At 35.4% G+C, this 117,165-nt stretch overlaps 6 protein-coding genes across 13 annotated transcripts; 4 read left to right on the top strand and 2 right to left on the bottom strand.

The window, feature by feature from the left end:
- Positions 1–9,962: 9,962 nt before the first annotated feature.
- Positions 9,963–13,060, top strand: LOC100255123 (cation/H(+) antiporter 28). The gene is made up of 3 exons (XM_059742013.1): positions 9,963–11,122; positions 11,566–12,159; positions 12,370–13,060. The coding sequence occupies exons 1-3, from the start codon at positions 10,142–10,144 to the stop codon at positions 12,982–12,984; spliced, it is 2,190 nt and encodes a 729-aa protein (XP_059597996.1). The 5' UTR covers positions 9,963–10,141; the 3' UTR covers positions 12,985–13,060.
- A 6,045-nt stretch (positions 13,061–19,105) lies between these two features.
- LOC100249974 (uncharacterized) lies at positions 19,106–32,336 on the top strand. 5 transcript variants are annotated; one of them, XM_010661097.3, is made up of 13 exons: positions 19,106–19,359; positions 19,448–19,787; positions 22,248–22,425; positions 22,497–22,546; positions 23,509–23,601; positions 23,683–23,771; positions 27,457–27,535; positions 27,935–28,017; positions 28,408–28,486; positions 28,579–29,317; positions 30,602–30,694; positions 30,882–31,521; positions 31,738–32,336. In XM_010661097.3, exons 1-13 carry the CDS (start codon positions 19,328–19,330, stop codon positions 31,877–31,879), a joined length of 2,637 nt encoding a protein of 878 aa, XP_010659399.1. In that variant the 5' UTR covers positions 19,106–19,327; the 3' UTR covers positions 31,880–32,336. The 5 variants fall into 5 exon arrangements, with proteins under 5 accessions (XP_010659399.1, XP_010659400.1, XP_010659401.1 ...); XM_010661098.3 differs by having other exon boundaries at positions 30,620–30,694; XM_010661099.3 differs by having other exon boundaries at positions 30,623–30,694.
- Positions 32,337–32,478: 142 nt separating this feature from the next.
- LOC100243060 (protein TAB2 homolog, chloroplastic) lies at positions 32,479–36,541 on the bottom strand. The gene is made up of 5 exons (XM_002278022.4): positions 36,000–36,541; positions 35,847–35,916; positions 35,075–35,246; positions 34,686–34,829; positions 32,479–32,794 (listed from the first exon to the last, which is right to left on the bottom strand). Exons 1-5 carry the CDS (start codon positions 36,488–36,490, stop codon positions 32,535–32,537), a joined length of 1,137 nt encoding a protein of 378 aa, XP_002278058.1. The 5' UTR covers positions 36,491–36,541; the 3' UTR covers positions 32,479–32,534.
- A 1,463-nt stretch (positions 36,542–38,004) lies between these two features.
- Positions 38,005–69,223, top strand: LOC100248175 (uncharacterized). Of its 4 annotated transcripts, none has more exons than XM_003633515.4 (13): positions 38,005–38,091; positions 40,896–41,021; positions 41,110–41,236; positions 44,129–44,256; positions 44,341–44,410; positions 44,513–44,615; positions 47,001–47,118; positions 47,353–47,434; positions 48,460–48,521; positions 59,669–59,741; positions 59,834–59,917; positions 61,062–61,142; positions 68,767–69,223. In XM_003633515.4, the coding sequence occupies exons 2-13, from the start codon at positions 40,987–40,989 to the stop codon at positions 68,935–68,937; spliced, it is 1,134 nt and encodes a 377-aa protein (XP_003633563.1). In that variant the 5' UTR covers positions 38,005–38,091; positions 40,896–40,986; the 3' UTR covers positions 68,938–69,223. The 4 variants fall into 4 exon arrangements, with proteins under 4 accessions (XP_003633563.1, XP_002277955.1, XP_010659398.1 ...); XM_002277919.5 differs by having other exon boundaries at positions 38,024–38,091; positions 40,783–41,021; XM_010661096.3 differs by having other exon boundaries at positions 38,029–38,091; positions 40,766–41,021.
- A 1,927-nt stretch (positions 69,224–71,150) lies between these two features.
- On the top strand, positions 71,151–71,917 carry LOC100265352 (photosystem II 5 kDa protein, chloroplastic-like). Its single transcript, XM_002277873.5, has one exon. It carries the CDS (start codon positions 71,486–71,488, stop codon positions 71,813–71,815), a length of 330 nt encoding a protein of 109 aa, XP_002277909.1. The 5' UTR covers positions 71,151–71,485; the 3' UTR covers positions 71,816–71,917.
- Positions 71,918–77,261: 5,344 nt separating this feature from the next.
- Positions 77,262–79,669, bottom strand: LOC100260149 (uncharacterized). The gene is made up of 4 exons (XM_002278061.4): positions 79,389–79,669; positions 78,478–78,678; positions 78,204–78,407; positions 77,262–78,046 (listed from the first exon to the last, which is right to left on the bottom strand). The coding sequence occupies exons 1-4, from the start codon at positions 79,503–79,505 to the stop codon at positions 77,489–77,491; spliced, it is 1,080 nt and encodes a 359-aa protein (XP_002278097.1). The 5' UTR covers positions 79,506–79,669; the 3' UTR covers positions 77,262–77,488.
- Between the last annotated feature and the right edge of the window lie 37,496 nt (positions 79,670–117,165).

A 117,165-nucleotide genomic window follows, 5' to 3' on the forward strand; every position in this document is an offset into this window, starting at 1 on the left:
TAAATGATATTTATGTCATTCAAAAAATTGTTGTGCGAAAGTTTAAAAAAAAAAAAAAAAAAACTGGTGCTAAAGGCATTGGCCATTAATTGTATTCACAAATTAAGAGATCATTTGACAATAATTTTAAAAAACGCTTTTAATATTTCTAATATTTGAAAATTTTTATCATTCAAGAATTAGAAATATTAGAAATACCTTATAACATCATCCACAAACATACTCTAATGGTGGGGTGATAGGTGACTTCCATATTGTAAATTAGTTTGATAAAATTTTTGTAAATATTAAGAGGTGTACGATAAAATTTAATACTTATTATTTAATGATTTAAGTTAATTTTAAGTTAAATTCTACTTAAGTTATAAACTTAAAACTTATTACTTAATTCTTACTTTAAGTATTTAAATTGTTTAATAAAATTAACTTAAAACTTATTTTAAATCATTAAATTAATATATTTATCTTTGTAAATTATAATTAAGACAAATGAGATCAAATAACAAAGGTCATGAAGTAGTACAGGATATTATGGAGATAATGAAGACAAATAGGGATAAAAATGTAAAAAGGTAAAATAAAGATATGGATTTAAAAATGAGTTAATTATTTGTACTTATTATTTACCTTTGTTTTTTACTTTTAATTATATTATTAAGTTATTTTATCGAACATATTTAATTAATTTAATGACTTAAATTAAGTTATTAAATCACTTTAAATTATTAAATTGGTTTATCAAACAATTCCAAAAGTGTACAAAGATTTTAGGAGGAAAAAATGGTGGGGTTATGGTTTAATAATTTTAAGTAATTGTAGTATAAAGTTAAAAGAAAAGATAAAAATAAAAGTTGTCTTGTTATATTTTTTTTATTGAATATTTTATTTTCAACCTATATTTATTCCTTGAAAAAATTAAAGGAAAATTTGAAGCAAAGAAAATAAGAAGGAAAAATAAAAGAAAAAAATGGAATAAAAAAATAGATTTAAAATTTCTATGATAAACCAAACACAAGAAAATCATTCTTTTTTTTTTTTTTTTTCCAAGAACCTTATATATTGTATATTATGATATTTAATGTGACAATATTTCAATCCATAATAGGGTTGATACAATATCAAAATAAATTAAAATGATAGAAAAATAGGTGACAATTTAACATTTTCCACACAAACTTCTACATGGCTGATCCACCAGCATTCAGTCCTTCACCTTCTCCTTCAAACAAGGGACCAATTGCAACCACTTGTTCAACCCTGGCCGAAAAAAAAAAAAAAAATCAAAACAAAACAACCCAAAATTAATGAATTTTCAAAGAAGAACAAAAATGGAGATGTCCATGATCACCAAAAATTTCATCTTGGGCTGAGAAAGAGAAAGAAAAGGAGAGAAAAAGAGAGAAAATGAAGAAGAAGAATGGACAATGCAAATGTTAGTCTCAAAGACTTGATTGCCCACAAAGCTAGAGCCATGTAGACATTTAGTGATGGGCTCATGCCCTTCTAAGGGCTTTTCAACAGCCAAGGATTGTTGCAGAAACCCTTGTAAGTTACTCTGTTTCCCAACAAGCAAATTTTCCCATTTTCCCATTTTCCATACCAGAATAGGACAATGTATCTCTCAATGTATCCCATTTTCAATCAATGTAGACCCATGTTCTTAAACATTTTGGTCTCTACTAATGATATCTTAGAAATTCAATTTCAAGTTGTGGGTATGCAAAAGAACTTCATCAATAAATCTAAGGACAACCCCCTTTCTGCAATTGTTGAGACCCTTTGAAGTAGTTGCAAACTTCTGCAATTGTATACTCCAAAAGCTGCATTATGTAGGTCCATTATGGCTCTGCAGAGCTGATGCATTTGAAGCATGCCAGTCAGGAGACAACAAGCAACCATATAACAGAATTTAGCGGTATTGCACTTTGTCACTTCATCATGACTATAATAGAGCATGATATACATCATAGAAAGCTTCATCGTAATTCTAATAGAGCATGATATAGATCGTGGGTTAAAATTTTAGTAACTTAAACTTTTACACTATGTTAGGTTTCGGGAAAGTACTAAAGAAAGGAAAAAAAAATATCAAGGAAGATTATTTTATCATGTTTGGTATTGATATGCAAAACATGAAAGAAAATAAAATATAATTAAAATGAATTAGAAACTTATACATTTTCAAATTATTTAATCTTTATATGAAAGAAGTAAAATAAGTGAAATAAGTTTGAAGTAACATATAAAAATAATTTATTAGCTTTAAATCTATTTTTCATTTTCCTTTACTTTTCCTCACTATTTTCTTTTCGTCACATTTTCCCTCAAATTTTCTAAAAACCAAATGTACCCTTAGGGATGTAAGTAACTTAAAACCCGTTTGATAGTGATTCTAGAAAGCGTTTTTAATATTTATAATACTTGAAAAAATTTATCATTAAGTGTTAAAAATGTTAGAAACGCTTTCTAAAATCACTCACAAACGCACTCTTAATATGGTAGCAGAGTTTTGATTATCATATGGAGCCCCATACATGTGGGGATTGATATACTTTAGGGTAGGTGTCATATCAGGATGTGTTGGAGCATAATATATATTATGGACTCAAATCCTAACAACTCAAACTCTAGGAAAAGTTTTTACTCAACAAACTCCATAACAAAGAAGAATCACACTTCATAATCAACAATATAACTTCAAAAAAGTGCTATAGCGTCTTGATTGACATAACACTTGGGGTACCCCCTGGCTCTTTGATTGACATCTTTTATATATTCTTGTTTGCCTATCGAAAAAGGTATAACACTTCATTGTAACTCCAAAACAAAGAAAGAAGCATATTTCATGACAATCCCTGGGTAAACAATATTACGGTAATGGAATTAAATTAGCATTAGGGACCCCAGAAGAGGAAGGCCATCACTATTGCCCGATTATCCCCCATACTTCATCCCACTCCCCCAAACTTATTGCCTCTACAGGTACTAGTATGTGAAGAGCTTCAAGAAAAGACTCAAGGATATTGTCGTTTGTGATTTGTTTTGTGGGAGTTGTTTCATGATCCACAGTTTCTTAAGCATATATATAAAGCAGCTGCTTTCATCCTCTTTTCTTAACTACAGTTTCTTGACTTACCAGTTCTCTTCCTCTGCTATGTGTTTGAGCTCTATGGTGAAGATACACAGGTCTAAAGGTGGACAATAGGCTTATTAGTTATTCCAAGTAACACATGGATATTCTATTGCACTGGCATTATCTGTAGATATGCAAAACTACCTGTATTTCGATACTTAATCCTCTTTCCCAACTGCGTTAACAATTGACTAGCAAACAACACCATTGATACATCTCCTCGATGCATTCTATATACTGTTCTGCTGGCCTCTTCACATAAAACTCCATTAAAGAGTTCTTCTATATGAACGCATTGCACACATTGTTATCCTATTGTGGGAAAGTTCTCATTGTGATCCAGTTTTTTGCAGGTAGGGATAATTACTGGCAACATAATGTTTCCCCATACAGGTACCCGTGCAAACATACTTCAAAGATTGGATTATATCATTGAATTCAGTATGATTTGCCATATGTTTGCATTAGATCTAGAAACAGATACCTGTGTGCTATTCCAGTGGCCAACTAGGGAAGCTATAGTTACCTAATCTGGGATGCTCTCAACGTTCTTGCTAGCTTGTCTTCTGACTCCATTTTTCCATTACTTGGAGGTTTGCAGCCATGGATTCACCTTCTCCCTCACAGGCACTGCCTCTCCTCTGCTAGTGCACCAAATCACTGACCTCAAGATAAGCAAATCACACATTGGATGACTAGTAGTTGCAGCTAGAATACACTTTGATTTGGTATTGTCTCTTCTCATCTCCATTGGTTTTGTTATATTTTAGCCTAACTAAAATCTCAGCATCCAGGATTCTAAGGGAATCTAACTCTTGACTGCTTCCTTGATAATGCAAACAACCGCCGAGAGCTGGGTCAACCATGAAAACCGAGAAGGAAAACCTATGAAAGGCTCCCACATGGTGGTCTTGGTTGCTTTTTTGGTCATAAGCTGCAGCTGCTAGCCTATTGCAGGGAACAGCCCCATGATGAGTGCGTTCATGGCAGGAATTGCCTTGCCTAGAGAGGGCAAGCTGTCAAAGATGATGATCAGAAAGGTTAACTAATTCTTCAACAGCATCTTTTATCCATTTTTTTCCTATTTGGGTGGGCTTGGGGTCAATTTTTAGAAGTTCCATCCTGGCAGCCATGGGACATGAGCAAGATTGTTCTTCATTTTTGAGATTGCAACATTGGGAAAAGACATTGGAACCCATCAGGCTCATGCGAAGATTCAATCACCCAGATTAGTTGCTCTCGGTTTACTTCTCACTGTCAAGCATCTTGGCACTTTCTGCCCTGGAGGTCAGCCTATCTATTCCCTTCCCTCAACTATAATGGCAAATACTCCTACCAAATCATGAAACTTGAAGGCAACTAGACTGGCTTTTACTAAGAACTTTCATAACAGGATTGATAGTTGTCCTAAAATTTTCTACCATGAATTTGAAGGCTCAATGCTTTTGAACTTGCAATGCATTCTAATTTTCCAGAAACTAAAACCCACAAACATGACTAGTAAGCACATGTATTGAGTATGTATATATATATATAAGGATAGGAGAGGAGCAAGACCTGACATTTGTAGAGCTTGTACTTTTAATCTTTGAGCAGCACCGGCAAGCATAAAACCCATTTCACCATTCAAACCACTATAATCTTACCGCGTTGTGTTCTTAAACCAAATGCAGAATGAAATCACATTGACTTCAACCAGTACTAGATTGACAATCTTCTTCACTGTGGTCTACACCCCATCAGTAATAGGGTACATCATTGGAAGTGCAAGGAAACACTCACCAAATCAACAGATGGCACTGCAATGGCTTAAGCCTGCAAATGAGCCTTGAATGTTGCCAAGTGTTCAAGGCCCTCAACACCTGCCTTCAATCATTAACTTCATTGTGATATCCCAGGGGAGACATGATCCTGCAATCATAGTTTATGTGACTGACATGATCAAGCTCACAGAAAAAATAGAGTCCACCCTGATACACAATGAAGGAGGGATATGGTGATTGTGACCAACAAGGCAGTGGTAGAGATGGGAGATCAAATCACTACAGCAATCAAAACTTATGAAAAGGAGAACAGTAAAAGTTGTACTACCATTCAGTGAATGCTTGCACTCTCAGCATTCAGTCCTATGCACTAGGATATTTGCAGGTTTGCAGAGACTTGCTTGTTTCCCTTGTTGTACTGCCATTCCATTAGTACCAGGTTGCAGATGGAAAATGATTGAAGCCCACTCCATAATCTGATATGTGAACAGAAAGGTATGGACACACATGTATGTATCACAGAAGTTTGGGAAAGACTCCAAAATTCTACTCAATGCTTCCACTGAGGCACTGTCTGATACATCCAAAGCAGTATTGAATTCCTAGTTTGCCATGATGATCATTTTGTCTTCTAAAAGGTGCTTCAGTGTGCCCCATGCTTCATTAGGATACTGGTTGATTGGGGTCTTGGATTGACCACCAAAATAGTGAGATCATCCATATTCTAAATGTGGCAGTTATTTTTCATCAGTGGCAAAGATGATAGGGAAGCACTAGCCTATGCCAGCCACGTGGCCCAACATCCTGGAGTGAAACTCGCAGTTATTAGATTCCTATAGGATACTAATGCCAAAACCAAATTGACAAGACTTGGCACCAGTACCGGTAAGGTTAGCCTGCCTGAGCAAGAAGAGATGAAGCTTGATGATGAGTTCTTTGCAAGTTCTATGAGAGACTAGTAGGAGGACACATAGCTCATATGGAAGAGTATCTTGCAAATCCAGCTGAGACCATGTCAGCTCTGAAGTCATTAAAAGAACAATATAGACTCATCGTTGTTGATCAAGGGGTGAGTGTGAATTCCATATTGACAGCTGGGATGAATGTTTGGATGCGGTGTCCAGAACTAGGTCCCACTGGTGACTTTCTATTGGGATCTGATTCAGTAGTTTCAGCCTCCATTATGATCACCCAACAACACAGTCCTAAAGGAGAATTGGCTGATCTCACTGATGACTTTTCAGTCATGTAAATGTAAATCCCTGTTAGTAAGGTAGCTAAAAACTTCAGGATCCAATTATAGCAAGGTAATTTGGAAATTGCCAAAACAATAGCTGTAGAATGGGAAAACACACAAGAAACTAGTGAACATTGATAAAAGAAAATTATTGAAAATGAGTGAAAAGCAATTTATAATATATTGTTATATGCATTTCCCATAATCATTCTGCCTTCGCTTTCCCCCTAGTTGCAGAAATATTTAGTTTATTGTTTTCCACTCATTTACAGATCTAGCTACTAGTTGTCAACTTGTTTCTCAAACATCTTCAGCATATCTGTTACGTGGCTTGCAAGGAACATGAGATTTGTGTTCTTTCCATGTTAATGTGAAAACAATCATTGGCAATGTAAGGTTCAGTTTCACATGGTATCTTACTGAGATGTGGGACTAACTAGTTTAGTTTGTCATCTTGATATACATATATTTTGCCAATTAGTTTTATTTTGAAGTTACATATCCATAATCCCTTTCATTCCTGTTGTTTTTTTTTTTAACACACTGCAGTGGTAGTTGGGGTGGGACAGAAACTGTAGTTTTTAACTAACTACTAAGAACTTCATAAAAGGAAAAAGATATTTGTTATGGGCTCTCAGATATCTTGTCAAATTCTTTATATCAGTTTCATGCAGATGGTCAATTACCTAATTTTCATTAATATTTATCTCTCTGCTCTGCTGCTGATATATTAATGGAAGCTACATATCTTATTATCACATCACAGCTTATCTTGAGCAAAGATGTTGTAAGGAATTGAACACTGAATGCTCTCACCATGTAAAAGTCATCATGTGTATCTACAGGAAGTTGCTGAGTTATATTAAAGAGCCAATGCAAGTTCTTTTTTTCCCATATCAAATTTGACTTCACATTAATGCCATTATTTAGGATGTTCCCTTTTTCTGATTTCCTGAAAGATATGTAACAGACAAAAGAAAATGGGGTGTTGAGTTTTAAGGGCATCCTCTGTTACCTTGTCTTGTTTTGTATTAGAATGATATTCTAAAATCAAATTTTAGGAGATGATTAGATCCAAAGAACAATATTCATTGACGTCCTAGGGGATTCATGATGACTATCTAGGTTTTGAAAGGCAGACAAAGGTGAAGTCAGAGAGAGAGAGAAATGGTGTTTCAATCAATGTGCATGTGACACTAGGCGTCTACAACAGAGGAGATCCAGAGTTCTCTTTGTTTCCGCTTGAATCATTTGACATAAGTAACTTGCAAAAATTAACTTCAGGACAGATCATGTAAAGTTGATCACTACCCCAGGTTTTAAAGAATTCATAAATGTTATAGCATGCATGCCAGTGTTCAAAGGAGCTAAAATGTGTCATCAGAGAACATGCAGAGGAAGCCGATTCATGAATGGGTCTCCTTCAACTTTCATTACACAAAAAACAGCAACAGACCACAAAGGATCTTTTAAAATTTAATACTTAGGCATGGGAAGTTGAAGAATATCAACCATCAATGGCAATAACTGTCATGCAACAATTTCAACCAAGTGCTAACGAGTAAGGAGGTATATCTACAGAAACCAAATAAATTCTAGTAGGTACTTATACAAATAAATGTGTGGACAAAGAATAAGAATAAGACAAAAATATGAGGATGCATATAAAGATTTAATCACTAGAATACCTGCAAAATAAATGGACCCATTGTTTTGAAGCTTCAAACAATGTGTATAGTTTACCTATTTTTCCATCATTCAGTTCTCCAACCAGCCAAAATAGAAAAAGTGCCAGGAACAAAACAGCTAAAGAGTATTCTATAAGAGGAAAGCTTTGTTCCTTAGAACCAAAAAAACAGTAATTTTGGAGATCTATCAAATGAAAATGAATGTTGATTTAAAATATGTTAAGAGTGCATAATATACATTGTAGGCCCAAATCCCACAAGTTTAAGCTTTTAGGAAAATTGGTTGTCTAACATGACATTAAACCACATTTGGTGGGACCGTGGGAGGTCATATGTTCGAACCTCACCGCAAATTTATTTTCCCACTTTATTAAGCCCAAAGGAGGCTGTTTGTGGTTTGTTTATCTGCAAGTCTATGTATGCCTATGGTCTCTCTAGGTGCGGGTATGGGGTCACTCATGGGGAAGGGTGTTGAAGTGCATGATATACATTGTGTGCTCAAATCCTACAAGCTTAAGTTTTTAGAAAAATTGGTTATCTAACAAAATATATGAACTATAACACATGATTCCATCTATAAAATATAATCACAAATTACAAGATAGAACTTTCAATTTGTTGAATGCCCAACTTCTGGGCCAAGATGACAAAATTCCAATTCCAAGGAATAAAGATAGAACAAAATTATTGCAAAGAATCAAGTGACATTCTAAATTTAGAAACAAACACATGTGATTAATATTAATTAAATATGCACCTCCCTAAATAGAAGTATATTAAGAAATTAAAGGGTAAAAATTAACACCAAAATAGAATAAATATATCCTAGACTATAAAAATATAGGCATCTTTCATCCTTCCGGGAAACCAAAATAAAAATGAGACATAGAAGGCTCCATTTGGATCATGGAAATTTGAGGAAAAGGATGACGAGAAGAAAATAAGGAGGAAAAAAATGAAGAAAAAACGAGTGAAGGAAAATAAAATATAATTTTAACATCAAAAAAATATTTCTAACATCCTTCTTCAATTTTATTCCTTTCTATATAAAGAATAAAAAAATTGAAAAAAGTGTACAAGTTTTTACATATCTTCTATTTTCCTCTATATTTTCCAGTAAACCAAATAAAAGAATTTCAGATTCCTTCTAATATGATTTTCCTTTGCAAACAACAGAGAGGAAATAGTTTTATGGGTTGACTTGTATCCAACCTAACCTTTCCTTTCCTTTTATATTTTCCTTGCTACTTTCCTTTCCTTTCAAAGTGACCCTGTTTGTTTCATGGGAAACTGATAATGAAAATCTTTTATCCTTGTACTGGTCATGCCAATCCAGATTTCATCAATCGAGGGAATCAAATATCATTTTTAATTATGTGTCTTGATTCTAATAATAGACCATGACATTAGTTTTCTAGTACTGAGTCTTTTCTGTTTCTACTTTTTTTCTTTGCTTTCTCCCATCCATTGGAGATTTCATGACTCGTTCTAAACTTCCATTCTGTCCTCAAAATAAGGAAGCAATAGCCACCACTCATTCACCTCCAATGGTCAAAACCAAGAAAGAAAGCCCCAAATCATGTAGCAGAAAGCAGAAAACAAAAACAAGAAAAACAATTAGTGAATAAACAGTGACAATAATCAATCTCCAAAGCGAGAGGGAGAGATACAAGGAGAAATTCCATCTCAATTATGCATCTCTGTGTTGAATGAGAGAGACAGAGAGAGAATGGAGGCTCTAACTGACAAGATCAATGCCCAAAACAAAAGTTGTGCAATCCAGATGTCCCTAAAGGCTGCTAAATTTTCAGCCATAATCCTAGCTTTCTTTGGCATCGTGTTTGCATGCAATTTCCTATACACCCTCTTAAAGCTTGTGCACCTGCCCCGCATCATCTCAGAATTAGCAGTAATTCTCTCTCTCATGGTCTTCATGCATGCAAATTTTCTGACATGTAGAAATGTTTACCTTGACAATATGAATAATATAGGCTTGGTTTAGTCTGAAACACCACTATTTTGGATCGGTTTCAAAATTATAGCATGGACAGATATACATGCATGCATCTGTTAAGAGTTCTGTTGGATTATTCAATCTGTTTTTGTTTTTTTTAAACAGATTTTTCAATAAACTACAGTATATAGATATTATTAATTTTATTTAAAAACAAAAAATCACATCACATCTCACTCATAGAACTACCAGAAAGGAAGTGTACTCTGTTGAATGGACATACTCCTTACACCTCTAGGATGCAAGTCCTTTTGATAGTTAGTCTTCTTCACATGTTTGATCTCTTTCAGTTGTTTGCAGGTAGGAATGATTATTGCCAACATTTCTCAATCATCATTGAACTTTGAAATGCCTTCTGCAGTGGACTCACTTGTTGGTTTTGGAATGATGCTGTACATGTTTGTGTTAGGCCTAGAATTAGATCCTAATGTACTTATTAAAAAACCAGAGCGTGAGGCTAAAGTGGCGTATGGGGGAATGATCTCCACATTCATCCTAGCCTACATCGTGACTCCATATCTGCATTATTCTCAGGTTCCAAGCACGGGGTTCAACCTCGCTCTCTCCATCACCGTCTCAGGCACTGCCTCTCCCTTACTCTCCCGGATAGTCACTGATCTCAAGATTGGCAAGTCAGACATTGGGCATCTTGTATCTGCAGCTGGAATTCACACTGACATGGTATCCACTCTTATCATTTCAGTGGGATTTATGATTCTTGACGCTGATAAAAGTCTCAGTATCCGTGATTCACACCGCATCCTTTTTACTTGTTGTACCCTGGTGATCCAAACAGTGTTTGCAGCCACTGTTTCTCCAGTTTTCTTTGCCTGGGTGAACCATGAGAACCCAGAAGGAAAACCAGTAAAAGGCTCACACTTAGTCGTAACCATTGGCTTCGTGGTAGTCATTTGCGTCTCATCAGCAGCCATATCAGGGTACAGTCCGATGATGAGTGCATATGTGACAGGTCTTGTTCTACCTAGGGAGGGAAGATTATCAAAGCTAATGATTAACAAGATTAACCACTTCTTAACCAAAATAATTTTTCCAATTTATGGCCTTTGGGTGTTCTGGGTAGCCGGTTTCCATGAGTTCCAACTCGGAAAATTAGGGACATGGGGAAGGTTGTTTTTGCTTATGGTGATAGCAATGCTCGGAAAAGTCATTGGAACAATTGCCTCTGGGGTGATGTTAGGGTTTCAATTGCCAGAATCTGTCGCAATTGGGTTGCTTCTCACTGTCAAGGGCCATTTTCATATGTTGTTAGCCACTACTGCCATTCAAGTAAGTCATGTATTCTTGATTCTTGCCTGTTCTATTGCTCTAAATGAAAATTTCAGTAACAAGGGTGACATGCCAACAAGCATCAAACTGAGTCTTAGACCAGTCATTACATGAAATTAAGACAAAAGGAGCATCGCTAAAAAACCATTTGCTAAGTTTCCAAATATGAAATAGGTCATTGTAATCGAGTAACTCAATGGTTTTCCTTTTCCTTTTAATAGGGTAGTAGATGACATTGAGATTGAAAAAGAATTTTAGATAATTAATTAGTTTTACCTATAGTCTTTTATGTAATTATCAAAATCCCATCGGGCTTGTTCAGCAAAATTTCTTGACAATACAATCCATGTAACCTTGACAATTTATGTCTAGGAAAAGCAGTGTTACATCACTATCATTGCTCTTGTCCAATCTGATCACGGCGCTGTCAAAACAAATTGCAGAAGGAAATCATAACAGCTTCAACGGGCCTGGTGATGATCCTCACCTCCATGCTCACCATCATCCACACTCCAAAGGTCATTGAGCACATCATCAAGCGGGCCAGAAAACACACACCAAGACATCGAAAGACACTGCAGTGGCTTGAACCATCAACCGAGCTCCGAATCATGATCTGCATCCGCGGCCCCCAGAATGTGTCTTCCACGATCAGACTCATTGAGATGTCCCAAGGCACACCGAATCTTGGTCTTGCAATATACGTAACTGACATGATCGAACTCACTGAGAAGGTAGCAGCCACGGCCGTGAATGGAGAAGGAATGAACACCTTGACAGTAATGAACAAGTCAGTAAGGCAGATGAGGGAGCAGATCACAGGTGAGATTGAGGCTTATATGGCGGAGAATGGAGAGGGTGTGACAATAAGGAGGATGATGGCCTTGTCCATGCTGACCAGAATGCATCAGGATATTTGTGTTTTGGCTAAGGATTTGATGGTTTCACTGATCATTTTGCCCTTTCATAAGAATCGGCGGGAGGATGGAAAGTTCGATGGAAGTGGCCTTTCTGGATTCCGAAATGTGAATCGTAAGGTAATTATCAACACGACCACTTCAGAACTTATATTACTCTTAGGTAAATATTAGTTGACTTGAGATGCATTATTAGCCTATTAACTAATAGCTTAACCTTTTAAGTTGATTGGCAGTTCAACACTAGTAACAATAAAGAAGAAAAACAAAACGATGAAATTTGACAGATTTCTTCAGTTTGTAGAATTATGATCTGTCGGGTGTAAACAGGTTCTTCGGCATGCCCCATGCTCTGTGGGAATATTGGTGGACAGGGGGCTTGGGTCAACAAAACGGATGTCAAGATCATTTGAATCGCTAAATATTGCGGTCATTTTCATGGGTGGGAAAGATGATCGGGAAGCATTATCCTACTCCAGTTGTGTGGCACGGCACCCAGGAGTAAGGCTCACTGTCATCAGACTCTTGTTGGACACCAATGCAAACAACTCCAGTACAAGTGCTGGGAAAAAATGGTTCAAGCATACTGAGCAGGAAGAGGAGATGAAGTTGGACGATGAGTACTTCACTGAATTTTATGATAAACATGTTGCAGGAGGGAAAGTTGCTTACACTGAAAGACATCTGATAAATTCAGCAGCGGCATTATCCACACTCCAGTCATTAGACAAGCAGTATGCGCTGATCATTGTGGGGCGAGGTGGGGGAGTGAACTCAACATTAACAGTAGGTATGAGTGATTGGAGGGAGTCTCCTGAACTGGGTCCTATTGGGGATATTCTTTCTGCATCTGATTCACCTGTCACTGCATCTATTTTGATCATCCAACAGCACAGTATTAAAGGAGAAATAGATGGCCTAGATGACGATTTTTCAATAATGTAAATTTCAACACTAGTAAGATAGCTGATACTTCAGAATGTAAAAAGCAGAAAAACACATGACGATTGTGTAAACTTGAAGTTGGTATATAGGTTCCGAGGAAAAGGATTTAGAAGCAAAGTAGCAGACTCTGATACTGGCAATGGATGAAAGATGAATTACATGCAATCCATAAAATACGCAAATAGGCATTCAGTTTTTGTTTCCTCCTCTTCCCTGGATGTTTTCCTTGCATTTCCAGTGCTGTCCCCCAATCATTTCCCAACCTATAAATCACGGGTGAGTGGTTGAAAATGGAAGATTCATCATATCATCAAACAGTCAGAATAAGGGAATTATAATTAATGCAATGGTGACAACTAGAAAAGAGAAGCATTTGTGGGCAAGAATCATAAAGGAAATAAGAATTCATTCAATACCAGGCTGCATACATAGACAAAAAATTATATACTCGAAACAAGAGGTGCACGATCACAGATTTTCAGAGGAGGATATTGATTTATCAAGACAAACCAAACAGGAGGCATTAACCATATAATTTAATTTTCAGAGAAAAATATAAACAACGAGTGCTACCATAAACCACCTTACACGGTTTCCATATTCGTAGTCTGGGAAAGTAGTTGGCAAACCAACCTCTGCTTCCTTCATGTTCTACTGAACACCAACCACAATTTGAACAGAGTGTCAAGACGAGCACAGCTTTCTCAAAGGCTTCACCATGCCATCCAACCAAAACAACTGAAAAAATAAGGGAAAAAAGCACAATTTTAGGGCTTATGTTCTCAACCACAGAGACAAGAAGCTAGAGTGTACGGTTTCTTCTCAGCACATTTGCAAATTTTATTTATTTGAAATATGCATTGGCTCATGTTTTAGTACTCCAGGCTTCAAATCACCACCTGTGAAACTGAAAACTTCCACCCTTGACATAGCAATTCTACTTCTAGCATTTTAGTCACCCTAGTTTTAGGGGGAATTTGTAGCAGTTGACAAAGACGTATAACAAAAAAAAAACACATCTCAGGAAGAACCACATTGTCTTTACAAATTCTAAAAGGAACCAAAATTTGCCTAAAACTAAAACCCAAAAAAAAGACATGCAAACCCAACTAATGTTGGATGTTTCCTCTCCACTGAACAACTGGGTTTTTCTTCCCAGGATTTCCTATAAGAAACCAAAGAAAAAATTGCAAACCCAGCTAATGTTGGAAGTTTTCTCTCCAATGAACATTTGGGTTTTTTCTTCCCAGGATTTCCAATAAGAAACCAAAGAACAGTACATACATGTACACAATCTCCTCAACTGAAGCAAAAACATAAAAAACCCTAAAAATAAACAAGGAAAGAAGACAAATAGAGGGAAATGTGATCTCTACTGAACAACTGCTGAATTTGCTTAAGACAGCAGTTCAAATTCTTGATAAATAAAATTCCACTAAACACAACTGCTAAACAACAACCCAACTGCAATTACAATGCTTGCGATTTAAATTACAAGTAGAACAAAATCAAGAGCAGACTTCACGTTCAAAAAGGTTTTGGCAAATAGTAGAAGTAGCCTTATTTTGAAAGTTAAATTCTCTTACGTTTTAAAGTGAAAAACTCTCCTTTCCATGTTCTTTCCATGGCCTTGACTATGAATATAAATATGGAGAGTTTTAGAAAGAGCAAGTTGTAGAGATAGAGAGATTACTTCGTTGTGACTTCGGGACGACTGAATAGCTCTAGGCGATGAAGGGTGTTCATGGCGGCTTTTTCTTGGGTTATTTGGACAGGTGGAGAAGCCTAATTATAAAAATGACTCTCTTACTAATTGGTTAAGATTTGGCTACTTTGGACTTATGGGCCAAAACAACCCTCTCATGGGAAAAAGAAAAATTAAATTTAACCAATTTGTCAACCTTATATTACCTAGTGAGCAGTCATATCATTGAAATATATATATATATATATATATATATATATATATTAATTTAAGTTGAATACTTAATTATCAGCTCAGACTTTAATTAAAAAATTAAGTTTTAATTACCAATTACTATTTCATTTTTTACCTCAAACCTCGATTAGTTGAAGTTTCAATTACCAACTAAAACTTTAATTAAAAAATAAAATCTTAATTACCAATTGGGAAAATGATGTGATAGTGGCTTGACGGGAAAGAAGTTACATTGAATATAAGTTTTAAAAGAAGCCTACAAGGTAGGTATGTTTTGTAGTCAAATGGGCTATTTTGACCCAAAATTTGTTATTTTGAGTCAAAATTTGCTATTTTGAGTTTGGATAAGTTTCATCATATGTTTTATTTCACCTTTAAATTAATTTTAGAGGGATTATAATTATTTTCACACGTATTTTTTTGAGAGCCCAACATGGTCGCTCATGCAATGGTTTGAATTAAATATTTCACTTTCATTTATTTCTCCAACTCATTCATTTTGAATATAATATTGAGAAGTTCGATAACATATAACTCTTTTTTATCTACATTCTTTTAAATTAATTTCCTCCATATTTTTCAAGTAATTCATTCAATGGTACATTTTGTTTAGTTTGGTTGAGTATAGACTTACAAATGTCATTTTGTATTTGGTTAATAATACGAGAGAATAAGAATTCGTTTGACAGTAATTTTATGAAGTGTTTTTAGTTTGAAAAGTGTTTTTTTAAATAAAAATAAATAAAAAGTGTTTGACAAAATTTAAGGCACATTTTTAAAAATCTAAAAAAAAATTATTCTCTTCAAAATACTCTAAAATAAAACACTTTCACTAAAAATACTTTAAGTAGAATGTTGTTAAAAGTACTTTAAATTATCTTATCGTTTAGGTTGGTTTCTGAAAATTTTGAAAGAAAATACAAGATAAATAAAATAAATAGGAAAAGTAGAGAAAAAAAAAAGAAAGTAAAGAAGATAAATAATAGATTTAAAAGGCAATAAAATATAATTTTTTAATTAATTTAAATTATATTTTAATTTATTTCATATTTTTTATAACATTTTTTTTCTTTGCTTAATATTTAAAAAAAAAACCAAATATAGAATAAACAAACCAAATGTAACCTTAATATATTTCATGCCTAGTGATAAAATATATTTATTAACTTTTTTATATTATATTTACTTGATAATCTTTTGCATATATATTTTATCATGAATTTATTATTCGTATTAATTTTCTTCATTTTTTTATAAATTTTATATTACTCGTTTTCAAAACGAATTATGGATTAAAAATTTAAAATTATAGTTTAAAAATGAAAAGAATTTAAAATATTTATAAAATACAAAGTAAAATAATACTAATATATGTACCATCTAATGTAATATTTAATATACATAAAATATTTTTATATATTTAAAATTAGAATATAATAATTTTTATTTACAAATTTTATATTTTTTTAATCATAAATATTATTAACAAAAAGAAGATACTTACTAAAAAATAAATCGTGAAATTTTTTTCAAATGATATTAAATCTAAGAGAAAACTTTAAATTTGTTAATCATGAATGTAATTAACAAAAAAATAAAAAATATTTATCAAATAATAAATTGTAAATCAAATAAAAATAAAATATGGGCATTATTCTATAGTTTTTTTAATTAAAAAATATTGGGATAAAATATTATATTCATTTAAAATAAATACCAAACATGGAAGTATAACCAGTTTTCTATTTCTTTTTTTCTTTTTTTTAACTTTTTATACGAACCAAATACGAGTATATGTATAAAACATATCCAAATATCAGTTTTTTTTAATAAAAATATAATTTATTTTGAAAATTTAAATGTGAAAAATGCCTTAAAATATTTTAAATTTATTCTACATAATCAACATGTTTTTGGGAGCAAATTTACTCTAAAAAATCAAGTTGTTTTCAAAACAAATTATCGAAAGAATAGTTTCGGTTTAAAATTTGTCAATTTTATTATTATTTTAAATATAAACTTGTTTCTAATAATAGTTCAAATACGTACTAATCTTTTTATAATACATCGATGATAAATCATAAATAAAGCTTTTAGAATAATCATACTATTAAAGTTTGTTTGATAATGTGATTTAAAAACAAATTTATATTTTTAAAAACATAAAAATGCTTTTAAAAGTTGATAACACTATTTGATTGTTGTTAAATAAGTGAAAATTGTTTTAGTTCATTTTTAAAAATAAAAAGGAAAGTATAAAGAAATTTTAAAAATCATAAAAAGTAAAAAAAAATTAAGCTCACGATTTTTTTATTATTTTTTCTCTATGACCTAATACCGATATCCAAAATCTTCAAAAATTGCGTTATTTTGAATTACAATGCGATTTTTATTTCATTTCTTTAAACTTTTAATTAAACAAATAAGTTCAAAATCAAGTTATACTCTATATATAAAAATTATTAATTTTTTAAAATAATTTGCAACTAAAAAACCAATTTATTATTACTAAAAAGTCATAAAATTCATAATATTATAAAGTTATTGGCCAAATTCATTTTTAATGATTTGACTATATAATCTTCTTTTTTTTCTACAAATTTTGTTTATTAGACAAATAAACTTTAAATTTAGTAAGACTTAATGTGTTGAATTCATTAATAAGTTTAATAATTCTTAAAAATAATTTGAAAGTCTAATAATTATCCAATTAATACCATAAATTTATCAATAAAATTTGGTATGTAATGACTTTAATGGTTTTCTTTCACACAAAACCATGTTTTTTTTTTCACTACGTAGATAAATTCCAAATTAGGCAAGTCTTGATATGTGGATTCAATGAGTTTAATAATTTTTAAAAATAACTTAAAAATCAAATAGTGATCCAATTAATATAAAAATTAATGGATAAAATTTAATCCATAATGATTATATTTTTATTTTCTACACATGATTATATTTTTTATGATTTTTTTTAGTAATACGAACTTCAAATTATATAAAGATTTATATTGAATTTATGAATGAGTTTAATAATTTTTAAAAATAATTTGAAACTCAATAAATACTAAACAATGTTTTTGTTTTTTAATTTTAAAATAATTTTTAAAAACAAATATAAGAAAACATGATAAAAGGACCCCTAATATCAAGTTGGCTTAATACTTTAGTTAATAATCATGGTAAATATTTTCTTATCAAAATCATCTACACAAGTGGCATACAAGCACACATGACCATTTATAATTCAAATACTTAACACATAATTATTTGTACTACAATTTAATTTTAAATCAATTTTTTTTAAAGATATATCCCATTTGAGATAAGAAAAAAAAAAAAAAACAAAAAGAGTTGTTGATAATTATATGACATAATTTAAATTCCCTTAAATTTCTGTACAATTATATTCACATGACTAATTAATTAGCTTACTCTTCTTTTCTTTTTCTTTTTTTTTTAAAAAAAAAAAACTAAAAAAAGAAATATCAATAAAAATATAGGCCTATTTGGCAATTGCTTTTTAGAACAATTTTTTATTATCAAAAAAAAAGAAAAAAAGAAACACATTTTGCAATATGAAACTATTTCCTATTTTATGTTATTAAGAACATAAAATAAAATATTTTTCGGATAACATCTTTTAGTTATTTTATATTGTTTTCACTTGTTTTTTATGACTATTTTATAAAATAACTATACAAACATGTAGAAGGATTAAAAATAAAAATTATTTAAAACAGGTTAAAAACATTTTTGCTTCCCAAATAAACTTTTGTTTTTATAATATAATTTTTTAAAACTATTTTTTAGAACTGTTTTAGAAAATAATTACCAAATAAGACATAATTTTTTCATATTTGGTTTATCATATAAAATAAGAAAGAAATCAAATATAATTAAAATTAGTTAACAATATAAATATAATTTAAATTATTTAATATTTATATATATATAAAAGCTAAATTAGTTTGAAAAAATATATATAAATAATTTATCAGTTTTATTTTTAAAGATTTTATTTCACCTTTTTTTTTCTAATTTTATAAGAACGTAAGTTATCGATAATACCCTTCAATTGATGACGTGGCAAATCCCAATTGGCCGTTCACACCAATCTCCCTCACCTGCATCCAAACACCCTCCTCAAATCCCCAACCCACCTCTCTATTCTTACCATCTTAGGGTACCGAAAGAAAGAGAAACCCAAAAGAGAAGAGAGAGAGATGGCTGAAAACATTTTTTATGTTTTATTAAAACATAAAACCCAATTTTCCCTCCCCTAATAGTTTCAATTCAAAAACAAAAAACAAAAAAACAAAAGCAAAAAAAACACTTTCATTAAAAAAAAAAAAAAAACACTTTCAACTGTGAAGTCTCGTTGTTTAGTTTCCAATCTTCATGGCCTTTCACGTCGCCTGCCCAATTACATGGTACTAATTACTAAAAACGCTTTTGCTTTCGTTTCCGTGTTTCTGTTTTTTCGAATTTCAGGGATTGTGTTTTGGGTTTTCTCTGCAGCAAGCGCATCTGCTATTGTACCCTAGGGTATCCCCACCAGCTGCAGAGCCTGAGGGCTAGGGCTCAGTTCGAGGAGGAGGTGGCTAGGGTTGAGGCGCTGCTGAAGGATCCGTGGCTGATTAGGGTTCCGGAGCGGTCGACGGTGCAGGTCGCCGTTCCCAAGGTTGTGGCACCGCCAGCGCCGGCGGTGGTGGCGGTGGTAGGCGATGGAGTCGGAGGGGAGGGTGAGGAGATGCTGCTGTCGGCGCAGACAAAGCGCGCCGCAATGCAGCGGAAGGCGGCGGCCGTGTCGATGGTGGCGGAGGATTATGCTAGGCGGTTCGAGTCTGGTGATCTGGTGGTGCGGTTCATGCATTTGTTTAGTTTAATTTTTTGTTTATTTACTGAATTTTATTTATTTTTAAGTTAATTCTGTATTTGTCGTGTTGAATTTTGTTGTTTTTTATTTTTTTATTTTTTGAAAATTCTTTGTATTGATTATTTGGAGGATTTTGATTTTAATTTAAAAGTGATATATGTTTATTTACTGAATTTTGTTTTTTTTTGTTTTTTTTTGGTTTTTGAAAATTGTTAGTATTGATTATTTGGAGGATTTTAGTTTAAAATTGAGGGACTTTTTCGCTTAAATTCAGTGATTTTGGAAGTGGGCTTATTGCATTTTTGTTGAATTATTATTTTTATTTTCTTCAAATTTGCAGAGTTGAATCTCATTTCAAAATTTTGTGTCTAATGTTTGAATTTCCATGGCCATTCATTCTGGCATTATCGAGATGGTGTTTGACTTGTCTACTCCCTGCCTTTGAGTTGATATCTTGTTTTTCCCAGATTGACTTTTTTTTTTATTTTTTATTTTTATATATATGTATATTTTTATTTTTATGAGTGCTTAGAAGAATTCTTGAATTTTTTTTTTAGAAAGCTTTTTTTTTTTTTTTTATATATTTATTGAAATTTGAAAGTGTTGATAAAGAAGATTTTGGGGCTATTTCCATCCTGTTAGATTTTTCTTTTAATGCTGTTTTGCTTGATAGTTGGAAATGAGGCACTTGTCATTCATTTTTCACTTTCTTTACTAATTGATTTCCAATTATAATTTTTTTGAGGCACTTTCAGTTCATTTTTCACTTTCTTCAGTGATGGATTTTCAGCTGTAATACACATACAGACACACATAGATCCCACCTTTGTTTATTTATTTATTTTAATCTTTGTGCTTATCCATCTCCCGTAAGTCCTTTGATGGCTTCATTTTTTTTTATTTGCTTTACTTATTTATTATTTAGGTGATTTTTTGGTATGTATTGTATGGTTCGCGTAAAATCGCTTGTTCTCCATAATAAAGGGAGTGGAATTATCCAATATCTTTTTGGAGGTTTCTAGTGCTTCATTTGATCACAAATTGGTTTACCGTCAGGATTATCTGTTTTTGGAGTCCAAAAGGAAGAACAATCAATGGCTCCTGAATGCCTGTCTCATTTGTCAAGTTCAGCTCCCTGGGCTAGATGTATTGCACCAAACAGCTGTTATTACAGTCTCTCCTTCTGATGAATCCCAAATAGGCCTCTCTTTAGACTCGTTGAATCTCAGGAAAAAGCCTGGAATTTCCTCTTTACTTACACCTGTAAGGCTTGGGGGGGTGAAAACTGTATATATCCATTATGGTCTTTATCATGACAATAGATCTATAGACGTTTCTACATCGGCAGTCAATGCTCATTTTCTCTGTTTATTTTTTCCTGGGGCATTGATTAGCCTTGTTTGGACTTTTTATTTGCACTGGAATTTTTTTAGATTATACATTCTTCCTTTTCTTTCTCCCTCTCAGAGTGCTTCCAGAGCTATTTGGGTTTTGAACTGGTGGGAATGAGGGAACATTCTGCAAGATATCCACTTTCTTTTGTTAGTCATCAAAAAATTATTTTTGTTGAGAAATATATTATTTATTTTTATTATGTTCTTATATATGGGAACTAGTTACCAAACATGCAATGTTTATTGTATATTTATTGCTGAACTTTTAAAAGCCAGTGGTACTAGAAACAAAATAAGAGGTTTTACATATTAGGTAATTTGTCATTAATTTACTTTCTCAATACATTAGTTGCACTCGTAATTTGCCACCATATGGTCTTGATAGAAATTTTTAGTTTTCTTTGTAATGTTTTGTTGTGGATTAGGAGGTGCATAGATGGGGGTTTCTTAACATGTTAAATCTTATAGATTGGTTGGGGCCTTTGTGAATGGGCTTTTATTTTTTATGCCCCTTCCCTTTTTTTAATGCTTTTCTTCTTGTTGTCCTTTGTACACACCTTATGTACTTTTTTAAGTTTTTGTTAGGTGCTATTAATGTATTTTGTTGTTTGCCTATAAAAAAATGGTGATTTTGAAATCTCTTCTTTCCCTCTAAATTTTTATAATTTGAAAACAAGTGAATTCCTGATTTAACTTTTTTTTTCTGTATTGTGTACTTTTCCTTTGGGGTAAAATAGAACTCATTTTCTAACATATTGGCTGCCCTCCATAGCTTCCCCCAGATTGGGACCCCGTACCTCCACCTAGTGGTGAGGGAGGAGATACCCCTAGATGTGAGTATGCAGTAGTCATAATTTGTACTTAATATAAATACACATGTGCAACCTTGTGAGATATCCGTAGGGTTGAATCTAGATTGATACTGGAACTTAAACCTTGAATTGTCCCTTTTTGTATAACCTTGAATTGTCCCTTTTTATGTTTATTTAGAGGCGATGTGTTCATTTGTTGCTTGGATGGTAAACATAAACTTAATTTCCACACACAGGACACCTCGAAAGATATTGTTGGTGAAGAGCAGAGTCAGTCCAACGTGAATGTAATGTGTCGAATATGCTTTTTTGGTGAAATGGAAGGAAGCGAGAGGGCAAGGAAGATGCTTCCATGCAACAGTTGTGGCAAGAAGTATCACCGGCTCTGCTTGAAATCTTGGTCTCAGAATAGAGGTATGAACCACAGTCCTAAAGTTTTGACAGGCTGTGAATTTTTCTTGTTCTGATGTGGGGCATGATTGCAGATCTGTTTCATTGGAGTTCATGGACTTGCCCCTCTTGTCGAATTTGTGAGGTAATTATTCTGTTGTTCTCAGCTACTATCCACATGCTGCTGTTTCTTCCAGTTCTGTTATGAGCAGAACCAAAGTTTTCATTTTTATGGTTGACAGTTAGAAACTATATTCTCCATTGTATTAGAATCTCAGTTTCATGACTTATTGGATCATATTAATTCCCTGTAATCACTTTATAAATACCTCTTATGTTTCTATATTTATATGAATCTGCAAGTATGTTTTTAGATATTGCTGCTTTTTGCAATTTGAGATAAAGCACACTGCTGAACTGGAAAAAGCCGGCCCAATGCTGCAAGGATATAGCATCTACATGAGTAACACAATGGATGACATGGATGTATGTTTGCAGCATAACTATGCAATGAAAGAAAGCACATTTTGTAACACAACATAAAACTACCTTGCTCTTTGGTGCAAAATGGTTAGAAACAACATCCTCATTGAATAAATGTGAATGCTGGTAATAATAATGATCGGAATTTGGAGTGGATGAGAGAATATGTGATCAAATACAAATTAGGGATGTATGCATTCAGGATTTGGAGGCTGACAAGTTGGTGGTTATATTTATATCAGAAACAACTGAGCCATTGAAATGAATTCAAAGGGATGAGATTTGGAAATCTTGGTTAAAATGATTTAATTATTTAATGATTATGGTTTTAGTGGACCTAGCGGAGGTGATATAAGGAAAATGTTTTTGGAAGCATGTTAGTTTGGAAAAATATGTAGATAAGGGGGTTGGGGGTGTAGTGTTAGCCCCTTGACACAATACATGTTGCACCTTGGCTCCTTTTCTGTTTGATATGTTCTGTTTACATGCCTTATTAGTCCATTTTGTATTTGTACTAAAGATCCAAAATGTTGTCATTTTTTTTCCTCTGAGTTTGTTGGAGACTCAGAGTGTGGTTACGATTCATTACTCTTATAATTTTTGCAACTTTGTTTATTTCCTCAGGTATGCCGAAGATCTGGAGATCCAAATAAGTTTATGTTCTGCAGGAGATGTGATGATGCTTACCATTGTTACTGCCAGCAACCTCCACACAAGGTGGGGTTTTTATTCCTTATCTCTGGGTTTGCATAACATGCTTAAAATTGTTCATTATATGTTTATTTCTGGATACTGCAGAATGTCAGTAGTGGACCCTATTTGTGCCCCAAACATACAAGGTGTCATAGCTGTGGATCCAATGTTCCAGGGAACGGCCTAAGTGTGAGGTATTGATGGCTGTTGCTGATATAATTTCTTTGCATATAAAAGCTAATCTTCAGTCTTCAACACGGTACATTGATGATTAGATGATTTTTATTTGGTTTTGACATTTTGTTATTTGTGAATCTCTTACATTTTAGTTGTTGGTGTTGGGGACATGAGAAACTTAAGAGCATGTTTGGGCTCTGTTTAGGAAGTGTTTTCAAAAACAGTTTTGAAAAATAGTTTTTGAAAATTGTTCTTTAGGCCCTATTTGGGAATTGTTTTTAAGAATAGTTTTCTATTTTCCAGAACAAAAAAACTGGAAAACACATTTGACAATCATAAACTGTTTTATGTTTTTTGTTCTTAAAAAAAAAGAAAACAGGATGTTTACAGAGAACGTTTTTTAGTTGTTTTTTGAGAGCTATTTTACAAAATAATTATACAAACATATATAATGATTAAAAATAAAGGTGTGGACATAAAAATTATTTTTAAAGCATATTTAAAAATATTAAAAATAGGTTAAAAACATTTTAGGTTCCCAAATAGACTTTTGTTTTACAAAACATCAGAGAATAGTTTTCAAAAACTGTTCTTAAAAACTATTTTTCAGAATTATTTTAAAAAACAGTTGCCAATCAAGACCTTAATATTTTGTAGAACAAAAGTTTGTTTGAGAACCTAAAATGTTTTTAACATATTTTCTATACTTTTAAATATATTTTAAAAATTACTTTTCTATGTAGTGCATTATTTTTAATCATTCTCCATTTTTGTATAATTAACTTCTAAAACAATCATAAAAAAAAGTGAAAATAATTGAAAACAATTAGAAAATGTTTTCTGCAAACACTCTATTTTATGTTTTTAAGAATTAAAACTGTTTTTTGTTTTTTGGTTATCAAATGTGTTTTCCTATTTTTTTGTTCTAGAGAACATAAAATTGTTTTAAAAACTAGTTACCAAACATGACCTTGATAACTGTTTTCTTTAAAACTGGCCTTTGCCCTTTAATATATTTGTGATATTTATCAAAAAAAATTAACTGTTTTCTTTAAAACAAAAGCAAAGTTTTGAAAGACGTTTTCTAGGCGTGCATTGAAGCGCGCTCTGAGGCAAGGCATTGGAAAAAAGCATAACACACAAAAGGCGCACACATTTTGGCCTAAGGTGTGCGCTGTGTACACCTTTGACGCCTCCCTCAATGAAGCGAAAGCTTTTTTGCTTGAAGAAAAAACCCTGTTAAACCCCAAGAACCCATTAAAGTGCAAATAAAAAACGATTTTGAGAGAGAAACCTAACCCTAGCTCTTCCTACCTTCGACGAACTGAATATCAGAGAAGAGACGACGAAAATTGCTGCTCCTTTCTCATTCTGAGTGTCTGGTGAAATCTTCTTATTGCCTTGTACATTTGGCGACGATGCGGTGTGAAGACAACTGCTGCTTCATCTCTAGATTCTCCATAGGTTAGTTTTCTCCCTCAATCCCTCATTATCTTCTCAACCTCACTTTTCCTCATCTTCCATTCTCTCTCTTCTCTCAGTTTTGATTTCATGACCCAGTTTTTGATTTTTTTTATGCTCTTCTCTCACTTTTATTCTCACTTGGAAAGTTAAAAGTTTTGCACTTTGATTTAACGATCCACTCACTATTTTGACAACTCCATTCCCAAGTTAAAGTATAGAGCTAGTATGGTTTATTTATGATTCTAATTGTTTCATGTTTTCCATTTATGCTATTTTATTTTTATATATTTTAAAATACTTATTAATTATAAAATGAGGGTCTCAAAATGCTTACGCCTCAACACTTTGAGGCTTATGCCTTGCCTCACGAACACAAGAACGCCTCGCCTTACGCTTTCGCCTTTTAAAACTTTGGTTCTGACAATTTGTTTAGGAAGCACAATTACTTTATGAAGTTCAAGAGGTCACATAAAGCATCCAAACTATAATTTAAAAATCTCAGACAGTAAATTGAGATTTGGAAACCAAATAAGCAACAAGTGGCAAAGCAAGGATCCCATGGATCTATGTGGTGCCAAAAGCATAATAGATGAGAGTATTCTGGCAACATTTTCAAAAACAGTTTTCAATTGTTTTCGAAAACAAAATCTTGTTTAGGAACTCAAATATGAAAATAGTTTTCTCAACTTATTCTCCATAAAGGCACTATAAACTTATGTACAATGCAGAAGCTCCTCAAAGTATACTCCATTTTTTCAAAATTTTCTTAAAAAAATGTACAAAAACAACTAAAAACATCTCAAACTTGTTCAAAAATAGCCTGTTTTTAAAACAAATTATGAAAAACTGTTTTTAATTAAAAATTTGTCACACTTGTTTTTCAAGTTAGAAAACAGTTCTTTTGTTCAATGTTTTGAAAAGTGAAAGCATAAGGCGAGATGTTCTTGTGTTCATGAGGCGAGGTGTAAGCCTCGAAGTGTTGAGGTGTAAGCCTTTTGAGACCCTCATTTTATAATTAATAAATATTTTAAAATATATAAAAATATAAAAATAAATAGCATAAATGGAAAATATGAAACAATTAGAATTATAAAAAAATCATACTAGTTCTATACCTTAACTTGAATGGAGTTGTCAGAATAGTGGGTGGGTCGTGAAATCAAAGTGCAAATTTTTTAACTTTGCAAGTGAGAGAAGAGCATAAAAAAAATCAAAAATTAGGTTGTGAAATCAAAACTGAGAGAAGGGGAGATGAAGAAAAGTGAGGTTGAGAAGAGAATGAGGGATTGAGAGAGAAAACCAACCTGTGGAGAATCTAGAGATGAAGTAGCAGTTGTCTTCACACCGTGTTGTCTCCGAATGTATAAGGCAGCAAAAAGATTTCATTAGATACTCAAAGTGAAAAAGGAGCAGCAATTTTTGTCGTCTCTTCTCCGATAATCAGTTCGTCGAAGGTAGGGAGAGCTAGGGTTAGGTTTCTCTTTCAAAATCGTTTTTTATATGCTCTTCAGTGGGTTCTTGGGGTTTAATAGGGTATTTTCTTCAAACAAAAAAGCTCCTGCTTCACTGAGGGAGGCGTCAAAGGTGTACGCAGTGCACGCCTCAAAAGCTCCTAAGGGCCAAATGCGTGCGCCTTTTGTGTGTTGTGCTTTTTTTTCCAACGCCTTTGGGCATTTTCAGAACACCTTGCCTCAGAGTACGCCTCAATATGCGCCTAGAAAATGCCTTTCAAAACTTTGGTCAGAACTGTCCATAGTCAGTTTTAGCAATTGTTACTTTATGTGGATGGGAACATATGTATTATGTTGATCATTTTTCTTCTGGCAATATAACCAAATCTTTTGTATTTTTTGTGTGCCATGTTGTATTTCACGGTGGCAATAGCTTGATGCCACTTATTGTTGATCCGCTTTTATTTTCCAAATGTTTATCCCTGCCCTGCTTTTGGATATTGATGCCTAACTTTTATGTCTTAAGTATTTCATTCCCGCTTGTATAATTTTCATTTTTACTTTCAACACATCTTAAAAATCATTTTCTTAAATGTTTTACCATCCTTCTTTAGACTTTTACTATTGAGAGTAATAACTACAGCATTGTATTTATCTGTTTGTAGTCTTATTGTTTGGAAAAAATGAGGCGCCAAATTTTTGTGTTCTTTATTCTGTACCTTCTCAGACTGGGTTATTTTGTTTTTGCTAGTCGGTAGTAGATTCATGTTTGCAACTAAACTTACAGGTGGTTCCTAGGATATACTTGCTGTGATGCCTGTGGAAGATTGTTTGTGAAGGGGAACTACTGTCCTGTTTGTTTGAAGGTATTATTATTTAATCTGTGATCTTAAATTATGTTAGTAAAGCTCATTATTATTTAAATTAATCTGCATGATGGATGTTATCTTCAATTTTTTCAGCCATAAGTGGAGACAGTGTTCTGATTAGTAATGTTTTTGTAGTATATGTGCATAAGTTTGCAATCTGTTACTTCTCTCTCCCTCCCTCTCTCCTCTCCTCCCCTCTCTTCTCCTCTATCTCCTCTTCCCTCTCTCCCTTCTCTCTCTCTCTCTCTCTCCTCTCTCCTCTCTTTTCTCTTCTCTCTTTTAGCCCCCCTCTGTCTCTCCCTATTTCTTTCCCCCACCCAACCCTACCTTCCCCTGCCCCTGGTTTGTGTGTCTGCCTTGCTATCAATCCTGATATATTCAAATCCAATTTTGTAGGTTTATAGAGATTCTGAATCAACACCTATGGTCTGCTGTGATGTTTGCCAGCGCTGGGTGCACTGCCAATGTGATGGCATCAGGTCAATTCAACTATAGAGATCAATTAAATCTTTTTTTTTGATAAGTTATAGAGATCAATTAAATCTTATTACCTTTTGTTGAATTGCAGCTTCCTGAAAGGTTATTATGGAAGGAAATTTCTATTTTATTGTCATGATTTGCAATGATAAATCTGTATGAAATGGAGGTTTTGTTTTAAATTGTTAATTGCTTTATATTATTGTTTTCTGATCCATACATCTAGGAATTCTTCCTGTTTCTCCTTGGTACTTATCATGTGCGTTCCATATTGCTTCATCATAGCTAATGCTTTTTCCAAGAAGTAGCTGCTTATTGAGCTTTATGACAGGCAAACTAATTTGGAGCTTTCAGATATAACAATACTTACTCCTGGTAGCTATGTCTTGCAGTGATGAAAAATACCTCCAATTTCAAGTAGATGGAAATCTCCAGTACAAATGTGCCACATGTCGTGGAGAGTGCTACCAGGTTGTAACAAACTGATTGTTCTTCAGGAAGAGAGAGAGATCTTTTTAGCAATTAGTTGCTGACAAAGTTTTTTCCTACTTTTCAATTTTCAGGTTAAGGATCTTGAAGATGCCGTTCAAGAGCTTTGGAGGCGGAGAGATAAAGCTGATCGAGATCTAATTGCAAGCTTGAGGGCTAAAGCACGACTGCCAACGCAAGATGAAATATTTTCTATTTCCCCTTACTCGGATGATGAAGAAAATGGCCCTGTCTCATTAAAGAGTGAATTTGGGCGTTCCTTAAAGTTATCTCTCAAAGGGTCTGTTGACAAATCACCAAAAAAGACCAAGGAATATGGGAAACAATCTTCAAACAAAAAGAATGTTAAGAAAAAAGGACATCAGACACCTTTAATCAGCAAAAAGGAATCACATCAGAGTTTTGAAGGGCATGATGATGCCCAACCATTTGAATACAGCTTGGGTGATGACAAGAATGAGCAGCCCAATAGAAGTGATGGACGGGGTGTGTTTTCTTCTCCTGTTGCTGGAAGTTTGAGCCATACAGAAGGGATTTGTTCTATCAATCAGCCAGGAGTCTTGAAACACAAGTTTGTTGATGAAATTGCGGTGAATAATGAAGATAGAACATCCAGAGTGATACAAATAAAAAGCAATAAGCCTCATGGTTCGGATGTTGGAGAGGATACTGGAAAACAAGCAAGCAAATCCAAAACCATGAAGGGAACGAAGTTAGTTATTCATCTAGGTGCACGGAATAGAAATGTAACCAATTCTCCAAGGTCTGATGCTTCAAGCTGTCAAAGAGAACAGGATTTGACGACCTCCAATGGTAAGTTATCAGTGTAATATTTAAGTATTCTTTTCCTTTTTTCCATTCCTTAACAATGGTGATATTGATGAGTTTATGATAAGGAGGTGGATGCTTAAGTCATATCATTTGTGTTGCAAATATGGTTTATCTCCAACTTTTTGGCTTTGTAATTTTTTTTAAACTCTGATAGGAATTTAGAGAACCCCCACCCAACCCACCCACCCCCCCTCCTCTCTCTCTGTCATTTTGGTGCTTGTTTTATGTTGGAGCATTCCATACAATATCTTGGCATTAGCCTATATTGTCCATCAGATAGTGTTCTTACAGTTAGTTACTCCTCGTGCGTTGTTAACTGTTTCGTGACATTCTTTTTCCTCTTTGTTCTCTTCTATGGATAATCAGGCCTCATGAAAGACAAGGGTAAAAAGAAACAGAGAACTCTTGAGGAATTTAAATTTATACTTGCATTTTTCCCATATTGAAATCACTGTGCTTGTGCACTACACTACCTCACAGAATAAGATATTCGTATGAAATTTGATAAAACTGTGAACATATGCACATATTTGGAATGTTCAATGTAGCTGTGTAAGAGGGAGTCTCATCATTTGTGAGGCACTCATTTGACGGTTATTTTACCTAAAATACTTTCCATTTTTTTTTTATCAGTTACAAAAGATCACATATAAATCAGAATTAGATAGATATACATGTAATTTACTGATAGATCCTATTTTCAAGTTGAACATCTAGTTATCTATCAATTGGCATATGAAATGATTTAGATGTCCAGAGTGTGTTTTAAGCTCTTGAATTTAAAGTTTATTGTTAATGCATACTACGAAACTGTTTTCCTCATATCGATTGAGCTTGCCTCATATGGTCTGCCATTCTAGGTTTTACTTCATAGTCGTGAGTCCATATTATCTGTAGAATTTTTTTTAACTAATAATAGCTTCTGCCTTTTATCACAAGGTAATGCTTTAGCCCGGTATAAAAATTAATCACATAAGCCTTTGATAAATGATCCTAATGTTCATATTTGCCAGTTGCTGTGCTTTGGTCTTCCAAGTTCAGTTGCTCTCATTTTTAATTCATTCCTGTTTTTTCTATTTCCTCTGTATCTTCACAGGCAAACTGAATGTCCCTATTAGCTTAGGGATTAGATTTTCAATTTTAGACCGTTCATTTGTTGACTTCTCCAGTAGTCTTTTATATCCTTTTCTTTAATATATATATACTCTAGCAGTGAGTCACATATTCCATGTTTCTTGCCATCATGCTCTCCTTGGGATGACTTAGGTGGTTATTGTATACTAGCAGGCAGTGAAGATACGAGCCAGCAGAGGATGGGCGATAAACATGATCGCATTGCTAAATTTGGTGATAGTAAAGGTATTGACAATTGATTAACATTCAACTAATTACTTGGTAGAAATTGGTTACTTTCATTTCTCATTCTATGCTGCATGGCATTTATAAACATAAACTGTTTTCTAGCCTTTTGTTTTAAATGAAATTTCCTTACCAACTTTTATATTTTTTAGAAACATTGTTGGATTTTTGCCCCCTCACCTTGCAGGAGATAAAATTGACTACTCTGGGCAAGCAAAAGGTTCAAAGCATGGAGGAAGAGAAGGCAATTTGATAAAGCTTGGAAAAGTTAGAACAGAACCTTCTGAAATGAACCCCAAATTTGGGAGAGGGAATAAGGATGATGGAGTTGAAGCCATTCCCCCAGAGAACACACGAGTTCTGTTGGGTAAACGAAGCATTGAAGGAAGCACAAATGTGGCTGGGGCTGTAACTGAAGTTTCAAGAGGTGAAAAGGTATTTTCAAGGAAGCATCCAGAAAGCAGGCTGAATATGTATGGTGAAGGCAATGATGATAACAGTAGCACACCGTCTGTTTCACATTCTCTGCCCAAAGATTCCAAACCCTTGCTAAAGCTTAAATTCAAGAATCCTTCTTTTGAAAATCAGAGTTCCTGGGGTCTTCCTGGTGAGGATGAAAAGAGTGCTGTGAAGGGCCAAAGATCGAAAAGGAAGAGACCATCACCCTTTATGGAGAAAACATCATTTAAAGAAGATGAAGATGGCTCACAGTTCCATCAAGATGATTCAATGGATCAAATCATGGATGCTAATTGGATATTGAAAAAGCTGGGCAAAGATGCAATTGGAAAGAGAGTTGAAGTTCATCAGTCATCTGATAATTCCTGGTGAGTTTTTTCTTTGCGAAAATCATGATATAATCAAAATATAGAAAACCTAGGGCACTAAGAGAAGTGTGCCAATCATACTTTGGATCAACCATTTGCTGCAAGTCTTGCCTTGCCAAATTCTGGTTTGAAGCAGAAACATGATGTATATGAGTGTTATGGTTTTGTATGTATCTATTGTTAATTGTTGAATCCTTTTGATATCTTTTCCTCCAGGCATAAGGGAATGGTAATCGACTTCATTGAGGGCACATCAACATTAATAGTTAAGTTCGATGATGGAAGAGCCAAGACCCTGGAGCTTGGGAAACAAGCAATTCGCTTGATTTCACAAAAGCAAAAACGATCAAAAACATGAAGGCTGGACTCAATATGTACAGACCATTATTCCATCAGGAGACTAACTTAAATTCTACAGACGAGGAGGCAGTTCTCTCCAGCTGGAGGCCCCAGTTAATCCAAGTTTCATTTTTGGTTTGCTTGAATTGCTGCCAATTCCTCATTGAAGCATCGTAGCTTGTTGGGTCTGTTCAATTGTATCAACAAGGCATCCTGTCCATACTTGAAAGGCAGGCAAAAACCCCCCTCTTTTTTTGTTGGTTTTGTTCTCTCCTTTCCTTATCGTCGCCTCTCTGCAAATTTGGAACTCCATATTTAGGCATAAACTCTGGCTAAATAGGAATGAACAGGCTCATCACCCTCTCTCCCTCTAGGATGCCCCAAGGTTTTAGTTCATTTTGTTTGGGTACTGTATGCATAAAAACCCATTGTATTAGCATTTTCTTTCAGAGTAAAAGAAGGTTGAATTCATCAAAGGCTCTGAATCTCCCACCCTAATCCCTCTTCTTTCATGTTTTGGTCTTTGTTTGGTTACCCAAAAAGCCAAGAAGTTGCATTTTCCTTTCAAAGTTTCTTGGCCAGCTATTGCTTAACGAAAAGGAAACGTGTACCCACAACTTGCAAGAAAGAAACATTTAAAACGTTGTGTTTCTGTGTTGTTGTTGGTTGTTTGATTATACAGGAGGGGGAGGCAAATCTAGTAAGAGCCAAAACCCAACACAGTCGTCTGAGTTCAAGTCATCTTGAATGGCAAGGAAATGGAGGCCTCCGCAGGCCTTCTTTGCTGCTTCCCAAGCCTCAGCTTCACTTGTGGTTACAGGGGTTTTCTTGTAGGTGGCGTAGATATACCGTGTTGAAATTCCAACAGATAGGATCAGGCAAGCCCGGGCCGTGTCTGCTTCAATGGAACAAACTTCCAGTCCGTTCATCCAAGCTGCAGGAGCACATAGGTGAAGTTTTTATTTTGATCCCCAAAGTGCAATCAATAATATCAAAATCTACAAAAACAAACTTGAAATGAGACAGCAAGCCCAGAAATCAGAACTACCCTGCAATACACATGTTGAATGCAAACTTCAAAATACGGAGATAAGCAATTGGAAGAAAGGGCAGTGGTTGGATGGACTTCCTTTAGGGGAGGAAGCAATTGAACAAAAGTAGGGGTTTCTTCAGAGTCTGGGATTGATGAATTGTGATCATGGATATTAGGTACACGATAGCTATGGATGGTCGAGTTAAGCATTCCAGACTAGACCAGTTGATCAATCTGCTGCAACACCCACCAAAGCAAGAGCCTTGGACAATTTGTGTATGTTAGAAATGGTTGATTTCCTTATGGGTTCCAGCGTCTAAGGTTGCCCTCTTCTGCAAAAGCCTGTAAGACGCTGGAGGACATGCTTTTGAGTCCGTTTGGGGTGATTTAAGAGGAGTTAAAAGCACTTCCTAATGCTTTGAAACATTTTTTTAACAAAAATTAGGTGTTAGATAAATTTTTGAAAATCACTTTTTAAAAATCTAGAGAATGACATAATGTGATTGCTAAACAATTATTTTTGTAGAGGATTGTTTTAAAAATCATTTTTTATTATATATACATTAGCAAAAACGCTATTAAAGTAATTTAAAAAAAAAGTTATATCCAAACACTAACTAATAATTCTCTTTCAAAGTGTTTCTAATAGAAGTGCTGCTAACAAAATTGCTACAGATAAAAGCACTTAAATCAGAATCACTTCCAAAGAGGCTCTTCATGGTGTACAACAGGAAAAGCAATGACAGATGAACTACTACCAAACTGTAGGCTTTCATAATGTTGAGTTGGAACAAAAAAATAGTAAGGTTGAGTCATAGGATGCACCTAAATATACTTAAAAACGATAATTTCCCTAATTGCCTATGGTTTAAGGTTTAGGATTCAAGATTATAGGGTTTAGGGCAGTGTCTCAAAAAAGTAACTTGAATCCAATGAAGATTGATAAATGGGTTTTTCACTATCTCTTTTGATAATTAAGAGTATGTTTGGCAATGCTTTTAGAAAGCACTTTTAGCATACAAATTTTTTTTGAAGAAAAATCAAATGTTTGGAAAAAATTGAAAAATCACTTGTAGTGCTTCATGAAGAAGCACTTAATAGAAGATTCTCCCAAAAACACTTCTGGATAAAACACTTCCACTTAAAGCACTTTGAGTGCGTTTGATTTTCAAATATTAAAAGGGCTAGAAACACTTCCTAAAATCATTGTCAAACGCACTCTTCAAATAGTAACACTAACTTCATAATTGAAGTTTCACTCAAACTTGTAGATAGTAAAAAGCACAACATACATTTCAGGATAAAATTTGTAACTCATAAACCATGCTTACATAGACTGCTTTTGTTTTTATTTTCAAAGAAAACAGGAATCCGGTTTGAAAACATGTTTGGATAGTGTTTTTGTTTATTTTTATTTTTTGAAAAACCGAGTTCAGAAAAAGTGAAAACATAAATTTTTTCTTAAGAAATATTTATTATTTTTTAACATTAATAAAACTCAAAATCAAACAAGAATTTACAGATTCCATTTTGTAAAAACATTATTTGCTTTTCTTGATCAAACTTATTTTCAAGAAAAGAAAAATAAGAAATAAAAACTGTTTTCAGAAAATAAAAATAGAAAATGAAAATCGGAAATGTTTTCCAAACCAAAAGCAACCTTAAATTTTTACTCTCAATTTTGAATGTTGGTTACGCCAAACAGAATTTTGATTCATGTGAAAGAATAGATTGCTAAATTCTCCAGCAGTACAAGCGAAGTTATCATGAAATTTCAGATAAGGAATCATACCTGCTAATGGCTTAGCACGTGAAGATGCAACTGCTAGTCCTGGAATCAATGTATTGGCATCAACTTCAATCCCTAACAGATCCAAATCTAGACTTGCGCCAAAGACTAATCTTGTCTCTAAGGATGAGACCTCCTCCTGTACAGCTGGTGATAAGAAACAAGATCAATGTATGCTAGAAGGGGATATTGCAGAAGGCATTTATAATGTTGGTTTTTTACTTAAATTTGCAGTAAAGGGTAGGTTTTGGGGTTAGGGACCCAAAATAGTAAAAGAAATGACTTGTCCCCTGTCTTGTGCATTGCTCATATGATTTTTGCATAGACAGGCTTGCCCAAAAAGTTCGTATATCAGTTAATATCATCAGAGGGAGAAGTTACTATCTATATACCTGAAAAAGGTAACTGAACAAAAGCCCATTTCTCCCCAAACAGATTCTCTGGAAGTTGCATTGGGAAAGGGTTGTCTAAAGTCAGAAGCGGCTTGGATCCTTGTTGAAAGCCAGGATGGCGTGTATATACAGTCTCATAGCGCTCTTCAAGCCATAGAATTAATGATAGGCACTGAAAAAAGTATCAAGATGAACATAAGATAAGAACACAAGGTACAGTGGTACCCAACTAGAAATCCAAAAAAAAAAAATCCATTGTTATTATGTGCAAGAAACACCAGATAATCCCCTCTTGCCCACTAGGATACATAATAATGTTACTTGTAAGTCATATTTCTGGTCTTCACAATTTGAACCTTTGACGCACATAGAACACCCTTGTAGTGTTTGGCAGAGTACGATCGATCTTTGAAGATGTTTTTAATACCTAGTAAATCAGAAGGTGCTACACTACATCAGAAAATCCCCTCCTTTTCTTGCATGCTCTTGTCCTTCCTATTTTCCACACAAACAAACAACAGAAACTGATTTCTTTTTCTCTATCTTCTTAATTTCTCGCACTGATTCAAGATAAAAAAGAGCATTGTTGGAATTATGTTTCCCTTCATGCATAATATAAACACAATTGATGGGTTTGGCACTGAATGATGTTGTCACTCCTCATCCAAATTCTTTACATAGAAATCACAGTTAAATAAAACTAGATTTCATCATAGAAAATATTGAAAAAAAGAAAGAAAAAAAAATGGAAAAAAAATCAAAAGAGGCTCACCCTTTTACTTGGAATAGGCTTTATCCCGAGCTCTTTACATGCTTTTGTCACAATTGTCTGCATCTGTGACCTACAAACCAGAAAATAAACAAATCACCTCAGAGACAATAACACAAACACCCAGAAGACACCAAAATTACCATCAAAATTCACCTGAAAAATCGAATTTTCTCGGGCAAGGGAACATCCAATTCGTCACTAATCGACTCAATAGCATTCTTCAAAGTAACACTATTGATCACATTGTTGGGAAAATACTTCGTATACTGCAGAGAAAGCGAGCTATCGCATACAAGAAGTTCCCAAATCTTCTTCCCCCTAATATCAAGAATTGGCCTAGAGCAAAAATCCAACTCCCACTCTGAAATGCTCTCGGGATCCGTCTCCCGGTCAAGATAGTTCATTTCTGAAGTTGGGTCATCCTCCTCATCATCAACCTCCACCTCTTTTGGCACCGAGACTGAGCTTTCCGACACCGAACTATGGCGAAAATGGAGCAATTTGGGGTGGGTTTTCGCGGGGTTTGTGGGGAATTTGAGCTGGGTTTTGGTGGGGTTTGTGAGAGAGTTGAATCTGTAGATGGGTTTGTGAGATTGGAGTGTTGGGGTTGTGATTTTTGTAGGGTTTAAGCTGAGACCAGCCATGGATGGTTCAGCACGAGTTTTGTGTAACTGATAAGAGTGATAAATATGGAAGTTTTGGTAGTTATTTCTCCGCCACAAATTTCAGTTGGTGGTAATGGGCCGGACTTTTGGGTTGGGCTTGTCAGGCCCATCAATCGTGTGGTGTTGTTTGTGCTCTTCGGAGGCTAGGGTGCATTTGGTTGGAGGAATAAAGTATGAATATGAGAAATTATTATATTTTAAATTATTTATTAAAAATCACTATCATCAAAATTGAAATGTATTTTTATAGAGATTTTGATTCTTTTCTATTATAATTTATCTTTAGGAAAATGATAAATGCATTCATTTAAACTCTCTTTAGATCCATCTTATTTACACATTCATGATACATCCACTTAAGAAAAATTCTCAAAATACCCTTTTCATTATTCTCTCTCTAAACCCAACATTTTCCTCTTATAATTAGGAATAATGTAGATATTATTTAAAAGTGATAAATGGTGAAAAACTGTAATTTCAATTGAGAAAAAAAAAAAAAGGAATTTGTGATGTCCAATCCTAGAAGATCGGATATTGTTGAGATGTCTAATTCTTTCTTACATTTAGCTAACCCTCTAGTGTTGGACATTTCCACCATATTTGAGCTTAAGAGTGTCCAAAAGTATAGTCTTGACATCCTAGTTTTCGAATGTATACAACCTAGTTTTCGAATATATACAATTATATATTTTTAAGAGTGTTCAGAGGTATAAGATCAAGTAAATATAAATATTAAACCTTGAAATTCCGATGATTCCACTTTCTCCTAGAAAATATTAAAAAAATTTTGTGCTTAAGGGTACTTTCGAGATTTCATTAAGGGGTATTTATGTCTTAAAAAAATTCATTAAGAAGATAGATGCAAAGAGAGTTTAGTGAATACATTTATAAACCCCCTTTTTTTTATTCCTGTTTTTAATCTTTCGGTAGTCTGACATGGAAAAAAAAAAAAAAAAAACCAAATAACACCCAATTTTGTATAAAAGTTAAATTTTTATTTCTATTAATAGAGGATTTGAAAAAATATTGAACTTAAACTTAAAATTTATTTTTTGAAACAGAATTTTCAATAAATTTTTTTGAAAAATGTGTCTAAAAGTTATATTATATATTTAATTAAAAATTTTAGAAAATATATTTTATTAAATAAAAAATATATATTTTATTAAATAAAAAATATATTTTTTTTAAATTAAAAATTTTGATTAAATAAAAATCCACTAAAGACACTTGAGGAAAAAGATTATTCAATTTTAAAAAATATAAATAAATCATATTGAAAAATTTCAAACTAATTTTTAAAAATTTTTATATTTTAAAAAATTATATTTACTTATGAAATAGTGTACCTTCCCTCCATTTTTTAGGGAAAAAAACATTTTTTTTAAAGTTTTCAAATAAATTTTTATTATTAAGAATAATTATAAAAAATAAATTTTGAACTAATTATATTTTAAAAGTAATAAATAAAAATAAAAATATAGATTTAAATATATAATTTAAATAAAATAATTGTCTCCTTGCAGAACCTCACCCAGAAGCTGGTGGAGGCGAAGGCGGCAAGGAACTCCCTTTTCCGGGTAAACCCTAATCACCGTTCTCTGAATTTCTTTTTACTCTTTCCATATGTTTGGTTTCCTAGAAAACGCAGGAAAGTAAAAGAGGCGTCGAGAAAGTTTTTGCTCCTATTTATTTATCTCGATTTGCTTTTGCTTACTCCTAAGAAAAGAAAAGCAAAAAGGAAAGTGGATTCAGCTGAGCCTGTTGGTTGCATTTTCTGAGCAACCAGACAGGAGATTTGTTTTTATTGGTACTTCAACCTTTTGAAATGATATTCTTAAGATGGGTTGGTTTTGTTTCGTGTTTTCTTTTTGGGTTTCTGTGCGTGTTGGGATTGAATTTTTCACATACTGTGATTCGACTGGGGTTTTTCCTGAAAATTTGGGTTTGTTTGTTTTTGTCCAAACTGTTTGGGTAATTATTCTCGGACTATGTTTTCTTTCTCTCCGTTTCTAGCACTGGAAATATTTTCCCCAGAGAAGAACAAAACTGAATTTGTTAGTTGTCAGTGCTTCAACCTTTTGAAGCGATGCTCTTAGCATTGGTTCATTCCATTTCATGTTCTCTTTTGGATTTGAGTGCGTGGTAAGATTAAAGCTCCTGCATTTTGTGATCGGACTGGTGATTTTCCCTGGTTGGGCTGTGTTTGCTTTGATCCAAACTGTTTGGGAAAAAGACTTTCCAGAAAAGATTTATTTTCTGTTTCTTGCTATGGAAATATTTCATCAGAAAAGAAAGCAAGGGAAAAAGAGACAAGAAGAGAATATTATCAACTATAGATGCGCAAAAGTTGTAGAACTTAAATTACATTTGGAACAAGTTCTTGCTTTTTATCACGTTGGTTTAGGATCAAATTGGTTAAATAGTTAACGAATCAAGCCCTTTTTCTTAATTTGAAACAAAGGAGTCTTCCTGTTTCATCTATCTTGGATGAATATTTTGTTGCATTTTGGGTTAAGATGCAACTTAAGTTAGCCTAGCCTACTCTAATCCATTTGTTAACCTGCCCATAGATTAGCCCCACCCTGCCCTCAGATTTGAGTTGCTTAATACATGCTCGGGTTAGGTTGGGTTAATTGGGTTTCTAGGTTAGCATAAGATAATTATATTTATCATATCACTTCTGTGCTTTTTCATAAAAATAATTACCATTTCTAGTGATGTCCCTTAGAGGTTGCTTTAGGAATAATGTCAAAGGAAGTAGAATTGAAACAATATGTTTCAATTCATAGCCATGTATAAATTGGGAAGAATAAAATCTTCATAGCAAGAGCAAATTAGCATATTGGAAATAACTATAATAAGATAAATAGTTATTAGTTCGAACTAATTAGAGTTAGATTTCTTATATTAACTACACTTGTTACAATCAGTAAACATTATATTTAGAATTTAAAAATTAGTATTATTTGTTAGACAATGATCACAATGTAATCACACCGCTTACCTCCAACATTTGATCATTGACTCTCTGTCTGAAAGTCTTAGTCAATTCCTGCATTTGGATTGGATGTGTCTTTAGAGACCTGATATTTATTCATTTCATGTGAAAATTTTTTGTCGAAATATTTTTCCATCAAACCAAATGGAGTCTTTCTTTTATATTTAATTTTTATTCTTTTGTTAATAGAAGTGATCAAACAGTAGACCAACTTGTTTAAATACAACAAAGTTACGGGGCAATTATGCTGAAATTACTGAAGGATAAAGTACTGAATTGTTATCATTTCATGTTTTTTGTATATTGAGGGTAGTTACATGTGTGATGGGGCTGCTCAATTATTTATTTCTTACTTGATGTTCCAGCACCAAAGTTTTAGTGATGTTCTTTTGATAGGACAAAATCTAGTGAAGTTCTCTTGATAGGACAAAATCTTAGTAAATTAATGGGAGTTTTCATGATTTTTAAAATAAAGCCCCAATTGCTATATGGGGTAGGAACTTTATATTTGGGCCAAACATTGGTCAACTTAGAAGAGGAAGGCAGCCCCTTTGTGTATTTTTTGGGCGGTTTGGAAGGAAAGAAACATGATTGCTTTTGATAATGAGGAGCTTTCGATTCATAGGTTGAAAAATTATTTTGTATGTAACCTTTGGTTGTGGACTAAGTCGGTTGTAAATGATGGTCCTCTTCCTTTACTCAGTTTTTTTGATTGGCTAGGTGCTAGTTGAGGGCTGGTTTTGTATTTCCTCTTCTTTTTGTGCCTCTTGTATACTCCCTGTATGCTTTTGGGTCAGCCTCAAGGTGCCCTTTTCTAATATATGCTTTTTGTGTGTTTGCCTATCAAAAAAAAAAAAAAAAACTTAGAAGAGGAAGTATGATCTCAGGATCATCTGATAAGGTCAAAGAGTCTTTCTTAGTAGCTTTCATAGAGCGTGTATGGTGGTTAGTATGGAAACAATTGGATACACTGTGGTTGACCTATTTACTAATATTTGTAATGCTATTATTGGATTGAATGAACAAGGGTCATTAAAAAAGAATGCATTTTAATAGGTAGGGTCTAATTTTTTTTCCATGTTTTTCTAGTGCTTTCTACCATTTTTTTCCAATCAATACCAACATCTGAATTCTGAATTGATACCTCTGTATTTTCAGAATCTTGATATAATGGTGAACTTTCGCCATTTTATTCTTGCTTGTAGACATCAAGGCAATTACCTTGTTTGTCTATGTTCTCATGTATATTGTAGTTTCATTTAATGGATAGGTACCTAAGAGAGCAGGCTATGTTCTGATTTCAAGGATGATGAAGTCTGCTGGATATACTTTGACTGCTTCCTTTAATCCTATTCATTCTATTATCCTAAAAAACCATCGCAGATTGTCATTAAATATATTATACGGGAATTCAGCTAAATCAAAGAACTCAACTGCCTATATTCGGAAGCATCAACTACATACAAAAGTTGTGATGGTTGCCGGGCAGTATCTTCCTCCTTGGTTCAGGTTGGTTGTTTAAGATGCCAATTTACATTGCTCAATAAATAATTTTAAATGATTCTGTGGACCTGAATTGTGTTTTCTTGATTGTCAGTGTTGCTCCAATGATGGATTGGACAAATAATCATTATAGGACTCTTGCCCGGCTGATATCTAAACATGCATGGCTCTACACAGAGATGATTGCTGCAGAAACAATTGTTTATCAGGAAAAGAATTTGGTATGTTACTAAATGATTTTTATTTGGTTGGATTCATAAAGAACATGAATCTGGTTGACACCTTAAGTATTTAAGGATAAAAAAAATCAAAGAATGAATGTAGAAAGTAGGATGCATTTTTTACATTTCTCAAGTTAAAGAAAATTTTTAAGCATTTAAGAACCAAAAAAATTGTAATTTTAATGTTTTAATAAATCATTTTATTCCATTTCCTTATGAAATGCAAGAATTATTGAATCCCTTGCTGTAATAAATGCTAAAATCCTACATTCTCAATAAAATAAAATTCTACAAATTTAAGCAATAGTGATTTTGTTCGTCCTAATATGTGGTAGGAGAAGGGGTTTTATTTATTCTTTTTTGGTGATAGGCAAACAAGAATATAAAAGTGGTAGGACAAGTTTGAACCTGTAATACAATATTATGGGGGAGACTAGAGGAGCATATATACTATAGAGATCAATTTGAAAATCAACGATATATTGAGAAATTTGGAGAAGAGAAAATACCTCCCATAAATTTCTATTGTTTTTGAAATCTGTTGGTTTTAAGGAAGATAATTTTGGTATTGATACATGCACAACATGAGACCAAATGAAATTGAGGAGGAGATTTCAATCTACCATAATACAATTAAATATGGGTTGGCTTAATGGCCTTTTTGTCTTGTGTTGGTAGGTCATGAATTGGTTGCTCTTATGATATCAAGTGGTTTTGTTGTATGTTATTTACAAATGACATGGTATTGGAAAATAACTACTGCTCTCACAAGCAAAAATTTGGGTGAGGCCTTTTTACTCTGATGAGATGAGGTCCAACCTAACTATATTTAGGAGTTATGGCAAGCTTTTCCTTTTGATTCCAGCCTGTAAGTCATCACAAGCCATTAAAACGAACCCCTAGCCCTATGTTGTTTGATTGTAGGTAGGATTATTCATTACCTTAAGGATTGTATGGCATGACTAAGGTATATGTAAAGAGGTGGCTGAGTAGAATGTTGCTCATAACTCATTTAGCCAAGGAGATGAAGTGCACACACAGTTTTTTTGTTGCTTTGTGATCATTCAATCCCAATTAGTGAAATGGAAAATTTAAACAGAACTGCAGGAAAACTGCCTCTCCTCTGTGGAGTTAATGTTGTGGAAGCAGGAAGTGATAATAATGTACTTGAGATTGTTTGTTTTGAAAGAATGTAATGGGAGGATTTTGACGGCTCTGAAATCTGGAAGACCTTTTCTAAGTATGCATTTACTTCTTCTAGGGCTCTTTTGGAGATGTGAGTGTATTCTGTTTAGATTTTACCAGTAGATTGTGGAGGGACTAGGTTGATTGTGAGTCTATTGCTTTTCTTTTTTCCTTTCCTGTGGTGTGTCTTGTGTACTCTCTCTGCATATGATGTGTGCCCCCTCTTTGGACAGGCACCTATTTCATAATTTGTCTATCACCAAAAGGAAATGGAGAATGACATACCTTGAAGAGATTTGAATATAAAACCTGAAATTGGTGAATTGGACATTCCTTTTGATGAGCCTTATATTTGATTAGAAAGGTTGATTCAGGTGTTTCAGCATTCAACATTTTTTCAACCTCATGGCCAAACCAGAGAGTATTCTGTTTACTGTTGCTTTTACCTTCTTGAGGGAGGTAGGAGGTTAAAGTAAAGCTAATTAGAAGTGGAAATATGGGTTTTAGATAATCAACCTTTAACTTAATAATTGGAGTTGAGAATCTGGAACAGTAGAGCAGAAATTGTGCTGCTGTCCCAACTATTCAGTAAGATAATTTGGCTGATGAACCTTTTCTTTTTTGATAATTAATGTGGCTGGTGAACATCGTGATTCTTTCATTTTTCTTTTAATATAACGACTTCATTTCAGTCACTGATCTCTGCCTTTGGCCAGTAATAATTTCCCCCCTTCTTTTTTGTTTGAATTTTTATTTGTATTTGTATTCTTAGTAAGTTTCAATTGAAGGACAGGGTTTATTATATTCTGCCATCATATTGACAGCTGATAAAGTGTCACTTTGTTAAACATAGTTGTCTCATCCAATCACTGTCCACATTGTTTTAATTGTTTCCTATATCTCAGTTATGTCTTTCACTCATTTAAACATTATTATTCCACATTTATATTTGTTTGGATGTGCTATTGTTTACATCTTTTTCTACAGCAGATCTGAAAGACTGAGTTTATAAAAGTAAAATTTGCATAGTATCTGTCACCTTAAAGTCATCACTATGCTTATAGTAGTTTGTTTTGTTAAAAAGGTACTAGGCTCTTGTTTAAGTGTCTCTGATTATTTCCCAGAGCTGCATACTGCATATATTTAGGGCATACACATAGTACCATTGAGTGCTATATCGTTGCTATTTGTAATAACTTTCCAGCTTTTAAACTGATATCTTAGTTGCATTTGGAAATTCTAATAGGTTTTAAGCATGTTTCAGCTCTTCATGAATATGTCAGTTGGTCCATGATATAAATTTGGCTACTTACTAGGAGGTGATTTTCGCATGTAGGATCTGGTGTTATGATATTTGCAATTATCTCTGAATGAACCTACATATTTATTCGGTCAGATGTATGATTCTTTTTTAGAATCTGAGAACCAAGTTTTTGGTGTTGTATCTAGAAATCAATGCCTTTGTTTCAATCTAATGGTGTTTGTGTTGTTTTTTTTCCTCTTTTCTTTTAAATCAAATTTGACTTTTCCTTGAGAATCTGACTTGTTTTGTTTCTTGCTAGATGTTGCAGGCATCATCATGAAAATGATAATTCCATTTATTTTCTTTTCCTGTTATTAAGGATTATTTTCTCATTTACGAGATTTGGTGCATCTGATGGTATTTGAAAACCACTGATCTTATGTTATTTTGTTGGGATTGCTCAGGACAGATTCTTGGAATTTTCTCCAGACCAACATCCTATTGTCCTTCAAATTGGTGGGAACAATTTGGATAACATAGCCAAAGCCACTGAACTTGCTAATTCTTATTGCTACGATGAGATAAATCTTAAGTTCGTAAAATTTTTTTCTACCATCTCCTGGTTTTCTTTATCATTTTTTTTTTCAAAGAACTGACCTTATATTCTATCTATCAGTTGTGGATGCCCTAGTCCAAAGGTAGCTGGACATGGGTGCTTCGGTGTGCGTCTTATGCTTGATCCAAAGGTTTGAAATTTGTGCTTACTAAATTGTTAACTGCAACTAGTCTTGCTAGTGTTTTCATTATCAATGTGCTCTGATATAGACATTCGGTGTTTATAAGGGAAGTTTGTTGCCGAGGCCATGTCAGTAATTGCTGCCAACTCAGATGTTCCTGTCAGTGTTAAATGCCGAATTGGTGTTGATGATCATGATTCTTATAATGAGCTCTGTAAGGTCCTTCTGTTAACATTCTTATTAAATTTAAGTTAAGAGCAATGGATTCTGTTTACAACTTTACTTAAGAGGTTGATATTTAATGCTTGAGAAAATTTATATAAAAAGCTTCTGGTGGTAAATTAGCAGGGATCAAGGTTTGTTTGTTTGTTTGGTTTTTTTATTTTCTAATTATTATTCTTTTGTTTCTCTAACCTTTGCTTTGGTTCATCATGTATCTGTTATGCACCTCCTGATAAATTTTAGGGTCGCACTGGTTGATACCATGAAATGGAATCCTTACAAGAAAAAGGAAAAAGGGAGAGGGAGGGCATCACCACAATTGTAGTAAAAAATTGAAGTGACAAAATTTCATGAAAACTATGAATGATGTGAAATGGCATAAAATAGTTAGTTAACCTATAAGTTAAAAAATTACTTTTTGTTCTGATAAGCATGAATATTCAGGTTCTGGTTTGTGTGCAGCTTCCTTAAGCAAAAATGTCAAAAGTTGGCTACCTAATCTACCCTCTTGGACCCAAGAAAATGGACCTGCACATGAAATGACATTTGAAAGAAAATTATTCTTATTGTTACTTATATAAACTGGAAGAAATATATCTAAAAAGGTGAAGAATGTTTGGATTGCAGATCTGATATCCTTCTTAAGAAAAAGAATGCACTAGGGTGTTGGAACTGGTGTTTGAAAAAGGGAAAGTGTAAGTGAAGTATTTGAAGTTTTGGGTGCTTAGAAGCTTATGTCCTCATGATACCACATTTTCTAAATAAAAAATGATTTAAATGGAGAAAAAAATAAAGATATATTTATTTATTTATTTTATATGATGAGCCATACATGAGTACATGACCATACATTAATGATCCAAACCATTGCATGAGGATAAAAGAATAAAAAATATTGTGAATACCAATGAACTTTCATTTAATTTTGTAGTTCCACGACCAACCATTGTATAGTGGAGGAGTATAGTCTGGCTTTGATCAGGTTTTGTTTTTTTGGGAAGGACCTCTCATCGTTCTCATGAACTTTATAATTATCAATATATATTTCATTTCTGATAAAAAAGAAAAATCCACTGGGAAAAATATTTTCTGGTGATTTCATTTCCGATATCTAGTTAGAAACAAATTGATGAATGTTGAAACTAGAGAGGAAAGCTTAAGACTATATAAATAAGCTATATAAAGGAAGTATCAAGTAGAAGAAAGCATGGAGGTCTACTCCATTGTGCTCATTTTCGACTATTTTGGAAGGAGAGAAATCGTTGAACATGTGGAACAACTAGATCAAGCACCCAAAACTTCTTTTATGTGTGCTTTTTGGATTGGGTTAGAATGCATATGGATGAGGTGTCAATGTTTATATTAGACTTAGTTGATTGACTGGAATCTAAGTGGGGGTAGGGAGTTGTTTTTTCTTTCTCTTTTTTTCTTCTTTGCCAAGCCGTTTGTATATGTGTACATCAGTGCGCCCTTTTGCTAGGCTCTGTTAATATATGTTTTTTGTTTGCCTATCAAAAATAAATGAAAGTATCAACTAAAAATATTAAGAACTAAAAGAGGTGGAATAATGTAGTCTTTGAAATTTTAATTTCATGTGTAGAACCTGTATATCATAATGCATAACTCTTCTGATGGAGCTGAGCCCAAGTTGAAGCTTTGAGGATTCCCTTTTAGCATCGTCTCCTGATATAACCTTGAAGGAGAGGCTTCAAATGCCTTCTAAAGCCGATAGGAACAAGTGGATTTCAATAATTTTAAAAGGGAAGTTACCTCCTCAACCTTGGACCCTTGGAGTATAGGAGGATCAATTATCTTAATTCAAAACAGGCAAGCATTGTTTCAGAGTGTGCATGCTGAACTATGTTACACCCCTTTTGAAGGAAGACAAGGAAAAGGAAAAAATAAAAAGAGAACCCAAAAAAAAGGACCATATAGCATGTACATGTGTTAGCTGGGTTACATATATATATATTTTTTATCATGTCTTATGAAAAAAAAAAAAAAGAACATTTTTATTGTCCTTCCTTCTGAAATGATGAATATTATCATGACTTAGACATGTCTTCTGAAAAAAAGAATAATATTTTTATTGTCCTTCTGAAATGATGAATATTATCATGTTATGGTCCATGGCCCCTCTCTAGTTGGGTTCCATGCTTTTGTGCTAGCTAAGTCAAAGACCTATCAAGATCACTGAATCTGCAGCTTTGTTGTTAAAAATATTAAGGGAAAGGATTGTAACTATGGTTATATTAATTGCTCTGTTCTCACCTAGATCTCATTAGCCAAAACTTCTTATGTCAAATACCATGAAGTTGCTTGGGATTATCCTAATTATGGAAGCCTTTTACCTTTGTGTGTGTGTTTTCCTTTTCAGGTGATTTTATTTATAAGGTTTCCTCACAATCACCAACGAGACATTTCATCATTCATTCACGTAAGGCACTGCTCAATGGCATCAGCCCAGCTGACAACCGAAAAATCCCACCCCTAAAGTATGCATTGCTTGGCTATTTTACTGATTGAGTAGGAATAGTTTCAATTTAACTTAAACGACTCCAGAAAAACAAAGAAATAGTTCTCCAGTTAAGCAAGATGGTGTCAACTTAACTCTTGCCTATTATTCATAAAAAATATTTGGATTCATTGTTCTGACATTTGAAGATCATTATTAACCTGTCATTAACCATTTTATGTACAATTGATGGCATCTATCTTATTAAATGCAGATATGAGTATTATTTTGGTCTCTTGCGTGACTTTCCAGACTTAAGATTTACAATAAATGGAGGCATAAATTGCGTTGATGAGGTGAGCTTTTTCAAACTGTAACTTGCTTGCTACCACACACGGAATAGCACAAGGAGCACTCACGTTTAATCTAATATGCTATAATGAAGAAATACAATACTTGTGAAGCAGATGATGTGGGTTTGCAATGATTGTTTTGTACGTCTGCATTAATATTTACTGTTCCTCAATTGTAATTTTGTAAGATGTTTTGATTTTGTATGATTGTTTTTTCTTTCATCTTTGATAAAAAATAGGATTTTGTTAAAAATTGAAAAACAAATACAATGAAGAATTTTTATCTCCTCTTTTCCTTTTTTTTTTTTTTTTTTTTTTTTTTGGGGCTTTTTGACATGTAAAACCTCTTGGAACTTAGTTGATCTGAGATGATTTTCTAAACCAGATGTGGGGATGATGTTTCAATTTTTCTTCTGAAGTTATGGTTCAGTGGTTTGGCTGAGCAGATTTTGGTTCTTATATTTTCCTTTTGCCTAGAGTAGGTAACTATACATTTGGGTGTCAAATTGATATGTGACCAAAGCTGCTTCTTCTGCTTCGTCATTCTCAAGATCATTGTGATTAGATCTGCAAACATAAATCATATGCCTGATCAAGCTTAACCTGAGTTGAGTTTGAAAGGCTGAACTCAGAAGCATGGTGAGGGCTTGGTGAAAGTCAACATGAGCCTCGACCTGAGTTGAGTTTGAGGAGGCAGAAGCATCATGAGCTTAGCTGAAGTGGGCTTAGTGAGGCTCGACTTGAGCCAAGCCTGACCAACATCTAAATTGGCCAAGTTGAGCTTGAAGAGCCTACTGCTTGGCTGGCTCAACTTGGCTCATTCACAGCCTTGGTTGTTTTCTGTGTCAGTCTTAGCTTTCAACATGATTTAGGAGCTCTTCCTGAACAAGATTCAACATGTTAGGTGTTGTTCCCATTTAGAAAACCATTTGAGGTATTTTCCTTGTGTAATTTTTTCCCATGTAGTTTTACAAATTGATTCTGATATTTCTGTTTTTGCCAATGTTTATGGATGTCTCAACTGATAGGTCAATGCAGCACTAAGGCAAGGAGCTCATGGGGTAATGGTTGGACGTGCTGCCTACCATAAGTATGGACAATACTCAGTTTATAGAAGTTATTTCTTGGTTTTCTTATTTTCTGAAAACATTATTGCTCAAATGACTGGTTTTATATGAAAGAATTTTCTTTCATTATGCCTGTGTGTGGAATATGAACTTCCCTTTTTGATTTAGTGGTTGAATCAATTTGCACTTAGTGTCGTATATGTTCTATTATGTAGGGTAAGTTTTATTTTATATTTTCAATAGTGTATTCATTTTTTGGGAAAATCACACTAGTCTTTCAAGCCTTTTAACAATTACAGAAACTTGAGATTTCTACAGTCACTCACTGGTTTATTAGTGCTATCATAGACTCTTGCTTAGTTAGTTGGTCATCAAATCCAGCAAAAAGAAATGTTGATATCAGTTAATTTTTTTTTTTAAATTAAATTGCATTGAGATAAAAGACTAGGAGTACTAAGAGTGAAAAGAGCACACATCTACAAAGTCTGGAAAAGAAGTCCTTTTACAAAAAAGCAAATATAATTCCTGCTGGAGAAAGTTCTAAATGCCATATGGCTTAGCTCAGAATATATATGAATTCCTTGCCCTCAAAGGTTCTATGGTCCTATCCATTGACAAGCCTCTAAGCGCATAATGAGGAATTGGTATCCAAATGATCTTTGCCTTAGCATCTTTGGTCTTGATCTGGTACATTAAAAGATCTATTATTATATCTACCAGCTTGTTAATGAGTAATGTTCATGGGACTAAGTTTTGGTTTGATGTTTGGTGTGGGGAGATTAGTCGTAAGGATTGCTTCTTGACTTTCTACATCTTGGAAATCAAGATGTTGGTAGCTGATTATTGGTATTCGGAGGATGGTTTTGGTGATTGGAATTTGAAATTTATTGGGAGCTTTTGGTTTGGGAAATGGAGGAGGTAGGAAGCCTTTTTTGGCTTGCATTTTTCAATAGATGATCAAGGTAGAGAGAGAGAGAGAGAGTTTTGGTTGGAGGACCTGAAAGAAGGGGGTTATGTTCTTGGCTATCTTGTAGGTCTAATATTTTCTTTTTGACTTCAAAAATCTCACCTTGGCAATTTTTTTTTTTTTTGGGAAACTTAATTTTTGCAGCCTACTGATTTGGAGATTGAGGACCTTGAAAGATTCATGTCCTCTCTCACTCGTTTGCACTTGTCTCCATTTGTCCTAGATGCAAAAGCGTGGTCATTGTTTTTTCAAATTATTCTCATTAAAATCATTCTTTGTGGCTTTGTCCAATATATCAGATCAATTACTTTCTCTTTGACTAAATTTTCATGGAAATCTAAAGTTCTATCCAAGGTTAAAGTCTTTGCTCGGCTAGTGACATACAAGAAGGTAAATATTGTTGGGTGCAACAATACCTACTCTTAAGCCTAGGGATGGGTTATGTGAATGATGATGGTCAAATACCATTAAAGGATTAGTCTACCATCATTGGATACCAATTGATTTGCAAATGGAATGTTCAAAGTTTGATTCAAAAAATATTAATGATATGCTATAGTTGAAAAAACCATCAAATTCAAAAGATGGTCATCAAGATTAAGGGTGGGATTACAGTCTTGTTGAGAAGATGGTCGCCAAAGGAAAATTCAGAAGTAGAGGGGAAATTTAGGGAAGGTTGGATAGATTTACGGGGTTTGCCATACCTAAGATGGGCTTTGGGTCTCGATGGATGGAGTGGATTTGGTGGTGCATTTCAACTGCAAAATTTTTTGTTCTGGTCAACGGGGTGCCAGCAGGCTTTTTTTCCAATTCCAAGGGGCTGCGTCAAGGAGATCCCCTTTTTCCTTACCTTTTTGTCTTGGGTATGGAAGTGCTAAGTGCACTTATAAGAAGGTCTGTTGACGGGGGATTCATTTCAGGCTGCAGACTTCAAGGGAGAAGGGGGATGGAGATGAATGTGTCCCATTTGCTCTTTGCTGATGACACAATCATTTTCTGCGAAGCAAGGAAAGAACATCTAACCTCTCTAAGTTGGATTTTGGCTTGGTTCGAGGCGGCTTCTGGTCTAAGAATAAATCTAGCTAAAATCGAATTAATTCTTGTTGGGGAGGTTGAAGATATTGAGGAAATGGCAGTGGAGTTAGGGTGTAGAGTGGGGTCTCTTCCTACTGTCTATCTGGGGCTGCCCCTTGGAGCCCACCACAAGACCTTGTCTATGTGGGATGGGGTGGAAGAAAGAATGAGGAGAAGATTATCCCTTTGGAAAAGACAATATATGTCTAAGGGCGGGAGAATTACCCTCATTAAAAGTACACTGGCCAGCATACCTATCTACCAATTGTCCCTTTTTCGAATGCCCAAGTTAGTAGCAAAAAGACTTGAAAAATTACAAAGAGACTTTCTTTGGGGAGGGGGAAACTTGGAAAGGAAAATCCACTTAATCAATTGGGAGGTGGTGTGCACTCAAAAGGAGAAGGGGGGTCTAGGCATTCGGAAGATTGATCTCCTGAACAAGGCCTTGTTGGGTAAATGGATTTGGAGATTTGCCTTTGAAAAGGAAATCCTTTGGAAGAAGGTGATCGGGGTGAAGTATGGCCAAGCGGGATTTGGATGGCGGACTAATGAAGCTCGCGGAATGTATAGAGTGGGGGTTTGGAAGGAGATCCTGAAGGAGGCAAACTGGTGTTGGGATAACATAGGGTTCAAGGTGGGTGAGGGGACTAAGGTCAAGTTCTGGATGGTGTGGCAACACGGCGCTGTCCCAAAATTTACCCCAATTATTTGCCTTGGCGGTCCATAGGAACGCAACAGTCAATGAAGTGTGGGACTCAAGCCTTGGTCAAGGAGGTTGAAATCTTAGATTTTCCAGAGATTCTAATGACTAGGAGCTGGATTTGATAGGAGAGCTATTTCATATGCTGAGGGACTTCAGGATTTCTTCAAAAGAGGACTCAGTGTTATGGAAAGGAGGGGGTCATGGTACTTTCCGGATTAGGGATGCTTATAATTTGCTGGCTGCTCGTAGTGCCACCGCCTTCCCGAAAAAAAGCATTTGGGTGGATAAGGTTCCAACCAAAGTTTTTTTTTTTGCTTGGGAGGTCATGCGGGAGAAGATCCTCACTTTGGATAGGCTCCAAAAACAGGGGTGGCACCTCCTTAATCATTGCTTTTTGTGTGGCTGTGAAGAGGAAAATGTAAATCATATTCTTTTACACTGTATAGTGGTTAGGGTCCTCTGGGAGATCGTCCTTGCCTTATTTGGGGCTCAGTGGGTGTTCCCAGAGACGGTCAAAGAGGTGTTATTTAGTTGGAGGGACCCTTTTGTGGGGAAAAAGAGGAAAAAGATTTGGAATTCCATCCCGTTGTGTATTTTTTGGACGGTATGGAAGGAAATAAATAGATTAGCTTTTAGGGGGGGCTCTTTATACAAAAACTCAAAAATTCTTTTGTATGTAATTTGTAGAGTTGGGCTATGGGAAAGGAGTCCTCTTCGCTTTTAGGCTTTTTGGAGTGGCTATCGGCTCCTTAAGGGTTGGTGAGGTTGATTGTTCATGTGTTTTTTGCTTTTAGGCTACTATGTATACTACCTGTATGCTTTGTGGCTTTTCGCCCTTTAATATATTTTGTTCTCATTTATAAAAAAAATAAAAATTTATGGTCTGAGGTACACTTGAAGAAAATTATGGAGCAGTGGGGGAGGGTGACAGAGATCAACTGGAAAATGTTGAAACTGTTTGATCTAAGTAAGGCAAGGGTGAGAGTTGTAATGAAAGAACGGTCGGTTCTCCCTGCTTTGGATTGAGGTGTTGGATGGGGGATGGGAATTCACAGTTTTAGTTGCACTGACTGGAAAGGAAGACGGTAGGCAAGGTAGAGAGATGGGTGAGTCAACTCGGCAGAAATCCGAGCTTCACACGTGGACAGATGGTAGAAAGAGGGTTGAGGAGGCTAGATCAACGGCTGGAGGGGGGTCTTCTGTTGGGGCAGTTGGAAGAACGAAGGAGGGGAGAGCTTGTCAAAAGGCTGAAATTGCTCCTGCAGGGACACGTAGAGTGAATAGACCGACAGTAGGGAACAACTGGTCCCAACCTCCACGGTCTTTCAGTTTGAATTCAAATTTTCTGAGAGCAGGGCATGCTGTGCCAAGGCAGGCTGGAGAAGCATGGGCTGGAGGGGACAAAGCCTAGTCAACTTTTGAGGTAGGGCTTCGGGCCTCCAAACAAGTGAGAAGGGCCCAATCTTCTCACAAGCCCAGTCCATAGTCTGAATTTGACGTGGGTTGGAAGAGGGGAGTTTCTTTAAAAGGCCCGATTCGGTTGTTGGGCCAAGATTTAGGAGGCAATCAAGCCTTTTTTGCGAAGGGCCCTTTACACAGTGTTGATATCTCTGCAAAGGGGAAGGCGAAGGTAGACTCCAAGGATTCTGAAGCTCAATTGAGGGGCTCCACGTTGAAGTGTGGTTCAAATAAACTATGGAATGCTCTGCTCCCTCCAAGTCTTGGATGCCGACAAGGGGGTCGAAGTCGAAGCGAGCCTCTAACGATTGAGAGATCGCTGTTAGTTTGCGATGCTCTTCCAATGGAAGATGATTTCGAAGCAGGAACACAGTTGGATCAATGCTTTAGTGCAAGTCCAAGGCATTCGTCAGGGTTTCGAAAAAAGTGTTTCGAGAAAGGAATGTTGCCGACGAGGGGAGATGCGGATCAAAGGACTCTTCTTATAGCTCATTTTCTTTCAAAGGGGAAGGAGAAAATGTGCAATTTCTCTAAAGGTGAAGACGGAGCAGGTATTAAGGGTTTTGTGGGTTGTCCTCATTGTGGATCTTCAGTCACGGTTTTTCCGTATTTTCCTGCAACCAGAGAAAAAGGCTTAACTCTGTGGGGTACTGTGGAATGATGGTAGTGGAAAATTTCGAGGTAGCTTCTCATCAATTTTCTCAGCCTTCTCAGCCTTTTCTTTCTCCTTTCTCTGGTTTGGCTCTTCGATACTCGAGTCCTTCTGTTCCTGATCTTCCCACTTCAGCCTTTTAGTCTCAGTTTTCTACGAAAAATTGAGTACTATCTGAAATTTTTTCAAAAAAAAATGGCGTTGGGGCTTTTTGTCTTGGGTCTGTTGGCAATCCTAATCGTGATGTTGCAGTGTCCCAGTTAGCTAGTTTGAATCTTTTGTCCAAGAATTTTAAATCTGTTAAGACCAAGCCCAACACGCCTAACCCGGGTATAGTTAGTCAGGGGGATGCAGAGTTACCCCCGATGGGTGGGTTCCAAATAGAAGGTCTCTCCCCCAGCAAAATGGCTAAAGTATGAGGGATTTTGATGGTTTTATAAGAGATTGTGAACTACTTGATCCCCCATTATGGAATGCCCCTTTTACTTGGTCAAATATGCAAGAGTCACCGGTGTGCAAGAGATTGGGTTGGTTTCTCTATTCAAATGAGTGAGAGCTTTCCTTTCGTCAAAGCCTTCAAGAAGTTCTTCCTAGATGGACATCGGATCACTGGCCGATTGTTTTGGATACCAATTTTTTCAAGTAGGGCCCAATATGTGGCTACAACATCCAAGTTTCAAAGAGCGCTTTAGTAGTTGGTGGAGAGAATTTGATGGAAATGGTTGGGAAGGTCACAAGTTCATGAGGAAGTTACAATTTGTTAAGGCAAAATTGAAAGTTTGGAATAAGAATACTTTTGGAATGTTAAAGGAAAGGAAAAAAACCATCTTGGATGAAATAGCTAACATTGATGTCATTGAATAAGAAGGGGTTCTCTTTTCTGATCTTTCTACTCAAAGAGTTGAAAGAAAAGGGGAGATAGAGGAATTAATTTTGAGGGAAGAAATTCATTGGAGACAAAAAGCTAAGGTGAAATGGGTTAAAGATGGGGATAACAATTCAAAGTTGTTTCACAAAGTGGCTAACGAGAGACGAAACAAGAACTTCATCAAGTTCTTGGAGAATGAAAGAGGTTTGGTGTTGGATAATTCCGAGAGCATCACAGAGGAGATATTACTATATTTCAAAAAGCTCTACTCGAGTCCTCCTGGAGAGTCTTGGAGAGTAAAATGCATTGATTGGTCCCCTATATTAGACGAGAGTGCTTCTAAGTTGGACTCCCATTTCTCCGAAGAAGAGATCTTTAATGCCATTTTTCAGTTAGATAGGGATAAGGCGCCAGGGCCTGATGGTTTTACCATTGCAGTGTTTCAGGATTGTTGGGATGTGATCAAGGATGACTTAGTAAGGGTGTTCTCAGAGTTTCACAATAGCGGGATTATTAATCAAAACACCAATGCCTCCTTCATAGTTCTTTTGCCCAAAAAGAGTCAGTCAAATAAGATTTCGGATTTTAGATCTATTAGCCTGATCACATGTCTCTATAAGGTAATAGCAGAAGTCCTGTCAGGGCGATTAAGAGGAGTACTACACGAGACTATACACTCTACTCAAGGTGCTTTTGTTCAAGGGAGACAAATTTTGAATGCAGTTCTTATAGCCAATGAGATAGTGGACGAGAAAAGGCGATCAAGGGAGGAAAGAGTTGTATTCAAAATAGACTTTGAAAAGACTTATGACCATCTGAAATGGGATTTTTTGGATCACGTGTTGGAGAAGAAAGGGTTTAGTTCTAAATGGAGGATTTGGATGAGAGGTTGTTTGTCTTCGGTCTCTTATGCTATTCTAGTGAATGGTAATGCTAAAGGATGGGTCAAGGCATCTAGAGGTTTAAGGCAAGGTGACCCTTTATCCCCTTTCTTGTTCACTATTGTTGCAGATGTGTTGAGTAGAATGATGTTGAAAGCTGAGGAAATAAGTGTGCTGGAGGGTTTCAGGGTAGGTAGAAATAGAATTAGGGTGTCCCATCTGCAATTCGCAGATGATACCATCTTTTTTGCTAACTATTACGCGGAAGAACTGCAAACTCTTAAGAGTTTATTGTTAGTGTTTGGGCAAATTTCTGGGCTTAAGGTCAATCTTGACAAGAGTAATCTTTTTGGCATCAACCTTGATCAGAATCATCTGTCTAGGTTAGCCTTGTTGCTTAAATGTAAGGCTTTTGATTGGCCTATACTATACCTGGGTCTTCCTTTAGGAGGGAATTCAATGGCTTGTGGATTATGGGATCTAGTGATTGAGAGAATCTCTAGGAGATTAGACGGGTGGAAAAAGACTTACTTATCTTTCGGTGGAAGGATAACTCTTGTCCAATCTTGCCTTTCCCACATTCCTAGCTACTTTCTTTCTCTGTTTAAGATTCTCGCCTCAGTGGGTGCAAAAATTGAGAGATTGCAAAGGGATTTTCTTTGGTCAGGGGTTGGGGAAGGTAAAAGAGATCATCTTGTTAGTTGGGATGCGGTGTGTAAGCCGAGGGTAAAAGGGGGTTTGGGGTTTGGGAAGATTCCTTTAAGGAATTGTGCTCTTTTAGGGAAGTGGTTGTGGAGGTTTCCTAGGGAGAGTACAACTCTGTGGCATCAGGTCATTCTAAGCATTTACGGGACACACTCAAATGGTTGGGATGCCAACACTTTAGTCAGATGGTCACATCGTTGTCTTGGAAGGCTATTGCACAAGTCTTTCAGGATTTTTCCAAGTATACTCGGTTTGTTGTAGGAGATGGGGAAATAATTCGTTTTTGGGAAGATTTGTGGTGGGGGGATTAGATCTTCAAAGTCCAATATCCAAGACTATTTAGAGTAGTCACAGATAAAAATATTTCTATATCTTCAATTCTCGGTTCTGTTCGCCCTTTCTCATGGAACTTTAATTTTCGTCGTTCCTGAGATAGAAGATTTAGAACGTCTCATGCGATCTCTTGATTGTATACATATATCCACTTCGGCTTCAGATGCAAGATCATGATCCATATTTTCTTCAGGATTGTTCATAGTCAAGTCTTTCTTTATAACCTTGTCCCAAATGCCTGATTTATCTCCACTTTTCCCTACTAAGTTTGTATGGAATTCTCAAGTACCCTTCAAAGTTAAGGCCTTTGCTTGGCTTGTGGCACACAAGAAGGTAAATACTAATGACTTGCTACAATTGAGGAGACCCCACAAAGCTCTTAGTCCTGACATTTGTAAGCTGTGCATGAAGCAAGGAGAATCTGTAGATCATCTTTTCCTACATTGTTCTGTGGCGTTGGGGTCGTGACACAGATTATTTCAGCTAGCCAAGATGGATTGGGTTCCTCTGAGAAACATTAGACATGATGTTCATCAACTATAAAGGTTTTGACAACTCCAAGAGAGGGATGGTTTTGTGGAAAAATGCGTGCATAGCTTTAATTTGGGTTGTGTGGCGGGAAAGAAATGTCAGGATATTTGAGGACAAAGCTAGGAATTTAGAGAATCTTTGGGATTCCATTCATTTCCTTCTCTTTGGGCTTTTTGTTCCACGGTTTTTAAGGGCATTCCCCTTAACAAGTTACAACTAGATTGGCTAGCAGTGTGTAGTTCCAACGGGACGGTCTAGTCAAGGGAGATTGTTTGTAGTTTTCATAGTGTAGTGTCTTGTTATCTTTTTGTGATGTTTAGTTTTATCTCTGGTGGGAGGATTCCTCATCTTTCTATTGTACTTCTTTTTCTATCAATATATACATGTGTTGTTTCCTATAAAAAAAAAAAGACCATCAAATCCCTTACTCCTAATTGGTGCATCTTATGTATGGGAAGTGGAGAGACGATTGACTATTTCTTTTTATATTGTTTGATAACTTTAGGGTTATGTGACATATAATTCGGAGAAGCTAAGATGGATTGGGTTTCGCTTAGGAGTATATGCGATATGATGATCATTTCATGTAAGGGTTTAGGGAGTTCCATTGGAGGCAAGACCCTTTGGCAAATCGCTTGTCTCACATTGGTTTAGATTGTGTGGTAAGAGGGAAATGCTAGAATCTTTGAGGATAAGTGAAGGGACCTTTGGGATGCTGTGGGATCTATGTTACTTCTATTTCTCTTTTTGGGCCTTATATTCTAATATTTTTAAAGACATTCCTCTCAATGTTATTCAACTCAATTGACATTTAGTGTGTAGATAAAAAGGGTTTGGACGATAATGAGAGGAGCTTAGTTCAGGTTTGAGGAGATGATATCCATGCATATTGTATGTGTCTAAACTATTTTGTATAGGTTTCCTTGTATAGTGGAGGAGTTTGGTTATAATTGATCGGTTTTTTTGTAATTGTGGGGAGGATTCTTGATCCTTCTCGTATACTTTTTATCTATTGATATATCCTTTGTTTTTGATAAAAATTATATGTTCTTTTTCATGTTGGTTGATTCGGGCTCTTGTAAACCATGCAAGGTTGGTTTTGCTAGATAGGATGTTTGAGAAAAGATTGCCATCTTAGACTAGTTAACGCAGAGTGGTTACACCTAAAGAGGAGTTAGCAAATCTTATTATTCTCTATCGTACAGTGGTGCTTTGGGACATAATATCCTCTATTTTGGCATATCTTTTGTCCTATTTTTTCTCATTCATGGTACCATTGTGGAAAGAAAAGTAAGGTTGTTTGGAGGTTTCTTCCAAGTTGTATATTTTGGTGTATCTTGAAGGAAAGAAATTAGAGAGTGGAGCAGCTAGTATTCCAACTGAATGACATTTTAGAGGTCATGGTTTTCTTGGTCTTTGTATTCTCCTGGGGAATCCCGTCCAAGGCTTTTGACTTTTTGGTTTTCCTTGTACTCTTCATTTTCTTCTCAAGGTGCTCATTTTCCTTGTATATATATTGTGTGCTGGCATTTAGCCCACTTTATGACATTTTAATATATTAACTACTTCTTTGTCTTGGGATCTCGTTTTCCAATGCAATTTAATTGATGTGGAGATTGTGGATATTGAAAGACTAATGACCTTACTTTGCTATGTTCATTTGACTCCTCCTACTCCAGATGCAAATGCTTGGGTACCGTCCTTTTCGGGAGTTTTCTCAGTAAAATCAGTTTTTTCAGCCTTATTCAATGTCTCAATTTTTTTCCTTTTTACCCAGCTAATGTCTTGTGAAAATCAAAGGTCCCTTCTAGGGTCAGAGCCTTTGCATGGTTAGTGGCACATAAGAAAGTGAATACCAATGACATACTACAATTGAGAAGACTTTTCAAAATCCTTAACCCTGATTGGTGCATCCTATGTAGGAGTAGAAAGACGATTGATCATCTCTTTTTGCATTGTCTGATTACTTTGGGATTGTGGCATAAGATATTTTCACAAGCTGGGATGGCGTGAGTTAAGCTAAATAGTATTTGTGATATGATGGTGATTTCTTTCAAGTGTTTTGGGAATTCTATTAGAGGCAAGACTTTTTGGAGGATCACGTGTTTCTCTTTGTTGTGGATTGTGTGGAGAGAAAGGAACGCTAAGATTTTTGAGGACACTTGGAAGACGCCAGAGTTGATGTGAGATTTGCTTCATTTCTATGTTTCTTTTTGGGCTTACTGTACAGACATTGTAAAACCTTATCCTTTGAGTGTAATTTGGCTTAGTTGTCTTTCGATATGTACACCTTAGGGTTGGGTCCACAGGGTTAGGAGTTGTTATAATTGTGTAGGCCTTTTGTACTTTTTGTATAGCCATTGTTGGTTAGTGGAGGTTTACTCAGTTCTTTTGATCAAGTTTGTACATCATGAGGAGGATTTCTCATCCTTCTCATGTTTCTATTCTCAATTCATAAATGTGTTTGTTTCTGGTTAAAAAAATATATATATTAGCTACTCTATAAGAAAAAAAGTCAATGATAAATTCTTGAGGTTCGTAGCAACTGCACAATGGACGGAGATGATCACTTACTTTGCTTATGCAATCTTGATAGGTGAGAATCAAACCCTAGTAACAAGATGATCTTCTGTCAGGAATTAATTTCTCATTGTTGTCCATATATAGAACTCCACCTTAGGGGTAGAATGAGAAGTGATCAAGGAGGGATCCTGTGTGTTTTAACTCATGACCTCCCACCAAACCAGACTTTGATACCATGTTGGACAACCAATTTTCTTGAAAGCTTAAGTTGTTATGACTAGGGCCATATATCATACTTTGCACCAACTTTGAAGTTTTGTTTTCCTCTTGAAGAGAAAAGACTTGCTTTTGAATTTTTTAGTTGTTTTTTCCTTAGATATTTTTTTTCGCCCTTGCTATTAAGCCCTCTTTCTTTGTTTATTCCCATTGGTTGATACTTGAAGACTTGACTGAAATTATTGTTCATTTTCAACAGCCCTTGGTATACTCTGGGCCATGTTGATTCTGCAGTTTATGGTGCACCAGTCAGTGACCTCTCACGCCGTCAGGTTCATTAGCAAACTTGGCTCTTTAATGCTTTTATTTGTTTCAACTTCTGTCCATTTTAACTCATATCTTATTATTCCAAGTTTTTCTATAGGTCCTTGAACAGTATCAGGTATATGGGGATTCTGTTTTGGAAAAATATGGACCTCATAGACCAAGTATTCGGGAAGTGGTTAAGGTAGAGATTCAATGACCTTATTCTCTTTGCTTTTAATTGAGTGCCATTCATTTATGTTACACAGCCAAATATCTTTCTCAATTTTTAACCTGTTTAGCAAGATCATCCTTCTGGCCTTACTTTAGTGTGGGTAAGTTGACCTGACAAATATAAGTTGCATTACCCAGTATTGATTTGTATTTGAGCTACTGTTGTTGTTCCTTCTGCTGCATGAATTCCTAGTAGAGGTTCTTTCCTCATGTGGTTAGATATTTGCATCTCCTAATTAAGGGAAGTGGTATTATTGCTTATGTATCATGTATAGGTTGCCTCATTTCATGCATGTTTTTGGTGGTCATCATTCAGGCACCTGGAAGAACCTCATTAATAAGTCCACGCACCAAAAGTTTAGCCCCTAAGATGTGTAAAAGTCAATGAGTCATTGATCTGAATCTGATTATTCATGAGAGCGCTCAACCATGCTTATGAAAGTTGGGTCCAATCTATGAGGACATCTTGTGCTTGAATTGAGCCTATACACACACACATATATATAAGGTGATCACACACTTGACTGGCACTTTGAAATTTCAGAAATTTAGGGAGTGTTTTAATTTATTTTATTTGTTCAATATTTGTGGCATGACTGGCTATTAGAGGCGAGCAGACTTACTTAAATGTTTTGTTTTGTTTTATTTTAAACATGGTTTAATTGTTTTGTTTATTTTAACATTATGCCTTCTATGTCTTCTATATGTTGCCTTGTGCAAACTTGGAATTTGTTCTCAGCTTGGAGCAGTGCTTGTGAACATGCATTTTATTTGTTTGTGTTTTATTTTATTTTTTTATGCAGTGTGGCCCTCACTTTTTCAGAACTTGTTCTCGGCAAGGATCTGATATTTTTGTAGGTTGGACTATTCATATTAGAACCCAATTTCATGATCGATGGATATTTGTTACCTTATGGAAATATGTTCAACTTTAAGCTTGGTCAATTTATTTTTTTATGATTCCATTTTTTATTACCTTTTCTGTTTGTTTGTGGCATAGAATTAAATTTATCAAGTCAAAGTTCAAAGAAATTTAGCAATTAGCAAGTGGAGTAATTTTCTTTTACCATAAAACTCTGATGCTATCATAATGCCTTTCTCCTTGTATGTTGCAGCCTTTACTTCATTTTTTCTATTCAGAGCCTGGAAATGGTCTATGGAAGCGCAAAGCTGATGCTGCTTTCTTCCATTGTAAGGTGTGTCAATTATTATAGTGCCATGTGTTATCTAGTCTTTAGAAGATTGGTTCTGCATGTCCTACTTTAATCTTGAGGAAGTTATCAATACAAATTTAAAGAAGTTTTGGCCATCTAACAAAACCTGTCAGACTGTTTGGTTTTCTGTGTATAGAAGATTGTTGGTACTTCTCATATTTTTTATTTTCTACTCTGATTTGGGAAACTGCATGAGTGTTTCTTTACAATAAAATTCAGAATGACTCTCATAAAATGAAGTGAGTGAAACCCATATCGTTCATTAGTGTTGTTTTTGGCTAAAGAGCATGATATTTATTGTGGGCCCATATCTTACAAGTTTAAGCTTTTAGGAAAATTGGTTATCCAACATGATATCAGAGTCTTGTTTAATGGGAGGTTATATGTTTGAGCCTCATTGCATAATATTTATTTCCCCAATTTATTAAGTTGGCATGTAAGCCCAAATGATGCTGATTGTGGTTATTTGCCTATGAGCTTGTGTCTCTAGGTGTGGGTATGAGGTCGTATGTGAGGGAGGGTGTTAAGAGTATGATATATATTGTGGGCCCAAGTCTTACAAGTTTAAACTTTTAGAGTATGATATATATTGTGGGCCCAAGTCTTACAAGTTTAAACTTTTAGGAAAATTGGTAGTTCAACATTTATTATTATCATTTTTTTGGGTAAGAAATGGGAATTCTTTGAATAGGAGAGGAAGATAAAAAGAGGATGAGATATGCATGCAACAAGTAGAAACAACAATTAAATAACAAAAGGCATCTATGCGTTGAAACAGTGAAGCTAGATCATAACTCCCCGTGAAGAGTTCTAGAGATCTAGTGTCCCTCTTTGCCTTCACTTTAGCCACCTGGTTGACTGATCTAACTCTCCAAACAAACAAATATACGATGTCTCTAGCAAGAGAATAAATCTTTCTCATCCTGTGAACAAGTTGTAAAGGTATTCTAGGATTAATTTCCTGTAAATGCTATATGTATTTGTTGTAAATTCCTCCATCAATACAAGAAATACAATTCCATGATTGTTCACATGGTATCAGAGCAAGGTTTCTATTAAAAGTCCTTTGTTCTTTGACCTTAATCGCCGTAACCAAGCACAGTCTTCTTTGCTGCAGCTTAAACAATTCTTGGTCTTCATTGTCGATATCGGCATAAAGCAATATAGCCTTCATTGCTGGTTCTCCCATGTTCTCTCTACTGTTATTTGGTTTCTCAATATGTCTGATATATCTAGTAATGTCCAAATCTCTCCCTTCTCGAATAATTCTGATCAAACGGTAACCCACTCTTCTACCAGTGAATACCCAAATCTCTAGATGTCATTCAGGCTTAATGACCGGAATCATCTGGTTTGGTCTTGACTTGTGGGGACATTTCTTAAAGGAAAAATGAAGCTAAGCCATTTAGTTGGACCTGCGCCAAGCCCAGAAGACCCGAAGTTTGCTGCATGGGATGAAGAGGATTCAATGATAATGCCTTAGCTTTGGAACTTAATGCAACTGGAGATTAGTGGGACTTGTATGTTTCTCACAGTGGTGAAGGAGATTTGGGAGGCCGCTAAGCAATCATACTCCATGGTACAAGATGCTGTTAGGATATATGAAATTAAAACAAAGATTTCATCCATAAAAAAAGGTGCTTTGTTTGTAATTGAGTACTATAATACCTTAAAAAGTTTGTGGCTTGAGTTGGATTATTATCAAAATTTCAAAATGAAATGTGGTGAAGATGCAACCATGCTACATAAGTTTGTTGGAAGGGAGAGAATTTTTTAATTTCTTGTTGGATTGAATGTTAAATATTTTTTGATAGGCAGGAGGATTAAATGTTGATTGTGGTCAAGTTAGAGTGTAGGTTCTTGGAAAAGGAAAACTTCCATCCCTCAGCGAAGTGCTCTCAATTGTAAGCGCAGAAGCTAGTAGGAGAATAATCATGTTAGAAGCCCCACTGAGTAATGGATTGACTCTTGTGTTATCAAGCCGAATACCAATCAGCCAACATCAATACATGCCATTTTGGATAAAATCACATTACGTCCCTCCTGTAATCTCCCCCCAATGCCCAGTTGACCAGGGTCTGCACAAGCAGTAAATTCAGCCAAGGCTATCAAAGGGAAGAGGAGACCAAGGACACTTAATATCCTTTTTTCCTTTGGTTAATCAAGCAAACATCTTTCAAATCCAATGATGTGAGAACATATTTTTCGCTGAATTGTTTTTGGGCTCCAAAGCTGGCTTTGAGAATCCTTGAGTTTTGCTTTCACTATAGCATCTGATCCAGCAAGTGGTCTACCATCTATAGAACTATGTCCCTCCTATTGAAATCGTCAAAATACATCATTAGTACACTAGCGATATTCTTACAGGTCACCACAAAGATTCTAGGCCAGAAAAGACTTCTACTGCTACTCACAAGCTAAGGGACAATACGTATTAAAAGTTTCTTAAGAAACAGTACAGGCTTCCTGCCTCAACACAGAAAAAAAAAAAAAAAATGCAATCAAAATGTAAAAATAGATTAATGCAAGTCTCATATGCCAGGATGCAACAGTTCCAGCCCCGTTCCCCTGAGAAAAATAGAGGCAAACTGACATTCATTATAGGAGAAAACTCCATGATCTGCACCAACAGGTATTCACCATCTCTCCCCTGAAGTTGACCTGTCCGTGTCTCTGTTGCCTAGAATTCTTCTTTCCATGCCTCCTTGAAAGGCTCTTCTGTTGTCTCCAGGCCTTATCCTCACATCTCCTGTGCCAGGTGTTTGGGGCCTCAACCTGATCTCCTTATTTCTCGAGTTGACAAGAGAATCAGACTGAGAAGGCAGTCTTTCAGAAATGATAGCTCCTCTGAATGCTCCTGAACCTGGCTTTTCCATGACTTTCCTACCAAAACGAACTTTGTCATCTAAATCACAGTTGAGCTGCTCTAAGTTCCTTTCTTTGGAAAGTATTAAATCCTGTAAACTGATTTGATCTTCACCAGACCCTTTCATTGATTGCCTTTTTTCTGATTCTTTTTGAAGTTCCCTCTTTAGATCCCATATTTCTTCTCTTAAATTTTTTTCCTCCTCGGTTTCAGGCCTTTCAACACCTCGATGTTCCAATTCCTTATCCATCTTCCTCCAGTCCTTACCACGCTCTTCAAGTAAAACTTCTCGGGGCTTGGCATCTCCAAAAGGGTTCACCTTTGGCCGTGGCTTCACAGCCCCATCAGAGCCATGTGCTATGGGATCTTCAGACTGGCTAGATTGTGTACTTGAAGGCCTGGTCAGATAAGAACTCATCAGCCAACTTGTCTTCTTATACTCGATTTCTGAATCCAGCTTCTTCCAATCCACCCCCTTTTCAGCCAAAATTTCCTCTCTTGGCCTTGCATGACCAAATGGGTTTGGCCTGTTGCATCCTATCAGGTCATTGCTTATCACCTCTCTGCTTGGTGGATTCAAAATCAGTCGGGGTTGCTCATGACTGTCCTCACAAAAATCTTTTCTGGTCCAGTGATCTGGTTCCAGGAAAGAATCACGAAACCCTAGACTGAAGGTTGAAGATCTAGCAGGAAGTGGCTTTTTCCCAATTGCCCAATTATCAACCTCATCAGCCCTAGACCCACGTCCACTAGTACCACCACCAAGCCGATTGTACCAAGCATGTCGACCAGAATCAACTGAAGGTGAAGGGAAGTACTTCTTTGTTGTTGCCCACTTATCAACCTGATCAGCTCTTGAAGGTTGATTGAAATCCAAAGCCCTAGGAGATTGAACCCTACAATCACCATCAAATCCACCATACAATACCCGATTACCACCCCAAGAGTGGTTGATATCACCATCTCGATCTCTCATCTGACCTTGAGGAGCACCTGATAGCCGATACGATTGGAATCCACCACCAAGCTGACTGTGCTGCATTTCCTCGATGGACCTCTGCTTTGGTCCAGTTGGAAGCTGGATCATTTCGTCCTGCATCAAACCCTTGGACTCCATTGATGGATCTTGCTGCATATAATCACCCATTCTAAACTCGAACAAGGACATTTTCTTGGGCTTCATTTTGTTGGCTCCTTTCTGGCTTGGGAGTCTCTCAGACTCAGCAGCAGTGTTGGCTGCTGCTGTCTCTATCGCTGCTGCTGCCTGTTCCTGCTCTTCAGCTTCAGCTCTCTCTGCTTCTGCAGCCCAAGCACCAATTCCTCCCCAGGGTTTCGACATCTTGCCCAAACCAAAGATCTGAAAATGCAATGAAACAAAAATGAAGAAAACAATCTAAATGCTCTCAAAATTTTTTGCTTTCCCTTTTGCGTTTTTTGGAAACAACGGAGATAGGATTGCTTTAAATGGAGCCAGAGGCTTGAGTACAGTGCAGAAGAGAGGGTTACAGTTGTAACTGCAGTCTGTGGGAACTTTGCCAGAAAGGAACGGGGGTTGGTGGACCCAACGACTCTTCTTGTTCTGAATGTTAGTGGGCTTTTAGACGTGTCAATGAGTTATTGCATTTGTGCTTTATGAAATTGTTTTTATGCATGTGTTTAGCAAAGAAACAATAAAATTCTTTCCTTTTCAAATTGGGGGTAGTATAATAAAAATATTTGCATATTAAACTCGCATTAAACTTGGAAATCTTCGCCCCCTTGCCCATTCCAGTAAATGAATGAATAAATACCTTCCAACTAGTCATTTGAGCAACCTGCCATAGTTTTTATATTAGGATATATCTGCACCCATCATTAATAACACTTGAAATTTGATAAAATAAATAGGCGGGGTGGGTTATCTTGCGGAGGAAGAAAGGCTTGGCATTGGGCACCAACATGTTATAAGATGCTCTATTAAGTCCAATAAACGGTCCAGAGCTTTATGCACAAGAATAACAGGAAACAAAGAAGAGTGGGGTTTTAAACACAAAGCAGTAAGATAGGGAGGTATTTGAGGATAGGAGCATACACCTTTACAAAGGGCATAATTGTTTGGTGAAACTACAATGTAAGATTATTATGGGAAATATTCACCTCAAATGAAGTAATCTCATAAAGTGTTATTATTGAAAAGGTGTTCTCCACATTATGCACTAGCAGTTCCATAAGTTTTGAAATAACTAGTTGTAGTGGGAATAGAACTAGAAGAAGTGATTGAAGTGGAACATAAGAGACCATGAATTAGAGAAAGCAAAAACTTGAGGGAAATTTGAAGAACTCTCTTCATTCTTCATCTTCTGCATGACATGGTTTACTTGAAAGAGGTGTGATAGAAAAATATTTATGGGTGGAATCCTAAGGTAAAATCTGTAAGAAATAGTCCTGAGATCCTTTATTTTTATGGATGGTGGAGGTTATGTCAGGAAGGAGAATAGTTTTTTCTCTTTGATCATTTCTTTTGTTTTTGTTAAGCTACCTACTTGATCTAAGAGATTAAGAGGTTAGAAAGTCGAAAATGTATACAAAGTTAACACCTTCACATGTGACTCCATACTTGCTTGTGGAAAGAAAAATTAGCAGTTACATATTTTAGATATATAAATGGGGGAATAAACAGGAGAAACTCAAAGCTCAAATTCATTGTTAAGCTATCAATTTTCCGAAAAGGTTAAAATATTAGGAAACAGTTCCACAATGTGTACTGAACTAACTCCTTCCTTTACATGACATGGAAAGACAAATAGGCAATTATGAACTACTGATAAGTAGACGATGGAATAAACTGTAGGAGAGACTTGAACTCTAGACCTCTAGTTAACTAGTGCTTTGATTCAATGTTAAGCTATCTAAGGGCTTAGCTATTAGAAAATGGGCCTACAATATATAATAGACTAATAATCTTATTAGTAGTATGGTTAGTCTTTGTGATTAAGGTTTTCTTCTTTTTCCCTTTTTTTGTTCAATGAATTCTTGTATATTTCATGGGTCCATTTGGATGCACTCTCTTTTGGATTTGTTGAACACAATTGCTTAGTTCTTAGTAAAGAACATCTACCCATTCTTCATCCTTTTTACTTCGAAGAGCAATTGTTTTGTTGGATTGCAAAGTCCTGCTATTATTCTACATACCTTTTCAGCTCGTCGTTGAGAACTTTCTTGGTGATCAAACTATCTTAGTTGTTTATTTCAAGTGTTCAATTCCACAATAAATTGGTTTTGGTTGCCATTGCTACTCCAAATCCTTGGAAAGCTGCAATTTCTTAAAAATTTATCACTTCCTTTTAGGTTGTTCCTATAGTTGTTTGGAATTAATGACTTGATTTGGTATGATAATGCTAGACATTTTCTATGTAAAACATTATGTATCACTGTTGTGTATCTTATCTTAACTAGAACTTGTGTATGAATATGATGCGTGATTTGATGCACGATATGACCATACAACGACACATGCACCATTGACTATTTTTAATCATTTATAAGCAAAATTGAATTTGAAAAAATTTCCATTATAATTTAAAGTTGAATTTGAAAAAATCTCCATTAAAAAATTATATTACTTGTGTAGAAAATGTATTTAAGGTTAGAAATTGATGATAAAAGGGAGGGAGAGGTGAAATGATTCCACATGAAAAGGCTATACATTTGTTGTCAAAGGCACAAATAATGTTTGAAACTCAAGTAAATTTATTCTTGTAATGGATATTGCAAAATTGTTATCAGCTGATTTGGATCAACTAAGATATTGGAGGTGGTTAGTTGTAGGCTTTAAGGTTGTGTCAGGCCTAACGATAAACCTACAAAAAAGTAAGCTCATTAGATTGAAAATATCTCTTTCACGATGCAGGCCACTTCCCAAAGTGGTTGATCACTGAGTTCCACATTATTCTGGATTTAAATGATTGTCCTGTGATAACCACAAATAAGATGGCAGGAACTCACCCACCTTAAACCCAAAGACGGAAGGGCCTCTATCCCTGCCACCGCTCCTATAGGAATAAGCTTGCCCTTATTTGGATCAAACTTTGACCCAAAGGCAGCTGTAAAGCACAGGAGTGAGCACCTGAGGTACAGCAGATGCTCTCTACTGCATAAAGTAATGGGTTGCCAGCAAATAGCAATGCAAAATATCAAACCTTTGGTGGCTGGTGCTACCTTCTTCCCATCTGGAAGCCCTAAAATAAACTCCCTTGCACTGTGTTCAGGATCAAAGCACCCAGAGACTTCCATCACCAACACAATATGAGAAGTGGGAAAGTGTGACATGGGAACCATTCAAGAAGCGTGATGGTGCACCATTCACTAGGACTGAGCATCTAATTATAAAATGCTCCCTATATGTGTACTGCTTATTGTATAAGCAAAAGATTGGGGGCAAATCGTGTTGATAATGGTTAATGCACTAATCATATGCATGTGAGTGCTTGTGCCTTTTTTTTTTTTTCCTTGTCTGTGTTTGTTCTTTCTGAACCCAGAACTGGGATAGAATCAGAATGATCTTTTAAGGAGAATGTGGTGAATAAAGGTCTGGAGGAACAAGATAGCGTATTCAAGAAAATTTTGTGCTCTTTGCTGCTTACCTTAAAGGCAAAAATTTTACTACGTAGTGACTTTTATCTTCCCCTCTTTTCTTCCCACAAATTTTTGCCTATTCCTTATTAACACGCTTTGTTTGCGTTCATTTTTTATATCTTGTAGACAATCAAGTCCTTTCTTGAGGAGACTCTTGTAGCAATACCTGACTCTGTCTTGGATGCACCTGTTGCTAAGGCGCCATCTGGTCGTGAAGATCTTTTTGCTAATTTGAGCGATTTGCTGCCTCTTCCATATGAAACAAGTGAACAAGAACAAGAGGTACTATATGCTTAATTTGAAGATATATTTTAAATTGGTCGCTAACAAGCATCTCTCATTTTATCTCAAGTTAATGAACAATTTCTCCTATTTCTTGGTATATGGCCACATTGGTCTCTGTATAACAATGTATTCAAATACTCAAGTGGATGTTCTAATTTATTTCTTTGGTGCCCTCACTCTATGCAAATATTGGATGGGTGAGTACACTAACAATCGGAACTGCCAGGCCCTTGTGCTTGGGTTTGAAAGCATCGTATAGACCTCCTTTCATGCCAGGAAATATTACTGGCACATTCCATTTCTTTTGGAACATTACTGACCTGCTTGTTAAATTTGTGTGCCAAATTCTGTTGGTTTTAACATTGGAAATTTATCATCAGTGTCGGTTCTTAGATTTAGCAGATGGTTGTAAGCTATTCAACAGCCACGTTGAGAATTTTTTATCCAATCCAGCTTTAATGGAATGTCTAAAGAAGTTCCATGTTCAGACAGCTTGTAAGGAAGAATTAGATCGATCCAGGGCCAGTTTTTGCAGAAAAAAACAGCCTAGTTCCCTTCATCCATGGTAGTTACAATTTAATTATAATGAGTGTGGACTATTGAAATAGAGATTAGTCGGTATCGGTCAGTCGCTAGCCATTTCAACTTCTGTTAAGTGATTGATGTTGTGCAGAAGGTAGACTACTGATGATGCCGTATCCACCCAAGGTAAGTGATTCTTAGGAAACCCTCAAAGAGATCAGTAATACTGTGTCAAATATTTTGGTGGTTTTTCTATATTTGCCCTCAAACTTATTGTGAATTTTTTAGAACTGTTCTTATCTGGACTTGTAGAATTTAAGCATGGATGATGGTTTACTCTCTGATAAATATAAACCCTAAAACCTAAACTTCCAAATACCATGAGGCCTTGTAATGATCCTGAATGCCATTTTGGGTTGGGATTCAAGGTGATCACATATTCTCGGAAGTTCAGAAGTGTTTTCTAATGCTTGGAAGTGTTTTTTTATACAAAAGTGAGTGCGATCGGTAGTGGTTTTTTACTTGATTTGGGTTTGTTTGATGGTAAGTCTAGGAAGTGTTTTTATCCTAAAAAAACGTTTTTTTTTTTAAATTAGGTGTTTGATAAATTTTATGAAACACTTGTAGAGTGCGCTTGGGAGTGCTTTTAGAAAGTGTTTCTAGTATTTCTAATACTTGAATAATATAAATTTTCGAGTATTAGAAATATTAAAAGCGCTTCCTAGAATCACTATCAAATGGATTCTTAAAAATATGAAAATTCACTTGTAGGGTTGAAAAATCATTAAAAGTGATTTTTAAAAAAACATTTTCAATCAAAATATTTCTAGTAGAAGTGGTGTCATATGTATTTGAAGTGTTTTTAGTAAAAATGTTTTTCTTTTTTAAAAATCACTTATTTAGTGTTTCTCTTGAAAATACTATTAAGTGATTTTTCAAAAATTTGAAAGTATTTATTAAATTTTGTTGAACATTTAATTTTTTTTACAAAAATATTTTTTAGTCTAAAAGTGCTTTCTAGAATCATCACGCTGGTATTAAAGTAATTTTTGGATTAGTATTTGTTAGTTTTCATATATATAAAATTATTTATTTTTTGCGTCTTATTTTTAAAAATACTTTTAAAATGTTTTATATCAAACACTCTTCTATGAAAATGTGTTGTTAATGAAAGTGTTACAAGGTAGAAAGCTATTTTTGTAAGTATCACCAGGCGTGTATCAAAATCATATTGTTCTGTTTTGTTCACTTGAGATGAAATTTTACATTTACATTTCCATTTTTTTACCATGTGTTTCAATTCCATCTAAGCCATAGAACCATGATGAATATCACTTAGAGAAAGAATATCCAGAGCCTTAGGTAGCGTTTGGATCCACTTCATATTTTTTATTTTTAAAAATAATTTTTTTTAATGCAAAATATAAGAACTTTTATAGAAAGAAAGCTTAAAGTTACTTTGTGCTCTTAATTTTTTTTAAAAAATAAAAATAAAAATTTGAGAAAGTTAAAAAATTTCACTGAAATTTAAAATTTTAAAAAATGTTTCAATGAAAAAATATCAAATTTTTATTGTTTGATTTTAATGAAAAAATAAAAAAATAAAAAGAATTTTATCCATTTGAAATAGATGAAAGGAAGAAACAAGACTATTTATTATCCAATTCAAATTTATTTTCTTTCATCTTTTGTCATCACATCTACTAAGAATAATTCCATCCAACCAAAGAAAGGGATACGCTTTGTGGTTAGAATCAAGGACAAACTTGTCTGGATAAGTTTTCTCACCTCCCAAACACCCCCTCATTTTCCCACCACTAGTTTCTCACATGGATAAAGCACAACACATGGCAATCACACATTGGCCAACACCCAGCTTGGGATAAGATAATGAATCCATGAATCCTCCATTGGCCAATTGGCCCTCCCTTCTTTTCAAAACTTCCACATTCTTCACAATTTAACAACTTCAAACATCAACCAAAAAAACCTATCTGTCCAAGCTCAAAAAACAGTTGGCACCAAGAGCTCAGAAACAATGGCTTCAGTCACCATGACATCCTCCTTCCTTGGTGGTGCGTGCTTGGCCGACCGCTCTCCCGCGGCAGCCGCCAGGCGGAGGCTGGTGGTGGTCAACTCGGCCAGGGCGGCAGCCGCCGAGGGGGAGAAGGTGAAGCTGAACTATGATGCCAAGAAGGAGGCCAACAATGGGAGGAGGGAGCTGGTGTTTGCTGCTGCAGCTGCTGCTGTTTGCTCTGTTGCAGGCATTGCCATGGCGGGTGAGCCAAAACCCGGGACACCGGAGGCCAAGAAGATCTATGCTCCGATCTGTGTCACCATGCCGACAGCAAAGATCTGCCACAAGTGAGGATCATGTGTTTGTTTGTGGTTTTTCTTGATTGGTTGGAGTTGAACATCCTATTGTAGTATGTACTTGGAACCTTGAATTGTTAAGACCTTGTTTCATCTATTTTTCTAGCTTCTTTATCAGATCATTTGTAATTATATATCCTAAATTTAATACTAGAAAAAGACTTTAAAAAAAAGAAGGAAAAGAACAAAGAAGCCTTGAAAATGAAAATGAAGAATTATTTGCAGGTTTTTATGGGGTACTAGTGTGTCCAAGTTCAGTGACCCCCACCTTCAAGCAAAAGCCAAGAAATCCTATAAAGTGATGGAGAGAGTGAGAAATCCCAGTTATTTTCCTGGAAAATGTGATGTGGGTTGAGATGGAAAACCTTGGAATTGTGCTCAAATCCTCCATGTGAAGCTATTTGGGAAAATTAATGAATTTGGTTGGGAGTAATTGAAAGGAGGAAATTGTTGTATATGCATCAAATAAATTTCTGCAGGATGTGTGTGATATGAATTATTTGATGGGTTAATTTTATGATTTTGTTTCTAATTATGGAGGTTGATTTTAGGAGTAATTTTGAAAGAGCTTAGACATGAAATGTGCAATGATTTGTAAAGATATTTCAATCTTTTCACTAATGGGTAAGTTTTGTCCTCAAAAATTCATAATTCAGTGGATGCGAAGAGAGTTTTAACAAATACAAATATAGACTCTGCTTTGCATTTTTTATTTTTTATTTTGTTTTTTATGAAGCTTTTAAAAATTTTAAAAGGTAAAGCAGAAGGTGTTTTTTAGAATTGTTTTAAAAAATAAATTTTAAAATTTGTTCTATGATGTTTTATATGATGAAAGTCTATTCAGAAATTTAAAATGTTGTTAACTCATTTTCTATATTTTAAAAACAACTTTATATGTAGTATTTTTGTTTAAATAATATTTCTCATATTTACATAATTATTTTTTAAAACAACATTATAAAACCAAATGAAAATAATGTGCAGCAAGACGGGATGGTCGGCCATGAGGGTGGGTGAAAGAAGCCATGCTTGGCTGATGGAGGAATAGTGGAGTTGGTGGTGGCTTGCCAAGAAAGATAGAAACAGGAAGAAATAGAGAGGGAGGAGAGCCAGAAAAGAGGTTTCTCATTCATGGTAGGAACCGCATGTGGAATTTACATAGCTCAGAATTACAACGTCCCCAATATAAAGAAACTCGCGAACACTGCTATTTTCATGGCCAGGCACCTCGAAGAGAAGTATCGCAAGCCTAAGAAGAGAGATGACGAGTAATAGAATAAACCACATCGTTGCAGTCCAGGTTCTTCGTTTATTTATTTTTGGGTCTTATACGATTTTTTATATGATTTTGTACCTGAAAAAGGAATGATATAAATGAAATTTTCCGAGGGATTGGATTTTTATTGGATGGGTTTAATTTATATATATTCTGATCCGATTTATCTCTCTCGCGAGAAAATTGGGGTAAAGTGATAAAAATGTTTGAGGTAAGATTTTGGATTTGTGAGGGATTGATTTTAACTCAGATAGTCCAGATAGTTTGTTAGTTTGTGAATTGTGGGTATTTTCTTTCAATTTCTGTTATAGATGCTTGGTTGCCTGGAAAACTGGCAAGTGGAAAAATTTATTTGGAGTTTTGAGTTTTACGGTTTTCCTCAGTTTGATTCCCAAGAAAACTGAAAATAGTCTGACCAAAGAGAAAACATGATTTTTATTTTTCAATTCAACCAAATGGAGCTGATTGTTTTCATGTAAAAGTAAAAGGAAAACTTTTTGGGTTTCTAAGCAACCAGTAGTAGCATTTTTCTCATAAAGAATTTAACATCTGTTTGATTAATCTGGTTCAAGGTAAAACGACTGGATCAAAATTGGGTTCACTCCACATGTACCCCACCACGTACCCCATCTCTTCCACCTTTGCATGGCCCACAAGACCTTTTGCAAAATCCACCCTCTATCATGCTCCCTGTCGGCTTATCCCTATCCTCATACCCATTGAAGCTATCACACTCCTCACCCCTCACATTTCCAATAACCACCACAAGCATACACACTTATCTCATCTCTCTCTCTCTCTAAACCTCCTTTCATACCCATTTTTCTAATATACCCGTCACCACCCGTTTCTCTCTCTAAACTTATTCACACCCATCTCCTGCACCCAGCAGCCGCAAACCACCCATTTTCCATCTCAACCCATTCGGCTGCTCTATGATTGATGGACCTCATGGTGACATGGGTCTCACGACTCTTAAAAAAATAGGTTTTCGTTGAAGAAGCTCCATGTCATTCTATGGTATTTGGAGGACGCCCCAGCCCACGAGCAAGTACCTGCTGAAGCCTTTTTGTTTCCCGCTGATGGCATTGTTTAAACAAATTGGTGGATAAAAGTCAAAGACATGAGTTTTTTATATTATTTTTTATTCTCCATTAGTGGCACGGTTCTAGCAGGCTTCAAGGTGGTTTATTATTATTTTTTCTCTTTTTTCCCACGTGCCATCTTCTTAATTCCACTTTACATGTTAAAAACTTTTTTTTTTTTTTTAAGTCATGTTATTAAATAATTCTTTTAAAATCCCAACATTTCAGATTCATTCATTTATTTTTTATTTGTCTATTTATTTATTTATTATATTATTTAAGAATATATAAATATACGTATCCTTTCTAAAATAATATTGTAAAATGTGATTTTTAAATTTATTTTACGAAACTTCAAATCTAATATTCAATTTTCCAAAATTCCAATATTTTAAATTTAATTTTTTCAAAATTCAATTCTCGAAATAATTTTCTAGAACTCTAACTTTAAATTTAATTTTCCCAAAATTCAAATCTTCAGTTCCAATATTCCAAAAATTTCACTATTCACGTCATTCGTTAAAACATTATTTTATTATTATTATTATTCTATATTTATTTATTTATTTCTTTCAAAAATTCAAATCATTAAAATTTAATTCTTGAAAAATCTGACTATCGAATTTAATTTTCAATCTCAAATATTCCACTATTCACGTTCATTCGTTTAAATATTATTCTCATTATTATTATTATTATTATTTTATTCATTTATTTTACAAATTCTAATAATTAAAGTTCAATTTTTCAAAATTCCGTTTTCCGAATTTAATTTTCAATCTAAAAAATTTCACTATTCACACTCAGTTGTTTAATGATTATTTAAATAATTTCTCAAAATCTCAATCTCTAAATTCAATATTCCATCTCTAAAATTCTGTTTTTCGCAATTATTTACCTAATCTTTATTATTTCATCATTATTATTATTCCATTAATTTATTTATTCACTTATTTGTTTATTAAAATTTCGTCTTTAAATAATTCTTCAAAATTCCGATTCCCAAATTTAGTTATCTGAAATTCCAATTCTTTTCAATTTTAATTTCTAAAATTCTCATTGTTATATTTAATTTCTAAAAATCCAATTTTCAAATAATCTTTAAAACTCCAATTTTCAAATAAATTTCAAAAATCCAGTTTTCCCTCAAACAGTTTTAATTTCTATTTGGTGACGCATGTGATATGTTTTGTGCTCTTTATTATACACTGACCCCATTTTTATGATAGTGCATTGCTCGTTCGTAGCCCATGTATACATCCCTTCCCATTCTGGTAATTTTCTATGCATGTTTTGATTCCCATGTGTGCATGGTCAATTTGAGTATCCGTTGATTTTCTTATTGATCACCACGTCAGCTTCATCTTATTAGTAGAGATCCGACTTTAGGGACTTAGAGGGGTGCTACAGTCTTTACCGTACCTTCCCAATAAGTAACCTGACCCCCGAGCCCGATCTGGTTTTTCGTAGATCACTTTTTCCAAAAATAAAGAGTCACACTTAGGGTTTTCTTTCTTATTTTGTTTACCCTTTTAAAATAAAACAAAAATAAGTGGCGACTCCAAATCATTTTTCTTAATCAATAAAATCATTTTTCAAAATAAAAATTGAGTTCGCCATCGAATGGGAAACGCATGAGCCGAAATACGGGATCCACATGATGTTTTCCTAGTATTAAGTTATTGACTTAAAACTTATTACTTAATTCTTATTTAAATATTAAGGTTATTTGATAAAATTAACTTAAAATTTATTCTAAATCATCAAATTAATATATTTATCATCATATTTAAGTTAAAATATATACACTTCAATATATATAAAACATGATAATTTATATAATACACCCCTAATTATTTTTGTTATTAACTCATATAAATATAAAATATTAATATTAACTCTATCATTAGCTCCCAAGGATATAGAGAATAAGGAAGTTAGTTATACGACTATTTTTTAAATCAATTCTGAAAAATAGTTTTTTAAAACTATTCTTTAATATTTTATAGAATAAAGTCTTTTTAGGGACCTAAAATGTTTTTAATATTTTTATATATATTTAAAAAATAATTTTTATATCTATAATTTTATTTTTAATTATTATACATATTTATATATATATTTTAAAATAACTCTAAAAAAAATAAGTAAAAACAACTAAAAGATATTATCTGAAAACATCTATGTTTTTTGGTTGCTAAATGTGTTTTTCAATTTTTTTTGTTTTGGAAAATAAAACATTGTTCTTGAAAACAATTTCCAAACAAACCCTTAACTTTCCTTTTCACCAGCCTTCACACATGACCATGTGTGATCGGAAATATCGAGCATTCTAGGAGTGTATTAGAAGATAATAACCATAGAACATTCTAAGTAGAGATCTCACACATCAAAGGTCACTAGTTTAAAAAGTTCCAATGCTCTTGGTCAAGGTTCCTGTATATGGCTGCAGACCCCTCATCCGTGAGGGCCTTTGGTGGACTAATGAGCGCATCACCGCATGGGCAGAGGAACCCGTACTTGCTGTCTCTAAGGACTTGAAGACTCGCCACAGGTGAGTCTTGGAAGAAGAATTGTAAGAGCAAATGGGGTTCGTATGTGCAGGCAGTCCACAAGTTAACTTTGGCTCCGAAAAAGGTGGGTAATAGTTTTACTGCCATATCAACCCTTGTTCACCAACATATTTCTTATATAATCTTTTTCCAAGCCTAAACTCTCTCCTATGGCTTCTTCCAGTCTGTACCCAAGTTGTCGAACCCCCACACAGTAATTGCTCACAATGTCCCTATCTATGCCAGAGAACTTGAAATACTTGGATTTTCTCTTACTTCTTATGCCTTCATTTTGGAGAGGAAAAAAAAGAGGAAACTGTAATGTAACCAATTATATGTCTATTTGTTGAATAGAAGAGGCCGGCCTATGAGTTGTAGGTCACAACAGCCATGGTGCCCTATTTTATAACCTTCAACTAGACATGGAGTAAAAGGGGTCCAAATATCACAATGCATAAGATCAAAGCGTGAAGCAGACAATTTGTTTGAAGAAATGAAAGGCAAAGGAAAATTAAACATGGTAAAGAATTATCACAAAACTGAACCATCTGTAATTCATTTCATAATGTAGGAAACTTACATGAAAAATGCCAAAGTTCTGATTAAGTCAAAGAGATATTACAGTGAAAAGAAAAAACAAAGTTCTAACCAAAACGAAAAATGCCAAGGTTCTGATACATTACAGCGAAAAGAAAAAACAAAGTGCTAACCAAAACGAAAAATGCCAAAGCTCTGATTGTGTGAAAGAAGCATCATCACGGGGAAACGAAAAACATCTGGCTCAAGTCCAGAGTGTAGAGATTATTTGCCTGTCTACCGATCCCAATCTTTCGGCCTTGTGTAGGGTCCTCAATAACATAATGATCAGAATGAAAACTAACAACATAGGGATGTTGCTGAGTGAGGGCACTAATAGAAAGCAGATTGCAATGGAATTGGGGAACAAACAGAACATTTTGGAGAGTAAGATCATTACACAAACGAACAGACCCTGTTCCACCTACAGGAACTGTATGTCCATTTGGTAGAGCAACGAAAGAATTGAAAGTCGGAGTGAAGGGTTCAAAGGAGGCTCGAGAGTAACAAACATGGTGTGTAGCACCTGAATCCAAAATCCACAAAGAGGATGAATTGGAAGAGGAAGGAATGGTCGAGCCACTGAGGAGGCCACTGAAGTCGAACATGGAAGGTCCAGCCAGTTGTGGACTAAACAACACTTTTATCTCTGATGGTTCATATGAATGTAACTTCTCCTCTTCCACAGGTATCAGGAAAAGCTTATTAGCCACATGTGGCGTTTTCTCGCCAGCTTCCTGCAGACACCCGATGATTAATAAACTGCTAACCAAAATCACATTGCTTAAAATTCCTAATCACAGGTCAGATCCACACTATATTTAGATAATATTGATCTATTTACAGTTTTACATTATTCTCGATAAGGCGTGAAATTAAATTAAATTTGAATACCTTTTCTAAGATGCGAAGCTTCAGACAAAGATTGGAGCATTTGCCAGCAATGTTTGCCGTAGGAAGACTGGTAGACACCCTCATTGTACTTGACGAGTCATTTGAATTTAAGTCCACGTTCTCTTCCTCAGGTGACGGTGAAACCCGATAAGCCCCATGTGAGTGTTTCTTGGTGACTTTCCTTAAGAACTCAGAAGTAATATCCTGCTAACCAAAATCACATCAGTTTTACATTATTCTAGATAAGGCATGAAATTAAATTAAATTTGAATACCTTAAAGAAGCCAGAAGTCAGACCAAGGTTGGAGCATTTGCCAACAGCGTTTGCCGAAGGAAGACTGGTAGACCCCCTCATTGTATATGACGAGTCATTTGAATTTAAGTCCACGTTCTCTTCCTCAGGTAACGGTGAAACCCGATAAGCCCCATGTGAGTGTTTCTTGGTGACTTTCCTTAAGAACTCAGAAGTAATATCCTGCTAACCAAAATCACATCAGTTTTACATTATTCTAGATAAGGCGTGAAATTAAATAGTGATGGCTTCAAACACTACCCAGAAGGTAAGTAGAAAAAGCCTTCTTCAACCTCCTTCCAGCAAATCTCTGGATATCATCAACCCCACCATCCAAAACACCCAATACAAGGTTCAAGGTAACCATTTCTTCACCCATTTTAGTTATTCCAATTGGGTATAGCTTCCCTAAAATCCCTAGCCCATAAAAGCAGTAGATTAAGGAAAGAACCCTTGACCACCGGATTTTTTTCATTTTACATTTCAGATTGTCAATCATAAACGAAGGGGTGACAAATTCCATGGGAAAGCCTCCAAATTTGCTCTTTCTCTGCTCTCAGATCTAGCAAATTGAGTTTGATTTTAGAGGGTTAAAGCTAACACGTTTTCAGATCTAGCAACATCAGGCTGAGAAGGGGAGACACAAGAACAAGGAGAACACCCTTTTGAAAACAAAGAAGAACAACTCTTTTTTCCCTCTAAATACTGCAAAATAACAGGAAAAACACCTTGAAGTTGTTCTCAGAAAATGGGGTTTGGAGAACATGGAAAACACGGACAACAAAAACATCATTCCTTGCCAAACATGTTTTTAGTGTTTTTCTGTTCAAGAAAACAAAAAAAACAGTTCTCAAGAACACTTCCCAAACAGGCACTAAATTAAATTTGAATACCTTAAAGATGCTGGAAACGCGACCAGTAATATGGATTGGACTCCAGGATTTGGGTCTGACATTATTCTTCGGCAAACCGGTAAATTCGTTTCGGTTGGAAATGCACTTAGAATCCATGGATTGCGGCGGGATCAATAAGAAAGGGCTAAAAGAAAAGGGAAAGCAAGTGAGATTCTCTGAGCAGGCCGCCAGATTATGGGTGGAAAAACAAAAGGGTCGCCGGTAATCACTTCCACTAGGGTGGTCAGGCTTGCAATTGACGCCACCGCGCGGGCGAAAACATTGTTATTATTTATGATATTAGTTTTATATTATTAATAGAACTAATATTACGTCAAAATTATACATATAATTAAAAATATATTGATTTTACAATATTAATATTTTAAAGAAGTAATTCGTTAAGAAATAACTTAATTTTATTTATTTATTTTTTATAACAAACACATTTGAATAATTGCCTTATACTTCTTAAAATTCCTTTTACTATAATTAACCTTAAAAGACTCTTTTTTTCTTTTCAATTTATAATTTTGGTTATAAAAATGAAAATACAATTTGTAAAATTATTATTGTGTTTATTATTTTGAATAAGTTATTTATAATATCTTTAAAATAATAATTAAAGAAACAATAATTTAAAATTAATTATTATATTATTTATATTTATTACTATTAATACTATTATTATTTAATAGATACTACACTTGTATATTAAACTTAACCTATAAATATATTGAAAGTACAATACATTATGGCATGTCTTAGTTTCGCCTTTCAATAATTATAAAAAAATTATTATAATATTTTTTTAATAATTATATTATAAGGTTAAACAATTTCAAAATTTTGAATTCTATTTAATTATAATATTTTCATATTATAAAACTAGTAACAAAATTTATGAAATCTATGTAATAAAAAATATAAAAACAAGTATTTTTATTGTAATATTTTCTTAATAGTCACATCCTAAAATTAAACATTTTAAAATTTATGAAACCTAGTTCTTAAAAGATTCTAGCTCACTTTATTTTTTTACTTAGTATTTTTGTATTAATTTCTTGTGAAGTCTTGCAGACATTGTTGTCAACATTCATCGATATGATCACTCTGAACCAAAGTGATGGGTGCAACGCTGATATTTAGATGTCATCAAACTGGATGGATGGTATTGTTTAGTTTGATCCAAACTTTACAGTCTGACTATATACATATGCTCTTGGCTTATGTTTCCACTTTTGAATGATTCACTGAAACAGCAGATACAGTGGGCCTACATTCCAGAGTTATACCAAGAAGGTGGACAGAAGTGTACTCAAGGCAGTACATTCTATGCTGCAAAGATGTCTCCCGACATTCTCACTCGAAGTCGTTATTTATTGTGAAAAATTTATTTTTGGAAAAAAATTTGAATTCCTTACTTATTTAAAAAAAAAAAAAATAAGAAAAAAATCCCCAAATATGACTTTTAGAAAGGAAAAATGGATTTGTGAAAACCAATTCTAGGTCTACGGGTTAGGTTACTTACCGAAAAAGTTTGGTGATGAACCGTAACACACCTTTAAGGCTTAAGATTAAATATCTACTAATGAAGGTAAGACATATGGTAATTAATAAGTTAATCAATAGATACCGAGAGTGATAAGTCATTGAATGAAAACAAGTCATGTCATGCATGAAGAATAGGAACCGAGGAAAAAGAGCATTTTTTAAAATAATTCCTAAACTACCGTAGTAGAAAAAATAATTTCAAATCTACCGTAGTTTTTGCTCAGTAAAAAAGAGAACATTATTTCTTTTTAAAATTTCAAGAGATATCTTCTCCTAAAAAACAAAAAAAATAAATAATAAAATCAAAATTTTCATTCAATTAATTATAAGTAATAAAATTAATTTGCTTTGATATTGTTATTTATTTATAAGATAAATAATATTTATCAACTATTTTTTTATTTATTTTGCTTTGTAATTTTAAAAAATTATTATCAATTTTAAGTGAAAAATGTGTTTATAAAAAAAAAATTTGTTATTAATTTATTAAATAATTATTACAAAATAAATATTTTTTTATTTTAACCTTAAAAGGAATAAAATATAGAAAAATAAATTAATTTATTATTCAATAAATTAATTTTCAGCATTAAGAGATATAATTTTTTTTAAGTATTAATCTATTTAAAAAGAAATAATAATCATTTGTATATTAAAATATTTTATTTAGTAATTATAAATGATAAACAACTAAAGTAATTTGAAAAAATAATAAAATATTTCTTTAAAAATAATTTAATACACTTAAAATTAGAAATGATTAACTATTTTTTCATTTAAAATATTGAGGAAATATTTTGTTATATAAAATTTTTTATTTGTTTTTAATTTTTAATGTTATAGGTTTCAAGAAAATCAATCAAATAAATAAAAATTAAGAAATTATTTTTTCAAAAACTATATATCCAAATAAAAACCTTGAAATTCAAATACACAATATCATAAATATAAACACCAAATTAATCATTAATTATCAAATGTTTTTAATATTAAAGAATCTAAGGTGATGTTTATTTTTTTACTTAATTCTAAATAGAACCTTAATACTTAATAGTGTTAAATATTAGATTGTTTGTTTTTGTAGTATTTTATTTCTATTAAGTATTAAAAAGTAAAAAAAATCAATATGTTATTTTTTCTATTTAGAAAAAGCTACATATTTTGGTTTTTTCTATTTAGTAAAAAGTTTATAATAAGTCATGAAAAAGTAGAAAAACAAACAACCTAAATTCTAAAACTAAATTGCTTTAAGCAAAAAGCTAAAAAAACAAACACCACCTAAGTCACCTACTATTATGATGATAAGAAAACCAATAATATTGTTCATATAAATACTAAAAAAACCAACAAACATCCCAATAATTAATAAAGTATCAACCATAATAAAAAAAAATCAATTATTATCATGAATGCAAAAAACCAATAACCTTGTTCATATGAACCATCAACAAAGAAATAATAATAAAAAAATTAATATATAAATATTAAACTTAATTTATATTTTTTGTAAATATTATTGTTGATAAATATCTCAATATTATAATTTTTTATATATTAAATTTAGTAAATAAAATTAAATAATTTTATATAATATATATATATTATTAAAAAATATCATTAATTAATTTTTTTTGGGGAGAAATGGTCTCTTCAAGAGACTTCTCCCAACTTTTATTTTATTTTATTTTTTTTTAGAGAAAATCGTCTATTCAAAAGATCAAAGACGATTTTTCTCTTTTTTACTTGATAGATTTGGAATTATTTTTTTCACAACGATAGTTTAGGAATTATTTTTTTAAACTGCTGTATTCTTATAAAAAATTCCAAGTCAATTGACATAAAACAAATATTCATTTACATTATTATCAAAGAAAATACCATGGATGTGGCTCCACCAAGATCCAATTTATTTTTATATGAATTAATTTTATAAATTTCACTATTTTTAGAATCATAAAATTTATTCATATTTATTAAAATTCGAGAAAATCCAAAAGGTTATTAAAAACCAAAGAAGATAACAAAAATACGAATGAAATATGGCAGTAGATGATTTATTAAAACTGGATTTTATCAACCAAAGGACAAAATCTAGAAACTGAGGTTATTATAATGGAAAATTTTTGAAAACCTGATTCAAAACGCGTAAATTCACACAAAGATTAAAGAAACGCATCAAGAGGAGGGAAGTGTGCACCAAGGTGGCCACGTAAGGGTGGGGCCTGCGGGTATGACTTAGACTGCATTGCTGTTGCTGGTGGTTGCATGAGGAGACCTCTGCAGATTGCCGGTATGACTGGGAGGAAACTGACCACACTGGTTTCAGAGTCCATGCTCACTGGGCCTTGGTGTACAACTTTATCAGCAAAGGCACTCCCAACACAACTTTGGTTTCTCAGAATCCCAACTTGAATCATCAACAGAAGCTTATGGTGGAGGAGTGAGTGTTGTAAACTCTAATCACAAAGCAATTCAGAAAAATATCTGAAAAATTAATGTTATAAAATTCAAAGCAAGTTGTTTGCTTATATAAGCCTTACAAAGAGATAAAATTGGAAACAAACAACCCACGTTTTACAGGTCCTAATAACGTGGTAAATGGCTAAGGAAATGATCAGACTCTACGTACATGTTTTAAATAATAGGATTTATTAACTGAAAGAACTTTTGACAACTTCAACTATAACTCTAACAACCCCAACAATTCCTCCCCTAAACTGATTACAGTAATGCTTTTAGTTTACTCGTGGTACCACACACACACCCATTGACTCACGCAACTTCAAGAATACATCCAGCTTAAGTGGTTTTGTCATAATGTCTGCAACTTGTTCTTGTGTGACACAATGCTTCAGCTCAATAACTCCATCTCTGGTCAAATCACGCAAGAAATGAAACCTTACATCAATGTGTTTGCTACGTCCATGCATGACTGGGTTCTTGGATAGCTTAATGGTAGAACTGTTGTCACATAACACAGTGGTACACTTGCCTTGAGAATGACCAAGCTTTTCCAATACTCTCCTCATCCACACCCCCACACCCCTTGACAAGCACAAGAGGTAGTTACCACAAACTCTGCTTCAGTAGTGGACAAAGCAACTATAGGCTATTTTGTTTTAGGACTAGGACACAACTCCTTCACTGAGTAGAAACACATAACCAGAAGTGTTTTTCCTATCATCTACATTTCCTTCATAATCACTGTCTGTATATGCCATCAACCCTCCATTACCCTCCTTTTGATAAAAGACTCCCAAATCCACAGTACCTTTCAAGTATCTTAACACCCTTTTCGTAGCTTGCAAATGCAACTCAGTTGGACTTGTCATGAATCTGCTAATGAGAGACACCGCATACATCAAGTCCGACCTTGTTGTAGTTAGATACATAAGACTTCCGACTAATTGTTTGTACATGGTAGCATTGACCTTGGCTCATTCTTCATCCTTCATTAGTCTAACGCCAAGAACAATGGGATGCTTCACACTATTACTCTTCTCCATCCTAAACCTTTTCAAAACTTCTTTTGCATACTTTCTTTGACTAATATAAATGCCTTTAGGATTTTGTAAAACCTCCACACCGAGAAAATATTTCATTTTTCCCAAATCAATCATATTAAATTCAAGTTTCATAGAATTCTTGAACTTAACAAACATACTCTCATCATTACCAATAAAAATTAGATCATCAACATATAAGCTAACAATCAAAATTTTACCTCCATCTCCTGTTTTTATGAATAAGGTGTGTTCACAACTGCACCTCTCAAATCCTTATTTGAAAAAATATGCTTCAATCCGGTTGTACTATGCACGAAGGGCTTGTTTAAGGCCATACAATGCCTTCTTCAATTTGTATACCTTATACTCTTCACATTTCTTCTCATAACCCTATGGTTGCTCAACAAACATTGCTTCATTTAGCACTCCACGCAAGAAAGCGCTTTTGACGATCAAGCTGATACACACTCCAACTATTTCGAGTTGCTAAAGCAATTACCATTCGAATCGTATCCCACTTAGCCACAAGCACAAACACCTCAGTATAATCCATGCCATGCTGATGTGCATACCCTTTCACCACCAACCGAGCCTTACACTTGTCAACCTCGCCATTTTCGATGAGTTTAGTTTTGAAAACCCACATTACTCCAATCTTCTTCATTTATTTAGGCAAATCTGTCAGCTCCTAAGTCCCATTTCTTTCAATTGTTTCTATCTCCAAGTCCATTGCAACTTTCCACTTGGAACTCTGAATAGCTTCTTCAAAGGTAGTCGGATTTGCAGTTGAGGTAAATAGAACCAAATTGTAGTGCTCAACTTCTTCTTCTGAAAATTCTCCTCCACTCACATAATCTTCCATCCAGAACGGTACTCTTCTATTTCGCCCTTTTGATGAGCTTTCTTCAGATGTTGGAGAATTCTCTACAGGTGATTTACTTGAAGATAAGCTAACCTCTCCTCCTTTTTCTGTTGCCACCTCCTCTTCAGATTCTTCTTCACTTTGATCATGTTCATTTCCTTCTTCATTACTATCTCCCCACTCGAGGATATCAAGTCTTGCTTCTTCATTACTTCTCCTCCAATCCCAGCACTCATTTTCTTAAAAAACCACATCTTTGCTTACAACTATCTTCTTGGACGCTGGATCATAAAGTCTATATGCTTTAGACTCTTCACTCATCCCTAGCAGCACACACTGAAAACTCTTATCATCCAGTTTATTTCTCTTACTATCTGACACATGAATATGGCCAATGCATCCAGAAACCCGAAAATAATCAACATTGGTTTGACACCACTCCAAGCCTCTTCACGAGTCATATCTTTCACTGCCAATGCAGGACTTTTATTAAGCACATGCATTGTCCAATTTACTGTTTTTGGCTAGAAATTCTTTGGAACTTGCTTCTCCAATAACATACTTCTAACCATGTTTATGATTGCCCTGTTCTTGTGCTCAGCTACTCCATTTTGTTGAGGAGTGTTGGCTGTAGTGAGCTACCTGCTAATACCATTAGCTTTGCAAAAAGACATTGAACTCGTGAGAGGTGAACTCTCCACCCCTATCTATGCACAGACAACAAATAAAAGCTCTTGTCTCTTTCTCAACAAGGTTTTTTTAATTCTTGAAGATAACAAAAGCTTCAAATTTTTCAGCAAGAAAATATATCCACACCTTACGACTGTAATCATCAATAAAGCTTATGAAATACCTCTTCTTACTATTGGAAACAGGTTTGATGGGTCCGCAGATGTTAGCATGTACCAACTGTAGTCTTTGTGATGCTCTCCATAAACTCCTTTTTGGAATTGCATCTTTGTGTTGCTTTCTCAGCATGCAATCAGTGCATATTTTGGATGGTGCCTTCAACTGTGGTAACCCTCTCCCCATTTGCTTATATTGCAATGTTCTCAGACCCTTGAAACTTAGATGCCCATATCTGCAATGCCAAAGGTGAGTGTTGTCTTCAAGAATTGTTTGGAAGCAAGTGGAAGCTTTCGACAGAATTTTTGCAAGCAATATGAACATCTTATTTGCATACATTGTTGTTTGCATTATAAACCCTTTCTTGGGATGATAGACTCTACATACTCCATGTTGTATCAAAATAGCTACACCTCTTTCTTGCAATTGTCCAACACTTAATAAGTTATTTTTCAACTCAGGTATATAGAAAACATCAGTGATTACCTGAGTAACTCCAGCAATTTTCCACCTAATGTTACCCTTTCCCAACATAGTCATCTTAGAATTATTCCCGAGCTTCACAGATTGTCGGAATTCCTCATCAAGACCTGAGAACCACTCCTTATTTGCACACGTATGATTGCTACACCTTGAGTCGAGGAACCAAACATCTTCTCTCCTTGATTGATTAAGCTCCACATATGACATCAGCAACATTTCTTCTTTCTCCTCAAGCTCAACATTATTCGCTTCCTTTTCCCATTTAGGACACTCATATTGAAAGTGCCCTAATTGATGACACTTATAACACTTAACTATAGCTTTGCTGAATGTTTGTCCGCCTCTTCCTCTGCCTCTTCCTTGAAAAGCTCCACGAGCTCGACTGCCTCCTCTTCCACCAATTCTATCATCGTAGGTCACCTTTAATGCCTGCTCATCTTCTCCATGCTGGTTCATCATATTCTCATGTACCAATAAGCTGCTCTACAACTCATCAATGGTTAAGGTGTCAAGTTATTAGACTCTTCAACCGAACACACAACATAGTCAAACCTTGAGGTCATTGATCTCAAGATCTTTTCAATGATCACCACTTGTTGCATGTTTTCACCATGAATCTTCATCTTGTTTGCTATGATGAGTGTTCGAGTGAAGTACGCATCAACACTCTCACCCTCTTTCATCTGTAGAACCTCAAACTCCTTCCGAAGAGCTTGGAGCTGTGCTCTTTTGACTCTTGTGGAACCCTAGTACTTCTGCTTCATAGAGTCCCAGATGTGCTTGGCAGTGTCTCTGTTGAGGATCGTCTCCATAATGGTTTGATCAATGGCTTGGAACAGACAATTCTTGACCTTCAAGTCCTTCAGCTTCTGGTCTGTAATTGATTTTTGTTGTGCTTCAGTAAGCTCCACTCCTTCTGTTGTAGCAGGGATTCCAAACTCCAATACTCTTTTGAACGAAGAAAATTTTCCATAAGCATGGACCAATGATCGTAATGGCCATCAAACTTAGGAATTGCAGGTTGAATGAAATTATTTTCAACTGCCATACTTTGATTCTCTCTCTTCTCACTCTGTCTCTTCTTAAGAAACTGCGGTTTCTTTTCTCTCACGAATTGTTGTAAACTCTAAGCACAAAGCAATTCAGAAAAATATCTGGAAAATTAATGTTATAGAGAATTCAGAGCAAGTTGTTGGCTTATATAAGCCTTACAAAGAGATAAAATTGGAAACAAACAACCCACGTTTTACAGGTCCTAATAACATGGTAAATGGCTAAGGAAATGGTCAGACTCTACCTACATGTCCTAAATAATAGGATTTATTAACTGAATGAACTTTTGACAACTTCAACAATAACTCTAACAACCCCAACAGTGAGATCCAGTTCCAGATCAGACTCCATGTGCTGCTGCTCATTCTCCAATTCTTTGCTTCACAACTTCGCATCTGGAGATATAATGCAAGAGACTCTAGCTTGAGAACCTCGCATCACACCTGGTGTTTTCGCTCTTGCTGGGTTGATTGTCTCAACATTTCCTGTGCTATCAGCTAACTTGCCATTTTAAATAGAACCTTGTATTACACTTTCTGCATTCTCCGTTTTGCTTTCCTCATGAGATCATGCATATCAGTTTCAGGAAAACCAAGTGCCTGTGCAAAATCTTTTGGTCTTTCCAAGGGCAAGGCATTGTTATTCTCAATTCCTGTGATCTCTGCATTAGATCTCCTTAATCCCATGGTCTGCACAACAGAGTGGGGGCAGTGAAGAGTTTGTCCATTATGGAATTGAATCTTCTCTCCGCTTGTCCAGCCATTGTTTCCAGAATTGTGTTAAATGCGTGCTTGGGAGTGGCTTGGGAATCGATTTTCCTTCTAGGAACCTGATGTGAGAAGCTGAGAAGTAGAGAGCTTCAACTGTGGGTGCCTTTTGAACTAGAGGCCCAGTAGCCACTTGGATGCTTTTGTCCTGTGCTTCGGTTGTAGATGGCTTCAGGATCAAAGGTCTATATTTGATGCCTGGACGCTGCTTTTCGATTCTTTCTTCTTTTCTGGAACTATCATGTAGTAGAGTCTGGATGCTTATCAGAGAAAACCCTCCAAGCATGTTCTGTGCTCTCCATAATAACTCAGGTTGGTTTTATTGACATCAGCTTGTACCAGAATTAGAAGCCCTGGATACTGGGATCCATCAAAAAGCACATTTTTTCAAGTTCTGCTGTTGCTTATGTAGTGATTAGAATCCAGATTCAAAATGTAGGTCCCATTGTAAGAGGAGCTGACATCCGGACCTAAAAATCAACCAGTGAGACCCTTCTTTTTGCTTATCTGACCGTAAGCAAATATTGTGCAATTATAGCCCTCAAGGACTTCATTTACTAGTGGAGACGCAGCCTGATCATGCAAGTGCAGGGTGTATAATGCAATAGGCAGAAGCAAAGGCAGCTCGGAGTCAACAACTTGCAGTTGCAATTTCTACTACAAAACAGGGGAAGCTTTGCAATGTCTACTTCTGATATGTCGGGATCCCGCTGCTTGAGTTGATAGAACCATAGAGACAGTTGCTGCCAAGCTTCAACTTTTGGATAAGCAGGAGAATCACCAGAAGCATGCTGATAAATCAGAAAGCTATGCTTCAACTCAAGCAATGCAAAGATCTGATTATCATCACATAATGGCTGCTGTAGAATTTTTGGAAAAGAACTTGTGAGTGGTGAGGTTTCTTAGCCAGAATTCATCTTTTGCAAGGTGTTGGCTTAATTTGATTCAAGCTCTCCCTTCCAAGTTTTGACTGGCTGACCCTGTTCTTAGAGAATTGGATTCCATTTGCATTATTTTCTCCTTCACATCCTGTACTGATTGCTCCAATCTGTGTGGGCGTAAATCTGAATAGAGTTCTGTTTGGGCTGATCTTGAGGATAAGGACCTGGGTCAGGAGGAATATATGCCTCAAAAATTAGCTTTTCCCTCTCAGAACCAGCATCTGCCATACTGACATCATTCATTGAAGTTGTAGAGGGCTTCTTATTCCCTTGAAGAGCAAGGGTGTTTCCTTTCAGCGTTCTGGGGAGCCTAATTCGAAAAAGGGGCCTTGGATGCAAGTTTTCCAGCTGGATTTATGAATTGAACTTGATAATCCGAAAAACTCTCTCAAATGGTCTGTGTCAAGGAAAGTATCTTTGAAATTCCGTCTCCAGGAGGTCGGGCATTAGGATTTGAAGAGACTAGGGAAGCCTGAGTGCAGACTCTGTGTGTTGTGTTGCCAGCATCAATGGAATAGTGGACTTCAGCAGCTTCAATGAAATATCATATGGATTCCAGGAGGTCTTCATTCTGGTCCATGTGCAGGAGGGGTATCAGTCACATTGTCTACTTCAGGAGTACGGCCAGAATGATGAGATGGCTCATTCTATCCTGTTGTCCAGACTCCACTTTGAAGCTTTTCTAGTTTCAGTAAATCCAGAATTCCTTCTGGCAGCTCCAGTTCTTCAGTAGCAGTGAGAGGCCTGGAAGTGCTTATAGTTTCTCTCAAGTTATTAACTACAAGTTCAACTTTCAATGATAGACGTTGAGGTGCTCCTCAATTATAACCACTGTAAGGCCTGAGTTGCTTATCACCAAATTTCCTTCCATGAATGGTGACTGCAGAATTAGGGATGACTGTGATGATTGGGATCATCAACTGCATTTTCCACCGTTCATCAAGTCTTGGATAGGCCCCTCAGGTGAATTCGGGACCTGCAAATTTACTCCAGCTGAATCTGAGTAGCATAATCCACCAGCAATGCCATCTTGATCATCAGCTTCTAGGTGCAGAGTTTCAATACCTGTAGTGCCAGTCAGTCCGCCTTCATTTAGTATGGCCTTAAAAAGAGAAGTTTTACCAGCACCCTCCAGAATTTCTTCCATTAACTGGATTTACATCCATTGAGAGCATAGCAAGCCCAAGTGGCGAAAATTTTCAATGTGCTTTAGGAGAGAAGCCATGATATCTACTGCATAGGTGCATTATCGGGAAGATCAGTGGTTCAATGACTTTGTTATCTTTACCAACAAACAATTGTCCCAGAGAGACCCTCACCCTCGCATATACCAACAAAGTGTTCCTTAAGAACTGTAGGTTCCCAAAGCCTTCCACGTTTGCATCGGAACCCATGGCGATTGAGGATGGGAAACTCAAATCCTGCAACTTTCTCAAAAGACTGGTTCACTATAATGAAGGGCATTGTTCTGGAACCACCATAACCACCTCCAGAATGCAGACTCAGTGAATGATTAATATCAGCTTCACTGTTCTCAACATCATCATGTTCATCTCCACTTCCAGCTGCAACTTCTTCATTGCTAATGTCTTCAGGCAGGATTGGAGCTAAAATCAGACCTTCAGAATTACCAGATTGCACTATTGGCTCCAAAATGGGATCAGAAATTGGCTCAATGACAGGTGGAGTGAAAGTGAACTCCATTGGATGGCAGCCTGCTTGTCAATTGTATCACTGCTTATGTTTCTCGACCCAATGGAATCGTCCATAGAGTAATGAATCTCAGCGACTGCATGCTTGAAATTCAGACCAAACACTTCACACAATGAATCAAGAATCTTCAGGTTTTGCTTTGGGGCTGTTGAGTTGTGATCATGCAAGCAAGTATTGTCAATTCTGTGCTCCATGAACAGCTGGATTGCAAAACAAATAATTTTAACCAGATCAGAAGAATTCTCTATTGCCAACATTCTTGCTGTTATGAAAATGGTAAGCTTGAGAATAGAGGATGGGCAGATCCTGGAGCAGCACTTGCAGAACTGGGAGGACCTTCTGTTGAGAAGTGGTATGCTTGATGGGGTCTGAGCAGCAGCACAATGTCACGGTCTTAGTCGTTCACTAAGCTCGTGTGGCACTTAGACAAGCCAAGACGCTTGATCTTGCTAAGTCAGCCTTGCTCCCAATACTTAGCTCGCTCGGCTAAGACACTCACGACTCAAAAGCTTAAGAAGCTTGGTAGGCAACTCTTGAAAGAATGAAAGCTTTTACTAACTCAAGGAAACCTTTACAAGTGCTTGGTTAGGAAGTGATTTTGGGTGGTGCCTTGGCCAAATGAGGCCCTCACCTATTTATAGGCACCAAGGGAACTCTCTAGAACCTTGGAGGGTTCCTTACAAATCAAGAATATTCTAGAACATCCTACCCTATTCTATGTACAACCCTATGTACAAGAGATTCCTAGAAGTCTCTAGAAAGCCTTGGACTCCTCCCATGCCTTCCACCATAGTGTAGAGATGTGTGGACATCTCTAGGCATTTCTAGAACCTTCCACACTCTTCCCACCAATGACTTAGTGTAGATGGCTCCAGGAGTCTCCAGAAGCTTCCCTCCTCCTATATAAGCCCATGGGGAGGGTCATTTGAAGCATCCTGTGACACTCTCCCCCACCGATGCCGTCGACGTCCTCGTCGTTGCCTCATTCTGAAACTTCTCGATGTGTTTCCAGAATTTTCTCAAGGCATCCGCATGTTCCCAACTTACCTGCCTCTTGGGTAGTCCTTTCCATCGGACTAGATACTCTATCACAGGAGGGACCCCTTGTCTCCTGGTGACCCGTTCAGCCAGGATATTCTTCACTTCCTTCTCCCGTGAGGCTCCAGATGGATGCAGACCCGTGCGCTTTCGATGCTTAGAGTGCTGCTTCCTCTTACCCATTGAGTTCACCTTTCCCTTGGTGATCTCTTCCATGTGGGTGCGGGCTATCTCAGCTCGCTCCCCTTTTTCCTCCTTTACTTGCACCCCTGCTAGTAAGGAGGTCTTAGGCGTGCTAGGCTTCGGGTTGAATTGGAGGGCACCTAGTAGCTGCATTGAGCCCATATGTGCTTCGTCCTCCTGCTCCCTCTCCTCGATCATGGCACTGAGCGCCTTCCTCTTTGGACAATCCCGTGCCCAATGTGGACCGTCACACAGGAAGCATTTGATTTTAGGCGTAAACTCCTTCCTTTCCGCCTTATCCCTTCCTTCTCGGACGTTAGACGTCTTGCCTGATCCCTTTTTAGGAGCATTGTGGTCCCTTGGAACCTCATCTCCCCCACCCATGGCGTGGCTATCCTCTAAAGACTCATCCTTAGAGGAGTCTCCCCTCTTATAATCCGTTAAGGATTCTGCTATTGCCATAGCAGTGGCTAAGTCTTGAACGCCTCGGCGCCTTAATTCCTGCTCGGCCCACCCTTGCAGGTTATCCATGAAGTTGAATAGCAACTCCTCCTGAGTCATGTTAGGAATCTCAAGCATGAGCGCAGAGAATTCCTTGACATAGTCGCGTATTGAGCCTGTGTGCTTAAGACACCGCATGTTTTTCCTAGCCAGGTAAGCCACGTCCTCCGGGTAGAACTGCTTTTTGATCTCCCTCTTGAAATCCTCCCACGTCTCTATGGTGCAAATGCCTTTCTCCATATCGGCAAACCTTCGACGCCACCATAGAGTAGCTGTGTCAGTAAGGTAGAGAGTTGCAGTTCTTACCTTAGCCGCCTCATCCGTCAATGCGATAGCCTCAAAGTATCGCTCCATATGCCATAAGAAGTTATCCAACTCCTTGGCATCCCGCTTGCCACTAAACCTATGTGGCTTCGGCACCTCCACCCTAGATGCCTCCTGTGTGGCCATGACCCGTGCCGACACAGCAACCTTGTAGATGGCCAACTCCTGCCTCACCTCCTGGTCCCGGGCCTCTATGCGCGCAGCCAAGGCCTCCATCCTTGACTCCATGCTAGCAAGCATGCTTAAGACCTTTCCTTGGAAGGACACAAACTCCTCGTGCGACACTGGTTGAACCTGTGAGATTAGCATCCCCTCGCGAAGGTCTTGGATCTGCTCCCTTAGATCCTCTAAGCCCTTCTCCATGCCTTGCTCGATCAAGTCCAACCCCTCCCGAGTGTCCGCCATGGCTAGCTCCACCTTGGCTAACCTTGCCTCCATGTTGGCTAAGGCGTCACGAGACTTATCCTTCCTGCCCCTGCCCCGTGCAATAGGCTCGGTCTCCCTCCCACGGGTTTGCTCACTAGTCTCCTCCACGTTGGAACCCGACATGCTTCCTTTGCTATGCCCACCTCGTAACCGCGCTCTGATACCACTTGTCACGGTCTTAGTCGTTCACTAAGCTCGTGCGGCACTTAGACAAGCCAAGACACTTGATCTTGCTAAGTCAGCCTTGCTCCCAATACTTAGCTCGCTCGGCTAAGACACTCACGACTCAAAAGCTTAAGAAGCTTGGTAGGCAACTCTTGAAAGAATGGAAGCTTTTACTAACTCAAGGAAACCTTTACAAGTGCTTGGATGCTCACTTGCTTGGTTAGGAAGTGATTTTGGGTGGTGCCTTGGCCAAATGAGGCCCTCACCTATTTATAGGCACCAAGGGAACTCTCTAGAACCTTGGAGGGTTCCTTACAAATCAAGAATATTCTAGAACATCCTACCCTATTCTATGTACAACCCTATGTACAAGAGATTCCTAGAAGTCTCTAGAAAGCCTTGGACTCCTCCCATGCCTTCCACCATAGTGTAGAGATGTGTGGACATCTCTAGGCATTTCTAGAACCTTCCACACTCTTCCCACCAATGACTTAGTGTAGATGGCTCCAGGAGTCTCCAGAAGCTTCCCTCCTCTTATATAAGCCCATGGGGAGGGTCATTTGAAGCATCCTGTGACAACAAGCTTGCTTGGCTTCTTCTGCTGATTGTGCATCACTTGGTCCCATCTGGTGAGAATCATATTGATCAAACTGCGCCTAAGTCCCCTTAAGAACTGAACTTCAGGAGCCTGCAACTGATTCGAAAACATTGAGGGAAATGACATTGTGGAAATTGCCTGAGGAGAAGGCTGCTGTGGAGCATGGGAGGTCCTGATTGATGCTTCATTATATCCTTGCCAATACATTGACATGGCGTGAAATGGCACACTAGCAATTTGAGCGGTCTGTGGTTGGCCCAATGGTACCACTGGCATTCCAAATTGGTATGAAGGTAATGCACAGGGATAAGCTCCATGGATCAAAGCAGGGGTATCCTGGTAGCGACTTGACTCTGTCAAAGCTCCAGTACCAACTAAAACTGGTGCCAGAGAACTTGAACGCCCGCCAGAGCAATATGACTGAATGATTGCAGGAACATCATGAATCTGATTCTCTTTTTGAACAGGCGGTATTGACTTAAGTTGCAAATCTTGAGGTTCACCTTGAGAGGTCATCTCTTTTCGTTAGATGACAATAAGGGCATCATTCATCAGCTGAAGCAATGGGGTCTTTACAGGCACCTGTAGGGAATTAAACCGAATTCCCAACCCGTGAGAAACAAAAATAATAGAGAAAACACACGTCAAAGAAAAAACAATCACACACACAAGACAGTATTTACGTGGTTCGGCAATTTGCCTACGTCCACGGAGTTGCAGGGATATCACTATTATCAGGGAAGAATACAGAGTACAACTTGGCGGCTACAATATTCTCTATATATATATAGCACGACAACCCTACCATACTAAAAAACCCTAATTACAAAAGGTAGTTCCACAATGGGGTTTAGCCCAACAGGCCTCAATAAATCTCCCATTAAAAAAGGCCATGCAATATTATTCGGGTCGGGTCGCCAAACCGGATCAAATAAAACTAGGCTCCACAAAGCCCAACAAATCTCCCACTTGGAGACTAGTCCAATCACCAACATCAAACCACTATCCTCCAAGAAACGATCCCTCATCCCTACAACTCATCCTCCTGTCCTCAAGCTAGAAGACCAATTGAAGCTGCGCACAGCTTCAACTTCTCAATAGTGACACCCTTAGTCAACATGTCTGCAGGGTTCTTAGATCCACAAATCTTCTCAAGTATTACCAGTTTATCCTCAACAAGATAACGGATAAAGTGGTATTTTGTTTGTATATGTTTCGACTTTGAATGAAAAGCCGAATTTTTGGCAAGAAAAATTGCACTCTGACTGTCACTGTGTAGAATGCCCATCTCCTGCTTCTTACCCAATTCATCTAAGAAACCATGTAGCCAAATCATCTCCTTTCCAGCTTCAGTTGCTGCAACATACTCAGCTTCTGTAGTAGACAAAGTAACAATCTTCTGTAGATTTGAAGTCCATGATATAGTTGTACCACCTAGAGTAAAAACAAACCCAGTAGTACTCTTTCTACTATCAATATCACCAGCAAAATCAGCATCTACATAACCTTGCAATTTCAAACTTGCACCTGTGAAGCAAAGACATGTATCTAATGAACCCTTCAGATATCTTAAAATCCACTTGACTGCTTCCCAATGCTGCTTTCCAGGCCTACTCATGAATCTGCTCACAACTCCCACTGCATGTGCAATGTCTGGCCTTGTACACACCATAGCATACATCAAGCTGCCAATAGCTGAGGCATAGGGCACCTTGCTCATATGGTCCCTTTCTTCTTCTGTCTTCAGTGACTATTCTTTACTTAGTTTGAAATGACTACCCAAGGGTGTGCTCACTGGTTTAGCTTCATTCATATTGAACCTGCTGAGAACTTTCTTCACATACTCTGACTGTGAAAGTTTCAATGTACCATTAGCCTTGTCTCTAATGATTCTCATACCAAGGATTTGCTTTGCAGCTCCCAAATCCTTCATTGCAAACTGTTTGGACAATTGCTTCTTCAGATTATTAATCTTCTCAATGTCAGACCCTGCAATAAGCATATCATCCACATACAATAGTAATATGATGTAAGAATTGTCAAAGGACTTAACATAGCAACAATGATCAGCTTCACATCTCTTGAACCCAATTCTATGCATAAAATTGTCAAACTTCTTGTACCACTGTCTAGGAGCTTGTTTAAGGCCATACAAGCTCTTTCTCAGTTTGCAGACTAGATTCTCTTGTCCCTGAACAATGAACCCTTCTGGCTGAATCATGTAAAGGTCTTCCTCCAAGTCACCATGAAGGAATGCTGTCTTCACATCTAACTGCTCAAGATGTAAGTTTTCTACAACCACCATTCCAAGTACAAGTCTAATTGTTGACATCTTCACAATTGGAGAAAATATCTCTGTGTAGTCAATGCCCTCCTTCTGTTGGAACCCTTTAACCACTAATCTGGCCTTGTAACGTTTGCTACCATCATGCTCATTCTTTATTCTGTATACCCACTTGTTGTGCAAAGCCTTCTTTCCTACTGGCAATTCAGTCAGTTCCCATGTCTGATTCCCCAACAGGGAATCCATCTCATCCTTCATGGCTAACTCCCACTTGCTTGAATTCTCATCTTGCAAGGCTTCATTATAATACTCTGGCTCACCACCATCAGTCAACAGGAGATAATTTAAAACAGGTGAATAACGCTGTGGAGGTCTAATGTTCCTGGAAGATCTGCGAACTTCAACTACAGGTGTCCTCAAATCTACCTTTGAATTTACATTCTCCTTATCTTCTTCACCCCCTTTTTGGACAGTACTTTCAGTCAATTCATCTAAGTTGACAAACTCAGATTTCTTTTGATCTATCTCTGTAACATCTGACGTTACAGTTAACCTGTCCTTGTACATAACCTGTTCATTAAATATCACATTTCTACTTCTGATAATTTTCCTGTTTTGTTCATCCCAAAACCTATAGCCAAATTTCTCATCACCATAGCCGATGAAAAAACATATTTTTGACTTTGCATCAAGTTTACTACGAGCATCAGAATCAATATGAACATAAGAAACACAACCAAAAACTTTTAAATGTGAAAACTTCACCTCTTTACCGCTCCAAACCTCCTCAGGAAATCTGAACTCCATGGGAACTGATGGTCCTCGGTTTATCAGGTAAGCAGCAGTGCTAACAGCATCAGCCCAAAAAGTTTTTGGTAGTCCAGCATGCAACCTCATACTTCTAGCACGCTCATTGAGAGTTCTGTTCATGCGCTCAGCCACACCATTCTGCTGTGGTGTCCCAGGAATGGTCTTCTCCATCCTAATTCCCTGTGCAGCACAATACTCACTGAATCCTCCATCTATGTACTCTCCTCCATTATCTGACCTCAAACATTTTACTTTCAAACCTGTTTCTGTCTCAACCATGGCCTTCCACTTCTTAAAAGTTACAAATACATCAGATTTATTTTTCAGAAAATAAACCCATACCTTTCTACTTGAGTCATCAATAAAGGTGATGTAGTACCTTGAACCTCCTAGGGATGCAACCGGAGAAGACCCCCACAAATCGGTGTGTACTAGTTCCAATTTTTCAGCCTTCGGTGTCCTGCCAGTTTTCAAGAAGCTCACCTTTTTTTGTTTTCCTAAGATGCAACTTTCACACATGTCAAAATCAATGGACTTCAATTCTGGTAGTTTTCCTTTTGACAGCAACATCTTCATCCTTTTCTCACTCATGTGACCAAGTCTGCGGTGCCATAGGCTTGTATCAGTACTTGCATCAGCAACTGCAATTGTGTCTCTTGGACATGAGGTCATATACAGAGTGCCAGTCTTCTTTCCACGAGCCAATACCCTAGCTCCCTTTGTAACCTTCCAAGTACCACCAACAAATAGTATTGCATGTCCTTCATCATCAAGTTGTCCAACAGAAATCAGATTCCTCCTCAGGTCAGGAATATGTCGAACCTTCTCCAGTAACCAAACAGACCCATTGGGCAACGATATCCGGACATCTCCCAGACCCACAACATCCAAGGCTGAACCATCAGCCAAATATACCTTACCAAAATCACCTGCAACATAATTCTGTATGATTTCTCGGTGTGGAGTGGTATGAAACGAAGCTCCTGAATCCAAAACCCAATCATCAAGTGGACTGTCTACTGCAAGAAGTAATACATCCTGTACCTCTTCTGTTACAGTATTAGCAGAATCATCTTCATTCTTCTTCTTAGGGCTTTTGCATTGCCTTTTAAAGTGACCTGTTTTCCCACAATTCCAGCATTGTACTTGTTGGCCTGATCTAGATTTGCTTCTGTTCCGATTAGAATTTCTGGAATTTGATCTACCTTGATTTGAATTTCTGTTATTACCTCTACCTCTTGTCTCAAGGTTTCACCTGCATCTCTTCGGCGAATCTCCTCAGCCAGAATTAAATCTCGTATATCATTGTACTTGAGTTTTTCCTTTCCCGTAGAATTGCTTACTGCCATCCTCATTGCCTCCCAACTGTTTGGCAAAGAAGCCAAGACGATCAGAGCACGAATCTCATCATCAAAATCAATTTCTACAGACGACAATTGATTTGTGATTGTATTAAATTCATTCAGATGTTGTACTACTGATGCATTCTCTGCCATCTTCAAATTGAACAATTTCTTCATCAGATGCACCTTATTGTTTGCGGACGGCTTTTCATACATACCGGACAAAGCCTTCATCAGATCTGCTGTGGTCTTCTCCTTTACAACATTGTGTGCAACAGACCTAGACAGAGTTAACCTAATAACTCCTAGAACCTGTCTGTCAAGAAGCGCCCATTTCTCAACCTTCATACTCTCAGGTTTTGTCCCCAAAAGAGGCAGATGTAATTTCCTCCCATAGAGATAATCTTCAATCTGCATCCTCCAATACGCAAAGTCTGTGCCATCAAACTTTTCTATTCCAGATGCCTTTCCTGCTTCCTCTGCCATTGCTCCCACTCAAACTTAACCCTAGGCTCTGATACCAGTTGTAGGGAATTAAACCGAATTCCCAACCCGTGAGAAACAAAAATAATAGAGAAAACACACGCCAAAGAAAAAACAATCACACACACAAGACAGTATTTACGTGGTTCGGCAATTTGCCTACGTCCACGGAGTTGCAGGGATATCACTATTATCAGGGAAGAATACAGAGTACAACTTGGCGGCTACAATATTCTCTATGTATATATAGCACGACAACCCTACCATACTAAAAAACCCTAATTACAAAAGGTGGTTCCACAATGGGCTAAACGGGCCCAACAGGCCTCAATAAATCTCCCATTAAAAAAGGCCATGCAATATTATTCGGGTCGGGTCGCCAAACCGGATCAAACAAAACTAGGCTCCACAAAGCCCAACAGCACCTTATGGTAAGAATAAGCTACCTTCCAAGTCAAATGATTCTGATTGCCAAGGAAAATTGGAAGAAGAGTATAAAAATCTGCAGAAATCAGTGATCTCATGAGTCTGAAGGTTCTCAGCCAGATAACTGTACGCCGCATTCTCTTTGAGGTCTTCATTGTTCACTGGTAATTCATAGGTAGGATCTGTAGAAGCAGAGTCACTGAACCTCACAGATGAGAAATCAAGAACTTCATCAGCTGGTAAGGCAGGAATTGAGTCCTCGTGTATGTAATCAGTTTCAGATGGAAACAAATGAGCCTCTCCTGTGAACATGAAACAATCTCAACTGTGTCTGGGGCGAGGCACATAAAATATGGGTTTATCTTTATCAATATGTAGCTTCAAGTCCAACAGTGACAAAGGTGTTTTTAGTCCAAACCCTCGATAAATGTAGCCGTTTCTGTGAACTAAGCCTGTAGGAAAGGAGCTGGAGAGCTTGATGCCCACTGAACTCAACTAATGGAGCTCGATCAATAACAGGAGAAGATCCTTGATAAGCTTCTGTTTCTGATTCTGCTAAAGCATTCAGAGGAGAGCTGAAGTCCCTCACCCATAAATGGCCAGTATTAGATCAGCAGCAGGTAAGAACTCCACTTGATGCATAATAAAAATCACTGTATTTGAACCCAAGAGACCCAGCAAGCATTCCTTAAAGAGATGGGTTCCTGTCTGAGTATCCACAACATTGAAGGGTTCATCAAACGGATATCAGCATTTTGGTGATATGAGTAGCGAATTTTGACTGATCTATGTACTTTTCAAACCAAGTAGGTTCTTTGCTCTGTAGTTGATATGCTTTGTTCTCGAAAGAGTACATTCTTGTAAGTATCTTGATTAGTTCTTAATTCCTCAGTAGATTTTTCATTGACGATTTGACTCTCTGGATTTTGACAATATTTACAGGTTTCTGCATTGGCATTTTTTCTTCAATTTGTGTCCCTCTTGTTGCTCCTTTTCCCAATTCCGGCATTAATAGTTGCATTTCCAAACTCAACTTATAATATGGCCTCAAACTCAAAATATATGGAAGGGTCCTGCCCCTTGAAAAGGATTTCCTTTTACAGGCTTGAACATCATTCTTTTACTCCTTTGCCCCATCATGTTGACTCTGGTGAAGCAAGGCAAAGGCAATTCTACATTTCAAACTTCAGGGAGATATTATCTCATTGTTCCAGATAGAATGGACCCTCTTTTCTTGCGAACTCATGCAAAGCTTTAACTTCATTCAAGAACTGAATTACCTTTACAAATCATTTCAAGAGGCATTATATCTCAAAATCATTGATGTTTCACACTCACTGGATCCATAGGATGATGTCTTGCTGTTTTAACTAATTAAAGGTTATGGCATTGCTGTTTCAGGTTAGTTTGATCTTAAGAAGCTTTCGAGTCGACAGTAATGAAAGCCTTCTTTTTTGTTATACCTGGTGCCCCTTATATTTGATCAGGTAGTGCCATTCACAAGACACAACTCTTATTCTACTTGATTTTGCCTGTATAGTCTATATAAAAAGGAAACTTTCCCAACATTTTCACGGAGATCATTCATAAAAGTATCATCCATAAGTGGGCCTTGTTCTTCTTTGATTAGTTGCAACTGAATAGTTTACTTATGTAATGCTGCTGCTGAGAGGAAGTGCCAATGTTGGGAAAATCATTCAAGGCAGAGTTCATCATGATAATGCTTTTCACATTTCCTTGTATTTGGAGGACTTTTATTGAATCTAGTAAGAAGTTGTATTAAAAACACCGCAGAGGGCTTCTTTTGTCCTATAAAGATGCTGATGCTGATGATGGCTTGCAATTCCAAGGACTTAGAAGGAACTGGTAATTAAAGACATTCCAAAGTTGGTGTCCCTTCCAAAGAGGCTTCAACATGTTACCACACTGAAAACTCTCACAATTTGTGACTGTTCTGGTTTGGCAACTTCACCAAACTGGATAGGTAGTCTCATATCTCTGGCACAGCTTCAAATTTCTGACTGCCCCAAATTGAAATCACTGCCAGGAGAGATGCAAGCACTCTACAGCAACTCGAAATAAACAATTGCCCACCCTTATTGAAAAGATGCCTGAAGGATACAGGGAAGATTGGCCTAAGATTTCTTATGTTCCAGAAATCATATTGGAGGGGCAACGGATGACTAATTCGTAAAACACACTTGCTTTCTCTCTGATTCAAGCTTGTTATCTACAATATATTTCAGGTTTGCATCACCAACCTTTAATTTATGTCTTCAAGTCAAGCATCAATGCTTTGATGATATCATGCTTGCAGTTGTTAATTGGCAATTGAATATTGCCAAACTGGTTATATTTCTTTAAGTTTGATTAAGTATTTTATTGCAGATTTAATCAGCATTATAGCAATGGTAAAGAGATAATAATGAGGATTGGCTGATTATTGCTGAATGCTCCAGGGGGGTTTATGTTGACAGGCAAAGGATGAGAAATGCATCTGGAAAAAGTCAACTCAGTTTCATCGTACTCCTGGACCTGTGCTTTCTTCTATTTCTGTGAAACATCCATTGTATGTCTTTGAAGTTCAGGTTGTATGGTCCTTCCTTTCTTTCTACCTTTGATCTCTCAATCTTTTATCGCTCTCCTGTCTATTTATTAAAATCTGATACTTCTACTGCAACTCTGATTTGCTGATTTGCACATGCAGTTAAATATCAACAGTCAAGTGAGGTGAGGTGCACGTATTATCCAATGGGTCTAAGAGTTTGGCCAACTTCCCGTCTGCAAGTTTCTCAAGCTTTGGAATGCAGATGCTTCAGAGTAGACAGACAAAAGTGGTGAAGATTTTCAGTTGATACAGTTTCATATTCATTTATATCAAGGATTGAAATCATTGGCAGAAGGGAGTCACCCCATTAGGAGAAGACACTCCATTTTCTTGTGTCCAAACTTAAAAGAAAGATGCTAAAAGGAAAAAAAAGTAATGATCGATCTAAGATTTCTTGTCATGCTTTCGATTGTTAAGTTTGAAGTTGTAACAATAGCACTTTGATTGATGTTTTAGTTTTAAAGTTGAGATTGATGATTACAAATTTTGTTCTACAATTCGGAACAAGAATTTGGTAATTAGTAACTTCTAGTTATAAGATGAATGTTTTGGTCAACTTATACTTTGAACCTTCGGGTTTGAGGTGTGAAATGACTAACACGTCTTTAGAGTGGGTCTTGGGGCATGACATTGCTCTTATCCCAAAAGTTTCATAATTCTCTAATGCATTAGCTCATTCATAAAAAGAATGCTCTCTTTCCTTATTTCTTTTTCATTCCATTTTCATGACAGTATTATGCATGTCTTAAGGAAGCTTATTTGGTTTGGTTTTACTTGTATTGAGAAGAATGCTGCACTATCTGAAGAGCTTTTGCCCATTTTAGTTGCAAAGATTTTTGAGGAAGATAGATATATAGAGTCTGGAAAATATTGGTCTTATTGAGAATGTGCTTGAGCAAGGCTAACGGTAACGCCCCAATTTTCTTTGAAAGGGTAATTTAGGAAATTCTTAATAATGATATTAAATTAATTAATTAATTAATTAATTTAATAAAATGGAAGAGGGGTGAAAAGGTAATTTTACGAATAATACCCTAGGTATAAATAGAAAATTCTCTTCTTCCTGTTCTTTTTTGAATCGTATTCCTGTTCGCAGAGAGTTTCCAGAGAACGTGAAGTTGAGGTCAGATTTCAAGGTTTGAAGAACAAACCTCTATAGGTAAGTTTCTAACCCCTAGATTATTATTTTAGATTCATTAGTTAATTTCAAACACATTAGATATATTTTTTTGGAAAACCCCAAATCTAGATTAGGGTTAGATTATTTTTTTTAATTCATTTTAATATTAAATAGTGAAAATTTAAGATTTTGATTTATTATTGGAATTGGGGAGATCTTAAGTTTTTTTTTATTAGAAAAAAAAAATTCCTGTGAAGATTTCGATTTAGATTAGGGTTAGTTTATTATTATTATTATTATTATTATTTCGTTTTAATATCAAAATAGTGAAAATTTAAGATTTTGATTTATTGTTGGAAATTGGAAATTCTTAAGCTTTTAGAAAAAAAAAACTAGAAGACGCGTGTGCACACTGTGGAATTGGAGAATGGCTTAAGGATAAAAAATAAAAATAAAAATAGAGGACGCGTGTACACACTTGGAGAATGAAAATATATATATATATATATATGGGGTGTGGGTGTGCGTACGGATGGAGGGATGAATGGGGTTTGGTAGTTAATGTATATATATATATATATTATTATATTGACAATAATGGATAAAGTTTATGTTTTAAAAAAAAAAAAAAAGAGAGAATAGAAGTTTTAAATGAAAGAAAGTAAAGTTTTTTTTTGGTATTATAATTATACTAATGATGAGTATAAGTTAATAAATAACATAGAAATTAATTTGTGAAATAAATTATAGTTTAATTAAATTAAGTTGTGTCTTAAAAATATATATATATATATATATATATTATTATGAATAGATTAAATTGTCTTTCATAATTAAAAATAATAATTTGAATACCTAAAATTTTAGGATTGTCAAACCTATAATTTTAGGTAAATAGTAATAATTGTTCCTCTTATGTTTTGTTAGGTGAAAAGTAGATTTTCAGGATTATTTTTCTCCAAAGTTTTTGAGGACTTCTTTTGAGGTAAGGGAAGTTAATGCAATATTTATAAAATTAAATTATTTTATATGTTATTTTGAATTGTGGAAAAGAAAATGATATTTTGTTACCATGCATGGATCAAACTGTTTTGCACTAAATATTATGTTAGAATATTTTGTTTTATTTATGACATAAAATATGGAGATATTATGTTGTGTAAATTTGAATACTTGAACAAAAATATCACTCTGGTTTATTTGGCTCTTATCAACGGGATATAATAGTTGACTATTCGGCCCTGTCAACAGGATATAATAGTTGACCTTTACATTTTATGGTGGGAATGTAATTGATTTGGACCCCAGCCTCTGGGGGTTTGGTTAGAGGTTACTAGTACTAGTAGTGTTTGGTTCCGTCCATCAGGAACAATTTGAGGCTAGCCACCCATTTGAAAAGTCCCACCTAACTGGGCATTTGATATTTGATAACCAGAGTAATAAAACTTGAATGGATTTGATTGAATCTTATGTGAAAGTGTTTGAATTTGATATGAAAATGGTTGGTTGAAATTTGAATGTATTGGTATTTTTGAAACTCTGATATTTGATGAGAAAAAAAAAATGATATCTCCTATTTGAAATGAAAATATTTGATCCATGAACTACATTAATATTCCTTATTGGGCTGTGAGCTCCTTCCCAATTGTTGATAATTTTTCAGGTACTCTTAGTTCAGGTGAGGAGTGATGGCTAGGCTGAGGAATGGTCATCATTAGGATTTGACTTAGGATTTTATGTTGGTTTTTGTTTAACTGTTAGTTATGTTCATTTGGATCATTTGGTATTTGGAAGTTATTTGGAAATTGAATTTTGAGGATTTTAGATTTTGTTCTGCTACTCTGAATAGGTATTTGGTAATTGGTAACATCCAGTTACAATATGATTGTTTGGGTCAGATTATACTTTAAGCCTTCGGGTTTGAGGTGTGAAATGACCGTCACGCCCTTAGAGTGGGTCTTGGGGCGTGACAGAGTGGTATCAGAGTACTAGGTTTTGATCTTGATGGGAATTTGAATTGGTTTAGATTGGGGATAGATGAGTGATGCATTTGTTTAAGTTTTAGTTTCATTAGTATAAATTCCAATTCTTTCTTTATTTGGAAATTGTCTAATTGGTTCTTTAGTGACTAATTTAGTTATGCCTTATTATTTGAGGACATCATGCCACCAAGAAGAGCAGCTTCTTCACAAAACAATCAAGCTAATGATAATGTACCTCCAGTTGAGGGTTTGCCTCCTGTGAGTGCAGAAGGGATCTATAGGTATCATAGGACACTAGTTGGTTTAGTTGAACGCCAAACTCAAGCTGCTGGGACTAATGTTCAAGGACAGTCTTCATCTTCTAGGGGTAGCTCTTTTGATGACTTCAAGAAATTGAGTCCTCCTTACTTTTCTGGTGCTACAGATCCCACAAAGGTAGAGGCTTGGATCCTTAAGATGGAGAAATTCTTTGGTGTCATAGATTGCTCTGAGGAGCAAAAAGCCTCTTATGCAGCTTTTATGTTAGATAAAGAGGCAGATCATTGGTGGCGTATGACTAGGAGACTTTTGGAGGATCAGGGACCCATAACATGGAGACAATTTAGGGAGGCTTTCTACAAGAAGTATTTCCCTGACAGTGTTAGGCTGCAGAAGGTGGGAGAGTTTATTCGTTTGGAACAGGAGGATATGACTGTGGCTCAGTATGAGGCCAAATTTATAGAGTTATCACGTTTTTCCCCACAGTTGATTGCTATAGAGGAGGAAAAGACATTAAAGTTTCAGGATGGATTGAAGCCTTATTTGAAGAACAAGATATCTATTATGAAGCTTGGTGTCTATTCAGAGGTTGTTGACAGAGCCCTTATAGTAGAGAAAGATAATGAAGAGCTTCATCAGTATAGGGAACAGCAAAGGAAGCGAAATAGGAGTGATGGTGCTCATGGTAATCAAACACAACGAAAGTCTACATCAGGAAGAAATCAGAATAAAGGGAAGACAGCGCAGAATTTAGATGGGGCTTGTCCTACTTGTGGTAAGAAGCATGGGGGGTAGGCCATGCTATAGAGAGACTGGAGCTTGCTTTGGTTGTGGGAAGCAAGGACATTTGATCAAAGATTGCCCAGAGAATAGGAAGTTCATCACTGGGAAGCCTAAAGAGGAAAATAAGGAGGATGAACAGAAACCCAAAGCCCAAGGACGGGTGTTTGCTATGACTCATCGAGATGCTCAGGCCACTTCTGATGTGGTGACAGGTACTCTCCGAATCCACACCTTATTTGCTAGAGTCTTGATTGATCCTGGATCAACACACTCTTTTGTTTCAGTATCTTTTGCTGGTTTGTTGGGTTTGTCTGTTGCTAGCATGGACTTTGATTTGATTGTTGCTACTCCTGTGGGAGATTCTGTTGTGGCCAGTAGAATGCTTAGAAATTGTATTGTGATGATTGGTTATAGGGAAATGCCAGTTGACTTAGTACTCCTTGACCTTCAGGATTTTGATGTGATTTTGGGGATGGATTGGTTAGCTTCCTGCCATGCCTTTGTTGACTGTTTTGAGAAAAGGGTGACGTTTAGTATTCCTGGTCAGCCTAAGTTTAGCTTTGAAGGGAAGCATGTGGACAGACCACTGCGTATGATCTCAGCCTTGTGAACTAGTAGCTTGCTCAAGAAGGGTTGCCAATGATTTTTGGCTAGTGTGATGAGTAATGAAAGTGATTTGAAGTTGGAAGACATACCCATAGTAAGGGAGTATCCTGATGTCTTTCCAGAGGATTTGCCTGGCTTGCCACCAGAGAGAGAGGTGGAGTTCACCATCGATCTGGTACCAGGAACAGGTCCTATGTCTAAGGCCCCATACAGGATGGCACCTGTGGAGCTTAAGGAGTTGAAAGTTCAGCTTCAGGAGTTATTAGACAAGGGTTTTATCAGGCCCAGTGTTTCACCTTGGGGAGCTCCTGTTCTATTTGTGAAAAAGAAGGATGGCTCAATGAGACTTTGCATTGACTATAGGGAGTTGAATAAGGTGACAATGAGGAACAAATATCCCCTTCCTCGGATTGATGATTTGTTTGATCAGCTACAAGGTGCTTGTGTGTTCTCTAAGATTGATCTTCGATCTGGTTATCATCAGTTAAGGGTTATAAGTGAAGATGTACCCAAGACTGCTTTTCGAACTAGATACGGGCATTATGAGTTTTTGGTTATGCCTTTTGGTTTGACTAATGCACCTGCTGCTTTTATGGACTTAATGAATAGGGTATTCAAGCCCTATCTAGATCAGTTTGTGGTTGTTTTTATAGATGACATCTTGGTATACTCAAGAAGTAGAGAGGAGAATGAGGACCATTTGAGTATTGTATTACAGACCCTCAGAGATAAGCAGTTGTATGCTAAACTGAAGAAGTGTGAGTTTTGGTTAGACCGAATTTCTTTCCTTAGGCATGTGGTAAGTAATGATGGCATCTCAGTTGACCCTGGAAAGGTAGATGTTGTAGCTAATTGGAGAAGACCTAGTACTGTGACTGAGATTCGAAGTTTCTTGGGACTTGCTGGTTACTATAGGCGGTTTATAGAAGGGTTCTCTAAGATTGCCCTACCTTTAACTAAGTTGACACAGAAGGGAGTTAAGTTTGAGTGGTCTGATGATTATGAATGTAGCTTCTAAGAGTTGAAGAATAGATTAGTGTCAACTCCTATTTTGACTATCTCTTCAGGTTCAGGAGGATTTATGGTGTATAGTGATGCCTCTCATCAGGGTTTAGGTTGTGTTCTTATGCAGCATGGGAGAGTTGTAGCTTATGCTTCTAGACAGTTGAAGCCTTATGAAAGGAACTACCCTACTCATGATTTGGAGTTAGCTGTTGTGGTTTTTGCACTTAAGATCTGGAGACATTTTCTTTTTGGTGAAACTTGTGAGATATTCACAGATCATAAGAGTTTGAAGTATTTATTTTCCCAAAAGGAATTGAACATGAGACAGAGGAGGTGGATTGAACTACTTAAGGACTATGATTGTATTATTCAGTATCATCCTGGGAAGGCGAATGTTGTAGCTGATGCCTTGAGTAGGAAGTCAGTTGGTTCTCTAGCAGCTATTAGAGGCTGTCAAAGGCAGTTACTTGAAGAGTTGAGGAGTTTACAAGTCCACTTTCGAGTTATGGGCTTAGGAGCACTTGTAGCAAATTTCAGAGTACAACCAGACTTAGTTGGGAGAATTAAGAACCTACAAAAGAATGATTCCCAATTAGTGCAAGTTATGGAGGAAGTTAAGAGGGGCAGTAAGCCTGATTTTGTTTTGTCAGATAATGAGATCTTGAGATTTGGGACTAGACTTTGTGTCCCAAATGATGAAGACTTAAGGAGGGAGCTTTTAGAGGAAGCTCATTGTTCCAAGTTTGCAATCCACCTAGGAGGGACAATGATGTACAAGGATTTGAGGCAAAATTATTGGTAGTCAGGTATGAAGCGTGATATTGCACAATTTGTGGCTCAGTGTTTAGTGTGTCAACAGGTGAAGGCTGAACATCAGCGACCAGCAAGGTCTTTGCATCCACTTGCTATTCCTGAGTGGAAGTGGGAGCATATTACCATGGATTTTGTGATAGGATTGCCAAGAACCTTAGGGGGTAATAATGCTATTTGGGTGATTGTTGATCGGTTGACAAAGTCTGCTCACTTTTTGCCTATGAAAGTCAACTTTTCTTTAGATCGTTTAGCTTCTCTTTATGTGAAGGAGATTGTGAGAATGCATGGAGTACTAGTTTCTTAGTGTCTGACAAAGATCCTCGTTTCACTTCTAGATTCTGGCATAGTCTACAAAAAGCTTTGGGCACTAAGTTGAGTTTTAGTACTGCTTTCCATCCTCAGACAGATGGCCAATCAGAAAGGGTAATTTAGGTTTTAGAAGACTTGTTGAGAGCTTGTATTTTGGACCTGCAAAGTAATTGGGATGATCATTTACCTTTAGTAGAGTTTGCCTATAACAATAGTTTTCAAGCTAGCATTGGGATGGCACCTTTTGAGGCATTGTATGGTAGGAAATGTTGATCTCCTATCTGTTGGAATGATGTTGGAGAAAAGAAACTTTTGGGGCCTGAACTTGTGCAGTTGACTGTTGAAAAAGTTGCTTTGATTAAAGAAAGATTAAAAGCAGCTCAAAGTAGACATAAGAGTTATGCTGATCATCGTAGGCGAGATTTGGAGTTTGAGGTGGGTGATCATGTGTTCTTGAAAGTTTCACCTATGAAGTCTGTGATGAGATTTGGGAGAAAAGGAAAACTTAGTCCTCGTTTTGTGGGTCCGTTTGAAATATTAGAAAGAGTAGGCACTTTGGCATATAAAGTAGCCTTGCCCCCAAGCCTGTCTAAGGTTCATAATGTGTTTCATGTTTCGACTCTAAGGAAGTATATTTATGATCCCTCTCATGTTGTGGAGTTGAAGCCTATTCAAATTTTTGAGGACTTGACCTATGAAGAGGTACCCGTTCAAATTGTGGATGTGATGGATAAGGTACTACGACATGCTGTTGTCAAGTTGGTAAAGGTCCAGTGGAGCAATCATAGTATCCGAGAGGCCACTTGGGAGTTAGAAGAAGAGATGAGAGAAAAACATCTTCAATTATTTCAAGATTCAGGTATGTCAAGTTTAGAGGACTAAACTTTTGTTAAGGAAAGGAGGATGTGACGCCCAAGTTTTCTTTTAAAGGGTAATTTAGGAAATTCTTAATAATGATATTAAATTAATTAATTAATTAATTTAATAAAATGGAAGAGGGGTGAAAAGGTAATTTTACAAATAATACCCTAGGTATAAATAGAAAATTCTCTTCTTCCTATTCTTTTTTGAATCGTTGACCTTTACATTTCATGGTGGGAATGTAATTGATTTGGACCTCAGCCTCTAGGGGTTTGGTTAGAGGTTACTAGTACTAGTAGTGTTTGGTTCCGTCCACCAGGAACAATTTGAGGCTAGCCACTCATTTGAAAAGTCCCACCTAACTAGGCATTTGATATTTGATAACCAGAGTAATGAAACTTGAATGGATTTGATTGAATCTTATGTGAAAGTGTTTGAATTTGATATGAAAATGGTTGGTTGAAATTTGAATGTATTGGTATTTTTGAAACTCTGATATTTGATGAGAAAAAAAAAATGATATCTCCTATTTGAAGTGAAAATATTTTATCCATGAACTGCATTAATATTTCTTATTGGGTTGTGAGCTCATTCCCAATTGTTGAAAATTTTTCAGGTACTCTTAGTTCAGGTGAGGAGTGATGGTTAGGCTGAGGAATGGTCATCATTAGGATTTGACTTAGGATTTTATGTTGGATTTTGTTTAATTGTTAGTTATGTTCATTTGGATCATTTGGTATTTGGAAGTTATTTGGAAATTGAATTTTGAGGATTTTAGATTTTGTTCCGCTACTCTGAACAGGTATTTGGTAATTGGTAACATCCAGTTACAATATGATTGTTTGGGTCAGATTATACTTTAAGCCTTTGGGTTTAAGGTGTGAAATGACCGTCACGCCCTTGGAGTGGGTCTTGGCGCGTGACACTAACAGCATGACTTGAGTTTTGGTAATGTCCATTTTCTAAACAAAGGTACTTAAATGTAAAAAGAAAAGAGATTGGCCTAGGATTGCCGACACCCCTTGCCTGGAAATAAATTGCTTACTTGTATAGGCTCCAATGCTCATTCTTTCATTCCATTGCCGCATCATGGCCCATAACTCTACATGTTTGTTGCGCACACCATGGCCAATTGAATCATCCGTCAGTGGACCTTGTTCTCCTCTGATTAGTAGCTGACTGAAAGGTTGTTATGACATGCCATGGATTACAATGGCCTTGGTGTCCTATTTTCCTCCTTTAATTTGTTTTAGGTAATGTTTGATTTCTGGAAAATAATTAAAGAAATAAAAAAATTGTTAAGAAAAATTCTTTTCTCATATTTGGTTTTATCATGAAAATGGGATTCCGGTGGAAAGTACCTTGGAATCCATGGATTCCGGTGGGGTCAATAAGAAAGGGCCGAAAAGAAGGAAAATGGAGTGAAGACTCGGATGCAGAGCGTGAGCAGGTCTCCAGATGATGAGTCATAATAATCATTTGAAATCAATTCAATTGAATGTCATTGCTAATGTAACACATGCTAATCAAATGATAACAATCATGAAGCAACTATAAAAGGATGAATGCTCTCGAAAGAAAGAATGATAAAACCACTCCATCCTTATTTTTCTATCTAGTAACCCTCTTTCTCATCTATGGTTGATTTGATTGTCTTAGAGGGATTGGCTTAAATGGTTTATTGCTTTTCTAATACTCTTTGTGTGGATTCATTCATCAAAGAGTCTTAAAACTTGTAGTCTTTACACTTGGATTATATTTTCTCTTAGAAGACTTATTGCCTCATATTCTGTCAGGTATGCATGTTCACATTGTACATTTTTGTCTGTAGCGAATTTTGACTGATTTATGTGCTTTTCAAACCTTTTAGGTTGTTTGCTTTGAAGTTGATGTGCTTTAGAAAAGAATACATTCTTGTAAGTATCTTGATTAGTTTAGATTTTTCATTGATGATTTGATTGTGTGGATTTTGACAGTATTTACAGGCTTCTGCATTAGCATTTTTTCTTCAATTATTTGTGTTCCTCTTGTTGCTTAGGTTATGGTATTTCTGTTTCAGGTTAGTTTGATCTTAAGAAGCTTTGGAGTCGGACAGTAATGAAAACCTTCTTTTCTGTAATATCTGTTGCCCCTTATATTTGATCAGGTAGTGCCATTCGCAAGACACAACTCTTATTCTACTTGATTTTTCCTGTATAGTCTATATAAAAATGAAACTTTCTCAACATTTTCACAGAGATCATTCATAAAAGTATCATCCATAAGTGGATCTTGTTCTTTTGTGATTAGCTGCAGATTGAATAGTCTACCTGTGTAATGCTGCTGCTGAGAGGAAGTGCCAATGTTGGGAATATCATTCAAGGAAGGCAGAGTCCATCATGATAATGCTTTTCACATTTCCCTGTATTTGGAGGACTTTTGTTGAGTCTAATAAGAAGTTGTATGAGTATGCTAGAGAGATGAAACAACCTCATCTGGCTGAAGCGTGACAAGGATTGTGGAGAAAATCAAGGCCCTGCCCAAGAAGACTCATGTCATCACAGCTCTCCAAAAGTTGAACAGCTTAGGTGTCCTTCATTTGTCTCCTTTCCGGAGTGAGTTTACCTTTGAACTTGTAATCACTTCACTAACATCCTGTTGCGAAAGCTTATCCTATGATCCAGTCTGAGTTTCAGCTCCTAAAATCTCAGTATTGCTTGGGTGCAGGTGCCATTTACAGAGGTCATGATGCTGCACAATTCTATTCTTGCCAATATCATGCGGCCAAAAGAAGAGGACAAGATCAACCCAATCTAGCCTACCCTCCTGAAGTTTTTTTACATGGATGATTCATGTTTGACCCACAGAGTGGATGAATCCAGTTTGAACCCGGGCATTCTCTTATTTATTCTCCTGGTATGTTATACCAGAAAAGGGTAGAACCTACTGTAATGGAGTTTAGAATGTCCCAGTCGTTGGTGTAGACAAAGGAGGAATAAGATGAACGGTAGATGGAGCCAGGGAACCAAAGTCATGGGTGCAACACTGATATTAGATGTCATCGAACTGGATGGATGGTATTGTTTAGTTTGATCCTAACTTTACAGTCTGACAGTATACATATGGGACTTTTCTCAATAGTACAGCAATTTAAAAAAGTTATGCTTAAATTACTGTACTGGCAGAAGTTATTACAAATATAGGGTAGTTTTTGCCACATAGGAGAGAGGAGAGAGGAGAGGGGAGAGAGGGTGAGAGAAGAGAGGAAAGAGGAGAGAGGAGAGAGGGTGAGAGAGAGGAGATAGGAGAGAGGAGAGAGGGTGACTGTAAAAAAAAAGCAAACTCGTCTCTTGAAGAGACGAGTTCCATGAAAGAAGAGAGGAAAGAGGAGAGAGGAGAGAGGGTGTGTAAAAAAAAGCAAACTCGTCTCTTGAAGAGACGAGTTCCATGAAAAAAAATATATATATAATTTTAAAAAAATTCTAAACAATTATTCAAGGGAACTCGTCTCTTGAAGAGACGAGTTCCATTTAAAAAAATCTCAAATTAAAAAAAAAAAAAAAATTTCCAAAAAGGGAACTCGACTCTTCAAGAGACGAGTTCCATGTAAAAAAAAAATATTTTTTATTTTAAACAATCCCAAATTTAAAAAAAAAATAAAATAAAATTCCAAAGGGAACTCGTCTCTTGAAGAGACGAGTTCCATGTAAAAAAAAAATATTTTTTAAAAAATATATTTTTTATTTTAAAAAATCCCAAATTAAAAAAAATAAAAATTCCAAAGGGAACTCGTCTCTTGAAGAGACGAGTTCCATGTAAAAAAAAATATTTTTTTTAAAAAATATATTTTTTTAAAAATATATTTTTTATTTTAAAAAATCCTAAATAAAAAAAAATAAAAAAAAAATCCAAAGGGAACTCGTCTCTTGAAGAGACGAGTTCCATGTAAAAAAAAAATATATTTTTTATTTTAAAAAATCCCAAATTTAAAAAAAAAAAAAAAAATCCCAAAGGAAACTCGTCTCTTGAAGAGACGAGTTCCATGTAAAAAAAAAAATATTTTTTTTAAAATATATATATTAAAAAAAAAATATTTTTTTTAAAATATATATATTAAAAAAAAAATTCCCAAATTAAAAAAAAAAAAAAAAACACACAATTCCAAAGTGAAGAGACGAGTTCCATGTAAAAAAAAATATATTTTTTAAAAAATATATTTTTTATTTTAAAAAATCCCAAATTAAAAAAAAAAAAAAAAAAATTTCAAAGGGAACTCGTCTCTTCAAGAGACAAGTTCCATGTAAAAAAAAATATATTTTTTAAAAAATATATATATTAAAAAAAAATCCCAAATTAAAAAAAAAAAAAAAAAAAAAACACAATTCCAAAGGGAACTAAAAATATATTTTTTATTTTAAAAAATCCCAAATTAAAAAAAAAAAAAAATTAATTCCAAAGGGAACTCGTCTCTTGAAGAGACGAGTTCCCATGTAAAAAAAAAATATTTTTTTAAATATATATATATTTAAAAAAAAAAAAAAAAAAAACAATTCCTCAAAATTCCTAACAGACGAGTTCTCATCTAAAAAAAATTATTTTTTTTTAAAATATAAAATTTCAAGAGACGAGTTCCTTTAGGAAAAAAATATATATTTTTTAAAAAATATTTTTTTTTTTACATGGAACTCGTCTCTTCAAGAGAAGAGACGAGTTCCCTTTGGAATTTTTTTTTTTTTTTTTTAAATTTGGGATTTTTTAAAATAAAAAATATATTTTTTTTCCTAAAAGAACTCGTCTCTTGAAATTTTATATTTAAAAAAAAAATATTTTTTTTAGATGAGAACTCGTCTGTTAGGAATTTTGAGGAATTGTTTTTTTTTTTTTTTTTTTTTTTTTTTTTAATATATATATATATTTAAAAAAATATTTTTTTTTACATGGGAACTCGTCTCTTGAAGAGACGAGTTCCCTTTGGAATTAATTAATTTTTTTTTTTTTTTTAAATTTGGGATTTTTTTTTTAATATATATATATTTTTAAAAAAATAATTTTTTTTTTACATGGAACTTGTCTCTTGAAGAGACGAGTTGCCTTTGAAATTTTTTTTTTTTTTTTTTTAATTTGGGATTTTTTAAAATAAAAAATATATTTTTTAAAAAATATATATTTTTTTACATGGAACTCGTCTCTTGAAGAGACAAGTTCCCTTTGGAATTGTGTGTTTTTTTTTTTTTTTTTTTAATTTGGGAATTTTTTTTTTAATATATATATTTTAAAAAAAATATTTTTTTTTTTACATGGAACTCGTCTCTTCAAGAGACGAGTTTCCTTTGGGATTTTTTTTTTTTTTTTAAAATTTGGGATTTTTTAAAATAAAAAATATATTTTTTTTTTACATGGAACTCGTCTCTTCAAGAGACGAGTTCCCTTTGGATTTTTTTTTTATTTTTTTTTATTTAGGATTTTTTAAAATAAAAAATATATTTTTAAAAAAATATATTTTTTAAAAAAAATATTTTTTTTTACATGGAACTCGTCTCTTCAAGAGACGAGTTCCCTTTGGAATTTTTATTTTTTTTAATTTGGGATTTTTTAAAAAATATTTTTTTTTTACATGGAACTCGTCTCTTCAAGAGACGAGTTCCCTTTGGAATTTTATTTTATTTTTTTTTAAAATATAAAATTTCAAGAGACGAGTTCCTTTAGGAAAAAAAATATATTTTTTAAAAAATATTTTTTTTTTTACATGGAACTCGTCTCTTCAAGAGACGAGTTCCCTTTGGAATTTTTTTTTTTTTTTTTTTAAATTTGGGATTTTTTAAAATAAAAAATATATTTTTTTTCCTAAAAGAACTCGTCTCTTGAAATTTTATATTTAAAAAAAAAATATTTTTTTTAGATGAGAACTCGTCTGTTAGGAATTTTGAGGAATTGTTTTTTTTTTTTTTTTTAATATATATATATATTTAAAAAAATAGTTTTTTTTACATGGGAACTCGTCTCTTGAAGAGACGAGTTCCCTTTGGAATTAATTAATTTTTTTTTTTTTTTTTTTAAATTTGGGATTTTTTTTTTAATATATATATATTTTTAAAAAAATAATTTTTTTTTTACATGGAACTTGTCTCTTGAAGAGACGAGTTGCCTTTGAAATTTTTTTTTTTTTTTTAATTTGGGATTTTTTAAAATAAAAAATATATTTTTTTAAAAATATATATTTTTTTACATGGAACTCGTCTCTTGAAGAGACAAGTTCCCTTTGGAATTGTGTGTGTTTTTTTTTTTTTTTTTAATTTGGGATTTTTTTTTAATATATATATATTTAAAAAAATATATTTTTTTTTACATGGAACTCGTCTCTTGAAGAGACGAGTTCCCTTTGGAATTTATTTTTGTTTTTTTTAAATTTGGGATTTTTTAAAATAAAAAATATATTTTTTAAAAAATATATTTTTTTTACATGGAACTCGTCTCTTCACTTTGGAATTGTGTGTTTTTTTTTTTTTTTTTTAATTTGGGATTTTTTAAAATAAAAAATATATTTTTTAAAAAATATATTTTTTTTACATGGAACTCGTCTCTTCAAGAGACGAGTTCCCTTTGGAATTTTTTTTTTTTTTTAAATTTGGGATTTTTTAAAATAAAAAATATATTTTTTTTCCTAAAGGAACTCGTCTCTTGAAATTTTATATTTAAAAAAAAAATATTTTTTTTTAGATGAGAACTAGTCTGTTAGGAATTTTGAGGAATTGTTTTTTTTTTTTTTTTTTTTTTTTTTTTTTTTTTTTAATATATATATATATATTTAAAAAAATATTTTTTTTTACATGGGAACTCGTCTCTTGAAGAGACGAGTTCCCTTTGGAATTAATTTTTTTTTTTTTTTTTAATTTGGGATTTTTTTTTTAATATATATATATTTTTAAAAAAATAATTTTTTTTTTACATGGAACTCGTCTCTTGAAGAGACGAGTTCCCTTTGGATTTTTTTTTTTTTTTTTTTTTTTAATTCGGGATTTTTTAAAATAAAAAATATATTTTTTAAAAAATATATTTTTTTTTACATGGAACTCGTCTCTTCAAGAGACGAGTTCCCTTTGGAATTGTGTTTTTTTTTTTTTTTTTTTTTTTTTTTAATTTGGGATTT

This window comes from Vitis vinifera, chromosome 13 (genome assembly GCF_030704535.1).
Source record: "Vitis vinifera cultivar Pinot Noir 40024 chromosome 13, ASM3070453v1".
NCBI classification, from domain to species: Eukaryota; Viridiplantae; Streptophyta; class Magnoliopsida; order Vitales; family Vitaceae; genus Vitis; species Vitis vinifera.

Bases quoted from the DNA above. Each gene is read 5' to 3' on its own strand.
- LOC100265352 (XM_002277873.5), top strand. From the start codon at position 71,486: ATGGCTTCAGTCACCATGACATCCTCCTTCCTTGGTGGTGCGTGCTTG.
- LOC100249974 (XM_010661097.3), top strand. From the start codon at position 19,328: ATGGCCTTTCACGTCGCCTGCCCAATTACATG. The intron at 19,788-22,247 runs GTGCGGTTCATG...TTCCACACACAG, and splicing joins TCGAGTCTGGTGATCTGGTG to GACACCTCGAAAGATATTGT. The intron at 23,772-27,456 runs GTATTGATGGCT...CTAAACTTACAG, and splicing joins GGGAACGGCCTAAGTGTGAG to GTGGTTCCTAGGATATACTT.
- LOC100260149 (XM_002278061.4), bottom strand. From the start codon at position 79,505: ATGGATTCTAAGTGCATTTCCAACCGAAACGAATTTACCGGTTTGCCG. The intron at 78,679-79,388 runs GTATTCAAATTT...TTTGGTTAGCAG, and splicing joins GCGTTTCCAGCATCTTTAAG to GATATTACTTCTGAGTTCTT. The intron at 78,408-78,477 runs GTATTCAAATTT...TTTGGTTAGCAG, and splicing joins TGACTTCTGGCTTCTTTAAG to GATATTACTTCTGAGTTCTT.
- LOC100243060 (XM_002278022.4), bottom strand. From the start codon at position 36,490: ATGGCTGGTCTCAGCTTAAACCCTACAAAAATCACAACCCCAACACTC. The intron at 35,917-35,999 runs GTGAATTTTGAT...TCTGGTTTGTAG, and splicing joins GAGAAAATTCGATTTTTCAG to GTCACAGATGCAGACAATTG. The intron at 34,830-35,074 runs GTATATAGATAG...TCTTATCACCAG, and splicing joins TGTTCAGTTACCTTTTTCAG to CTGTACAGGAGGAGGTCTCA.
- LOC100255123 (XM_059742013.1), top strand. From the start codon at position 10,142: ATGATTATTGCCAACATTTCTCAATCATCATTGAACTTTGAAATGCCT. The intron at 11,123-11,565 runs GTAAGTCATGTA...AACAAATTGCAG, and splicing joins TAGCCACTACTGCCATTCAA to AAGGAAATCATAACAGCTTC. The intron at 12,160-12,369 runs GTAATTATCAAC...GGGTGTAAACAG, and splicing joins TCCGAAATGTGAATCGTAAG to GTTCTTCGGCATGCCCCATG.
- LOC100248175 (XM_002277919.5), top strand. From the start codon at position 40,819: ATGATGAAGTCTGCTGGATATACTTTGACTGCTTCCTTTAATCCTATT. The intron at 59,742-59,833 runs GTTCATTAGCAA...GTTTTTCTATAG, and splicing joins GTGACCTCTCACGCCGTCAG to GTCCTTGAACAGTATCAGGT. The intron at 59,918-61,061 runs GTAGAGATTCAA...TGTATGTTGCAG, and splicing joins GTATTCGGGAAGTGGTTAAG to CCTTTACTTCATTTTTTCTA.